The sequence below is a fragment of the Hippopotamus amphibius genome, chromosome 1, assembly GCF_030028045.1.
Source record: "Hippopotamus amphibius kiboko isolate mHipAmp2 chromosome 1, mHipAmp2.hap2, whole genome shotgun sequence".
Taxonomy (NCBI): Eukaryota; Metazoa; Chordata; class Mammalia; order Artiodactyla; family Hippopotamidae; genus Hippopotamus; species Hippopotamus amphibius.
Genome location: NC_080186.1, coordinates 20,261,236 through 20,383,131, shown reverse-complemented (window position 1 = coordinate 20,383,131; position 121,896 = coordinate 20,261,236). Strand labels below are relative to the sequence as shown.

At 47.4% G+C, this 121,896-nt stretch overlaps 8 protein-coding genes across 11 annotated transcripts; 2 read left to right on the top strand and 6 right to left on the bottom strand.

Annotated features, from left to right (window-relative positions):
* Positions 1-297: 297 nt before the first annotated feature.
* Positions 298-7,607, bottom strand: LOC130837417 (mucin-2-like). The gene is made up of 3 exons (XM_057710348.1): positions 7,413-7,607; positions 3,682-4,782; positions 298-553 (listed from the first exon to the last, which is right to left on the bottom strand). The coding sequence occupies exons 2-3, from the start codon at positions 4,775-4,777 to the stop codon at positions 321-323; spliced, it is 1,329 nt and encodes a 442-aa protein (XP_057566331.1). The 5' UTR covers positions 4,778-4,782; positions 7,413-7,607; the 3' UTR covers positions 298-320.
* A 1,003-nt stretch (positions 7,608-8,610) lies between these two features.
* On the bottom strand, positions 8,611-24,247 carry CATSPER4 (cation channel sperm associated 4). The gene is made up of 12 exons (XM_057700949.1): positions 24,046-24,247; positions 23,478-23,857; positions 23,276-23,350; positions 22,679-22,822; positions 18,595-18,696; positions 13,235-13,332; positions 12,945-13,065; positions 12,617-12,750; positions 11,183-11,357; positions 10,155-10,366; positions 9,664-9,829; positions 8,611-9,042 (listed from the first exon to the last, which is right to left on the bottom strand). The coding sequence occupies exons 2-12, from the start codon at positions 23,547-23,549 to the stop codon at positions 8,992-8,994; spliced, it is 1,350 nt and encodes a 449-aa protein (XP_057556932.1). The 5' UTR covers positions 23,550-23,857; positions 24,046-24,247; the 3' UTR covers positions 8,611-8,991.
* Positions 24,248-24,290: 43 nt separating this feature from the next.
* Positions 24,291-34,232, bottom strand: CNKSR1 (connector enhancer of kinase suppressor of Ras 1). 3 transcript variants are annotated; one of them, XM_057700924.1, is made up of 21 exons: positions 34,096-34,232; positions 31,623-31,780; positions 31,337-31,518; positions 30,409-30,493; positions 29,963-30,004; positions 29,779-29,883; positions 29,117-29,176; positions 28,934-29,002; positions 28,559-28,660; positions 28,403-28,473; positions 28,253-28,329; positions 28,003-28,109; positions 27,894-27,924; positions 27,336-27,508; positions 26,405-26,478; positions 26,175-26,246; positions 25,835-25,908; positions 25,617-25,678; positions 25,431-25,533; positions 25,156-25,337; positions 24,291-24,929 (listed from the first exon to the last, which is right to left on the bottom strand). In XM_057700924.1, the coding sequence occupies exons 1-21, from the start codon at positions 34,145-34,147 to the stop codon at positions 24,660-24,662; spliced, it is 2,151 nt and encodes a 716-aa protein (XP_057556907.1). In that variant the 5' UTR covers positions 34,148-34,232; the 3' UTR covers positions 24,291-24,659. The 3 variants fall into 3 exon arrangements, with proteins under 3 accessions (XP_057556907.1, XP_057556899.1, XP_057556916.1); XM_057700916.1 differs by having other exon boundaries at positions 27,894-28,109; XM_057700933.1 differs by lacking the exon at positions 28,559-28,660 and having other exon boundaries at positions 27,894-28,109.
* Positions 34,233-34,476: 244 nt separating this feature from the next.
* Positions 34,477-38,911, top strand: ZNF593OS (ZNF593 opposite strand). Its single transcript, XM_057735021.1, has 4 exons — positions 34,477-34,510; positions 38,275-38,335; positions 38,417-38,489; positions 38,765-38,911. Exons 1-4 carry the CDS (start codon positions 34,477-34,479, stop codon positions 38,909-38,911), a joined length of 315 nt encoding a protein of 104 aa, XP_057591004.1.
* A 332-nt stretch (positions 38,912-39,243) lies between these two features.
* On the bottom strand, positions 39,244-40,313 carry ZNF593 (zinc finger protein 593). Its single transcript, XM_057748467.1, has 3 exons — positions 39,928-40,313; positions 39,649-39,711; positions 39,244-39,557 (listed from the first exon to the last, which is right to left on the bottom strand). Exons 1-3 carry the CDS (start codon positions 40,125-40,127, stop codon positions 39,416-39,418), a joined length of 405 nt encoding a protein of 134 aa, XP_057604450.1. The 5' UTR covers positions 40,128-40,313; the 3' UTR covers positions 39,244-39,415.
* A 1,251-nt stretch (positions 40,314-41,564) lies between these two features.
* C1H1orf232 (chromosome 1 C1orf232 homolog) lies at positions 41,565-44,938 on the top strand. The gene is made up of 4 exons (XM_057739948.1): positions 41,565-41,648; positions 42,943-43,026; positions 43,142-43,239; positions 44,662-44,938. The coding sequence occupies exons 1-4, from the start codon at positions 41,565-41,567 to the stop codon at positions 44,936-44,938; spliced, it is 543 nt and encodes a 180-aa protein (XP_057595931.1).
* A 1,129-nt stretch (positions 44,939-46,067) lies between these two features.
* FAM110D (family with sequence similarity 110 member D) lies at positions 46,068-49,200 on the bottom strand. The gene is made up of 2 exons (XM_057748664.1): positions 49,115-49,200; positions 46,068-47,292 (listed from the first exon to the last, which is right to left on the bottom strand). The coding sequence occupies exon 2, from the start codon at positions 47,196-47,198 to the stop codon at positions 46,386-46,388; it is 813 nt and encodes a 270-aa protein (XP_057604647.1). The 5' UTR covers positions 47,199-47,292; positions 49,115-49,200; the 3' UTR covers positions 46,068-46,385.
* Positions 49,201-79,791: 30,591 nt separating this feature from the next.
* On the bottom strand, positions 79,792-90,924 carry PDIK1L (PDLIM1 interacting kinase 1 like). 2 transcript variants are annotated; one of them, XM_057704477.1, is made up of 3 exons: positions 90,685-90,924; positions 87,881-88,182; positions 79,792-83,777 (listed from the first exon to the last, which is right to left on the bottom strand). In XM_057704477.1, the coding sequence occupies exons 2-3, from the start codon at positions 88,163-88,165 to the stop codon at positions 83,037-83,039; spliced, it is 1,026 nt and encodes a 341-aa protein (XP_057560460.1). In that variant the 5' UTR covers positions 88,166-88,182; positions 90,685-90,924; the 3' UTR covers positions 79,792-83,036. The 2 variants fall into 2 exon arrangements, with proteins under 2 accessions (XP_057560460.1, XP_057560451.1); XM_057704468.1 differs by lacking the exon at positions 90,685-90,924 and adding an exon at positions 90,204-90,337.
* Positions 90,925-121,896: the final 30,972 nt, after the last annotated feature.

Below are 121,896 nucleotides of genomic sequence, written 5' to 3'. Positions count from 1 at the left end.
AACCCACAGCACATGGTACACAATAAGAAATTAATAAATATTGGTTGTGGTTGTGGTAGTCAAGTTTTTAATGGATTCTGTGGCTGACAAGTTTGGAAACCAATTTCCCAATCCATCGAACATGGCACCATTTTTAAAGGCATTCCCAATCTGATGGGGGACAATGTGGTATCTTCCCCCAAAAGACTGGTCTGATTGCTAAGACCTGACTCCATTCCAGAGAATTATTCTTTAGTTAAGTGGAAATAAAGTCACAACTGGTGCCCAATCATTCATTTCCCAGTTGCTCCCCCGAAACACACGTATGGCCCAACTTCCTATCAGAGGGCCCCTCCCAGATTGCTCACAGAGAGGCAGAGTCCACAAGTACCCTCCTTCTTCTCCATCGTGAAGACTTGGACACTGCGACGCTCCTCTGTCTTGCTGACACTGGAGCATCCTGAAAAGGCGCCTTCCCCCAGCATCCAAGGGCGAGTCTTCAGAAAGCAGCTGCTCAGGACCACCTCAATTTCCTGTGGCTGGCACTGCAGGGCCACCAACGCCCTGGATAGTTCTGCAGGAGGACAAGAGCAAGGGCAGAGGCCTCCTGAGGCTCCTCGGATGATGCCATGGGCAGGGGTACTAGTTCTAATCTGGGTGGAGGAAACACTGGGGGGACATTAGCCCAACTCATAACAACTCCCTTAAATGAAGACTCTCCCTCACGAGAGGTGAGACCCCTCTGCCGTGACTGCACTGGGGGCCCCTGATCCCGGCCTTAGCTGATCCACTCAGAACCTTTCCCAGGAACTGAGCCTGAAAGGAGGAGGTATAAAGCTTGAGAGTTGTGAGGCAACCCTCTTCTGCCACATGAGCTGAGAGGCAGGGCAAGTCAATATGTGGAGAGAGGAGCAAAGCTGGTGCAGGTGCAGAAGGGGAGAAGCAAGGTTGAGAGAAGAGAGAGGTGACTCCCTGGTTCCTGCCTCATGCATGGTTCCAAGTGCCTGGAGAACCTGGTTGGAGCCTACCCCTGGGCTCCACGAGATGCCCTTGTACTAAACTGTCCGGTTTCCCCTTCTCCAGCCCTGTTGGTTTCTGTTACTTGCCTGGCAAGATTATTTTTGGAGATATTAATTTGTTTTGTTCTTTGATTTCCTTCTCATTCCACCAGGTAACCTGGGCCTTGGGGGTTTTTTAGGGACCTGAACTGTCTGAAATCAATGGCTCTTTCTGTCTTGTAAAAGCCTAAACTCCTGAAGAGACAGCACCTAGGGAGGGAAGAGAGGGAGTGCCTTGGAGAGCTGTGAGGGAGAGTGGTGTGTCTTCACGTCCTTTTCAGGATTTCTTCATTTCACGAGGTAACAAATTTTATTTTGTTTCATGTTTTCAGTTTGCAAAATTAATTAATTAATTAATTTTGCTCAAGCCAATTAGCGTTGATTTTCTGCCCCTGGCAGCACACGGTGCCCTGAGACGTCAGGCACCAGTGGTTTTGGGTGATGAAGGAGAGGCTAATATCGATATTGAACCCTTCCCTTCCTGCTTTGTCTGCTCTTTCCACACTTGCTGTTGAATTTGGGATGAACCGCTTACAGTTAGTCATTAAAAATTAAAAATGTTATGGAAATACTAAACATTTATGGACTTGATTTATTATTTTGAATTTAAAGATTTTGTTTTCCTTTCCTTTTTTTGAAAAGCTCACTGAGTCTATCTTGGCAGGCGTGTTTGGTCAGAGGGATGAGCTGCAATGTAAGAGCAGGTACTTTGGGAGTTCCCTGGTGGCCCAGTGGTTCAGATTCTGGGCTTTCGCTGCTATGGCCTGGGTTCAATCCCTGGCTGGGAAAGTTCCCCCCAAACCCCCCAGAAAAGCAGGTGATTTGTACCAATCTGAGTTGGTGGAAGGGGGACTGTTTAAGTCAGTCACATAACGTTCTGCTACTGCAACCAATAGTATATTGTGATATGGAGTGCCAAATAATAGTATCAGTAATAGCTAACACTCAAACACTGATGCCCTGAAGTAAATGTGCTCATATTATCCCCAGCAGAAGAAAATGAAGCATACTTCAAACCCAGACAGTCTATCTTGCAGAGTGTGTGTTCTTACAGGGAAGAAAATTAACACAAAAAGAAAAGCCGTCTCATTCTCAATGCACGAAAACACGATGCTATACTTCCTATTTTCTGTGGAGGGACACATGCAGCATTGCACAAGTGGGCACATAACCCCGGTCTCCCCAAGAGAATTTGTTGAGATGGGGACAACCCTCTAATGAGCCAGCACCTACTCAGAGTTTCACTAAAGCCCCCCCAGGTCAGACTTGTCATCCTGGACACTTCTGCCTTGCCCAGCCTGCTGAGCTCTCACCTGAATTCCCCTCTTCTGCAACAGGGTATATTCTGAGGTGCTGCATAAATGAGGATTCTAGGGACAGATACTCTTGGAAAATACACGCTATACTCTGTTTTAAAAATCTGACTTTGAAGGGAGTCATGTTGAACAGTGGAATACTAAACATTAAAGGCTCTGAAAAGTCCTGCAGTCAAGAAACAGTTTTGTTTAATCTAGTATTTCCCAAATGCATTGACACTATAACCTTTTTTTTAGTGTAATGTCTATTGAAATCCCATAAGCATCGGTGTCCCACAAAATACATTTTGGAAAACATTGGCCCATAAGTTAAGCACTGCCTAGTTTTAAATGTAACAGGAGCTTCATCCTAAAGCTGGATTATCCGACAGACCAAAGCAGGAATGCCAAGGAAATATTTTTCAAAGAAAATTTATATTTAAAAAAGCAGGGTAGTCATTTTAAGAAAATCAGAATTTTGCTAAGTTGAAATGTTTTGGGGGCTTAGATTTATTTTGACTGTAGGAGGCCTATTTTGGGGGGACAGCATCATCTTTTGGGTTCCCGGACCCAGCTTCAGCCCTTCCAGAGGGTTAGCCTGGGAAGTAGTTGCACTGCTACTAACACAGGGAGACCAGCCACCCTGGTCTTGCCTCAGCAACAAGCTTTTTGCCTCAGTTTCTCTGCCTAGCCCTCCAGGCCTCTGCTTTTTTTCTTTGGCGGAACATCATCTACACCCCCCCAGGAAGGCTTAATCTCTGGGAAGTAGTTAGAATCCTGGGGGCTGGGGGTGGATGCGTTGTCCATTCTACCTCTCCTATAGGCTGAATATTTGCTTCCCCCCCAAATCCATATGTTGAATCCTAACATCCAATGTGACAGTATTAGGACGTGGGGCCTTTGGAAGGTGATTAGGTCAGGAGGGTAGAGCCCTCATGAATGGGATTAGTGCCCTTATAAAAGAGACCCCGGGGAGCTCCCTTGCCCCTTCCATCATGTGAGGACACAGCAAGAGGACAGCTGTCTATGTACCAGGACATGGGCCCTACCTACCCATGCCTTGGTCTTGGACGTCTAGCCTCCAGAAATGTGAGAAATGTTTCTGTTGTTCATAAGCCAGCCAGTGCATGGTATTTTGTTACAGCAGCCTGAACTGACTGAGACAAATTCATATGCCCGGCTACCTTTCCTCTCACTAGAAATCACCTCTGCCCAGATGGACTCTTTAGATGTCAATGTCTGACCAAATCTCACTGGCCCTCCTGTACCCTTTGGACCTGCGTTCACCCGGGCCTTCGCAGAGTTGTGAAGAGTTCTTTGTTGTACTGACATGAGTTCCTCAGACTTACCTGAGTGGGCGTAGTAGCTGTTATTGCACACACAGACTCCCTTGTCAGCTAGGTATTCATCCAGAGCACAGACCCCTGCTCCAGGACTGTTGCTCCCGGTGTGTTTAGGGGAGGCTTGACTGGCCCCAGTCCTGGCAGAGGATTTTGTTGGCCCTGAGGAGCTGGGGATAAGGGCTGTTGAATGAGCAGCTGTTGTCTCAGGCGACTGGGCCATTGCAGTGCCAGCACTGGGGGCTGATTCCACTGGATGGGAAGGTGTTTGTGTGATGGTGTTGTGATGTCTTTCAGACAACGTGCTCATCATGGGAGATGTTGTTGGGGTTGGGGGTGCAGCTGTATTTACCCCTTCCTGAATCCCAGGCATGTTTGTTCCAAGATCAGTTGTCCCCAGGGTGGTCATGGTTAGCAAAGTGCTGTGAGTAACTGCACTAGTTGTTACAGGTAAAGATTCTTTCACATCAGTGATTGCGTCCAGTGTTGCTGGGGGTGTCGCTGTAGCTGACTTCTCAGAGGCAGTGGTTGTCATGGGCCCTGATGATGTAACGTCATTGCCTGGTGAGTTTAAGGCCATTGGAGCTGTGATCGTGGCTGACATTGGAGAGTCAGTGGACACAGATGACTCCAGTCCACTGGCTACGGAGCTCGCTGCAAATGGGGCTGCAGCTGGAGCACTCTGGTTCTGTTCTGAGGGGCTTGCTGACGTGGCCATGCCGGATGAGGCTGTGCTTCCAGATGTCCCTCGCTGGTTCTTCAGTGTAGAAGTCATCATGGAATTCGGCAGTGTTGTGCCCTCAGAGGTTGTGGTGATAGCTGTACTGAATCTCTCCTCCTGAGTCTCATGTATTGGGGTTGTCCGCTCGGTGGACCCAGTAGAGCTGCTGGCTGCTGGTGAAGTTGGAGGAGCAGCTGGAGTTGTATGCGGCTGGTACTCAGATGGTGGGGTCCTCCCGGTTGTTGATGAGGCGCTAGGTGGAACCGCAAGGCTGTTGCCTCTCCCACTGTTGGATGGAGCTGAAGTTGTGCAGGAATACTCTGTAGTTCCCACAGTTGCAGAGTCCTTCGTGGAAGATGTTGCAGCTGACCCCCAGGTTATCATAATGCCTGTAAAACAAAGAAACAAAAGAAACCAATATACCTGTTCCCTCCACCAATCCAGAGTTCTTCTCAGATGTTCTCACTTTACCAAATATCCTTATCGGAAGATTCAATAAAAATAATATCATCACCGACTACATTATTACTAGCTTGTGTTCAATTATGTGCCAGCTCTGTGCTAACAGAGCTCAGGTGAGGCAGCCAGGGAGAGCGAATTTAACTAATTCTGGCAACTATGTCTCATTCCACTCAAGGACTATTCCAGAGACAGAGTCAGCAAAAGATGGATGTCACACTTGATCTTTGATTTCTTGATGCCTTTTTTGATGTTAGTTACCTACTGCATTGAATATGACTCTAATATTTAAAGATATACAATTTTTTCTTAACAACGTGACCCCTAATTGAAAGCCGAGTGCTTCATTTAGTGCAATAGCAGTCAAGGATAGTTTTGAAAACATTTAGCTTTCACCTTGTCTGAGTAATGTGCTTCTAACGCGCAAGCCTTGGTGCATTGAATCCTCACATCCCGCCCTGAGGTAAGGATTATTATTTCTGTTTATCAGATGAAGAAACTAAGGCTCATACAGGTGAAGGCATCTGTGCAAGGTCACACAGCCAGTAAGTGATGGCACTGGATTTGAAACCAGATCCACCAGACCCCAGAGTCTTCCCTGCCATGGCACACTGCCTCACAAAAACACTGCTTCACTCTCATGGCTGAGCCAGCCACCCTCGCTAGAGAAAAAGGCCCAAATCAGCTACACTGAGCTGGATCCCTTGGAAGCCTTCCTCTTTCCCCTGGGCAATGGGCAGAAATAGGTCCATCACCTGATGCCCTGTCATTGCAACCTTGGCAGTTGCCAAAGGACTAATTCCAAAAACTGGAGGTGATGGGCTTGTCTTTCCCACAACCTAGCTCCGAAGAGGAACTGACCCTTCTCCCCAACCCCGCCCCAATCTGGCATCTGCTCTTTCCACCCCTCCCCCCACCTTCTTCTAGCCCTGCATAGAGCTAAGGGGTCACAATACGGCCAGAGTGCTGGCCAAGATGCACGGAAAGAGTAGGGGGATCTAGGCTCTAGACCTGGCTCTATTACTGACTTGCTGTGTAATCTTGGGGAAGACCCCATCTCTCTCAGTGCTTCCAGTCGCCCTCAGCACAGTGAGGGACTTGGGCTTAATGTAGCAAGAGTCCTCTAAACTCTAGTGATCTGTGGGTTTGCAACAAAACTCGAGCCTGAAATGAACAGATGTCTTTCTACAGGGGTCTTGAGTTTTTATTTGCAGAAAGAGATGTTTCCACTGGATCTGATTTTATGTTTTTTCCATGTGGCTAACTAGCAGCTGTCCCTGCCCCCTTATGGAAAAGTCCATCCTTTCCTCAAGGATGGATTTGTCGTGTTACCTGTCAATATGCATCCAGACTGATTTCCATGCTCTTTCATTCCATTGGTTCGTTTGTCTATTGCTGCAACACTACCACATTATCTTATTGTTACTTTAATGTAAGTCTCATAATCTGGTAGAGTGAGTCTCCCACCTTGCTCTTCAAGTTATCTTGGCTATTGTTGGCCTTTTGTTCTCCCTTATATGTGTTAGAATCCACATATCAACTTCTACTATAAACCCTGTTGGGATTTTGATTGGAAGTGTGTCACAACTAGAGATCTGGTAAGAATTGACATTTACATGATGTTGAGGTTTCCTGCCCACGGCAGCTCCTTTGAGAAGCAATGGAATGTGGCCTGGACTCTAAAGTCAGACCTGGGACAAACTCCCAGCTCTGTGAAGAGGGGACAAATCACTTTAAATCTCTGAGCCTCAGTTTCCTCCACTGTAAAACAGCAATGATAACAATACCTACCTCACTGGTGGTCATGAGGACTAAATGAGATAATGCACGTGAAGCTAACAGTACTTAGCATATGGCAGGTGCTCAATAAGTCGAACCTGCTATTGGTAATGAGTGTCTCCTTCCGTGCCTCTCACCAAAATTGGTATCTGCTCTCTGGGTGTTTTGCCAAGGATACTGCTGGCCATGGAAAAACTCATGACTCATGGGGTTGATAAGACATGCAATTTCCTGCCACCTCCCATTCTTTCCCCCAGCCTGTCCCAGGAGCTCAGGATCCAGGGCTGCCCTCCTCCATCGGGCTCAGGGAGGCATTGGGGGTGGAGGTTGATCTTTGCTGGAGTAGGGCAGGGGAGGGCAGCAGGGGTCCAAAAGCCCCTGGGCCCTCAGTTCTGGGCCAGATTGAGAGGGAACTAGCCTATGAAATGAATGAAACCCTAAGCCCAGATGGAAAGGACAGACAGAAAAGGGGAGAGAGCTGAGATGGCAGATAAAAGGGAGGGAATAGACCAAGATAGCAGCCCGAATGAGGATGGATGGGCAAAGCCACAGGCTCTTTGGAGGTCATCCCATCATGTTCCTGCCCCCAAGCTCACTGGTGCCCCAAGCCTTTCAGACAATTTAGGGGTGGGTTGGGGGATGGCTGTGCTCACATTGTAAGATCTTCCTAGGGACACTACCTGAGCTTCCACCACTTTCTTCCCCTCCCTGGCGAGCCAGAAGAAGGGCTGTGAGAGCCCTCAGAGAAGGTTGGATGGAAAGGGTGTATGTGGATACTCACCAGGTAGATTGAGGGCTCCATCCCCAATAAATAGCAGCAGCAGCAGCAGCAGCAGAAGCCACTGCCCATCGTTCTGCTGATTTATGGTCCTGGAGGGCACTGGGAAGGAGTCTTGGCCCAAACAGGGGAACAGAAAGCAGCTCCAAGACAGTGAAGCACTGCTGGCACTGGTGCCACCTCTCACCTGCCTGCTGAGTGCACCACCCCGTCCCCAGTTGTCCAGACTCCTTCCCAGCAGGCCCCGGGGGGCTTTTCAGGCCTGGAAGCAATGCCAAAGGGAGGGGATGAAGGGTGGAGTTTCCCATCAGCGGCAATCAGTGGGCCTCTGGGGATTCCCATTCCAACTGGTGAATATCCCCAAGGCCCCTAATTGTCAGTCTTTGCTGAACAGCTGGGCAGAACTCTCACACAACATCAGGGAACTTGAGTCTCAGCCATACGGCTGATCTCATCGGTCTCCCAACTCTGGGGCTGAGAGCTGGCCACTGGGTTTTAGAGCTGGCGCTCAATCTTATCCTCTCCCAACTGCACAGATGGGGAAAATGAAGCCCAGTGATTTGCCCAAGGATGAGAATCTGCCAAGTCAGCTCTTCATAGTGCCCACGACTGCCACAGCTTTCTGACTCTGCACAGTCTAGCTCCGGAACCTGCTGTGGCTCTCGATGGTCTTCGGTGTGAAGCTCCCAAAGAGGTCTCAGTGGTTCCAAGTTCTCCGCCAGACTTCATTCACCTGATCCTCAAACTCCTCCTGCTGCCTTCCAGGAAGCTTCAGTGCTCTGCTCCTCCAGAGAGCCTGCGAGGACCCACACTTCGCCCAGTCATTCTCCATTGATCCAGGATGGAGCTTCCTGTACCAGCATGACCTGGTCAATGGTGACGCCATCAGACTAGAACTCTCCAGAATGAGAACCAGTCTCCTACACCTTCAGACACAGAGAGAGGATAGGGTGTCTCCTTCATCAGAGAGGCACTCCCAACCATGAGCACCAGACTTTCACCCCCAAAATTTAGGACCCTAAGGGCAAGGATTATATCTTTACCATTAAGTTAAAATTTTTCAGGGTGTGGATTTTCTCTACCATTAGGCTGAAAACTCTGGAGGACAGTCAGCAACTCTCCCATTGGACAAACAGGCTTTTGAGGGGCAAGGCTGGCCCAACGGTTTGGAGATCCACCAGTCAGACACACTGATCCCAACACAAAACTTTATTGTTGAAACACAGATACCTGGCTCCACTGGCCTCACCCTTCTCCTCCTGGTGCTTGGGTCCACTTAGACCACATCTAGTTCTGGTCTAGCAGGGGACCAGGGATGCCCATCCTTAGGGCAAATCCTGGCTGCCTTGGCCAGCACCCCTTTCTGTGCTCACCCTTGCTGTAGGGCTCCCACTCTCATCCAGCATCCTTCTCCATCCCGGCTCCTCTGGACCTGGGGCTTACAGGCACAAGCCCTATAGATGCCACCCCCTTCCATCCCCAGGCATCTGTCCAGGTGTAAGGGAGAGGATGGGCTCAGGCCAGGATGTGCTGCAGCTGCTGGGTGTGTGTGCTCATGCCCGTTGGCTCCTGTCCTGCCCTCTCAGCGGCTGGACTTGTGTTTAAGGAGTACATTTGTGTTGGATTCCTGAACCTGCAAACCAAGAGGTCTTCTTGTCAATCCCCCCACCCTGACATGGCAGACACCCCCTTACTCCCCTCTTCCAGCTCAACAGCTGCTCATCCAGGCCTCCCAGGAAGTCCTTCAGGGCTCACTCTAGCCTGCCCAGCCTCCCCTCTGACCCTGGGAGCTCAGGCCATGGACATTCATGAGGTTCGCGGTCAGATGGTGTGGGAAGCACAAAGAAACTCAATAATGTGGGAGTGTGCCTTTTTCTCCCTAGAATCTCCCTCCCTCAGGATATTACTCCTCTTATGCACCCTAGACAGGACCTGGACGTCCTATGCCCCCAGTGGGCCTGAGTATCTGCCGCTAAGCAGGAGCTGAGTTCCATTAAGAAAGGGTGGGTTCGAGGGCCCTGAAGACCAAGATGGCTCAGTGGGTGGAGCTCTACTGGAGGGGCGGAGCCTCCCGGAGAAGGAAAAGTTGGAACCTAACTGGATTGGCGGTGACTGCTGGGGTACCTGGGAGTCTAGCGGGCGGACCAGATCTTGGAATAGACAGAAAGCTTTGACTAATGGGGTTGAGGCTGGGCAGGGTGGGGTGGCGGGGTGAGCACCGATTGGGTAGGAGAGGGAAGCTGGGAAGCTGCACCTTTTCCCTGTTGACAAGCGCAGTTATCAAGTCTTGCTGGCAAGTCATCTCACGGATGTCCACGGAGGATCTGCTTTCCATCGACAGGCTCCAGGACAAGTGCCTGTGCATCAGCTTCTCCTCCTGCTCCTGGTTGAAGCGGATGGAGCGTACTTCGTCCACTATCCTGAGGGTGGAGGGATGAGCGTGATCCGAGGGTGGGAGTTGGAGGGCAGCCCTCCCATCTTTTCCCTGGTGTCCAGCCGCCTTCGCTCTCTCCCTTTACTCTAATAGAGAGAGAGGCCTAGGATCAAGGCCCTGGTGAGATGCAAGGAACAGGGAGGTCTGGATTCCAGCTCCTCCAGGCTGGGGAAAACCTGGGCAAGTCACTTAACATCTCAGGGCCCCAGGGTCTGCATTATAAAATGGTGGGGGTGTAAGGCCAGAAGATTCTCAGGCTCCACTGAGCCCTGACTCACGAGACTCGGGGGTACCCCCAGTACCCGCCCTACGTGTTGAGCTCATCTCGTATCTCCTTGTACTGCATCAGGTTCTCCTGAATTGCTTCAAGCACCAAGCAAAAGTTGTCGCATGTGTTTTCCGAGAGGTTCGTTGGGGGGCCCCCCATAAACGGCTCCTGGGGGACGCCAGACGTCTCCAAACGGGCGACCACACAGTGCACCAGCGGCAGCTCGTTATTCCCATTTCCTTCCTCGTGGCCTCTCTGGGAAGGGGGCAATGGAGAGGGAAGGACAGCTCAGCGGGCACCCCCTCCTCTGGCCCTTTCCTGCTTGGCTTCAGGGAGGATGAGTCTCAGGACACCGGGATTCTAATGCCCCTCGTTTCAGCTCCAACCAGTCTTAGCCTCCCTCCTTTGCTGTGGGGGCTCAACTTGAAATGCAGGAGCCCATCCCTTACCTCTTTGTTAATTCTCACCCCTTTTCAAAACTTAGCGCTTCCCACACCATTTCACTCCTGGTAAATCCTACCCAGCCAACTGCTGAAGCCCTATCTACTCTCAAGTCACAGCCCACAGCCCTCAACACTTTAGGTAATACTCCACCCTACACTCCCCAGCCTTTTGTTCGCTCTACCCCGAATGAATAATACTAGAGCTAGCATTTATTGAGTTCTTAGTATGTGCCAAATACTGTTCATTTACCCATGAAATTCCCATAATAGCACTATGAAGTAAGTACTATTATTATTTCCATTTTACAGGAGAAGAAATTGAGGCTTAGATTGGTTAAATGCCCTAACGTCACCCAGCTGCTCAGTTTTGAGTTGCCAAAGAACAAGACATCTAGGACCTCTACACCCCTCAGAAGCCCCAGTTGGTGAGCTGGCACTCAAGGTGGGGGAATGCTGCCTCCACTTCTCAGCCTTGGCTTTCTTCAGGCCCTAGAGTGTGTGAGCATGTGTGTGTACACACACACACACACACACACACACACACACACACACACACACAGGCGCGCACTCAAGTCAGCACTCATGTACATTCTCCCTTTCCCGCCTCTGCCTGCCCCATCTCACTCACCTCACTGAAGACTATTTGATGCTGTTGCCCCTGTTCTCCTGCCTTCATCATTTGCTCCAGATTGGTGGTCACCACGACGACCAACAGATTGATGCCAATGAAGGCACCGATGGTGATGAAGATGGCAAAGTAGATGGCGCCCCCAATCTCCACTGCGTACTCCCTTGTCTCCATCCTGGAGATGGCAGTCAGGGGCCCTATCACCTCCGTGGCCCTTTGGGCCTCAGTTTCCTCATCTATGAGATGGAGAAATTATCTCACGGCCTACTGGGACTTCTGCTGTTGTACAGATCTAATGCCTTATTTCTAATTGCCCCTGCAGCTGCTCTTTACTGAGCACCAGCTGTACTGCCAGACAGTGGGTGGTCCTCAAGCCAGCCCTGCAAGGTGGGGATTTGTACATCAGCACTATCGAGTTTAATCTCTTGGCTGTATTATTTAGTAATGTCGTTCTTATTATAAAAAATAATTCAAGCTCCTTATAGGAAGATCAGAAGGAAAATATACAGGAAAAAAATCTCACCCACTGTTAATACCTGTTATAAATCTCCCATATTTTCCCTAATAATAGTTTTCTCTCTCTTGCTATACACGTGTGTGTGTGTGTGTGTGCATGCACAATCTCTACTAATCTCACAGCAATCCATGACACGGTTAATATTGTATTACAGTGCCCAATTGACAGATGAGGAAACTGAGGCTCAGAAGGTTCATGGCTAGTGCAGTGGAGCAAAGACACAAAAGCCCAGGTCACCTTTATTGCACACTCCATGATTTTCCCACTGCCTATATCATAATGGATAGAGTGTAGAAGACCCTTTACCAACTGGGCTTCTACTCTTGCACAAAGGAAATAAAAAGAAATCAGTCAGGGGGACCCACTCCCTGGAGTGGACTGGAAACAAATAGCGTTTAGGTTTAATGGAAAAGAAGCAAAAAACAGAACCCAGGCAGCCATCTGTGGCCAAAAATGACCTTGGGCAGTGGGTCTCAGAATGAATAAAATGAGACCCTAAGTTCTCAGGAGTCCAGGCAGTTTGGTGGGCTCCCGTGTGGGCTAGGAGGCTGCCTTGGAGGCTCCCTAGGTGCAACCACTGACCTGCTCCTTTGCCCAAGGTCTAGGTGCCCAGCTGTTGAGCATGATGGGAGAAATCTCCATGAATAGGCCTGTGGTGGGACCTTGAATGGGTTGAGTTTCATGGGGATGAGTAGACTACAAACCCAGAGGTGGCAGCCTCAGGGAGTCTGCTTTTCGCCAGTTTAAAGCCCCAAACATCCACCTCCTGCTGAGCCATCCTCATCCCAAACTGTGCAGCCGCACTCCCACCCGAGAGCCCTTCTCCCTCCCCAGTCAGTTTTTTGCCTCTGGGAGCCCCAGCCCCTCCCTGCCTAGATCGGCTGGACTGGTGGCCCGGAAGCCCCACGGGCACTCACTGAAAGTCACTGTAGATGTCCACCCAACCATCTTGGGTGATGCAGATGAAGAGGGTATACAGGGCAGCCTGCATGTTCTGGAAATGCATGGGCACGAACGCACCAAAGAGAGTGACCCCAAATACGGAGAACACCTGCCAGAGAGACCAGAGACCGGCCCGGACTTCACCCAAGAGCCTTGGAGACAGGACATGCAAATGAGCTGCCAAGGGAATCGTAGGGGTGCAGGCCCATAGCCTCTACCCATCTCCAGACACCCCTGTATCCCCAGTGACCCAGGGGCCTGTTCAGGGAAGGGGAGCGGCTGGGGGCAGGGGAGGGCACTGACCAGCATTAAGAAGAGGATGAGGGCCATGATGTTGGCCATGTCAGGCACCGACTGCAGGATGACGCGGATGATCCGGGCCAGGGGCTCCACCGCCATGCACACATGCACCAGGCGAAGTGCCCTGTGGCAGAGCCTCTCAGGGGTGCCCCTCAGCCCTGCCCAGACCCCTCCTCCTCACTGTCCCCCCACCTGCCCAGAAAGGCAGAGCTGATCCCCAGCTGGTAACAGCTCCTTCTTTTCTTTCCCAGGGTCCAGACAGGTCCCTTCTTTCCTCAGAGCTCCCAGCTTACCTGAGGGTGTAGGTGATAGAGATGGCACTGAGTTCATTAACGAAGAACCCCAGGAGCAAGATAAAGATGATAAGGAAGTTGAGGATGTTCCAGCCGTCCTGGGGGGTGGGCCAGCCCCAGCAGGGTCTGTCAGGCCCAGCCTATGGGTTCATCCTGGGTCTGCCCTCCCCACACCTAAAGGATGGGGGACTCAATGGTCCTTTCAGAGCAGGGCCAGTCATCTGCCATCCACTGCTGTTACTCATCCTGCTGTCGCCCCAAACATGCCACAAAACATGCATGTGCTCGCTGTCTCATACACGTGTCAAATGCAGTGTTGGAAACACACATGGAGTCTCTCACACATACACAGCCAGTTCCTTAGGTGAGTGCCCACCTTGGCTAGTGTACTGCTAACAATGGCCTTGCCCTGCAGTTAGGTGACCTGAGAGTGTTTGGATGTTCTAGCTGTGTGTGACTGATGAAAACATTAAGGAACAGTGCTTCAATAGCCAGGTCAGAGGTGACCTAACTCTCACTGCAGAAGAAGGGCACAGTTTGCAAGCCCTTTGTCCAACAGGGCACCAACTCCTTTAGAATGGGGATGGAGGAAGGAAGCTCACGTGTATAACAAATTCAAGCCCAACCACTACCGAGGGAAATTTGCTCTAACAATCCACATGTACCTTTGATCAGTGATCCCACTGCTCGAAATCCAACCTACACAAACTCTGGTACAAGTACAAAATGGCATCTGAAGAAGGCTGAAAATAACCAGTGTCCAGCAACACTGGTTGAATAAACCACTGCACATTCATTCAATGGAGTACAGGACCATGAGAAAGGTCTCCATGTACTGACATAGAAAGATCTATTAAGTGACAGCGGGAAAGTGCAGAACAGTGTTTACAGTAGGCTACTGCTGGGAAAGGGAGGACTAAAAATATGTACATACTTGCTTATGATTGCAAAATAAACACTAGGAGGATAAACAAGAGATTATAAATAGTAAAGATTATCTAAAGAGGGTGGGGTGGGGGAAAGGGATGAAGGGGCAGGAGTGGAAGCTAGAATTCTGTGTGTGCCTTTCAATACAGCTTTGACCAACATGTAACTGCATTAAATATTCAAAAAGAAAACGATTTTTAATGGGAAAAAAGTCCTTAAATGTATTGGGCAGTCCAATAAACAGAAGCCCTCCTGGTGTTTCACATTCAAAGCATCGGTGCCTAAAAATACACAGGGAGACATAAGTCTGCCTGTCTATAGATCCATCCCTCTATCCATTTAGTATTAAGTTCCTGGGAACTTCCCTGGTGGTCCAGTGGTTAGGACACCATGCTTCCAATGCAGGGGGTGTGGGTTCAATCCCTGGTCAGGGAACTAAGATCCCACATGCCTTGGAGTGTGGCCTAAATAAATAAATAAATAAATAAATAACAAAATAAAATAATAATAAGCTCCTACTATATGCCACACCTCAAATCAGATCCTGAAGATATAGGATTTCTGCCCTGCTCGGCTCACAGAGTTGTTGTTGTTGTTTTTTAATAAATTTATTTTATTTATTTATTGACTGTGTTGGGTCTTTGCTGCTGCACATGGGCTTTCTCTAGTTGCTGTGAGCAGGGGCTACTCTTCATTGTGGTGCGCAGGCTTCTCATTGTAGTGGCTTCTCTTGTGAAGCACGGGTTGTAGGCGTGTGGGCTTCAATAGTTGCAGCACACGGGCTCAATAGTTGTGGATCACGGGCTCTAGAGCACAGGCTCAATAGTTGTGGCGCACGGGCTTAGTTGCTCCATGGCATGTGGAATCTTCCCAGAGCAGGGCTACAACCCATGTCCCCTGCATTGGCAGGCGGATTCTTAACCACTGCGCCACCTAGGAAGTCCTCACAGAGTATTTTGAGGGAGGTGGATAGATAGTACATTTTAACTTCTGGTGAGAGGTGAGTATGCAGTATCAGGGAGACAGAGCAGCAACTAACCTAGCCTGGGAGAGACAGGAAGACTTCCTGGAAGAGAATACATCTACATGAGTCTTAAGCTGTAAGTGGGAGGAAAGCAAGTGAGTAAGAGGCAAGGAGCCTTCATAGACTAGGGGTCAACATGGACAAAGGCATGAAGGTGAGAAACAGCAGTGTGTGTGTGTGTGTGTGTGTGTGTATGCACGCACTTGCAAGTGTGTATTGGGGAATGCCACTACAAGCAGCTTGACGTAGCTGGAACACCCAAGGGTGAGGCCATGAGTGATGAGGCTACAAAAGCAAACAAGAGCTGCATCATGGAAGGCCTTAAGCACAATGGGGCATTTAGACCTGATCCTATAAACACTAGGGAGCCACTGCAGTAGTTATGGGTACTTGGGCCTTGGGAGAATTATTTTGATGGCAGTTGGGGTCCACAGGAAGCCATAGCAACATCCTGGTGAGAGAAGACAAGGCAAGAGCTAGAATGGGGGTAGCAGAGATGTAGAGGCAGCAAGAAATTTGAGAAATATTTGGGTGATGAAATAGTAATTAATTGGCTGTAGGAGGTAAGAAGGTGGGAGGAACCACACAAGGGCCGTAGAAAAGAGGGTACTGGGGGCAAAACTTTGGGGATCCCCACATGGCTGGGTAATATTTGAGATATTAACTTGCAGACTTTCCCCCCTCCCCTGCCTTCTCCCTCTCCATCTATCCATTCAACAGGGAGCAGTCCTTGTACACTGGGACCAGGGGAGGGGTTGGGGTGGGGAAGGAGACAGCAGAGGGCCTCTAACAAGCCCTGGCTTTTGGCACCAGGAGGCTGGACCCAGATGAAGGTTAGGGTTTGGGACATCAGTTCTCAGTCATTAGTTCTGGAGGGTGGCTCTGCCTTCCAGAGGACATTTGGCAGTATCTGGGGACATCCTTGATTGTCACAGCTAGGAAGGTACTAACGGCTTCTAATGGGTAGAGGCCAGGAATGCAGCTAAACACTCCACAATGCGCAGGGCAGTTCCCTGACAACAAAGAATTACCCAGGCCAACATGTTAACAGTGCTGAGGTTGAGAAATCTTGTCATTGAGGGGACAAGCAGAGTGGCCTAGAGAAACACAAGATTCTTAGGCATGCTCCAGTTCTCTTGTGCTAATGAAACACTGGCGCTTAGCCTTGAACGTCCAGGCCTCTTGAAAGTGCAGGCCCCCCTTAACTGCTGCTAAAAGGGAGACAGGCGGGGACCTGGGACCCTTTGCTTCAATGCTTGCACCTGGAAAAATGTCTCCTTCAGGGACAAAATACAAAGAAACTGTAAGGGACTAAAAATAACTGCCTGCATGAGCAGCTGGGGCAAATTATGGACAAAAAGATACAAAGAGCCCAAAAAGACCAAATGCTGCTTCTGAAGAGCCCAGAGCAAAAGCAGGGGGTTGGGAGCCAAAGCAGGGTACTGTGCATGCCCCATGCATATAACATCACCAAAGGGGTGGGCAAACATCAACACCAAAGGGGTGGGCAAAATACCTAAGCCACCACTCCAGTCAGACCCCTGGACACTCCCCTACCCTCACCCCAGCCAAGGAACCAGCTCATCCCCCCTCTGGGAGCAAGTGAGCAAGGGAAGCTGCTACTTGTTCTTGCTCCCATCTGCTGCCCCAGGGGTGCCAATAAACCCCTGCCTGAATTTCTTGTCTAGCCTCTGGTCTATTTCTATTGACTAAAGAGGCCAAGACCCCTGGTGGGTAACAAAAGAAATCTCAGGACTACCTGAAAGACGAAATGCTCTCTCCTACCAAACAGCCTGTATCCTAGAGCTAGTTCTGAAAAAGTGGTGCATTGAAATATTCACAAAAAGCATGGTACCTATTCTCCTCTCCAGTGTGGAAACATGTAAACATGCACCATCCTATTCTATTTTCTGTTAATAAACATCCTCCCAAGCGTTGTTTTTACAAAGCAGTCTTTAAGACATCTGGACTTCAGAAATAGTATCCTAGGTTCTATGCTATAGGTTCTACCTGAAGTAACACCTCTAACCCCTGGAAAGTTTGTAATTCTAATTCTAAATACCTGGTAATGGTGTTTAAATGATGCTTCCTTTTAATGAAAGGTATAAAGATTTGATAGGTATTTTTTTAAAAGCCTCTTCTTGCATATGCCCAAAGGCAAGATAAACCCCTTGACTCTAGAAATCCCTTGACTCTAGAGGTCTTATTCAAACAAAGAATTTGAGTCTTTGTCTCATTTTATGTAATGTTAAGATCTCTTCCCACCCAGACAGCTTTTTGATACTCTCCAGAATAGGGGTCAGCAAACCATGGCCCAAGGGCCAAATCTGACCAGCAGCCCCCTTTTTTTAGACTCTCAGGTTTAGAATGGCTTTTATATTTTTAAATCAAAAGAATTATAGGCAGGGGGAGTCAAAAGAAGAATAAGATTTTGCGACACATGAAAATTATATGAAGTTCAGATTTCAGTATTCACAAATAAAATTTATTTGGAACATAGCCATGTTCTTCTGTACTCTCACAGCAGAGGTAAGTGTTTGCGACAGAGACTGTATGGCCCACAAAGCTTAAAATATTTATCTGGCCCTTGTGAAAATTAATAAAAGGAAACCTTACTACAATGGAATTGGGAGGCCAAAAGGGGGAGCTCTCCCACAGTATCACTAGATGTTGATTACAGGAAAAATTGTCAATTACAAACTTCAACAGAAAAATCACCAACAGGAAAGAATGATCAATTACAGGCCCCAACAGGAAAAGAGGTACATTGCATTTCCTGCAAGAAATCGACTATTCCAGCAACTCAGCCCATGAGAGACCATCATCACCCTGAAATCTCAGTTTTCTCCAGAAAATTTTGGTTCAAAACAACCCCTCCCAACATCCTCCTTTTCTCTATAAAATAATGTTCCTCTCCATTGTTTGTTGGACTAGTCTATGGCTTTTGGTACAGCTTGCTAGTCCTGCATTGCAGTTCTTCTACTATTCCAAAATAAACCCTTTTTTTGTTGGTAAAATAACTGACTGTTTTATTTTTAAGGTCAACACCCTTTACAGAAAATCTTTGCTGACCCCTGCTCTTGAACCCTGTAAATTAAGGTGAATACTCTCAATTGCATTTCTCTAATAAGGAAATCAAGGTTTTCCCAAGATCACAGAACTAGGGAAGGCTGGATCAGGGGTTGGAACCCAGAGAGGCTACACTTCTAGTACAAATTACTTTCTGCCACATCGCAGACATCTCAGAAGTAGTCAGTCTCTCTGCATGTCACACGCACACACACACACACACACGCATCCCTCAGTTTGCAGGGCCAGGTGCACAGGGGTGGGGACGGGGTGGGCACCGGGTGGGGTGCCATCCCTAAGGAGGAATAGAGGTGATGGCAGGGAGGGCCCAGGGTCTTACCTTCCAGAAAATCCAGAAGCCATTTAACCAGCCGAGGAGAAGCTCACAGATAAGGATGGTCAGCACAATGTCATCTATGGTAGAGAACAACTCATAGTGTTTCTACATGGAAGATAGAGAAAAAGAAGGGCAGAGAGATCAGTGGAGTGGGACCTGAGCAAGACCAGGGAGAGAGGATGTCTGAAGGGGAGGGAGGTCCAGATTCTTACTGTTCCTCAGCCTCAGCATCTTTGTAGCTCCCTTCAGAGCACCCCTTCCATGTAAGTGCCAGGCACCATGATAAGACCACAAATGTATCACTTCATGTTACCATCACCATTGTCCTATGAAGTAGGTTCTATTCCCATCTTGCACTTGAGGAATCAAAGACGTGCCCAAGGTCAGACAGTTAGTGATAGAGATTGTTGTCTGACTACAAACCTTTGTTCCTAACTTCTAGAGTAGGAAAAGGGAGATGAAGAAAGGCAGAACAGACTCCAGAATTGAGAGGGAAAGCCCTGGCCCTTGAGATGGAGGACACCAAGCCCCATCCTTGCTTCTCTGGTTGTCCCAACCATTCCTGCTGCTTCAGCTTCCAAATCCCCCAGGCCAGGCCTAATCAAACTCCTGGGTATCCCCCTACTCACGAGTCCAAGACATGCTCCCTGGGTGGATGGACTGATGGATGGATGACTCCATGACTTTGAATTCTGTTTAAAACCCAACTCACTTTCATGCAATCTCCTGTTAAGCTGTGACTCTGCTATAGTTTGTGACATGAACAGCTCCCAGCCCCCTGACTCCACCCTGGTAGTTACCAAAGTCACCTGGAATCCTCCCCTTTCTTCACCTCCATGGCCCACAAACTCAGTGCTTCAAGCCTCCTTCTCCCCACACCTTGCTACCAGCTCCATCCACCAGCCAATGTGAGGCTGGGCAGAGCTGCTTCTTGTTTTTTGTTTTCGTTGTGGCCACGCCATGTGGCATGTGGGATCTCAGTTCCCCGACTAGGGACTGAATCCATTCCCCCTGCAGTGGAAGTAAGGAGTCCTAACCACTGGACCATCAGGAAATTCCCTGGGCAGAGCTTCTTAAACTTAGATGGGAGCTAAAGTTTATGGGCTTCCATCCTGTTCCAAATTCCCAAAGGGCATCATGGGCCAGGGATGTCTGCCTACAACAAGGAAGGGTTTTCTCTCCCACCATCTTTCCCTTCAGCTCTATGCCACTGGCCACTGGTGGCAATAGGCTCTCCTTACTATTTATTTAAAGAGCTTCCTAAACAGTCTCCCTGCCTTCTCCAAGTCATGAGCATCTGTAGCTAAATCAGAGTTGCCTTCTCTACCCACAAACCTTCCATGGCTCCCTATGGCCTGCAGGGTCAAGTTTGAAACCAGTCTGGCAGGAGACTTCCCTGGTGGCGCAGTGGTGCGCCACTACTACTGAACCTGAGCTCTAGGGCCCACGTGCCACAACTACTGAGCCCATGTGCTGCAACTAACTGAAGCCCGAGCACTTAAAGCCCGTGCTCTGCAATAAGAGAGGCCACCGCACTGAGAAGCCCATGCACCACAATGAAAAGTAGCCCCCAGCTTGCCACAACTAGAGAAAGCCTGTGTACAGCAACAAAGACCCAATGCAGCCAAAAAACAAAACAGAACAAAACAAAAAAACAGTCTGGCATTCACAGGTCTCTAGGATTTGACCTTCATGGGCCCATATCCTATACCAGGGTTTTCAGCATTTTTGACTGGGACTCAAAGAAATATATTTTACATTTTCTACCATAATGCTCTCTCTCTCTCTCCTTCCTCCCCTCCCTCTCTATCCCTCACCACAATTTCGACTTCATCCTTTTTCATTTTATTTCATTCTACTTCAAAATGCCGCTATCTGCACTCTGAACTGATTTCATGATCCATTGATGGGTTTTGATCTGCCCTCTAGTCCACTCATTCCGCAAACCTTGGCAATTGGGTTTCTGCCTCCACCACATCAGAGGCAGCTCTTGTCAAGGTCACAAGAGCTAAGTCCAAGGGATGCTTCAGAGTCTTTTTCTTGCCTCGTCTCCTAGCCACATCCGACCTTGGGCCCCCTCCCTTGGTAATGCACTCTCCCGGGGTTCCTCCCACTCCTCTGGCCACTCCTCCTCAGTATCCTTTTGCATCTCCTCGTCTGTTTTCTGCCCTTTACTTGGAGGCTCTCCTCAGAGCTCGTCTTAGTTCTCTTCTCACTCAACACTCTCTCCCAGGCAATCTCATCCATTCCTTGAGCTTTGGCAACCATTCACCTACATGCCAGTCACTCTCGTTGCCAGACTTTAAACCCTGGCTTTCCTGGATAAACAACAAGGTCCTACTGTATAGCACAGGCAACTATAGTCAATATCCTATGATAAACCATAATGTAAAATATATATATGTATATTCTTTTTTTATATTCTTTTCCATTATGCAATATATATAACTGAATCACTTTGCTGTACAGCAGAAATTAACACAACATTGTAAATCAACTATACTTCAATTAAAAAAAAAAAGAAGTAAAGTAAAAAGGGGGCTTCCCTGGTGGCGCACAGGTTGGAGTCCTGGTCCAGGAAGATCCCCCATGTCTTGGAGCAACTAAGCCTGTGTGCCACAACTACTAAGCCTGCGCTGTAGAGTCTGCAAGCCACAACTATTAGGCCCATATGCCCCAACTACTGAAGCCCACATGCCTAGAGCCCATGCTCCATAACAAGAGAAGCCACCACAAAAAAAAAAAAAAAGAAAGAGAAGCCACCACAATGAAAAGCCCACACACCACAGCGAAGAGTAGCCCCTGCTCTCCACAGCTAGAGAAAGTCCGCATGCAGCAACAAAGACCCAACGCAGTCAATAAATAAATAAATAAATAAATTTTTAAAAAATATAAAGTAAGTAAATAAATAAATAAATGAACTCTGGCTTTCCAATGACATAGGATAAAGCCCATCCTCCTTAACAAAACTGAAAGACCCTGTGTGATCTGGCTACTGACCACCTCTCTGAACTCATCAGTCACCACGCTGGACATTTTAAAAATATTGATTTTCAATAGCACAGTTCACGTATGTGACAGACTCCTTGTAAGAAATGAAAACATCAGGCTTCCCTGGTGGCGCGGTGGTTAAGAATCCGCCTGCCAATGCAGGGGACATGGGTTCAATCCCTGGGCTGGAAAGATCCCATATGCCTCGGAGCAACTAAGTCTGTGTCCACAACTACTAGGCCTGTGCTCTAGAGCCTGTGAGCCACAACTATCAAGCCCACATGCCACAACTACTGAAGCCCACACCCCTAGAGCCCGTGCTCCACAACAAGATAAGTCACCGCAAAGAGACACCCGGGTACCACAACGAAGAGAAGCCCTGCTCACCACAACTAGAGAAAGCAGTGAAGACCCAATGTAGGCCAAAATAAAATAAATACATAAATAAATAATAAAATAAATCTTTTAAAAAAAAGAAATTAAAACATCAAGGGTAAGACCCAAGTCATAGTGAACTTCAATCTGGACACACAGAACTCACTTCCACGCTGTTTCTTCTGCCCAAAACATTCTTCTCCACCTCTCTGCCTGGCCGACTCCTATTCATTCTTTGTTCTCTGCTTAAATGTCCCTTTCTCCAGGAGCCCTCCTTGACCCCCAGATTAGGGCCAATGCTTCCTTTGAGCTTCCACATACTCTGTGACACCCATGTGGAATGACATTATGTGTCTGTCTGAGAAAGAACTGGGTCTGTTGTGTTCACACGTGGCACTGAGCTCACTCTCTGGTGCAGAGTGATTCTCTCTCGGTGACTACTGATTAACATGGGATACCCTTCCCCACAAGGCGCCCATTTGCCTGCCTCTGCTCACACCATTTTCCTCTGTGCTTCCTTTGCAAATCCAATGCGTTTCTCAAAGTTGGGCCACCTCTACCACGAAGCCTTCCTTGAAGGAAGGTCTGTGCTAACAGGCCCTTGAAGAGCATCCAGGCCAACCATCAGGAACAGATGAGGAGCCTGAGGGCCCAGAGAGGCAACTGCCTTGCCCAGGTCCCTGTTAGATCAGCGGGGGCAGAGATCAGGCTGGAGTCCCACCTGGCCAAGGACGGAGTTGGTGCGGAGAGCGATGGTGATGGCGTTGACCACCAGCAACACGGCCAGCAGCAGCTGGAAGGCCGGGTGTCGGAGCAGCTGCTTGACATACATGCGAGTGATGAACTCCTGCATGTCCCAGGCATCCTGGCAGAGGGCGGGGGACCTTCCTTCAGGCAGGTGTCACCATAGGAGGCCTCTGCCTGGAATTTTGCTCTCCGTGAATAGGGACCCTTGGGGGCCACTCTTGGGAAAGAAGTTGGCTGACAGAGGATCATGGAACGGGGGCATCAGTGTAGAGGTCACTACCTAAATGGCCACTGAAAGTGGCTCACTGCTGAGGGGACTTTGCTGGGGTCATTGCAAGGGAGACTCTTGTGGGGTCTCTGCTGGGGAGTGGCTGTCATTATACAGGGGCTCCTGTGCGGGGCACAGCCAGGTGGTTACTAACACACCATGATCGGGGGGGGGGGTCCCTGCAGGGATCATTTAGAAGGCAGAAAGGGCAGAGTTATTCTGAGGGCCTGTTGCTCCAGGGACACAGCTGCAGAAGGGTCACTGTGGGGGTGAGGATGCCTGCAGGCCCGGCCTCGGCCTTACCTTATTGCTAGTGATGTCTCGGCGGTTGATGAGCACTCGCTCCTCTGGCTGGAGGTAGGGCTCGTGAGCGGCCCTCTGCGAGGGTGAGGAGACGGCCCATCAGTGCAGCCACGGCCCCTCTGGACCCAGTGTGGTCCCCCAGTGCCCCACCCCACCCCAGGAGGCCCAGCTAGGGCAGTGCCGCCAGGCAGGTGCCACCTACCATGCGGTTCAAAGGCTTGATATAGGTGGTGTCGGTCCAGTGCTGCCACCAGGTCCTCTGGTTATCCTCCATGGCTGCTCAGTCTCCCCCTCACTCCTCAAAGAAACTTCATTCCAAGCAGTCCTGCCCCGCCTCGTGGTGATATCACACAGGCCTCTGTGGCCTCCAGCTGTCTGCATTCCACCAGGGAATTCTCATACCGAGGAGCCCCTCCCACTGACTCCCCTCGGCACACCACAGAGGAGGCCGGGACACCGAGCGGCTGGGTGGGGTCAGAGGTCAGAGGCTGATGAGAGCAGCTCAGGTCTCCTGAGCGGCCTGGTGGAGACACAGCGGCAGGGCCCCCTGTTCTGTGTCCAGGAGCTGGAGGTGAGACTGGGCTAAGGAGAGAAGGGGAGAAAGGTGTTTCGTCCTGGGGTTCTCCTTCTAGCAGACCTCAGCCTGCACCCCTGCCCACCGGCTACCCCACCCCACCACCCCACTCTTCAGGGCTGCCCCCTCCCCCCACCTTTCCACGCGAGGTACCCTTCCTCATCTGTAGCGTGAAAGGCTGGTCTCTATTTCTCACCTTTTCCCTCCCTGGAGATGGGGCAGGAGAGCACCAGCAGGTTTCGGGAGGGCTGGGAGAGATGGGTATGAGTGGAAGCCCTCACCATCCTGGAAGGCATGGGGCTTCAGGCACAGAGCCCAGGCTGGTGGGCCGCGCGCTGGGCTAGTTACCCAGTGCGCTCACCTTCCTGACAGCTTTTCATCCCCGTCCCCTCCGGGAAGCAGATTCTAGATTCTAATACAGAAATAAAAGGCACGTGTAGATTCATGTTCAACAAACTGACTTTATTTAGTTGAAAAATGTCTCTTGGGTAAAGTGAAGAATGCCTGTACAGACGGGCTTGGGGAATGGAGACGTGCTGGGGGGCGGAGGGGGCAGGTCTGTGACCCCGGGTAGGAGAGCGTTCTTTCAGCCCAGCCTCTCGCTCCTTCCTTGGCACAAAGCTCACTTCACCCCACGCCAGGGGAGAGAGGAGCAGAAATGGTGGAAGCTCAGGCAGAGGCAGTCGGCTTGGGATGGAACCATGCACAAGCACAACGTCCAAACTGGGACAGAAGGCAGGGATGCTCTGTCCTAGACATGTCAGAGGTGGTCCTCAAGGACAGAGATTAGGAATAGGGTACGGGCCGGGGTTAGAAGTCAGGAGGTTGGAGGTCACTCTCTGGGGTCAGGGGGCAGAGATGGGAGTGCTCCTCAGGGTCAGAGGGTGGGGGGTGGGAAGACTGTTCCCTGGAGTCAGAGTTCAGGACTTGGGGGCTGCCCTCGGCCTGCTCCACTCCCCAGGCCCCCAGGCCCTCTGAGTAGAGGTCCTGGTTCTGCTCCTTCCACCGGCGGAACTTCTCTCCAGTGAGCTCAGGGTCACCTAGCACTTCCTCCAGGGCCTGCAGCTCCTGCAGCTTTGCCTGGAAGAGGTGTAGGGGTTAAGAGGCCATGATCACCCAGGGAGGGGGCAGAGCCCAAGTCCAGGGCCTAGAACCCAGCACCTGGCCCGGTCCAGCCCCCATCCTTGAATCGAGAGCCTGGTGCCAGGAACCTAGAATTCAGCCGGGTCCACAGCGGAGCCCAGAACTGAGGGCCAGTAACTGAGCCGAAAGCCCTGAGCCCTGCCCCTTACGGTGCCCTGCTGACCTTGAGCGTGCTCTGCAGCGCCCGCACGTGGTGTGCTCGCTCATTGAGCTGGGGGTCTCGGTTGCGCCGCATGAAAGAGCTCCGCCATTGCTCATGAGTGAGGGGCTGTAGCTGGCCCAGGAGGGACACGCCGCCCAGCCTCAGCCCCCGTACCATTCCTTCCAGGGCCCCTTCGCCGTTGTCTGTGGGGGGGGGGGGGGGGAAGCAGGGTGAGGGTGTGCCCGCGCCCACCCCAGCCCTCCATCTTGGCTCCCAGCCCCGGCTCCGCTTGGCACCTGTCGGAGGGCCGCCAAAGGAGGTCCGTGGGCTGCCCTGTGTAGGGGTGGCTGCAGGTGATGTGTCTCCGGGGAGTGAACTCACAGCTCGGGCCGGGCTGGGCTGCGGGCAGGGTGGAGGGGGAGGAGGGTATCAGTCTGAGCTCCACGCCCTGCTGTTCACCCCGCATCAGCCCGCTAACTCACCGAGGCTGCGCAGGACCCAGCCTCATCGTCAGGGTCTTCCGCTTCCGTCTCACTGTAGCAGTCTGAGGTGGACAGGAGCGGGTGGGGAACACACTAAGCTTCACAGGCTTTGGGCAGGCCGGGGAGTGGGCTCCAGGAGTTGAGCTCCCAGCCCCCATCAAAGGGGATGCAGAGGCTCAGGTGAGACCAGGTGAGAACCAGCCCTGAGAGACACCCACCTTCCTCTCGAGGCAAGGGGGCGCGGCCTGGAGACTGGTACTTGGAAATACAGGTAATGAGATGGCGCACCCACCTGCGGAGGGCAAATGGGTCTCAGGGAGTTTCCACTTACTGCATGCCAGGGTCTTTCACCTGTATCGCCTTCTAATTGAATCCTCAGAGCAACTCTGAGAGATAGGAATTCTTAGTAGTCCATTTTATACAAGATGAAACTGAGGCTTAGAGGAGTGAGTGTCTTGACCAGCCCTATCAGAGAGCTGGGATCTGAATCTAGGCTCCTGAGCCCAGGTCCCCGAGCACTCACGTGCGAGCTGTGGGGGCGAAGGGGGTGGCACTCACATGCTCAGATCCGCCAGGGTATCAGCAGCAAAGATGAAGGGTTTGTACACGTCATGGGTGAGCTGGAACACGCTGCCGGGGAGCAGAGGGGCCTCGCTCACCTGGGGGAGCCCGTCCAGAGCCCCGAGGGGCTAGACTGGGAATCCCAGCTACCTGCTGCCCACCCCTCTCCGGCACCCACCTCTGCCTTTCTCTCCCCGCCCCCAGCCTGTCACACAGCACGACTTAACTATTTTCTCTTCTGATCTTGTCCGCTTTCCAGACTGTAGTTGGAGACATTGATGAGGCCCTCAGCCTTCTCATCCTGGGTGGATCACAGTGGGAGGGTCAGCTTGAAGCCCCAACACCCCCGAGGCCTGGTCAGGCTCCTGGGGGCGGGGGGTGGGGGAGAAGGCATCTTCTCGACTCTCTAACCACTCATCTCTCATGCCCAGAGCTCAGGGCAGAAAGCTGGGGTGGGGGCAGGAGATGTAATCAAGGGGTACCTCTGAGCCTGGAAAGGGGAGCCAAAGACATCCAGAGAAGCAGCCAGGGAAGAGGAGCCCGCTCACGCACTTGCTCCGTCACAGACACAGACGAAGTGGCTTTGCAAATGCTCTTCTCCCTGCCTGGTTTTCTTTCTCTTTTCCATCTGACTAACCCTCAGGAACTGGTTTCTCAGGAAGGCTTTGCCACTCTTCAGGTGGACTGATCACCTTTCCTGGGTTCCCACCCACCCCTGGCTCTTCCTCCATCACAGTGCATGTTCCCCTGTCGTCCCTGAGTGTGTATTCATCCCTCTCCCCACCAGCCTGAGGAACAGGTCCAATTCTTCCCCGCGTCCCAGGGCCCACCCCAGAGCTGGGTATACAGTAGGCATATTAGGTGTACATTAGCTGAATGAATAAACAATTGCTGGAACTGCCCATCCCTAGGATGAACAGATTAACAGAAGAGGAAGGAAAGGTGGATGGACTCAAAGTGATTCTACAAGGCCTGTGATGCCTTTCCCAGACTGCTTTTATACACACCTGCTCAGGTCTCTCTGAAGAGTGTCCCCATTTGACAGATAGGAACACTGGGGCCCACCTGTGACCACAGATGGGCGTGGACGGTGGAGGAGGGACTGGAGCCAAGGCCCTGAAGTGACTCACTTGCTTACCTGTGTGTATGGGGTCTCACCTGGGGCTGGCGGTACCAGTAGAGTGTGTGTCTTTTGAGCACAAACCAGCAGCGGCGCCAGCGTGGGCCCATGAAGCCCCCGGGCCCCTTGCGGAGCAGGAGCCAGCCATCACAGTCGGGCCGGCCCAGCTCCCGGCAGGACACCCGCCGGCGGCTCAGCTGCGTCGCCACACCTACAGCACAGCATGACCGGTCGATGAGGGGCTGGTGGGGCGTCCTGGACCCCAACCGGCTCCCTGGGCCCCCATGAGCCTCTGCAGCTGATATTTCTGTACTTGGAATGTGACACGTGTCCGCTCTGAGGGGGGATGACTCTTCCCATTTTAGAGACACGGAAGCTGAAGGTTAGAGGACGAGCTCTTCACCCAAAGTCACAGAGCTGGCGAGCGGCCCAGGTTGGGAGCACAGGTCTGTCTGACCCCAGAAACAGAGCTGTTTCCAGGAGAGGCTGTGTGTGAAGTGTGTGCTGGGAGGGTGGTCTTTCCCAGCACTGTAAAAACTTCCAAGAGCTCCTCATATCAGGAGACCCCCCCCCCCCCAGTCGGGTGCATTTCATACCTTTTGATTTCTTGCGACCAGGGACAGGACTCTGAAAGGACCACAGGAGGTTAGAGAAGGGTCTGGGTCCAGAGCCACAAACCTCTCCTTGCTGAGCCCCAGGGATTACCTTGTCAGGATGTTTTGGAGGCTCCGGAGTGTCTGCTACCCCTGCTGGGATTGTGGCTGGGGGTGCAGGGGGGCTGGGCAGGGGCTCGGGGTCAAGGGAGGTTGAGTCTGTCAGGGAGGGAGGAGAAGGAGGGAGGGTCCATGAGCTCAGACCCAGGCCCAGCGGTAGGGTGGGGGTGTAAGAGTCCAGGGTCAGGTACCACACATGCCTTGCCCAGGGCATCTGCCAATTTGTGGGGCTTTGAAATTACCTGTCCAGGTGGCAGGGCTGGGTCCGGGACTCGAGTCTGAAGTCAGGTCGAAGGCGAAGACGTCTCCAGACGAGCCCCTGGAGAGATCAGGGAGAAATGAGCTGAGCTATGGCCCACCTGCCAAGACCCACCCGAGGCCGAGCCTATTACCTGGGAGATGGCAGGGCCGAAGCCAGCAATGGGCTCACTGGGTGTGGGGGGCCCAGGGCCTGAGAAGGGGTCTGGGGAATAACCAGAAACAGGTGACGGAGCTGGCGACAGACGGGGGCTGAAAGCAGACTGGGGGCGGGGGCGGGTGGCAGGTACCTGTGGGGGGCTCTCCGGCACCGGGACCTTGTTCAGCACTAAGCTGACCCTGTCTGGCTCCCGCAGCAGCTCCCTCACCACGTTTTTATGAGGCCAGCCCACCTGGGGGACAGGGTGCTGGGCTGGACTGAACTGGGCAGGAGGCTCTGAGGCAGCCCGACAGCCCTCACCCTCCGGTCATCCCCAGCCTCCCGCCCAGCCTCACCTCATCCTCCTCCAGGAAGCCTCCACGAGACCCTCTGACCTGTGTGAGCTGGCTGACCTCACGGAAGGCAGCTCCCACAACCCTGGGCTCCCCAAGGGAGCCTCCCCACCCACCAACCTGGGTTCTACTCAGGACCTCCTTCCTCCCACCACGCCCCTCCCCTCACTCACCACCACCTGCTCGTTGATCTGGACAATCTCGTCTCCAGGCAGGATCTGCAGCCGGGAGTCGGTGGGGACCTGGTGTGTGGGGTGGGGCTCAGAGGGTGCAGCCTCCTGGGGCTGGAGGCAGGTTTGGCCAGCAGGGTAGAGGGCCGTGGGGGTGGGCAGCTAGGAGGGGTGTCGGGGTCTCACCTGGTTGCCCACTCGAGACACAAAGTGCAGGCAGTTGCTGGTGGTGTGGATTTCCAGGCCCTGCAAGGCAGAGGCTGCGTGACTGAGGGTGTGGGGGCCACAGGGCCAGCGGGCAGGACCCCTGCCGGGCACCAGGACGCATAGGTGGCTGGAATGGGGGAAAGAGCTGGCCTCGACCTGGCACCGCCCGACTTGCTGTGTGGCTTTGGGCTTGCTGTTGCCCTCTCTGGGCTCTGCCGCCTCCTCCCCTAAGGGCCGAGGGGAGCAGCTTGCTGACTTCTGAGGTATGAGATTCTCAACAACTTTCCTGAAGGGCTAAACAGGCTCAGGAGCGGGACAGGGCAGGGCTGGGGCCTCTGGTTTTCCCAACTGGTCAAATACTAAAGCAGAGAAGTTCATATCCTCTCCCCTAACCTGCCAGGTCCCTGTCCCAGGGCTGGGATGTGTCACCTGAGACCTCACCTGCTGCCGCCCTTCAGGACTGGAGAAGGGGCAGAATGATGGTGAGACCCCAGGGAGGTCCTCTGGGCCTTTAACATCGGTACAAAAAGGGCCTTCCAGCCATAACAGTATAGGATTCTGTGGGATCCTAGAACCAGATTTCAGGGCCCAGACAAGGCTGCCGTGGGACCGGGGGTGAGAGTGGAGAGGTCAGGGCTCACCGAAGGATCGTCCAGCGGCACGCACTGTAGTATGGCCTTCTGCTCCAGCAGCTCCTCCGGGCTGCAGCTCAGAATGTTGTGGCAGATCCCAGCCACGTGGCTGCTCTGGCGGATGGAAAGCAGGATATCTAAGCTGAGCCCCGTCCCACCCCATCCCCACGTCCCACCCATCCCCCAGACTCACAATCCTCAGGACTTTGCTCTCCTTCTCAGCCGCTGGACAGTTCTGGAAGCAGAGAGAGAGGAGGGGCCTGCCCTGAGCAGGGCGCACTGCTTTCTCCCAAGGGCAGGGGGATTCCCTGCAGTCCCTCCCAGCGTCCTGCACTCTGGCCCCCTTCCCAGAGCTACATGGCCTCAGAGTTTTGGCCCCAAGGTCTCATCCCCCTGACACCCGGTCCCCAGAAGTCACCAAACATGCCCTCCCCTCCTCCACCCTCTCCTGAGAGTCGATCTTCCTGAGCTGCCCCTGCCAGGTAGGAGCCCCCACACCCCCATCACCCCCTACCCAGTGGCCGGGCCTTCTCTCTCTCTGCCCTTGCCTCTTTCTGCCCTCACACCTGATCCTGTGATGATTCACAGGTTATAAAAAGCTCTATGGCCTGGGCCAAGCCTGGCCCCTGGTTCTCCTACCTCCTGCAAGGCCTGGCCCAGCTCCCTGCACAATTCCCCAATCTCCTGGCAGGATGAGAAGTCATTTAAGTGGGAGAAGAGGTACCTGGCAGGGGGAAGGATAAAGCAGTGGTTAGGGGACTGATCTTAACAGTCAAGTCACTGAGCCAGTCTGAGTCGATTACACATCTGAGGCTTTGATGGGTTTCGATTCAGGGTATAGGAGATGACTGATACATCTAAAGACCTTAGCACAGGACTTATGTGTCAAGTGCCTAATAAATGCCAGGCCCTGTTCTAGGCACTGGAGAGACAGACATTAAACATATAATTACACCAATGATGATTTAACTTCTGCTGTGACGTGTAGGGAGCTTTAAGAGTGTCTAACAGGGAGTAGCACAGACATATATATACTACCAACTGTAAAAGAGTCAGTGGGAAGTTGTTGTATAACAAAGGGAGTCCAACTCGAGGATGGAAGATGCCTTAGAGGACTGGGGCAGGGAGGGTGGGGGGACTCGAGGGGGGGGCGTCAAGGAAGGGAGGGAATACGGGGATATGTGTATAAAAACAGTTGATTGAACCTGGTGTACCCCCAAAAAAAATAAAAAATAAATAAATAAATTAAAAAAAAAAAAAGAGTGTCTAACAGGGAAGGCTTCCTTGAGGAGGTGACATTAGAGCTGGGACCTATGGGACAAGCAGTGGCCCGTGAAAGAGAGCTCTTTATGCAATACTGTTGATGTGACTGTCATTACAAGCTGGAGGTGGGGTGGGAACCCAGGTAACCCAGTGCCCTTACACAGACCAATTAACCTCTTTTCCCAGTTCCACCATATCTGAACAAGAGCCAAGCTCTATTTTTCTCTCCCAGTTCCCGGAAGAGGCCAACGATAAGAAGGGTCCCCTCACCAGTCACTCAGACTCTGGGAGGAGACCGAGGTACCTGTTGAGCCAGAAGAGGAGGGAACGGGCCTCATGCACCAGCTCCACAGCCGCACTGAGGACATCTGCAGGGGGCTCAGCACAGCCCCCCAAGCGACCTTGGACTAAGCTCTGGAATGCCCGGATCCCCTCCAGCAGCCCCTCGGTCAGGCTCTGCAGATTCTCTGACTGTAGCCTGGAGCTCTGCACCAGAGAGGAGGCAGCTTAATTCCTGGCAGGGGACAGCCCCCCATCAGCACCCCCAAGGTGGGTGGAAGCTGCAGCCAGTGTGGCTGCCATTCACTCACCAGGGCCCGGAGCTGTTCCACGCCTTCCAGGATGAGCTCCTGGTGGCCCAGAGGCCACACAGTTAGAGCCTCCAGGCTGCGGGGGCAGAGCTGGAGCAGGTATTTGCCAGGCAGCTCCCAGTCCTCAAAGCAATAGTTCTGCAGGGAATCATCGAGGCCTGGAAGGAGAGCAGGGGTCAGCATGGGGGAGTCAGGGGGTGTCAGGGACCTTCTGGTCAGAGCAAAAGCCATCCTCCTTAGGAGAGATGGGTCCCTGAGACCCAGGCAGCGTTCTGCCTTGCCCATTTCACAGATAAGGCTACCGAGGTGAGACGTAGGATCATATAGGGCAGTGGTTCTCGAAGGATGGTCTCCAGACCAGCAGTGGCAGCCTCACTGGAGAACGTGTTAGAAATACAAATTCTGCGAATTCCCTCGTGGTCCAGTGGTTAGGACTCAGCTGTGGCCCAGGTTCAATTCCTGGTCAGGGAACTGAGATCCCGCAAGCCGCAAGCCACGTGGTATGGCCAAAAAAATAAATTCTCACACCTGCTGAATCAGAACTCAGGTGCAGGGCCCAGCAATTTGCATTTTAACAAATCCTCCAGGTGTTCTGATGCTTGCTCAAGTCATGCTTGATGGGGCTTTGCAGTCAGGGAGACCTGAGTGATAGCAATTGAGCAAGTAACTTAATTACTCTGTGCCTCAGTTTCCTCACCTATAAAATCGGGAAAAGAAAACCACCTACCTTCTAAACATGTATTCAATGACACGACACATGTCAAATATCTTGACCAATTCCCTTGGTTCATGGTAGACAGTCAACAACAGCCCCCATGTTATTACTGCCAGAATCTTTACCATGATCTACAAGGCCCTGTAGGATCTGGCCACCACCTGCTTCTCCAGTCATCTCTTGGCACAGCCCCTCAAACTCAACACTTCAGATCCGAAGCACTAACTCCCTGCAGCTCTTGGGATGCTCTTGTGCCTCAGGGTCCTGGAGGGCGCCATTCCTTCTGCCTGGACTGCTCTTCCAGCTCCTTCACATCCTTTCTCATCTAACTCCCTCCAGGCAGCCTTCCACAACTCCCCAGGCTGCACTGGGGGCCTCTGCTGCTCTCACTGACCCCTGCACCTCCACAGACACCTGCACCACAGAACCAACCTCTCCTACTTGATCACTAGCTCTTCAAGGACTGGGCCTTAAACAAGTGTTCACCTCTAATTCCAGCCCAGGCCTATTATAAGATAGACACTCAAAAGTAAGAAAAATATCTAGTGAATGTCTACTATGTGTTGGGGAAAATTTAAGGGCTTTATACATATTAACACATTTAATCCTCACCAAATCTAGAAACCAGAGATACTGTTATCCCCATTTTACAGGTGGGAAAACATACAAATAGAGGTTAATAGTTAGCTTTCTCACTCTTTGAAGGAACCCCTGCCATTCCAAGCCAGGGTCTTTCATTGGGGTATGTGTGTGTGATCAATAGCTCTTCCTCATTCCCTGTGTGACATTAAGAGCACATGACTAGGGGCTCAAGAACTTGCTCTTCCATGGCTGTGGGCCCTCAAACACCTCCTTTCCTGCACACAGTGAATGTGCTGTGCTGCCTCCCTCCCAACAGACCCTGACACTGAACTACAGGTGCCAGGCCCTCGTCATGACTGTCTTATTTGGTCCACTTCATGAGATCACAGTTGCCCGTCCCATTTTATGGATAGGGAAACTGAGACTTGTGGTCACAGAACTGGTGAGGGGAGGGGCTGGGCCTGGAATCGGACGCCAGCCCTGAATCCCTGCATGCACCGGGACTGCTTACCCCGAGTCCGCCCCCAGTGGATTCCAGCTGCCCCCTCCGCTCTGGCGGCCCCCTGTAGTAGGAATGTCCTGACTCCCCTCCAGGCTCCCAGCTGCGTGTCAGATCTTCACTTCCCTGAGTCTGCTGGCAGTCTGGGACCTTCCCCACCCATCTGGGCTCATCTCCTTTGGAGGCCTAAGGGAGGGGCTGTGCCAACCCCTCCAGTCAGGTCAGGGCTTCTGCTCACTGGGAGGTTCAGAGTCGGGGGAAGGGGAAAGACACCCCGGCCTGCCCTATTCCAAAGCCTGAACAAATCACTTCCTGGCTCAGCGTGTAGTTTTCAGCTTCTGAAAAATGGGTTTAATAACAGCCCACTGCGCCCTGGGGCTGAGGGAAGATGAAAGAGATAGAGTGGGGGCCCGCCGCTGGGGCGACACCGTCTGTTTTCATTACACAACCACTGCCTCCCCATTGCCACCCTGGCAGCTTCTTAGGCTGCTAGGGGCATGGGAGACCCCTTCTGGGTCCCAACCCGCCCCCATCTCGATTATCCTTCTGCCAGGTTCATGGCTGACCTCTGTAAATACTTGTTGACTAACCAACCGACAAACTCAGCAGGTCCCTTTTCCTTTTCCTCTCCCCGTCCCAGTGCCCCTTAGGCCCAATACTGCCCCGGCCCCACCCACCTCTCAGCCAAGCTGCCACCTTCCTGGGGGTCCAGGTCGCTACTGGCTCCATGGCCAAGTTCGGCCTCTCAGATCCGCACCCACTGGGTCTCGCCCGCGCAGGAATTTCCGCTCCCAGAGCCGTGACCTGGGAAGGGGCTGGGCTGGGCTGGGCTGGGCTGGGTCGGGGGCGGAGCCATTAGCATACCTGGGCCCTCAGAGCTGGCCAGGTGAGGCGCTGTGACAGCAACTGGCCTACTGCCTGTCCACCTCCTGCCCCGCCCTTCAGGTATCCTAGGGCGGCTGGGCTACCAGGCCTGGGGGTGGTGCCACTGGTGTGTGACCCAGCCAGCCTCAGACCTGGCCTGCCCAAAACCGGCCTCAAATGGCGGGGGTGCAATCATGACCTTCAGCCTCCTCAAAAAGGGGCCAAAAGGTGAGCAGTGAGCACGGCCTCAAAGCACAGAGGCTACGAAGCCAGAGCCTAGGTGCAAATCCTGGCTCTGCAGCTTGTTAGCTGTGTGACCCAGGGCTGAGCCTACCCACCGCGCCTCAGTTTCCCTGTCTGTAAAATGGCTACAATCGTTCCTATTTCAGAGGGCTGCTGTGCAGAGTACCTTCCGTTAATAGCGCTCAAACCTTTAGAACTGGTTTTTAGCCTCCTTTTTTTTTTTGCACCGTGGACCCTTCTGGCAGTCTGGTGGAAACCCTGGACCCTTGCCCAGAAGGATGCTTTTAAAAGCAAAGAGCAAAATGCTGACGATTGCAAGGACAGTTACTATCAAAATCTAACTCCACAAATTTATGATATAGTCATATGCATTTATCAGCATTAAATAAAAAGACAGGCAAATGAAAGTTACATTCTCCTTTTCTAATGATATAAGCATGTTGTTACCCAGCAAGAGTAACACGGAACCGTGGGGGTGGTCTCTGACTCACCTCCTCACGCTTATTGATCAGCAACTACAGACGGGGCACGCAAGAGAGTGACAGAGAAGCCGGGTCACCATTGTGAGAGCAGGTGGAGTCACCATTTGGTCACTGACCCTCCACTGGGCACCGTCAACAGCAGCTATGTTGCAGGAGCGCCCGAAACAGAGTGTGATTTAGCAGTGGGTTAACAACTGTCACCATTTTGAGATTGTTATGAGCGTAAGTGATATCTTGAGATACTTAGGATGACTGTAACTTGATATGAAAATATCTGTGATTTCTACTGGTGACAAAGCCACAGATACTGCTAATACTTCAATCCATAAAGAAGGAACTGGTAAATTTTGGCTAGAGGTTAGTGAAAATAAAAATGTAATGTTTTTGGCATTCAAGTTTATAGGCCCCCTGAGTTGGGAAGCCCAGATTAAGAGCTTTCCTCTTAGAACAATGTCTGACACAGACTAAGTGTCTGCAGGCATCAGCATCGGCATCATCCCAGGCCAGGGGACTCCCAGGATTTGGAATCAGAATCAGTTCCACTTGAGTTTGGTATTAACATATACACTGCTATGTATAAAATAGAAAACCAGCAAGGACCTGCTATATACAAGAGGGAACTATACTCAGTATTTTGTAAGGATCTATAAGGGGAAAGAATTTGAATATATACACAAGAATATATATATTCTCAGGCTTCCCTGGTGGTCCAGTGGTTAAGACGCCACGCTTCCACTGCAGAGGGCACAGGGTCGATCCCTGCTCAGGGAAGTTCCGCATGCCACGTGATGCGCCCCCCCCCCCCAAAAAAAGAATATATATATTATTATATTGTGTGTATGTATGTGTGTGTCTATATATATAGACACACATATATCTGAATCACTTTGCTGTACACCTGAAACTAACACATTGTAAATTAACTATATTTCAACTTAAAAAAAAAATCAGTTCTGGGACTTCCCTGCTGGTCTAGTGGGTAAGACTCCGTGCTCCCAATGCAGGGGCCCTGGGTTCAGTCCCTGGCTGGGGCACTAGATCCCACCATAAGTAAGAGACTGCATGCTGCAACTAAGAGTCCACATGCTGCAGTGAAGATCCTGCAACTAAGACCAGGGGCAGCCAAAAAAAAAAATCAGTTCCACTTGCTATGAGACTGAGCCTCTCCCTTACACCTCTCTGAACCTGTTTCTTCTTCTCTAAAAGGGGGCGGGGGGGGGGCACTAGACTTTAGCTCTGAGAGGATGTCCTTTAAATATTTTGAAATCTGTAACATGAGGTAGATCTGAGTTATTATTGTTTTAATTCTGTGGGGAAGGGCCTGGGAGGCCTGCCCTCTGCCACCTAACGTGGAGTCTCTACCAGTGCCCCAATAATACCTGGCCTCCAAAAGCTGTCATGATCTTTTTTTTTTTTTTTATAGGTCCACCAAGTTCAATCATCTGTATTTATACACATATTCACATATTCCCTCCCTCCCTCGACTCCTGCCCACCCTCCCCGTCCCAAGTCCTCTAAGGCATCATCCATCCTTGAGTTGAACTCCCTTTGTTATACAGCAACTTCCCACTGGCTATCTATTTTACAGTTGGTAGTATATATATGTCTATGCTACTCTCTCACTTCATCTCAGCTTCCCCTTCACCCCCCACCCCCCCAGGCTGTCATGACCTTGACTGTCACCCAGCGACCCAAAGTCTGCATTTGACCCACAGATATCCATGTGGTGTGTGTGTTTTAACTGTCATCATTTAACAATTTCACATACAAACTGAGTTCTTTGGAACTTGGACAGCTCTGTAGACCCCATCCTACCTTCACACGTGGCATCAAACATGAGTGCAGACTGTTGGCTGCTTCCTTCAAGCGACCTCCAGCTCACCGTGTTCCCTCAGGCCTTGCTCCCTCATTGGTGAACCAGTAGGCTCCAAACTGGCAACTCGACCCTCACCTCTCAGGCTTTGTCCTTGGCCTCATGTCCTCATACCCGGCACTGTGTGTATCCCTCTGACACTCCTCCATGCTGCTTCCTCCTTTAATGTTTTTGCCTCTTCCTACACTAGCCTCCCTGTGGCACTCTGGGAAAACCCAATAAACACAGACCTACCTCCACCATCCTGATTTCATCAAACACCTATCCTGAGCTGGCATGAGATACTGAGGTGAGAAGCCAGCCAGCCTCTCCCCTCCCTGAACTCACAATCCTGTAGGGGAGAAACCAACAAGAACTCAGCATGTGTACTCAGATACTCCCAGAAAAAGGCTGGGGTCCTAACAGCCACACTGGTGCCTTTACTCTGTGTCCCCAGCACCTGGGAGGGCTGGGCAATTAGGGGCACAGCAAATGGCGGCTTCTATTTTGAAGGCAGTTTTATGAGTTTATAAAAGGTCTTTGCATATATATGCTATAAAAATTTCAAAGGTAACGACAGGTCATTAAGTGGAAGGAGGACGGGCCCTTTCCCCAGCATGTCCCCATCTCGTTGCCCAGGTTGGGCCACTGTTAAGGTTTTCTGGGTGTTCTTTCATTCCCTCTATATGCAGATACTCTACATGCTATTCTGCAAATATGCTTTCCCCCCCATTTTTACGAGATAATTACTACCAAATGAAATCATACATGTAGCATAATGCCCAGCACAGTCAGCTAGTATTTTTTTTTGGCCATGTTGCACAGCTTGCAGGATTCAGGGATTGAACCCTGGCCATGGCAGTGAAAACCTGGAATCCCTACAGCTAGGCCACCAGGGAACTCCCAGTAGCTACTATTTTTTAGCACACCTTAGGCAGCTTTTTTAAGATGCAGATCTTTTATTATTGTCCCCAAGCTGAGGCAGGGCAAGTCCCTACAGGAACTCTATCTTGGGGAAAGGGGTAGAATGTGCCTTCCCTCAAGGTAGGTGTGGTTGATCTAACAGAAACCAAGTGAAAAAGGCCTACTCCTATTTGGAGAGGGTGCTAATAAGGCCCCCAACCCCTCCTTTACTGAGAGCTGACTGGTGACATCCAATCATCTGAAGTAGGGTTAGAGACAAGACCAGGGCTGCGAGGTCCTCGCATACCTGGTGCAGGCCTGAGACTCCTCAACACTCCCAGGCAAGGCCTCTCCTGCCTACCCAGCCTGGACTCCCTGGTGGGTGGGGGAGGCGCTGCTCAGGCCTGATGCTGATCTCTCCTGACAGCTGCTCCTAAGGCTGGCAGGGCGGGCGGGCGGGCGGGCGGGGGAAGGGACAGATTTAAAGGTCTAGCTGCCCCACCCCCTGCCAGACCTGGGAAGGCAGACGCTGGTGAGCATCCTCCGAGGGCATGGCTCTCTTGCGTATGAGAGGTCAGGAAACCTCTGTGCCCTGATTTCCGCCTCTTGGTACCATGAGCACCACTGGTCCTCATTCCCGCTTCTACCCCACAGGACATCAGGGAGACTAGCGGTACCCACCATGCGATTTCGGCGCCTGACCCCTGGCTACTTCCGAGTGCTACAGGTAAGCACCCCAAATGATGGCTTCAGGCACCAACCCCTTCCTCCCCCTACCATGGCTGGGATGATACCCAGCGGCCAGGCTGTCACGTTCCCTGCCGCCTGAGCAGCCAGGGCCCAGATGGGCAGTGAAGCGAGAGGGATTGGGGTGGAATCTCCCTGGGGCAGCAATGGTATCCATATATCCTTCCCTCAGCTGTACTTCTCAGCCCCTTTCTACCCTCCACCTTCCCAGAAGTTTCAACTGACCCCTCAGGTGAACCCTCTGTGCACCTCCAGATGCAGATAGCCGGGGAGCTGAAGGCAGAGCCCCGGAGTCCGCTGGTGGGGATTGTGGCTGCACTGCTGGCTGTCCTCGGGCTGGGCGGCTCCTGCTATGCTGTCTGGAAGATGGTGGGGCAGCGGCGGCCGCCACAGGCTCCGTGACGAAGTGGACAGCCTCTCACCCGGGCCCTGGCGGGGGGGGGGGGGGGGGGTAGGTGACTCGTGGGGGCTACAATCTCGGGAGCGTACTTCTTTTCTAGGGGTCATTCCCTGCCCTCACTGGAAGCAAGACAGTATAAACCTGATCCTACCCACTCCTCCCCCCACACACCTGGGATCCAACGGGGGGCTTCAGCTCAGATGCCAGGACCCCTAAAGGAAGCAAGGATGCAGTTTCTAAAGCTGAATCAAGTACACAGTAAACACCCTAAGCCCTATACACAGGAGTAGTAGAGAAACCCTTACAGGGCTTGAATTTGTAGGAGTGGCCTGGAGGCTAGCGAGTCAGAGGCAAGCCCTCTTTATGCAGTTCTTTTATTGGGAGGGAGAGCACCCAGAAGAGGCCATCCACTCTCCAAACCAAAAGAGACTGGCACAGTCTCTCCCAGACTGGCCCTTGCATCGCTGTCCATGGAAAGCTCCTCTGCCTTGCATCCTCAGGCCATGTCAGGAAGACGTGTCCATCTCAGGGACCTCAGTGGATACTTCTGTGGGCACTGCCAGCCGCTGGGGAGGAACATAGGAACCCATACCCGCAGCCCTTTCTGCTTCTTCCTGACTGTAGGGCTCCACACTCAGCTGCTTCAGCCTGGGAAAAAGAACAGGAGTTGAGAGATGACCAGATGCAAGCCCTGTCTGCCCGGCATCCGTCCATCAATCCTTTCCTTACTCCTGCATACCTTTTCTTGTGGTCTTTGGATCGGAAGTGGGTCTTCAGGTTGGCAGAATCGATGAAGTACCTCCTGTAGGGATAGGGGGTAAGGAGGATAGTTAAAAGGTGATGCCTCTCGCGTACACCTATTTCCCTGACGCTAGGCTCCGTGTCTGAAGGGATGGGAGGCCGGCACACCCACGGGTCCCAGGAGAAGAGATCCTGCGCGTCCCGGGGCCGGATCTCATAACCCCGGCCCGGACCGCGGACCCTTCTCCTCCTCAGGCTGGGCCAGGCCGGAACTCACGCGCAGGCCAGACAGCGATGCAGGCCGCCCCCTGGCAGGTCGGGATCAGGTTCCGCGCCTGGGTCTGGCCGGGGCCGTGCGGCAACCTGGGGCCGCAACTCGCGGTGAATCTCATCCAGGTCCGGCCGCCGCCGCTTCGCCTTCATCTGGCGGGCCAGGGAGTGCGCTCGGTGCGCGCCCGTCCGGCGGGAGCGACCCATGACGGGTGACAGCAGGACCAGGGGTCCTAGAGCGGAGCTGGGAGAACACGTGTGGGCGCTTCCGGACTGCTCAATGACGCCATGTGACGCGTGGGGACTGATCAGGTTCCAACAGACCGCCTCTGATGACGTCACTCGCGCGGGCCGCGCCTTGAGCGCCCCCAGGCGGCCGTCGACGTCAGGGACGGAGCTCGGGGCCGGGCCCCGCGAAGCGTCCTCTTCCGTAGCTGGAGCGGCAGGGTGTTGTGTGCCCTAGGGGTGTTCCGGCCGGTCCGCCACCCTGCCCGCCTCGCCTGGCGCAACCTATTTCAGCGTCGTCCTCTGGCCTCATCACCCCTTCCTGGTTCCCAGATCTTAGACTCCTCTTTGGGGGTTGGGGTGGGGTGGGGGTGGGGCATGCTGCACCTCTGGGAGGCGCTGGAAAATGTCTGTGATGTTAATAAATGAATAAATGAATGAGAGTGAATAAGTTTGGGATCCCGGCCCCCACAGGGCTTCCCGAGATAGCGCTAGTCCTTGAGAAAGCCCTTGCCACCTCTCACCCCTCCCCAGTTATTCCTCCCCTGAGATCACAGTGCTCGGGTGTCCTGTCAGATTCAAGAGGAGTCAGCTCCTCTCACAAGAAAAGGAGATGCTCACGGAAGGACCTCCCGTCTCTGACCCCTTTCTCTGAGCCCTGGACTCTCAGGCATGGGCTGGCATCAAAGGAGAGATACAGCCTAGGTGTTGTGTGCTCAGAGTGGGGAGAGGGCCGGAGAGCCTTTCCCCATGCACCAGGGCCTGGTGCTTTCCAGGCTGACCAGAGGAACTCAGCAATAATTTAGGGGCTCCAGTTCTTTGGAACCTGTTGCCAGGAAACAGGGAGACCAGCACGTGCATCCCTGGGGAGAGGAATCAGTTTCCAGCCCAGACAAAGAGGTGAAATGTAAGCCCAGGGCACCGACTGGGAGCCTTGGGACCTTCTCACTCCAGTTCATAGAGGCTGAGTGCAGACATAGGGCAGGGCCCTGTTGAGGGCACAGCTGGTATGGCTATAGTCACAGGGGCACCACTGTGGGTCTTGAGCCCAAGGACTTTGTAAATGGAGTTCATGAGTGGAAGAGGATTTTTCTGGACTCATTCCAAAGGATAAAATTCAAGAACTCCTAGGCTCAGGAAGGAGGCTTCTGTGGAGAGATGTCTTCATTATTCTTGGCGAATATGGGTCAAGACAAGGGGCTGAAGTGGCAGATGCTGGCTCTCACCACAGACTCCTTTGAATTGGGTTCACCTGCTGGGCACTGTGCCATCTGGGGAGGCTGGTGCATCTTTAATGAGGTCACCTGATCCCTGGGACAGTCTCTCAGCCTCACCAAGTTCCTGGAGCCAGACCCACTGGATGCCCACTGAGCCGCCAGCTTCTCGTGCCTGGGTGCTAGGCCCGTTTACCCTGCAGCCATGAACCAGGCCTTCTGGAAAACCTACAAGTCCAAAGTGCTCCAGACCCTGAGTGGGGAATCTGAGGAGGATCTGGCAGAAGAGGTGGGTACCATCCTGCTTGCTAGATGGGGCATGGGCAGAGAGGCAGCAGGAGTGAAAGGTACAAAGAAGGGCAAGGGACTGGCTCTGGGCGGGGGCGGGGAGAGATTGATTTCTGTAGAAGCAACTGGCAATTCATGGATGGCCAATAGCATGGTGCAGTGTCAGCAAGTCAGGACACTCCAGAAAACCAAGGAAGAAGAGAAGACTTGAGGAGCCCTGGAAGCATGGTCACTGTCTCCAGAGATCTCACGGGCTGCCACATGGAAGGGATCCTTTTAGGGCCCACGGGCAGTACCCACACAGATACACTCAGCTTGACACAGCTTTCTAATGGGCAGAGCTGAGCAGAAGTGGGGTGACTTGCCTTAGAGGAAGCGAGCCCCTCAGACTAGGGGTAGGGGAAGCAGCACTTGTACACTGAGGGTCCCTGTAGCATTATCAGATCAGAGCCATACTGGGACCATGTTTATTCTGACAAAATAAATTGAAAAGGCTCCAAAACAGGCTTACCTCTGGAGGCTGTGATAAATGGCAATTGCACAAAAAGACATGGCAGAGGCAGGAACTAGTTCTGGGGTGTGTGTATGTCAGTGTGGATAAGTGTATGTCTACACAGGTTGGTGCCCGGGGCTGGCCCTGTGCAGAAGTATCTGTGGGTCAGTATTGCGATTGGTGTCCATGTGGAATCCCCAGTTAAGGGGCGTGTGTAGGTGTGAACTGGTATTTTCAGGTGTTTACATTTGGGGCAGAAGGCATGCAGGCATTCACAGGTACTATGTTTGTATGGTGTGTGTGTTCGGGTGTGTGTGTACACTGGGGTCTTGGTGTCTGTGGGTGGGCCTCCATGCAGCTGTCTGCAGTTGTGGAAGTGCACAGGTGTGACTGGTATAACTATGTAAGTGTCCATGTGCAGCTGCCTCACAGTACATATATCTATGTACAGGTGAAGAGTTGTAACCATGTGGAGGCATGCTCCTATACAGGTGTGTGTGTACAATGGCGTGCAAGCTCTTGTCCACATGTTTTGGAGTGTGTATGGATGTGTCTGTGGGTGGGCAGGTATGTGAACTCAAAGGTGTCTGCAGGGATTTATTCAGGCAATAGGTGTGACAGGTAGCTCTGCATTGAGGGACACCTGTGTGCATTTTTGGAGGGTGTCGGGGGTAGGTGTGTGTCTTGTTCCACTGAGTTTGGAGTGCCTGGTCTGTGTGTATCAGGCTAGCAGTGGGGGAGGGAGGTCGTATTCCTCTGGGGCCTCTCTCATGCTGGGGGTGGGGGGGGGTTTGTGTCCCAGAAGGAGAACCCAGTTTTAGTGGAGTCTGAGATGGCAGAACCAACTGAAGAGACCTTCCATCCCATGTCACAGCTGGCCCGCCGGGTGAGTTCTCCTTTCTTCCACCCCAACCCTGGGGAGCCGGCAGAAGCTGCTGTGGAGTCCTGGGGGGGGGGGCGGTGCTGGGGCCCCTCCTTGACTCCCAGCCCCTCTCTCCCAGGTTCAGGGGGTCGGGGTGAAAGGTTGGCTGACAATGTCGTCTCTGTTTAACAAAGAAGATGAGGACAAGCTGCTGTCACCAGAGCCCTGTGCTGACCAGTATGTGTGTGTGTTGAGGTTGGAGGGAAGGGCCTGGGATGGGCCTGGGGACCCCTTTCTCCCACGTCCTTTCCTTCTGGTTTGTCTTTCTGACCATCGAGGACTGAGGAGGGCCAGCCCCTGGCTGTTTCTGTTTCTCTTAGCAGGAAAGAGGCCCAATCAGCATATCTGGGAGATTAGGTTAGATTTTAGGAGGAATTTACCAGCTGTTGGGATTGAGATGCTAGAAGGTATTATTATGTGCTCTCTCTCCCCATCCATGTGGGAGGGGTCATCTCCCTAGAATAATGGAACCCAGGAGAGACGTTTTAGGTGTTTGGAACAGAGAGTGGTTCAGATTAGTGGCTCCCAAGTATTGGTCTAAACCCTCATCCTCCCAGGGAACTTGAGACAAACACAAATTCCCAGACCCTCCTTCAAAGATTCTGATTCAGCAGGTGTTGGCTGAGGCCTGGAATCTATATTTCCAGCGAGCTCCCTGAGGACTAATAATAGTTTAGGAACCACTGTCTTAGCAGGTCTTTGATGCTGGGGGAGTACAGGGTCAGACCCAGGGCCTCGTCTTCCTCCTAGCTCTGTTCTGGTACACGCTCCATCTCTGCCCTTTCCTCCAGTCCAGTCACACTTCTCTTCGGACAGTCCCCTATTCCTTTCTTCTTCCCTAAGGTCCCCCCGACCCACCTATTCTCTCCTGCCCCAGGTTACTTTCCTCCCTCCGGCTCATCCCTCCAGCTCATCCCCCTCCCTACCTCAAGCCTCAACACAGTTCCTTGACTGCCCCTCCCCCCACATCACCTTGCTACCTCCCTAGTTTCCCTCTCCCCTAAGCCTCTGATCTAGGCCTTTCTCCTTCCCTCGGGGTCGTTCCACCCGTCCTTCTGCCCAGCGTCCCTCATTTTTCTGGACCCTCTTTCCCTGCCAGAACCAGACCCCTGTCCCCGTCCCGCCTCTCTCCCCAGGGCTCTGCCCGTGTCTTCCGGAACGACCGCCTCCGGAGTCTGACCCCGCCCCCATCGCCGGATCTAAGCCTCCTGTTCGGGTCCCAACTTTTCGCATCCTCCCGCCCGTCCCCCTTTCAGGGCTGCTTCTCCTCCACCTTTCCCGACCCCGCGCCTCTGGCTCCCGTCCTCTGGCCTCACCCCTCTCCCCGAGTACTTACCCTAAACCCCTGACCCCAGCTCTCTCCCCAGGGATCCTGACCCCGGCCCCCTCTTCCCAGACCCCTCACCTAATCCCCTGACCCTGTCCCACCACGGCCCCCTTTCGCAGTGCCTCTGAGCCCTCCCCTTGCCTCCAGGCCCTGACCTGCCCCCATTCTCCCGGGCCCCGCTGGCCCCACTGCTGGTCCCTGGAGCCCGCCTCCTGTCCTTTGTCCTCTCCGGGGCCTCTCGGCCAGCCCCTGACCCCGCCTGTCTCCCGCAGCCCGCTGGCGGCGCAGTCCGGCTCTCCGGCGGCGGCGGCGGCGCGCGGGCCCGGGTTCTGGGAAGCGTTCGCCAGCAGGTGGCAGCAGCAGCAGGCGGCGGCCGCGTCCATGCTGCGCGGCGCGGAAGCCACCCCAGAGCCGGACCCTGAAGCCGGGGACGAGGCTGCCGAGCGCCCCGAGCCGCGGGAAGCCGATCCCGCGGCGGGTTTCACGTGGGGCTTCCTCACCCACAAACTAGCCGAGATGAGGGTGAAATCTGCGCCCAAGGGCGACTAGCCTGCCGGCCAACTGGGCACCCGCTCCTCCCCTCCCGCGATAAAAAACAAAACAAAACCCTGGCCTGACACCCCGTGTGCCCGCGTGCTTTTGTCTCTATGGAGGGGAAATCTGCTTTCAGGTGGGCAACCTCAGGGCGGGGTCCAGCTGGAGTGGTCCTCGCCTTCTCCCCCCACGAACGTACAGGGATGATAAAGTAATCAGAGACATCCCAGGTATCAGGATAGATTGTGTTCGATTTAGGGTACAACTTTCCAGGAATCTGGGGAATCCCAGAGGACAAGTCCTGCCGCCCTGTCCGGCCCCTTATAATTCGACAAACGTTTCTTTGTGGCCTTGCCACGTGGGCTGTCCCTGTGCTAGGGGAAGGTCAGTGACTAACGAGAGAACCCAGGCTACCAGAGGATCCCACACAAGGTGATAAGTTGAGGCACAAAAATAAGGCTGCACTTGGGAGATCAGAGGAGATGAGGCCGGCTGGGAAATTCAGGAGTTCATGAGAGAGAACGCATATATGTAATATTAGAAGGATGAATGGAGAGAAAGGGGAAGGTAACCCAAGCAAAGGGAGGAGGACGTGAACAAAGACTTAGAAGCGTGAATGTGTGAGGAAAACAGGTGACCTGCTTGTCTTTGAGGGGAAGGAAGACAGTGACAAGATGTGAGGCTGCGGGTTCGCAAAATCCTAGTTTGAAGAGTCCTTTATTGTCTCGATTCTGGATCCTCCACATCTCGGCCCTCACACCTAGTAACCAAAATGGGCAGCAGAGCTCCAGGAATGGGGGCCTTCAGGGGCTGGTGAACCTCAGATTTCTAGAGCAGATCCCTCCCCCAAACTCCCCAAATGCGCTCTTTCTGCTTCCCAGCTCTAGGTTGGACCCTCCTGGGGCGGTCGTTGGCGGAGATGGTCATAATAGTGTTAGTACTAATTCGGTAGTGGTCATACGGCTTCGTTTATTGAGCACTTCCTATATGCTAGGAACTTTGCCAAGCGCTTTGTGACCATTTCAAAAATACTTTGATTACCGAGGGGGTGTATCTGCGGTCCCGAGAGGCACAGTCAGTCTGGAACCCACACTCCAAAACCCTCGTGCGTCTGCTCTGTAATCCAACCTCTCGACTCCTTTAAATAACTTTTTGGCTTTATCCAGCAGGTTCTCTGATCTCCCACCCCAGTCTTCACTCGCCCCTCGGCCGTCTCCGAGGGGCCACGAGGCCGCTCCTTCTCCGTCCGCCGTCTGCGCTGGGAAGGGCCTTCGGGATCATTTTCTCCCATCCTCCCAAGGTTCACGAGCGGAACAGAGATCCAGAGGGAAGGGTTTGCCCAAAAGCACCTGGCGGTTTAGAGGCAGGGCGTCCGTGCCGTGCCTGGGTCCAGCCCCGCGCCCGCCCCTTGCCCTTCCCCGGGCCCCAGACTCCACGGGAGCCCGCTCCCGAGCGGCGGCGGTCACACCTCGGACTCGCGCGGCGGGCCGCGGGCGCGCTGGCAGCCGTACAGCCACTGGATGACGCGCGCGTTGCGCTCCACCACCGACACCGGGGGGCGCCCGTCCCGCGCCGAGCCCGCCGCCTCGGAGCCGCCGCCCTCCGCACCGTCCCGACGATCTGCGCCGCCGTCGCTGGACGTCCAGTCGCTGGCGTCCCCGGAGCCGGGCGGCGGCGACGTTCCGGGCTGGGGGCTGGCGTCGGCGCCCCAGCTCTGCGGAGAGAAGCGCTCGGCGCCCAGCACCTCCACCAGCGCGCGCTCCAGGCCGCAGTAGTTGAAGAAGCGCTCCTTCTCCGACAGGGGCAGCGAGCACGTGGGGCACAATGCCCGCTTGCCCGCTGCTTCCGGGGCATCTTGGGGCGCGGCCCAACCCCCAGGAGCCGCGGGTCGCTCCGTTGAGCCTGGGCTGCTCGAAGCGACGTCTCGGGGGGCGCCCAGGAAGAGGCGACGCACCAGCCCCTGGCCTTTGGCGTTCTCTTTGTTCACCGAAGCCTTGCAGTCCCGCTTCTGGCGGTAGAAGATGAGGGAATCAGGCCTTGGCAGCCGCCTGCCACTGCCCCGGCGGGCGGGCCCGGGCGTCCTAGGCGATGGAGGGGGCCCCAGCTCGTTACAGGGGTGCGGTGTGAGCGGCCTGGGACCCCCACGCAGAGCTGGCTCCTGGCGTCGCGCTATCACCTGGTGCGTCTTGACATACTTGGCTTTGTCGGCCTCCAGCCTCTCCACGGCGCTGGGGGTCCGTCCCCTGGACGGGGTGGAGGGAGAGGCCAGGAGCATCTTAGCAGAACTGGGCAGGACAGTGCCCCATAAGCCACTGGAGGGAGGCAGATAGTTGAGGAGCTGAGAGCAATTGGCTGGGGCTCCCTGGGACCTGCAGGGAAAGAGGAACGGTCAGGGGGAGACTGGATGTCCCTGCCCCTCTCCTGCAGGCATTCCTGGGAATAGGCTCAGCCAGCCACCCCTCCCCCATCCAAGTCAGCCAGGTGTCATGCCCAGGGGGCAGAGGCTCAGATATCCCTCCCCCCATCTCTCAAAGACAATGAGCAGGGTCTCCCTGGCCACCCAGAAACATATGCCCCTTTGAGGGTGCCCCATTCTGGCCACGGGGCCATGCCAAGCAGGCATCAGCAAGCAGGACACTTGGAAAAGGAAATGGGGCTGGTCCCTGCCCAATTCCCGAAAGTAGCCTCAACCGGAAAAAATACCTCTTCCCAACCTAGCAACTTTGAGTCCTAGACAAGGAGGCTTCCCAGCCACACGCTGGCTCCAGCAGGACCCACCCATCCCGCCCCCAAGCACAGAGGTCAGGGATATAACCACAGGGTAGGAGCCTCCAGTAATTGCAGCCAACTGCCCTGCCCAGGCCCAGCAGGGCCACCAGGGAACGAGAGGGAGATGGTCACCAGGTCACTTCAGCCAGCTACCTGCCACCCACTCTGTGCCCCTGCAAAGGGAATTCCAGAATGCCCAGCTGTAAACATCACCTTGTTTACCTCTGCATTTCCATTTCATAGAAGAGAAAACTGGCCCAGAGAGGAGGAGGCTTGTTCAGGCCTTATTGAGAGTTTGGGTCCAGGACTGGAACCCAGAACTCTTGCTTTGCAGTCCAGAACTAGTTCAGAATGAATATCTCACTTGCCTATCAGAACTTTCCTCTATGTTTTCCTTCTATTCCTGCTGCTATAAAACCAAGCAGTTTCTGCTAGTGATGGCCCCCTTATCTCACTAAAAATTTCCTTCCACTAATTCTTCCCAATAACCTGCACTCCCAGAAATCTGCCCTCAGGATCCCTCATCCTGAGACCCTGTGACCCTTCTCCACCTCCCTTCTGCTGGGGAAGGGGGCCAGGCGGGGTTGTAAATCAAGAGCTGACAGTTCCCTTGGCAGCCACAGAATGGGCCACCCACATGGCTCAGCACACTCTACCCCATCCCTGTTTCCCCACTCCCCCCATCCTCCATTCAGCTAAGAGGGACACATCAGTTCTGGGGACTGAGGAGACCTGGGGCTAGAGGCAACAAAGGAACAGAACTTGCCAGCGATGGGGGGAGGGGAGCCCTGATAAGGGGCCTTGGGGCAGAGACTCTGCCAACCCCACCCACCTCAAGGCAGCCTGCATGTACACACACACACACAGACACACACACACACACACACACACACACACACTTAGGTACACCCATCTAGTGTCTAGTAAGTCGCCCATAGGTATTTGGTGACTGGGAACCCAGGCAGAAGGAGAGCCTGACAGTGCCCTGCTTCCTGCCTCCCAAGGACTAAACTTGGCAATAGGTCAGATTCCAAGGTCCCAGGAGGGCACTGTGCTTGTTTGACCTCATGGGTACCCCCCTGTGCCCTCCTCTTCCCAGCCCTGAGCAGGAGGCTATAAAAAGTTCCTAAACACAGGGACCAAAATAGTTTGCTGTTCACTGTCTCTTCGCTGCCTTCTTGGCTGCCTTGGTGCCCGACCACAGATGTTCTACCCTAGAAGCCTGGCAGACATCCTTGTGCCCTCCATCCTTTGCCCACCCTCTCCCAATACTGGGGTTAGTGGTCCAAACTTTGCCCAAGCCTTTGGTTCTGGACGCAGATGCGGGCTGGGGGACTGTGCTCACTGGCTTGGTGTCAGCCTCCTTGCCCTTGGGTCCCTGGGTGCCCTCCCACCCCAACCGGGGGCTCGGGATGCACTCACCTCTGCGTGGGGAGGCTGAATGCCAGGGTCCCTGGGCAGGTCTAGACTGAAGGCAGGAGGGACAGCAGGGACTGGAAGTAACTTTGGTGGCAGCCAAACCTCACTCTCCACAGGAAAAGCCAAGAGAGCCTCCACCCCCCCAAATTAACCCTTGCCTCCCTGACCTGGAGCCTGGCCTCGGTTAACTCCTTCCTGGTCACAGTCTCAGTGCTGGAGAGGACCTTTGGACCATGTCCAGTTCCTTTATTTTACAGATGGTCACACAGGCCCTGGCAGGTTAAGTGATTTGCACAGAGGCACAGTGAGCTTGGGGTACAGCCAGCACCCCAAACAAGGTCTCCTGATTCCCAAGCTTCCTCCAGTGGCCTGGGGTGGGGCCGTGCTATTCACATGGGGTCAGCCCCCTCTGCTGGGCCTTGGTGGATCCTCTTCATTCAGATAGGAAGGCGCAGGGTTCTAGTTAACCATGCTATCCCCCCTCTGTAGCAAGTTTAGACCTGTCCTGGTCCAGGTGTGTGGATGGTGTCAAGCTTCCTCTCCCTAGGGGTGTGGCCAGGAATCTTCAACGTAAAGGTAGGGGCAGCGGTGCTGTGGACGTGCAGGGTGAGCACCTTCCAGCAAGTCTTTGCATGAAGGACACAAGGGAGCCTTGGAGGTACCTCTGCCCAATGTCCTTTGAAGGCATATGGGATTGGCTGGGAAGAGGGTGATGAAGGGATGATTCTGGGGCCAAGCCTGGTAAGACCTCCTTCCTTCTCTGACCCCATTGGGAAGTTCTAGAGCTGGCACAGTTTCTTATTTGACACCTTATGTCCCAAAGGGGAGCCCTGGCTCCACAGTGCTGGTTCCAAGAAAGCCCCTCTTTTCTCCCCAGTGGGTAAACTCTGCAGTATCCAGAGCTCAAAGACCAATGTCCCTGCCAAGGGGTCTCTGCACCCCCTCCCCATGGCTACTTTTCACAAATCCCTTTCCCTCCCTTCTAGCACTTTTTAATGTTTGCAAAGTACATTCACACCTGTGTTCTCTGATCTCCTTTGTCCCTCCCAAGGACCCTAAACAGAGGACCCAGCAGGGGTAACCACCCCACTTCACCAGTAAGGAAATGGGATCCAAAGGGGGTGCTTAATTCCAACCCCAAATCTACTCTTTCCACTGCACCCTCTGCCTATCAAGTAAGGTAATAAGTCTGAAAACCAGAAGGCCTGTCTCCTGGTAAGAGATTTTTATTACCTAGTTAAAGGGAGTATATTTTTTTTTGTCCATGAGTCTCATATTGTGTTGTTAACAGCACTCTACAAAATGTTCTCATATGCATTATCACAATTCATCCCCAGGACTATGTTTTGGAAGTAGGTTTATTATTTTCTCCATTTGACTGCTGAAGAGACTGAGGCTCAGATACATGAAATGACTCACCCAAGCTCACACAATTAGGAAGAATAGCTAATTTTTATTGAGAGACTAATATATCCTAGGTGCTGTTCTGAGCACTTCACATAAATGATTAACACATCTAATCCACAAAACAACCCAATGAAATACGTACTTTCATTCTCCTAATTTTACAGATGAAGGTTGGGGGTGCAGGCTGGTAGTCCTGAGATCTGGTCATGAAGGGGTTAAGCATGAGGCTGGGCAGGGCCCAGATGGGATGCTGTCAATGGCAGGAAACCTGGCCTGTGAAGGAGGGGGAGGATGGGGCTGTTGTGTCTGACTCTTATACAACCCCCATCCCTTTGGTCTTAAAGGAGCATCCGGGTTGGGTGGAAAGGCAGGCAGGGGCCTACTTCTCAGCTCCGAACAGATACTGGGCTACAGAAAGAGGGGGATTCAGAGTGCAGTGCAGGTGCTGCCTTGGGTTAGCCACTGGTCTGATGAAGGTGACTGGAAGTGAGCCCACCTCCCCTCAGAAGTGCTCAGATGGGGAGACACAGCCCCAGCCCTGGGAGCCCCCAATCAGAGGGGGGAGACACAGTCCTGCCCTTGGGAGTCTGGAGTGGGAGTTGATCAAAGAGCCCTGCTCTCAGGAACTCACAGTCTGAGGGGTGACGGTACCCTATCCCAGGATGTCAATAGACACATATTACCATCCTGGAGAGGAGAGTCATGGGGGCAATGTCAGATGGGAGGGGCTTTCAGCTTTGGGCTTTTGGGTGAGAGAGCCTTGAAGGAGTCAGCCCTGAAAGAGGTGGGAGATGGGGGAGATCACGGGAGATCCAGCTGCCTGCCCTGCCTGTCTCTTGGCCACACTTGACTTGAACCGGATCATCTGTCTTTCTGGTCCTGGTCCCCAGGGAGAGCCTTAAAGTGACTCCTTTTGGCCCTAGAGCCAGGACCTTGGTTGAGGAGGGAGGTCAAATCTGAGGGATGTTTCCTTCCTATTTCCGAGCTCATTCCCGGATCACCCTGAGGATGAGGGTAGATCGGAATGGGTCTGAGTCAGAACTGGCTCCTTCCAGGAGAGGGTGGTGGGAGGATGGGGGCACAGCTCTGGTCAGTGTCGGGAATGATGAGACAGGTCAGGAGACCCTTCAGATTCAGAATCAGGCACGAGATCCACATTGTCCCAGAGGAGAAATGTGTCACCTCCCCCGCCAGCCAGCTACAGGCCCCTCACCCCAGCCACCCACACCTCAGTGCCTTTGATTCTAATTCTGGTCTGTCACTCACTGGCTGTGTGGCTTCAAGCAAGAACTTAAGCTCTCTGAGTTTCCTTCTGTGTAAAATGGGAATAAGACCAGCTTTTGTGTGGCACAAAGAAGTGGTGCCTGAGAAAGCACCTGGTACCTCAGGTGCTTGTAAATATCAGGAATCTTGGCCTCTTAGGTCTCGCCCTCCAACACCTTCCCGACACCACTGGCCTAAGTCTTTTTTTCTAATCCTGCAGTCTCGCTCTCATCTGAGTCAACAAGTCATTTGGAACACTGCCCTGTGCCTTGGGGTCAGTAGATGGGTCAGACCTGGCTTTTGCTCTCAGGGAGCTCGGCCTGCAGCAGCGGTGGGGGTGGGGACAGAGGTGTGAAGGACTGATCACAGCCCAAGTGAGAGCAGTGCTGCTGTGAGACAGGGGCGGGTGGGGGATTTGTTCTGCCCTGGATGGGCTGGGACGCTTTCAGAGAGGAGGGGTTATCGGACCTGGGTCTGGAGGGGATTTCTGATGGGGGTGGGATGGGAGGGAGGGGAGGTTATAGAGGGTGGGGGGCAGTTGAGGGAGGCATGGTGAGAGCAATAGGCCAAGGGGACAGCAGGAGCCAGGGTCTCAGTGAGGGCAGGAAACGAGGGACGGGGCTGCTGAGAGAGAAGGGTGGGTGCTCAGGAGGGCTTAGAGAGAAGAGGGGGTGCAGGGAAGAGGGGGTTCTGTGAGGAGATGGGTTCAGGGAAGCGATGGAGACACCGAGCAAAGGCAGGCTCAGTGAGAGAAGGGGGCTTAAAGGAGAGGTGGAGGCTCAGAGGACGGGACGGGGGTTCAGTGAGCGGGGAAGAATTCAGAGAGGGAGGGGCTCAGGCCGGCGTCTGTAACGCCCCAGCACCACAGGAGGAGCCCCACGGAGCCTGGAGCCGCAATCCCCTAATTCAAGGCTTTCCGTTTCGGAAAGAATCTCGGCCACAACAATAGGCTGGCTCCCGCGCCCTCTCCCTCCGAGGGGTGTGGCTTCTGGGCAGAGCCGGCGCCGCCCGCGGCCCGGTACTCGCCTCGGGGGCGGGGGGCGGCCGGAGCGGGGAGGAACGTGTCATTAAATATTTTTGCCCAGGAGCACCTACAAGCTGCTGATGAACAATGGAAATAAACCAGGATTTCTGCTCTCAGGAGCTTACAACCTGGAAGAACAAAACCAACTACGTTTACTGAGCGTTTACTGTGTGCTAGGCGCTCTGCTAAGTGCTCGACTCAGTACCTCGCTTACTCCTTACAAAACCCTATGTGACGTGGTGAGGAAACCGGCAGAGAGAGGCAAAGTAACCCACCTAGGGTCACGCAGCTTGCGGATGGTAGAGCTGGGACTCCAGAGCCGGCTCTTACCCACTGAGCAGCACTGCCTGCCTCGATTCTACACCTCAGGTGGGGCTCAAGCAAGTCTGTTCTCCCCGCCCGCGGGCCTTCCTGCCTTGCTTTTCTGTTGGCTGGGCAGGACTTCAAGTCTGCTGGACCCAAGCAAGGACTGGAAGGAGGGCAGCCCCAACTGCATTCTGCTCCAGGCCTCGTTATCTACACCTCTGTCATCAGTCTTTATCAACGTCTCCAGCTTTCCACCTTCCACCACTGTCTTCACCAAGGGCGCCTTTAGAGCAGGCACAGGGAACAAAAAACATCCAGTCTACACTAAGGAAAAGAAAGGAACATGTGGAAGGGGATCAGGGACTTCTCCTAGAATGCAGTGGCCAGAAATCTGTCCTCCTACCTTGACAAATACACCTTCATAATGACACACCGAAAAATAGGTTTTGATTTTTTTATACAGAGAAAGTCATCAAAATACCAAAGATGACTGAATTTAATTATCATCGAGCATATACAGGTGCTTTGTTAAAGGGTCAGCAATGTTAGATGAGTGAAAACACAAAGATGTGAATAACGCATGAATTATTATATTTTCATTTCATAAAACCTATTTTTCTTGCTTTGATTTCAGCAAAATTACAAATTGTTTTGCAGTAATTAAATTTTCACATAATTTGTATTCTACTGATAATAATGCCTAATTAGACAACCTTTCCTCAGTCTGGTTTTGTTTTGTTTTGTTTTTCAGTTTTTAAAAATTTCAATTTGGGGAAACTGTTCTGCTGAGGTAGTAGCAACTAGAAATGGCAATAAAATTCTTAAAGCAGTACTTAAATTTAGAGATAACTGAATGTTACATAACATGTTCAAATATTTAAGTGGTGTGTATGTGATAAATCATCAGCAGCACGGAACACATTACAATGTATTTTGATGACATCACAGAAAACCCTACATCTTATATCACAGTTTTTATCATCTCGTAAAGCAATGCCTAGAGTCATAACAGTAAAGAATTGGCCGGAGTGCTTCTTGCATGTCATGCTTTGCCTTCATTTACAAATTTTACTGTAAAATACATTGGTTAATATTGCAGAATGTTCCTCAACCATCGTATGCTACTATTGCAAATACCGTGCCACCCGCTGGAACACCAACTGAAGCACAAAAATGGACGCTCTGTACTTGCTGGGAAACAATACTCCCTTATTCACGAATCTACACATTCATGCTCTCTGAAGGATCTGACAAGTTAATTAATTTGTATTTTCTCTTACCTAAGTGCTTTCTCCAGTCTTCCCCACACTCCAAACAGTGGCTGTCTGCAATTTCAGCAGCAATGCAAACCTTCCGGTATTGGGATGCAATCGTCTTTTGTTTGGAGGACAAGGCAAGAGATGCCGAGAAGCCTTTGTTTCCCTGGGGCTGAATCGTGTTAGGTCTGAGCAGATGTTGAGGGTTATGGCTTACACTGTGCAGCGCTGAGCACTGGGTCCCGAGTGGCAGATGCCATGTGGTCCGTAATAAATGACTCTTTGGGTACTTTTGATATCAAGGGCCCCCTAATGGGCAGGAGCCTCTCTGGCCACTTGTAAAGGTGGCACTGAGCTATAGCCACAGAGGTGTTGTGTCACATTGAACATACTCGATGGTGAGGACCTACCCTTTTATATGTGAGGTGGGCAGTTCCCAAAGAAGGTGGAGGTTTAGGGCTGGGAGGACACACCCAGAGGCAGGCGTTATAACCACCATCTCTCACGTAACCGTAGGATTATAACCAACACCTTAATGTCACCACTGGATTATAACTGTCACCTTCTCCACAGCCGTTGTCAATTTCCCCATTGTTCCTAGACCGGGAACGTCTGCAATTTTTGCCTTTCAGCAGTTACTCATCTTTCTCCTGGCACTCTTACCCTGGTCTTGGCCACCTTTCTCCCACTCTAAGTACCTGTGCTCCCAGAGTGGAGTAACATGACTCAGTGGGGCACTTGACCTAGGTCTGGGTCAAAAAGCCTATCACATTTCTCTGGCTACAGTACCTCATTTAAAGATGGACATGTAACTTGATTACAGCCGATGGCACTTTTGCTGCTACCACTGAGACAAAGCTCCCCTCTGTTCTCTGCTGTGCAAGAACCTGGGGAAACAGAGCCCTGAGAAGACAGCCTGCCCGAGGACAGAGTCAACAGAGAGCAGAGACAGTGAAAACCAACCTTGATGAGCGGAGCCTCCGTATCTCACCATGTCTGGAGCAAACCTACACGCGGTCTTTACACAGGGTAAGCCAGTACATTTCCTTTTGGCTTAATCCTGGTGGGTTGATTTTTTTAGTCACTTATAACCAAAATCAACCATAAGGAAACATATCATTCTCTCCCAAACTAGGTCACCTTCATCACAGTGCCTGTAGCATTGAACATGTGCAGTCTTGGTTTGCCCACCATTCCGACCCATCTCCATGCCAGTTTCTCAGGTATGCTGATCAGATATCTTGAGGTTTGTGGTAAAGCTGGCCTGGAAGAGCAGCAGAAGTTCCCATAAGGAGTCGGGAGACCAAAGTTATTGTCCTGACTTGGACATGAACTCACTTTTAGTCTGGAGCAAGTCACTTTCTCTCTCCAGCCTCAGATTCTGTTAAAAGAAGGAAAGTGGATTAGACCAGTGGTTCCCCAAAGCTATTCCTTGGGTGGATTCCAGCTGGCTACATGAAGTTTACCTGAGATGCTTTTTTTTTTTTTTCTGGCCACATTGGGTGGCTTGAGGACTCTTATTTCCCTGGCAGTGAAAGTGCCAAGTCGTAACCACTGGACTACCAGGGAATTCCTTGGGATGCTTGTTAACAAGACAGATACCAGGCCTCCACCCTTGGAGAATCTAATTGAGTAGAGCTGGGGTGGAGTCAAGGAGGAAAGACTACAACACTGGATCAGACTGATTTATTGTTATGAGTGCCCTTACTAGAGATTCTAGATTTAACATGTTATCTTTTGCAGCTGAAAGTAGCTCTCATAGTTGGCTTATTTGGTTGACTGAACCTAGGACTCAACATGACCTGTATTCAGTGAGGTTGAGAGATCAGCATTCTTTTGGTAAATGTATCTGATGTCTAAAAAGATAAGAATGTTGGAGAAGATTTAGCACATGAAATTGCATATACTCCCTATTCCCACCAAGTACATTCCCAAGAGAGCTCAGAGGGTAGTTCTTCACCTAGGTGTTGAGATAAGCATTAGTGACAGCAGCAGCAGTATCCTTGAACAATTTTATGGTGGATGTCCTCTGTAGTTTGGATACTGAAAGAGGCGCCACTGAGATGGTCTCTCTGACTTCACTGGGGATGATGAGGTCCTAGAGGAGCAGAGGCCAAGTGGCTGAACTGCCAGAGGCAAGGAGGGGGCCTTCACTGCAACGTGCGGCAGGATGAAGCAATAATCAGAATGTTTTGGCTTGCAGGGAGCTTTCTTTTTTTCTTTTTTTCTTGCGGGGATCTTTGATCAGAGTGTCTCTAGGAATGAAATAGATGAGACAACTTACTAAATATGACTGAGCTATATAACAGAAAAACCTCCATGTCTTATGGCTAGAAGCCTAAATTAAATTGTTGTCACAGTGGAGTATCTCCACCTTTTAGCCAATTTCCACATTTAAGGCAGTTCACAGACCTGAAGTCCTGATTGAATTGGAGTCCAGATCCCTTCAGGGAGGACCCTGTAGCACTGCCACAAGCATATGCTGTAAATCTTCCTCCAAGGAAGGGGGAAGGGGAAATCCAGACCTTTTAGGAATTACTAGACATTAGCTTCGAATTGATGCTAATATCTGGGAACCCAAGAATCAATGTGTCCAAAACTAAACTACTGATCTGTCTCCTGTCCCCCCAAATCTCTCACACCTCTGCCTTTCTCATCTCAGTTGATCCCTCTCTGTATCACGTCCTTCCAATTGCTCAGGCAAAAACCTTGCAGTAATCTTGGACACATCTCTCTCTCTCACATTCCACATCTCATCCATCAGCAGCATCTGTTGGCTCCATCTTCAGAAGACATCCAGATTTAGTCACTTCTATCCTCCCCTTTCCACCCCTACCACCCTGGTCCAAGCCATCCCCATCTCTTGCTTGGATTACAGCAAAAGTCTCTGAGTCTCCCTTCTTCTAACCTCATCCCCAATAGTCTACTCTCAGCATAACAGCTTGATCAATCCTTTAAAAATATAAGTCAATCAAGTCACTTCTCTGTTCACATCCTGGAAAAAGGCTCCATGTTTCACTCAAGGGAAAGCCAAAATGGCTTACAAGGCTTTACATGACCTGGCCCTGCTAGTTCTCTGACCCTAATCTCCTACTAGCCTCCCTCTCACCCACTTTGCCCCAGGTACTTTCGAACTCTTGGCCTGTTCCTTGAACACGCCGACTATGTCTACCTTAGGGCCTTTGAACCTCCACCTGGAATGCCCTTCCTCTAGTTCTCTGCTTTGATAACTCTTTTACTTCCTTAGGATTTTGTTAAGATCTCACTCAGTGAGACCTACCCTGACTTAGTTTACTAAGTCAGCCAGGCCCTTTCTGCATCATTCCCAATCCTTTTTACTCTATTCTACTTTTTCTTTGCTTTATCTTGATTTTTTTCAACTTATCACATTATTTATTTATTTATTTATTGGCTGCATTGGGTCTTCGTTGCTGTGTGTGGGCTTTCTTTAGTTGCAGCGAGCAGGGGCTACTCTCTACTGTTGTGGTGCGTGGGCTTCTCAGTGCAGTGGCTTCTCTTGTTTCAGAGCATGGGCTCTAGGCACGCAGGCTTCAGTGGTTGTGGCTCTCTGGCACAGTAGTTGTGGCTTATGGGCTCTAGAGTGCAGACTCAGTACTTGTGGCGCATTGGCTTAGTTGCTCCGAGGCATGTGGGATCTTCCTGGGTCAGGGATCAAACCTGTGTCCCCTGCATTGGCAGGTGGATTCTTAACCACTGCGCCACCAGGGAACTCCCCAACTTAACACATTCTAACATACTAAGTAATTTACTTGTTTGTGCTCATAAGTATCCTCTCCCCTCCTCCTGCCAACTACAATGTAAGTTCAATAAAGGCAGGGATCTCTGTTCAGTTCACTGATAGATCCCAAGCTCCTGGAACAGTGCCTGGTGCCCAGTGGGTACGCGATACATTTGTTTCATGAATGAATTTTGAAGAGACCCTGGAGGGACTGTGGAGGGGCTGGAGGGAGTCTCTTGAGAGGGTGGGTCTTGGGACCAGAGTGATAAAAATTTTGGGCCCCAGAAGGCCTTCCAAAACCATGCAGTTTCCCTTTTGGGCCAGTGAAACAAGAGGGGAAGTCTGCTGCAGTGTCCTAGGAAAGGGTTCCTTGCTCTCAAGGAGATACTGGAGGAAATGGTCCCTTTTTTTCTCTAGATGTGATTCTTAGAACTACTGTATCATCTCGGAACCATGAGGACATCAGGTTTAAGGAAAAGGGTGTATGGGTTGGTGGGGCAGTGGGGGGCTGGGGCGTGTGGATAGTCTGGGTCCTTCACAGTTCAGCCTCTCTCCAGCTTCCCCTCAGAGATCCGCAGGCCATCTGAAGGGGGCTTCTGAGCAGCTCATCTCTTTCTACTTTATTTGAAATTTGGACACCCTTTCCCACCTCCTCCCTTTAACATTTGTTCTACAAACAAATATTAAGCACCCACTAGTTCCAGAGCCTTGATAATGTTTCAGTGCCTTCAGGTGAGAACTGAGAGTAAATCTTTGTGCCATAAAGGCCCTAGATCCTGAGTCATGTGCTCCCCTTTGGCTTCCTTAGGTTCCAACCATAGTCAGAGAGGCTGCCCTTGCCATCCTCTGGTCTTAAAGAGATTGGACATCAGGAGATGGGCGCCCAGACAGTCTTGTTTATGGATGCACTGTGCGATCTACAGCCAATCACTTACCCTTTCGACTGCCCGAGCAAGGCTCTGAGTTGAGGCGAGCTCTTGGCACTCTGAGGCTTCCAAATTACCCCCACACTACCGTACAATGTATATGAGAAGCAGAGCCACGGAATTGAGGGGATGTAGAGGTGCTGACTAGGGAATGCTTTACTTATGGACACCCAGAAAGCGCAAGTCTGTGTTTGAGCAAGGTGTTCCAGGCTCATCCACTAGAGGGCAGCATTCACCCGCCGCCCCCCCCCCCCCCCCCCCCCCCCCCCCGCCCCGCGAAGCTTTCCTAATCTGCCTTCATCTGCAGGCTCGCTTTCCAGATCCAATAGCCCAAGGGTCCACACCACCACCTGGCATAAGGTGCCCTTCCAGGACATCCTTACTGCTGCTGCCCCACCTGGTGACCACTCTGACGGTTATTTGCCTTGACACTTGGCACTTTGTAATACCAGTTAATGGGTAAGAACAATGATTCCTTCATTTATGAAATATCTTCACAAACATTACACTCATTTGGTTTGCAAAGCAACTTGAAAAAATAGCTTATTATTATGGCCAGTTTTAGAAGTGGTAACTGAAGCTCACAGGCTGAGTGCCTTGACCAAATTCACATAGTAAGTTACTGCTGCTGCTGCACTAACATCTAGTGAGCACTTCTTGTGGGACAAGGATGAGGTTAAGGGCTGATTTATTTAGTTCTACAGTAATTAAGACAGTGAAGTAGGGATAGACAAGGAGATGACTGGAACATATACAGCTTATTAATTGTACAGTTTAAATCTCCCTTGTCCTTATTGAATTTTTGTTTACTCGACCTACCAATTACTATTACAAATTTAACAATTTGTGTTAAAATATTCCATTGTGGAATGGTAGATTTCTCCATTTCTCCCTGTAGTGTTTTGAGGCTATGGTGTTAGTACATACCACCTTAGAACGTGCCTTCTCTCTATGGATTGAACTTTATCATCATGTAGTGACCCTCTTTACCTCTAGTGATGCTTTTTGTCTCACTATAGTTATTTTGTCCTTTTTATTTTTATTTTTTGCCTAGTATTTCTTTTTCCAAACTTTGTCATTCTGTGTTCTTATGTTTTAGATCTTTTTTTCTTAGATCTGTCTTTTATAAACAGAACACTGCTGGATTTTGTTTTTTTATTTGGTCTGACATCCTTTATCCTTGAATTGGTGAATTTAGCTCATTCATTCAGATTGATATATTTTTATTTATTTTTCTCATCTTGTACTGTGTATTAACTTGTACTTTCCCTCTCTTTTTGTAAAAATTAATTAATTTATTTATAGGCTGTGTTGGGTCTTTGTTGCTGCGCGTGGGCTTTCTCTAGTTGTGGCGAGCGGGGGCTGCTCTCTACTGTTGTAGTGCACAGGCTCCTCATTGCAGTGGCTTCTCTTGTTGCGGAGCACAGGCTCTAGGCACGCAGGCTTCAGTAATTGTGGCTCGCAGGCTCTAGAGTGCAGGCTCAGTACTTGTGGCGCACAGGCTTAGTTGTTACAGCATGTGGGATCTTCTGAACCAGGGATCAAACCAGTGTCCCCTGCATTGGCAGGTGGATTCTTAACACTGCACCACCAGGGAAGTCCCCTTTTTTTTTAAACATTTCTTTTTATTTATCTCCCCACCCCTTGCCTTTGTTTGTTTGGAGGCTGTAGGCTCTTGTAATGGTTACCTCAGCAATTCTAACCTAATATCTACTGAGTTTTCTATTTCAATTAACATATTTTTGCATTTTAAGAAATTGTATTTCCTTTTTTTTTCAAATGTACTAGTTCCCACAGTATCAAGTTTCTCTTTTATTTCTTTAAATACATTAAACAAATTTATTTGATATTGTGTGTCTGGTAATTCCAATATCTTTGAAGATCTGTTTCACCATCTCTCAATTCTATTTGTTCTCCCTTTTGGTACCTTGTTGCCTTGTGTGTTTGGTGACTTTTTTTTTCTTTACTATGAGCAGCTCATATTGCCTAGAAATTTGTAAGAACTGAGGCCTGTGTTGAAATTGAGTTCCTTCGGAGACAATGAACATTTATATCTGTCAATAATGTGCCCACACCACTTGCTTCCTTCCTTCTTTCCTTTCTTTATTTTTTGGCTGTTTTCGGTCTTCACTGTGGTGCGTGGGCTTCTCATTGCAATGGCTTTTCTTGTTGCAGAGCACGGGCTCTAGGTGCTTGGGCTTCAGCAGTTGTGGCGCATGGGCTTAGTTGCTCCGCAGCATGTGGGATCTTCCTGGACCAGGGCTCAAACCCGCGTCCCCTGCATTGGCAGGCAGATTCTTAACCACTGCGCCACCGAGGAAGTCCCATACCACTTCAAATTAAATTCTCTGCTTGAGGATTTTAGGATTATATAAGTGATGTGATTTGACTTCAGATTTTATGAGAGACCTGACTTGTAAATTATAAATTCTTCAAGGAGAATTTTATTTTCCCTTCTTCCCAGGGCCAGAGTGGATATAGGAAGTTTTCGTATCTCCTCCCTTCTGTGTCAGGGTTTACTTTACATTGACTCTTGCTTTGTAATTATAATCCTTTGGGATTTCCTATTAGAGTTCCATCTGGGAGGGGCCCTGGGATTTATCTCCTGTTTCTCATATATCCTTCACAAACCTGAAAGGAGGACATTATGGCCTCCAGGGCTTCACAGGCATCCTGTGAAGGTTAAGGACAATTTGGGCATTTACTTTCCTCTCTCCACAGTTCCTGCTTTTACTTCATTTGGGGGCTCAGCATATCCTTACTTATACAGCAGCTCACCAACATCGTAAAAAATAATTTAAAAAAACTCCTCTATGCAATATTTTAATTTTTCTCATCAGAAGGGTTACTTGGGTACCTAATTCACTGTATTGTTGGGAAAAACTGTTAAAATGAAATGTTTCATGATAACTCACATTTGTTTTATGACATTTTATAGTCATTTATACATTTTAATAAGTTTTATATAGTATGACTTGTGTATGTTGTGATTTATAATGATAATAAACCATTTAATTTGCACAGCTAACCTAGAGAGGTAGATATTATTATCCCCATTTTACAGGTGAAGAAACATAGGCTCTGAGTTTTACCCAAGGTTACACCAACTCTAGGGCTGAACAGGGACTTGGTATAACCATTGGTATTCTCCCTCTAAAAGTTAAGAACCTTTGCTAAGAATCCTTGGAAGACATGGACCTCTTTAAGAATCCGATGAAAGCTCTAGACCCTCTCCCCAGAAACATATACATTGATACAAATACACTAAAATTTCAGGGGGGACGAGATTCTCCAAGATCCATCCATGGATTCTACATTAAGAACCCCTGCATGGACTCCCTCTTGCAAGAGCACCGGAATTACAACTAACTGCTGAACAATCATCGACAGAAAGACACTGGAACTCACCAAAAATGACACCCCACATCCAGAGACAAAGGAGAAGCCACAATGAGATGGTAGGAGGGGCGCAATCACGTTAAAATCAAATCCCATAAATGCTGGGTGGGTGAGTCACAAACTGGAGAACAGTTATACTGCAGAAGTCCACCCACTAAAGTGAGGGTTCTGAGCCCCACATCAGGCTTCCCAACCTGGGAGTCCAGCAACGGGAGGAGGAATCCCCAGAGAATCAGACTCTGAAAGCCAGCGGGATTTGATTGCAGGACCTCTACAGGACTGGTGGAAACAGAGACTCCACTCTTGGAGGGCACACAAAAAAATGTGCTCACCAGAACCCAGGGGGAAGGAGCAGTGACCCCATAGGAGACTGAACCAGACCTACCTGCTGGTGCTGGAGGGTTGCCTGCTGAGGTGGGGGGCAGCTGTGGCTCACCGAGGAGGCAGGGGCACTGGCAGTAGGGGTTTTGGGAAGTGCTTATTGGTGTGAGCCCTCCCAGAGTCCGCCATTAGCCCCACCAAAGAGCCTGTGGGCTCCAGCACTAGGTGGCCTCAGGCCAAACAACCAACAAGGTGTGAACACAGCCCCACCCATCAGCAGACAAGCAGATTAAAGTTTTACTGAGCTCTGCCCACCAACTCAGATTCAAGCTTTACTGAGCTCCACCCACCCAGCCCTACCCAGCATCAGTCCCTCCCATCAGGAAGCACACAGGAGGCTCCTAGATAGCTTCCTCCACAAGAGGGCAGACAGCAGAATCAAGCAGTATCAGCAGTATTTCGTCTTGCGGAACTGAAAACCACAGCCACAGAAAGATAGGGAAAATGAAAAAGCAGAGGACTTTGTACCAGATGAAGGGACAGGATAAAGCCCCAGAAAAACAACTAAATGAAGAGGAGATAGGCACCCTTACAGAAAAAGAACTCAGAATAATGATAGTGAAGATGATCCAGGACTTTGAAAAAAGACTGGATGCAAATATCAAAAAGTTTACCAAAGACCTAGAAGAATTAAAGAGCAAACAAACAGAGATATGCAACACAATCACTGAAATGAAAAATACACTAGAACGAACCAATAGCAGATTAACTGAGGCAGAAGGACGAATAAGTGACCTGGAAGACAGAATGGTGATCATCACTGATGCAGAAAAAAATAAAGAAAAAAGAATGAAAAGAACTGAAGACAGCCTAAGAGACCTCTGGGACAATGTTAAACGCACCAACATTCGCATTATAGGGGTCCCAGAAGGAGACGGGAGAGAGAAAGGACCTGAGAAAATATCGGAAGAGATTATAGTTGAAAACTTCCCTAACATGGGAAAGGAAATAGCTACCCAAGTCCAGGAAGCGCAGAGAGTCCCAGGCAGGATAAATCCAAGGAGAAACACGCCAAGACATACAGCAGTCAAGCTGACAAAAATTAAAGACAGAGAAATGTTATTAAAAGCAACAAGGGAAAAACAACAAATAACATACAAGGGAACTCCCATCAGGTTAACAGCTGATTTCTCAGCAGAAACTCTGCAAGCCAGAAGGGAGTGGCATGATATATTTCAAGTGATGAAAGGGAAGAACCTACAACCAAGAATACTCTACCCAGCAAGGATCTCATTCAGATTCGATGGAGAAATCAAAAGCTTTACAGACAAGCAACAGCTAAGAGAATTCAGCACCACCAAACCAGCCCTACAACAAATGCTAAAGGAACTTCTCTAAGCGGGAAACATAAGAGAAGAAAAGGACCTACAAAAACAACAACAAAACAATTAAGAGAATGGTAATAGGAACATACATATCAACAATTACCTTGAATGTAAATGGACTAAATGCACCAACCAGAAGACACAGACTGGCTGAATGGATACAAAAACAAAACCCATATATATGCTGTCTACGAGAGACCCACTTCAGACCTAGGCACACATACGGACTGAAAGTGAGGAGATGGAAAAAGATATTCCATGCAAATGAAAATCAAAAGAAAGCTGGAGTAGCAATACTCATATCAGATCAAATAGACTTTAAAATAAAAAATGTTACAAGAGACAAGAAAGGACATTACATAAAGATCAAGGGATCCATCCAAGAAGAGGAGATAACAATTATAAATATATATGCACCCAGTATAGGAGCCCCTCAATACCTAAGGCAAATGCTAACAACTATGAAAGAGGAAATGCAAGGCAGAAATAGAGACACAGGTGTAGAGAACAAACACATGGACACCAAGTGGGGAAAGCGGGGAGGGTTGGGGGGGAATGAATTGGGAGATTGGGACACCAAATTGTACACTCTAAATATATGCTGTTTATTGTCTGTTAACTGTATCTCAATAAAAGTTCTTAAAAAAAAAAAAAGTAAGCAAAAGTGACAAGGGTCACACCTGAGCTGAGGCCTTAAGCAGATGCACACAGGGGAAAAAAAAAAAAAAAAAAAAAGAACCCCTGCATGTTACAGTGCAGGGAGGTGGAACAAAAAAGTATTCGTTTTTTGGACTTCCCTGGTGGTGCAGTGGTTAAGAGTCCGCCTGCCAATGCAGGGGACACGGGTTCGAGCCCTACTCTGGGAAGATCCCACATGCTGCGGAGCAATGAAGCCCGTGAGCCGCAACTATTGAAGCCCATGCTCCACAACAAGAGAAGCCACTACAATGAGGAGCCTGCACACCACAATGAAGAGTAGCCCCTGCTCGGAGCAACTAGAGAAAGCCCCTGTGCAGCAACTTAGACCAAACCCAGCCAATAAATAAATAAAATAATTAATTAAAGAAAAAAAAAGTATTCGTTTTTGAGCTTTGATCCACAAGTTCATATTCTTCTGCCTGTCTTCAAAGACCCTTCATAATTTGATCTCATTATATTCATCCAATCTTTTTTTCCTGATACACAGTCTCAGCAATAGTCCATCTCAGCATCTCCATGATCTCTGCTCAATTCTGGGCTTCCTCTGTACAGTGCAGAGTAGTGATTTAGATCATGGGCTCTCAAGTCAAGATAGCCTTGGTCTGAACTAACTGTATTCATCGGTTAGTTGATTGGTATCAGATCCTGAACTAAATGTGGACCTTGGGCAGGTGGTCTACCCTTTCTGTGCCTCTGTTTCTTTACCTGTAAAATTGTAAAGAATAGTACCTGCATTGCAGGGTCGTGGGGATCATATGAGTCAATACATGTGAAGCACTTAAAGCAGTGCCTGGCATATTGTAACTGCTTAATACAGTTTAGGGGTTATTACTATTCTCTCTTATATAGAGTGTTACTATGTTTCCTACATCTCATCTGTAAACTGGGAGCGGATTCCTGTAAATAAGATAGTTTTTTAAAGTATCTAACAAAGTGCCTGGCACACAGTAGGGCTAATTTTCTTGAGAGGCAATTTTCCTTTTGCCATTTCAAGGAGGCAATAAAAGCTTTCTGTCCTGGGGGCCTACAGCTTCACTTTTCCCAGTAGGGAGACAAGTGCTTTGCTTTCCAAGTCTCAAGGACAATGAAATGGCTCCAAGTGTTGAAAGACAGGGGAGTGAGCAACCTTAAAGAAGTCCTTTGGGAAGGACTAGAAGGACCAAGTGTCCTCCTCCAGCCACTGGTATTGATATGATTAGAGTGGAGGGCTGAGGGCCCACCAGGTCATCAGCTTCAGGAATCCTGTCCGCTGAAATGGAAAAGACAGGGCCCAAGTCAAGCCTCTGGAGCAGGCTGGTTCGTTTGTGAGCCAGCTGGAAAAGGACCAGAGCCCCTGCAGGCGCAGGTAGTTGTGTTCTGACATGCAGACCCACATAAGAACAGAGGCCTCTCAGGAGACAACCAGGCGACTCCAGCCTGCATTGGGCTAGTCTCTGACTCAGCTTTCCGAACCCTTTAGTGTCCATTCTTCACCTTTTAATATCCACCCCAATTACCCTGCACCCAGAGTTCTCCTGCAGGCATTCCTTATGTGACTAGAATAGTGGTGCTTAGTCTTTTGGACCTCTTCAAGAATCTGCTAAAATTTATGGAACATCTCCATGGAAAATGCATGTATACATAAAATTTTGTTTACAATTCTAGGGAGTCTGCTGACAATCCTGGAGTCCTTTGTTGGATTCCTGCTTAAGAAGTCCTCCCCTAGAGTAAAATACCTGATAGTGATTTATCTCTTCCGTTTCTCAGAAACATAGTTAAGTTCTAACATGAGGTAGAAGGAGTCTGAGGGTGAAGACAGGGGTGGGGTGCTGAAATGGGGCCTGTGCTGCTGGTTGGTAGGAGGTAAGTGAATCTGAAAGATACTATACTTTGACCTTATCTACCTATCCCAAAGTCTGACCAATACTCTTTCAGTTGCAACATTTAATCCTATTTTCACATTAGGGTCACTAAAATTTTAAAAATATTAATGTGAGGGCCCTACCTACTGAAATTCTCAATTAATATGAGATGGATCCTGGGCATCCATTTTTAAAAAATTTAAACGACTTTATTGGCATAAAATAAAATGCATTTAAGTACATACATTTAAGTACATAGTTTGGCAAATTCTGATAAATGTACGAAACCCATGAACATACCCCGTTATCCCCCAAAGTTTCCTCCTTATGTGCCTCTGTGCTCCATCCTCCTACCACCTACGCCACTTCATCCCTAGGCAACCACTGAGCTGCTTTCTATTATATTTGTTCTAGATTTTATTAATGTGAAATGTAGCCATACAGTATGTACTTTTGGGGGAGGGGGCTGGCTGCTTTTACAATATCATTAAAGATGTATTTATTTCTTTTTATTGCCAAATAGTTATAAGGGAGTTTGGGCATACTGCACAGACTGAGGGCATACTCCCCATAAGACTGACCTCACTGTAGACACCAAAAGCAACTTCTGGGATTCCCAGGGTCACCCTCACTTCAGAGGAGCTAGCTACAAATTCAGGAGTTCCCAGGACCACCCCCACGTTCAATAATTTGCTGGAAGGACACACAGAACTCAGGAAAGTGCTATACTTATGACTGTAGTTTTATTATAGCAAAAGGATACACATTAGAACCAGACCCATTAGAATTGTAAGCAAAGGCAGAGATACACAAGGGCATAGTCGGGGAAGGTTCCAAAAGCGAAGCTTCTGTCATCCTCAAAGACATGTTACTCTCCTGGTGTTGAAATGTGACAATACTCAGAGTATTGCCAACCAGAGAAGCTTACCTGAGTCTTTGAGCCCCTGAGTTTGAATGGGGCTCTGTCACATGGTGCCGGAATCACTGACCTTTAGTCTCCAGCCCCTCCCAGAGGTTCAGGTGAATTCCTTCAGCCTCCAGTTCCTCTGGAGGTTGGAAATGATGTGGTGTGTTACAAAGCCTTCAATGTAAATCACACAGTTAATCTACCATGTTGCTATCTGTTTAATCTGTTCTTTGTTCCCTTTACCTCTTTTTCTGCCTTCTTTTGCACTGAGTAGTTTTGATTATTCCATTTTACCTCCTTTATTGGCTTATTAGCTGTATCTCTTTGGTTTTTTGTTTTGGTAGTTACTTTAAGGTTTATAGCATATACCTTTAACTTATTATAGTCTATTTCAAATAATATTATACCACTTCACGTATAGCTTAAGAACATAATTACAGTACACTTCCTTTATCCCTCTCCTGGCCTTTGTGTCGTTGTCCTGCATTTAATTCTATATATATTACAAACCCCACAATACTTTGTTATTATCTTTCCTCTTTTAAAGGGTTTTTTGTTTTTGTTTTGGCTGTGTTGGGTCTTCGTTGCTGCATGCGGACTTTCAAGCAGGGGCTAATTTTCATTGAGGTGCCCGGGCTTCTCAGTGCGGTGGCTTTTCTTGTTGTAGAGCACCAGCTCTAGGCACACGGGCTTCAGTAGTTGTGGCGCATGGGCTCAAGAGTTGTGGCTCGTGGGCTCTAGAGCACAGGCTCAGTAGTTGTGGCACAGCGGCTAAATCTCCAATAACAGAACAGAATTAGACTACAGTGGTTCTCAACTCCAGCCATACATTTGAATTTTTTTTAAAGAATGAATTATTTTATTCATCTTTTTTAATTTATTTTTGGCTGTACTGAGTCTTTGTTGCTACATGCAGGCTTTCTCTAGTTGTGGCGAGTGGGGGCTAGTCTTCTTCGTTGCAGTGCAAGGGCTTCTCAGTGCAGTGGCTTCTCTTGTTGTGGAGCACAGGCTCTAGGCATGTGGGTTTCAGTAGTTGTGGCACACAGCCTTAGTTGCTCTGTGGCATGTGGGATCTTCCCCGACCAGGGATCAAACCCGTGTCCCCTGCATTGGCAGGCGGATTCTTTACCACTGCGCCACCAGGGAAGTCCCTAAAGAGACTTTTAAAGTAAGAAAAGTATTTTACATTTTCACACGTTTACCATTCCTGTTGCTCTTCATTCCTTTGTATATGCCCAGATCCATCTGCTATGATTTCCTTCTCCCTGAAAGCCTTCTTTTAATATTTCTTATAGTGCTGGTCTACTGGTGATAAGTTCTTCCAGCTTCTGTACTTCTGAAAAAAGTCTTTATTTTACCTTCATTTTTTGAAAGGTTTTTTTTTCCCCTGGGTGTAAAATTCCAGGTTTTTTTTTTCCTCTAAGTATTTAGAAGATGTCATCCCACTGTCTTTTGGTCTGTTTTATTTCCAACAAATCTGTCATCAAATTGTTTTTTTCTTCTGTATGTAAGGTATGTTTCTCCTCTGGCTCCATCTAAGATTTTCTTTTATCACTGATTTTAAGTAATTGATATATCTTGGTATAGTTTTCTTGTTCTTGGGCTTATTGAGCTTCTTGGATCTCTGAGTTTCTAATTTTCATCAAACTTAGGAAAACTTTTTGACCATTATTAATTACTTCAAATATTTTCTCCAACTCTCATCTCTTCTTCTGGGACCCCAGTTATACACAGGCCACTTGATATCTCACAGCTCACTAATGCTGTGCTCATTTTTTTTCCTTTCAGTCATCTTTTCTCTCTGTTTAATTTTGTATAGCTTGTATTGAATTGTCTTCAAGGTCGCAAATCTTCTATAGTGTCTAATTTCTGTGTGTTTTTCACCTCAGTAATGACATTTTTCATTTCTCAAATATCATTTTGGAATATACGTGTTCCATACCTTCTCTCCTTACCATACTCTTGCTTCCTTCCCTCTGCCTTCAAATATACATATGAAGTATATTTAACATCCTTGTATACTACTCTGTGTTATATCTGAGGTCCGTTTCTACTGGTTGTTCTCTTCATTATGGGTTGTATTTTTGTGATTTCTTTGCATGCCTAATACTTTTTAATTGTATGGTAGACACTGTGAATTTTACATTATTGAGGACTGAATTTTTTTGTACTCCTTTAAGTGATTTTGAGCTTTGTCCTGGCACATGAAGTTTCTTAGGGAAAAAAAATTTAGCCTTTCAAGACTTACTTTTAAGCTTTGTTAGACAGATCCAGAATACCCTTTAGCCTAGGACTAATTTGGCCTCACTCCTGATGGATGTACTTCTGTGATATATTAGGAGATCTCTTCATTCTGGCTGGTGGGAACAGCAATTATCCTTGATCCTGTGTGAGCTGGCAGGGTTGTTCTGCCTGATCCTTTCAGACAGTCTTTCCTGCTCTCAGGTAGTTTCCTCACAAGCATGTACTGGTCAGTGCTCAGCCAATATCTTGAAACAACTCTCTGCAAATGCCTAGAGTTCTTTGTTTGTTCAGCTCTCTCTCTCCTATGAATTCTAGTTGGCCTGGCCTCCCTGAACTCTGAATGCTGTCTCCTCAACTCAAGGAGACTGCTGGACTTGGTTTAGGTGCTCCTTCCCTGTATGGCAGCCAGAAGATTCCCTATAAGAAGTAAGCTGGGGCAATCACAGTGCTCCTCATTTGATTCCCTTCTCCTAGGGATCACTGTCCCGCACTGCTAGTTGTCCGGTGTCTGACGTTTTAGCTGTTTAAGATAGGAAGAGAAATCTAGGCCCTGTCACTCCCTAATGGCCAGAAGCAGAAGTTATCAATTTGTTTTTTTTAACCTCCTTAGGTTAAAATTCTAATGTGTGGGAACTTCCCTGGTAGCAGAGTGGTTAAGAATCCGCCTGCCAATGCAGGGGACACGGGTTTGATCCCTGGTCGGGGAAGATCCCACATGCCACAGAGCAACTAAGGCTGTGTGCCACAACTACTGAAACCCACGTGCCTAGAGCCTGTGCTCCACAACAAGAGAAGCCACTGCACTGAGAAGCCCTTGCACTGCAACAAAGAAGACTAGCCCCCACTCGCCACAACTAGAGAAAGCCTGCATGTAGCAACAAAGACTCAACGCAGCCAAAAATAAATTTAAAAAGATGAATAAAATAATTCATTCTTAAAAAAAAAAATTCAAATGTATGGCTGGAGTTGAGAACCACTGTAGTCTAATTCTGTTCTGTTAATGGAGATTTAGCCACTATTGCTATGCTTATATCTCACCCCCTTGCAGCTGTGCTTCTATTGCCACCTCTCAAATCATACAGGTTAACTCACATTCTCCTTGCCTTATACTCAAAGCTAGGAGAAATGGCATGACATTCTAGGATTTGGTAATTATGAGTACTCTCCAAATTTCTAGGCATGGTACTCTATGTCAGAGAGACAGAAGACATTCTGACTTGCTATCAATCATGTTATCAGCAAACACAAAGAGGAAAGAAAACTGGGCTAAGGAGATTGTTAGTTAAGAACTATAACTGTGGAGAATATAAGACAAAGAGTCAGGCAGGACAGGACATTATAGTTATGGCATATAAGATATTTTTCAAATATTGTGGACAAATATAAGCTAAATTAAATAAAAAACAGAAACAAAATTTGCTCTGTATCAGGGGTGTAAATTAGCAGTAAAGCAGCTCAGAGTCATTCCAACTCCTCCAAAGAGAATGGGAAGCAACTTATACCAATGGACAGATCATCCAAACAGAAAAAAATAAGGACACACAAGCTTTAAATGACACATTAGACCATCTTGACTTAATTGATATTTATAGGACATTCCATCCAAAAGCTACAGACTACACTTTCTTCTCAAGTGCACAAGGAACATTCTCCAGGATAGATCACATCTTTTTAAAATTTTTTTATTTTTTTATTTTTTAAGAACTTTTATTGAGATACAGTTAACAGACAATAAACAGCATATATTTAGAGTGTACAATTTGGTGTCCCAATCTCCCAATTCATTCCCCCCCAACCCTCCCCGCTTTCCCCACTTGGTGTCCATGTGTTTGTTCTCTACACCTGTGTCTCTATTTCTGCCTTGCATTTCCTCTTTCATAGTTGTTAGCATTTGCCTTAGGTATTGAGGGGCTCCTATACTGGGTGCATATATATTTATAATTGTTATCTCCTCTTCTTGGATGGATCCCTTGATCTTTATGTAATGTCCTTTCTTGTCTCTTGTAACATTTTTTATTTTAAAGTCTATTTGATCTGATATGAGTATTGCTACTCCAGCTTTCTTTTGATTTTCATTTGCATGGAATATCTTTTTCCATCTCCTCACTTTCAGTCCGTATGTGTGCCTAGGTCTGAAGTGGGTCTCTCGTAGACAGCATATATATGGGTTTTGTTTTTGTATCCATTCAGCCAGTCTGTGTCTTCTGGTTGGTGCATTTAGTCCATTTACATTCAAGGTAATTGTTGATATGTATGTTCCTATTACCATTCTCTTAATTGTTTTGTTGTTGTTTTTGTAGGTCCTTTTCTTCTCTTATGTTTCCCGCTTAGAGAAGTTCCTTTAGCATTTGTTGTAGGGCTGGTTTGGTGGTGCTGAATTCTCTTAGCTGTTGCTTGTCTGTAAAGCTTTTGATTTCTCCATCGAATCTGAATGAGATCCTTGCTGGGTAGAGTATTCTTGGTTGTAGGTTCTTCCCTTTCATCACTTGAAAGAGATTGTGCCACTCCCTTCTGGCTTGCAGAGTTTCTGCTGAGAAATCAGCTGTTAACCTGATGGGAGTTCCCTTGTATGTTATTTGTTGTTTTTCCCTTGTTGCTTTTAATAACATTTCTCTGTCTTTAATTTTTGTCAGCTTGACTGCTGTATGTCTTGGCGTGTTTCTCCTTGGATTTATCCTGCCTGGGACTCTCTGCGCTTCCTGGACTTGGGTAGCTATTTCCTTTCCCATGTTAGGGAAGTTTTCAACTATAATCTCTTCCGATATTTTCTCAGGTCCTTTCTCTCTCCCATCTCCTTCTGGGACCCCTATAATGCGAATGTTGGTGCGTTTAACATTGTCCCAGAGGTCTCTTAGGCTGTCTTCAGTTCTTTTCATTCTTTTTTCTTTATTTTTTTCTGCATCAGTGATGATCACCATTCTGTCTTCCAGGTCACTTATTCGTCCTTCTGCCTCAGTTAATCTGCTATTGGTTCGTTCTAGTGTATTTTTCATTTCAGTGATTGTGTTGCATATCTCTGTTTGTTTGCTCTTTAATTCTTCTAGGTCTTTGGTAAACTTTTTGATATTTGCATCCAGTCTTTTTTCAAAGTCCTGGATCATCTTCACTATCATTATTCTGAGTTCTTTTTCTGTAAGGGTGCCTATCTCCTCTTCATTTAGTTGTTTTTCTGGGGCTTTATCCTGTCCCTTCATCTGGTACAAAGTCCTCTGCTTTTTCATTTTCCCTATCTTTCTGTGGCTGTGGTTTTCAGTTCCGCAAGACGAAATACTGCTGATACTGCTTGATTCTGCTGTCTGCCCTCTTGTGGAGGAAGCTATCTAGGAGCCTCCTGTGTGCTTCCTGATGGGAGGGACTGATGCTGGGTAGGGCTGGGTGGGTGGAGCTCAGTAAAGCTTGAATCTGAGTTGGTGGGCAGAGCTCAGTAAAACTTTAATCTGCTTGTCTGCTGATGGGTGGGGCTGTGTTCACACCTTGTTGGTTGTTTGGCCTGAGGCCACCTAGTGCTGGAGCCCACAGGCTCTTTGGTGGGGCTAATGGCGGACTCTGGGAGGGCTCACACCAATAAGCACTTCCCAAAACCCCTACTGCCAGTGCCCCTGCCTCCTCGGTGAGCCACAGCTGCCCCCCACCTCAGCAGGCAACCCTCCAGCACCAGCAGGTAGGTCTGGTTCAGTCTCCTATGGGGTCACTGCTCCTTCCCCCTGGGTTCTGGTGAGCACATTTTTTTGTGTGCCCTCCAAGAGTGGAGTCTCTGTTTCCACCAGTCCTGTAGAGGTCCTGCAATCAAATCCCGCTGGCTTTCAGAGTCTGATTCTCTGGGGATTCCTCCTCCCGTTGCTGGACTCCCAGGTTGGGAAGCCTGATGTGGGGCTCAGAACCCTCACTTTAGTGGGTGGACTTCTGCAGTATAACTGTTCTCCAGTTTGTGACTCACCCACCCAGCATTTATGGGATTTGATTTTAACGCAATTGCGCCCCTCCTACCATCTCATTGCGGCTTCTCCTTTGTCTCTGGATGTGGGGTGTCATTTTTGGTGAGTTCCAGTGTCTTTCTGTCGATGATTGTTCAGCAGTTAGTTGTAATTCCGGTGCTCTTGCAAGAGGGAGTGAGCACACGTCCTCCTACTCCGCCATCTTAATCCTCAGGGTTGAGTTGATTCTTGAAGGAGCAGCCTGGGGTGTTATTGGCTGATAACTTTCATCATGTGTTGCATGGAGTGTGGAGTTAAGACCAGTCTTGTGATCAGGAGACTTAGGCTCTGGACTGGGATGTGGCATTAACTTGGTGGTGGGACCTTGGCCAAGCTATTTCAGCTCTCTGACTCTTCACCCAACAAGTGCTAGAGTTTGGATGAAAATAATGTTTCTCCATCAAAAGTGTTTATCTGAAGTCTCTAGATCACATCTTGGGTCACAAATCAAGCCTCAGTAAACTCAAGAAAACTGAAATCCTATCAAGCATCTTCTCTGACCACAATGCCATGAGACTAGATATCAATTACAGGAAAAAACTGTAAAAAATACAAACAAATGGAGGCTAAACAATACGCTATTAAACAGCCAAGAAATCACTGAAGAAATCAAAGAGCAAATCAAAAAATACCTAGAAACAAATGACAATGAAAACAAAACGACCCAAAACCTATGGGATGCAGCAAAAGCAGTTCTAAGGTGGAAATTTATAGCAATACAATCCTACTTCAAGAAATAAGAAAAATCTCGAATAAACAACCTAACATTACACTTAAAACAATGAGAGAAAGAAGAACAAAAAAACCCCAAAGAGAGCAGAAGGAAAGAAATCATAAATATCAGATCAGAAATAAATGAAAGAGAAATGAAGGAAACAATAGCAGAGATCAATAAAACCAAAAGCTGGTTCTTTGAGAAGATAAACAAAATTGATAAACCATGAGCCAGGCTCATCAGGAAAAAAAGGGAGAAGATGCAAATCAACAGAATTAGAAATGAAAAAGGAGAAGTAACAACAGACACCTCAGAAATACAAAAGATCATGAGAGACTACTACAAGCAACTCTATGCCAATAAATTGGATAACCTGGAAGAAATGGATACATTCTTAGAAAAGTACAATCTTCCAAGACTGAACCAGGAAGAAACAGAAAATATGAACAAACCAATCACAAGCACTGTAATTGAGGCTGTGGTTAAAAATCTCCCAACAAACAAAAGCCCGAGGCCAGACGGCTTCACAGGTGAATTCTATCAAAGATTTAGAGAAGAGCTAACACCTATCCTTCTCAAACTCTTCCAAAACATAGCAGAAGGAGGAACACTCCCAAACTCATTCTACGAGGCCACCATCACCCTGATACCAAAACCAGGCAAAGCTGTCATTAAAAAGGAAACTACAGGCCAAAATCACTGATGAATATAGATACAAAAATCCTCAACAAAATACTAGCTAACAGAATCCAATAGCACATTAAAAAGATCATACACCATGATCAAGTGGGGTTTATCTCTGGGACAAGGATTCTTCAATATATGCAAATCAACCAATGTGATACATCATATTAACAAATCGAAGGATAAAAACCATATGATAATCTCAATAGATGCAGAAAAAGCTTTTGACAAAATCCAACATCCATTTATGATAAAAACTCTCCAGAAAGTGAGCACAGAAGGAAATTACCTCAACATAATAAAAGCCATATATGACAAACCAACACCAACATCATTCTAAACGGTGAAAAACCAAAAGCATTCCCTCTAAGAACAGGAACAAGACAAGGGTGCACACTCTCACCATTATTATTCAGCATAGTTTTGGAAGTTTTAGCTGCAGCAATCAGAGAAGAAAAAGAAATAAAAGGAATCCAAATTGGAAAAGAAGTAAAGCTGTTACTCTTTGCAGATGACATGGTATTACACATAGAAAACCCTAAAGATGCTACCAGAAAACAGCTAGCACTAATTGATGAATTTAGTAAATTCATCGATACAAATGAATTTGTATTAAAAATTAATGCACAGAAATCTCTTGCATTTCTATACACTAACAACAAAAGATCAGAAAGAGAAATGAAAGAAACACTCCCATTTACCACTGCAACAAAAAGAATAAAATACCTAGGAATAATCGTGCCTAAGGAGGCAAAAGACCTGTATGCAGAAAATTATAAGACACTGATGAAAGAAATCAAAGATGATACAAACAGATGGAGGGACATACTATGTTCTTGGATTGGAAGAATCAACATTGTGAAAATGACTATACTACCCAAAGCAATTTACAGATTCAACGCAATCCCTATCAAATAACTAACATCATTTTTCACAGAACTAGAGCAAGAAATTTTACATTTGTATGGAAACGCAGAAGACCATGAATAGCCAAAGCAATCTTGAAAAGGAAAGACGAAGCTGGAAGAATCAGGCTCCCTGACTTCAGACTATACTACAAGGCTACAGTGATCAAGACAGTATCGTACTGGCACAAAACCAGAAATATAGATCAATGGAACAGAATGGAGAGCCCAGAGATAAGTCCATGCACATAAGGGCACCTTATCTTTGACAAAGCAGGCAAGAATATACAATGGAGAAAAGACTGCCTCTTGAGTAAGTGGTGCTGGGAAAATTGTACAGCTACACGTAAAAGAATGAAATTAGAACACTTCCTTACACCATACACAAAAATAAACTCAAAATGGATTAAAGAGGTAAATGTAAAGCATGACACTATAAAACTCTTAGAGGAAAACATAGGCAGAACACTGTATGACATAAATTAAAGCAAGAACCTTTGTGACCCACCTCCTAGAATTATGGAAATAAAGTAAAAAATAAACAAATGGGACCTAATGAAACTTAAAAGCTTTTACACAGCAAAAGAAACCATAAACAAGAAGATAACCCTCAGAATGGGAGAAAATATTTGCTAATGAAGCAACTGACAAAGGATCAATCTCCAAAATATACAAGCAGCTCATGCAGCTCAATATCAAAAAAAGCAAATAACCCAATCCAAAAATGGGCAGAAAACCTAAATAGACATTTCTCCAAAGAAATGCAGATGGCTAACAAACACATGAAAAGATACTCAACATCACTAATCATTAGAGAAATGCAAGTCAAAGCCACAATGAGGTATCACCTCACACTGGTCATAATGGCCATCATCAAAAAATCTAGAAACAATAAATGCTGGAGAGGGTGTGGAGAAAAGGGAACCCTCCTACACTGTTGGCGGGAATGTAAATTGGTACAGCCACTATGGAAAACACTATAGAGGTTCCTTAAAAAGCTAAAAATAGAACTACCATATGACCCAGCAATTCCACTACTGGGCATATACCCAGAGAAAACCATAATCCAAAAAGAAACGTACCACAATGTTCATTGCAGCACTATTTACAATAGCCAGGATATGGAAGCAACCTAAATGCCCACCAACAGATGAATGGATAAAGAAGATGTGGCGCATATACAATGGAATATTACTCAGCCATAAAAAGGAATGAAACTGAGTTATTTGTAGTGACGTGGATGGACCTAGAGTCTGTCATACAAAGCGAAGTAACCCAGAAAGAGAAAAACAAATACTGTATGCTAACCCACATATATGGAATCTAAAAAAATGGTATAGATGGACCCAGTGACAGGGCAAGAATAAAGATGCAGATGTAGAGAATGGACTTGAGGACACAAGGTGGGGGGCAAAGGGGAAGCTGGGACAAAGTGAGAGAGTAGCATTGACATATAGACACTACCAAATGTAAAATAGATAGCTAGTGGGAAGCTGCTGGATAACACAGGGAGATCAACTGGATGATGGGTGAGGACTTAGAGGGGTGGGATAGGGAGGGTGGGAAGGGGTTGTGGGAGGAAGGGGATATGGGGATATATGTATAAATACAGCTGATTCACTTTGTTGTACAGTAGAAACTGACACAATAGTGTAAAGCAATTATACTCCAATAAAGAACTTAAAAAAAAAAAGAATGGGAAGCAATCATTTGTTGATTGCTGCATGTATTTCTACATGCGGCATCTTATTTCACCTTTGCAGTGCTGAGTCAGGTATCGTCTCTATTTTATATGTGTGAGAAGCTATAGATTCGAGATATTAGGGAACTCATGAAAGTCACAGAGCTAGTAACAGAAAGGAAGTGTCTAATTTCCAAGTCTGTGTTCTTTCCCTTTCTGTCTCTGACAACAGCTGGCACAACAGATCCCAGCCCCAATGCATATTTGTTCAAATAACATTTTTACTTTAGTATAAGTCACTAGAGAAAAGCATAAAAATTGTACATCCAGCTTGATGATTTTTCAAAAAGTAAACACACCCTGTCTAACCAGCACTCAGGTCAAGAAACAAAGTGGTACAAGTACCTTAGAAATCTCCTCACATATGGCCCACTTTCATCCCAGGAGCTATAGCACAGAGGTACTCAGTGAAGCCTATAGCTCAGGGTCCTTTAACTTGGGGGTCCATGCAGGCATCTATAAATCTCCTGAAATTATAGGCAAACATTTTCCTGCGGAGAGGATGTAGTGCCTCCATCAGATTCTCCCCAAAGGGACAAGAATAAAAGCTACAACTGAAGGCTGGTTCATGGGGAATCTATTCATTCAACATACCATCAAAATCAGAACGCAGTAACAACTACCAATTGAGAATTTAATGTGCCAGGCACTTTATGTGTATTATCTCTGACCCTTACAAAAACACTGAAGTGAAATGAAAACAAAAACAAAAACAAAACCCACTGAAGTGTAAACATTATCACCTCCATTTTACAGATATGGGAATTGAGGCTCAGAATGAAGTGACTTGCCCAAGGCCACACATTAATTATGTAGGTATTTGCGAAAGCTAGTTTTCAGTTTGAGACTTGCTACACCAAAGCCTGTGCTTCTGCAGCAAGACCACAATGCCTCTGGCAACATTAAATTGCCTAACCTCTGCTCAGAACAAGCTAAGCTTGAAATACCAGGGTCGAACAGGAAATGAAAGAGTGAAGTCCCAAGCCTTGGCAATCTTTTTTTTAAACAATTCCCCTAACCAATGACAACTGCAAAAGGGCAAGTGCTGCCTTTGAAAGAGGCACTTTGCCCTCAAGAGGTGTGGCCTCCAAGAGGTGTGGCTGGTAGGTTTTCTCAAGTGGGAGTTATTATCTAACCACAAACCAACTGTCTATCATTACGCTGCACTTTGAGAGGGCATCTATGATTGGCTGGCCAAGAGAGCAACATTTGAATTTAAAGAAAAGACCGAAACAACCTAGGGTCATTACTTCAGTGAGACAGATAAAGCTTCCTCAGAAAAAACTCAGACTGGAGTCAGAGATTAGGCACTAAAACCCTGTGTTAAGGTAAAACCTTTACCTCATTAACTGGAGTTAAATTGCTATTAATTTCTCCCTCAAGAAATCAGCCCCTATTTTAAGCAAAACTCACTGAAAAGATATATAAAAGCTATGTGAAAAGGCATTGTAAACTGAAAAGGAAAAGGCTAGTGAATACAAGTATTTATAGCTTTAAGATTCAAATCAAAAAACAAAAAACTCTAAATATAAAGCAAAATTTACCTGTCTGCAAAGGCTATACCAGGAGGTGACAGAGTCAGAAGCAGCCACAATTATGACGCCTACTTTCCTACTCATCACTAGATCACATGTGGAGTTAATGTTTTCTGTCTCTCATTTTCCCTCTGCTATTCCATTGGACCACTAAGTATACTGCATCCTCAGTACTTTGTTTATTCTGGAGAAGATATACATAACAAAACCTATTAAAGAAGAGAAAAAAGTGGCTCAGATGACTTTTTTATAGAAAAGAAACCATGGTCTCAAGTTAAAGATTGAAAAATTGCATCCTCTTAGTATATTTACTGTACTTCATCCTGAGTCTGGTATGCATCCTCAACTTAATGAGATAGAAGGAAAAATTTTTTAAAAATCATTTATTTTAGGAAATACAAGTTCTTCTGACTAATACAGCAAACAATAAAATTTTTAGAGAACTTGAAATGCTGAAAGTTTCATTCCTATAATTCAATCATCTTTTCCTCAGCAATAGCTTCTATTATAGAAAGTTTCACTTAACAGATAAGGCTGAAAAAGACATTATTTTGAATTTTGTATGCTCTATTTTTTGTCTATGAAGTAAAGCATTACGGAACTACTCACAGAGCCACCAAAGCAGCAATGTAGAATTTCCAGGGTTTTTTTGTTGAAACTCACTTTATTAAAAAAAAAAAAAAAAAAGTCATGAACAATAAATTACAATCATTTCCCCCTTTTATAAATTCTTCATAAAATATATTTGACAATTTTAAAAGAAAATTTCAAAAGTTGCTTTCATTTTTGAAGTGCTGATGACTTATTTTTTGACCATTTTGTCATGCTGGTGAATTATTTGTAGCTGCTACAATAGTTTGATTGATAAACATTTTACAGTTAAAAACAACAACAACGAAGAGGAAAAAACAGACCAGCAGAAAGAACTATTCAGTGTGCTATTTATCTGACACTTAACACTTACTTCATCATCATGACAAAGTATCCCTTAGCACCAAAAAACTACAGGAACCCCATCTTTCTAAGTGACAACTAGTGCAAAATAACATTCTAGGAACTAACTGTACAATCCCATTATTTTAACTGGCCACAGCTGCCTATAAGCTTATTTGAAATATTTGGTCTTTTCTCAATTAAGACAAATTTCATAGAACACTATAAACCATGGCAAGAGACTCTATGAGGGATAATTGTTTACTGAGTACCTATTATGAGCAAGGCACTGTGCAAAAATTCTTGCTTTTGTTTTTCCTCTAGCAAAATCCAGGAATTTCCAAGTATCACTAATTATCTTTTATTTCTTACTCCTGGCTGGAAAAGGCCCATGGCTATATGCCATTTTTTAATTGTGATTTTATCAACTCATCTTTAGTGCTAAGCACATAGCAGGTACCTAATAAATAACTCCTGATTGAAAGAACAAATAAAGACAGAGTTTACTACCATTTTTCTTGGTATTAGAGGCTATTTTAGAATACAAGGAGTTGAGAAAATTTCAGAAGAAACTTCCTGATCATCTCACATCCTTACCGCCAATGAAGGAAATAATTCCACTTCACAGTAAAATATTTTTCAAAATAAATTATAATTGTTAACTATTTTAAATGAGGCGGGGCCAAACACTATATACTTAGGAAACTATGACGTAGATATTTGAAGAGCAAATGAAGCACTGGCATACCGTCACCTAAGTCATCATAAATCTCTGCTGCAATGCCATGTTATTGATGAGACGCTATAATGTTTTTTTACTTCCAGTAACTCAATCCCCTTGGCCAGATCTGTGTTATGCTAATTTGGCTATCCAGAGGGTCAATTATCACGAAGTTCCAGTGTATTTCCACCTCTAATTTTCAAAAGAATTCTTGTGTTGATTAGCTTGAAAGTAATGTTAAAAGTATATGATTTTTTTCATTTAAAAATCAGTCTAAATTTTAAACTTCAGACCAAGTAATGCATAGTTCAGAAATTTTATGTACTCCAATTTTTTTGTGCTTTTTCACCTTTTATAGTCCCCGAACACATTTTAAATAAGGAAAAAATTATGATAGGAATATTCCAAAAGTTGGGAAGTTCAAAAAAACTGAGGGGACTATGTGAACTATCAATGATTTCAATATTCTAATACTTAAAAAAACTTTTTTTTTTTTACTTTTGACCGAAGATTCCAGTGCTTTATAAAGATTAACCTATATACAATGGTCTTAAAGTATTAACAACCTTAAAGGCTAATGTTCTGTTTTAGGAAAACTTTCTTCCCTTAGATTTCAACTATCTGCATTTACAGGTAAAAAAATTGGACACAATCATATGGGGTTAAAATCAAACTGACTTCAAGAAAAATAATGCTTTGTTGGTTCTTGACATAGACTATACCAAGTGACTGTATAAAATTGAAAACCTCTGTTTGAAAGATATAACTGATGCCACAATATTTTACCCATTTGCCAAACTGTATAGGTATCATCTCCCACTTTAGAAAAAGGTGATCAACATCGAATACAACCATATCACTACCATTACTGTATCAAATTGGACAAGAGAAAACAGCATTAGTGCCAAAATGAAAGGAATTCCAGTGATTAAACAAGAGACCATATTAGGGCAGGCAATGTGAGGGTAGAGCTCATTTGGTTTCTTCAACTTTATGCTGAGGCTTAGACAAAGTCTTGAAATAAAAAAATTAATATATCAATTACACAGTTCATATACAGCAAAGTTTTCAGAAACAGAAGAATCCTGTGTTCAGATTTGTATCAGATTGCACATGCTCAAGTGCAGACATGTCCCAATGCAGTGGTTTAATTGGTTAACTGAAAGCCTGGTTACCTAAAGAAGGTGTGACTGAATCATTAATGTCCTTGCCAACCTGAACCACATGACTGCATGGCTAATTCAACTCCTACAGCTACAGGGCACTGGAGAGCTCAAACATACTTCAGCAGCTTTGGATCACTTAATTTTACTTATGTTCAATCAGATAATTTTAGACTCTCCAAAATGATGTCTTAAAAAACAAAAGCTGTATAATATTATAAAAATAAAGAAACTTAGTATGATTTCATTAGAGGGAGGGACAGGGTAGGAAGATGAGGGAAGGTTCTTTTATTTTTCATCACTGATTTCACCAGCAAATCTCAAAAACCCAAACCTACATCAAATAATTTAAACAGAAGTGGCATTTTTTCATATGGAATGCAAAATGCACACATTCACATACTTACATATACATAAATATATACATATATGTTTCCTTTACAAAGCTTCAAAGGTTGCATTACCAGCATGCAAACCTCTTCTTCCACGGAAATTCCTAATACTGACAAGGAATGTCTAAAATACTTAGAGACATATTTCCAGAAAACTGGACTCTCTTCTTTTCTTGGCTCGTAGAGAATTTTCCTGCCAAACTTCTACCAATGATCATTTAAAAAAATTTACACCCACATTGGTAATACACATTTAAAACATATTAACAAAATGGCCAGCTTGGACTTAAGAAAAATGAGGAAAAAAAAAAAAATCCCACAATAAAATCTAAACCCTTAAAAGCTGGAGTTTAGCTTTTTATATTCTTTTTCAGCCACATTATGTTGCATCACTGTTAAAACAGAAGTAGCATATCATCCAAGATATTTGCAAATAATGTATGTGTCACGTTTCCCAGCTGCTATCTTTAAATGCAATTTGTACTAATCTGAGTTCTAGTTCAAAAGCATCTGGACGATCCTGAGGGTTTGCAGCCAGCATTTCCTTAATCAGTTGTTTCATTCTCCCATTCATAGACTTTTTCTTCACAGGAATGAGAAGTTCCATTTTGGGATTTTCCAGAAGTGCCTCCCCAACAGGCACGATCTCAGTTCCTTGTTTTACGTAACTCCCCAAGAGTTCCTTCTTTGTCTCTGTGTCTATGAATGTGATCCTTTCCAGCATTGCCCAAATGATAATCCCCAGAGCAAAGATGTCAGCTTTTGCTGTATAATGTCCCTCCCACACTTCAGGAGCCATGTAGAAATCTGTTCCACACGCTGTGGAAAGGAAACACTTGTTTACACTGACAGGTTCTTCCGGATTCTGCCCAGATGCTGAACAAACTTTACTTAGACCAAAATCAGCCACTTTCAGTGTGGGTTCTAAGTCACTGGTATCCAACCGGCTTTGAGAAATCAGGATGTTATCAGGCTTTAGATCTCGATGGATGATCTGGTTTTTATGTAAGAAAGCCAGGGCACTGCTCAGTTGAAGCATGAAGCTGGTGTTAGTTTTACGATTGGGTTTCCTGGACAACAGATACTCATTCATATCTCCTCCGTCACAAAAATCCATCACAAACCACAAGTAATAGGCGCTTCTGGGATCAAAGGCAATTTCTCCTTTTAGTGAAGTCTCTACAAGCTATAAGAAAAAAACAGATTACAATCATCTGCACAGTTTATACAATTCAGCTATAGAGAAAGAGTTACTGGTTAAGTTAGTCTCCAATTGTAAGTGGAAATTCCATGAATATTTTATTTGGTCAGTGCTTTCATATATGCATTTTATTTTAGACTTTAGTATTTTAAACTGTCACTTTGTCCCTAACAAATACACACCAAATCTCTAAGTCAAGAGGTAAAAACTTATTTAAAAATAGCTTTAGTTTGAAAAGCGTCCAACTGGCTATACATTTTCTTCATGTGTCAATGGAACTGAACTCTAACCATCTGATTAATAGCTTTCTGAAAAAATCAAAGTTTCAGCACCTAGACCTGGGAGATTGCCAGCTGGGGTATAAATATCAGTTAGGAAACTCTATTCCATGAAACTGCCTGAAGTCTACTTCTTGCTTATTGCACTTACACTATCAACATAATCTGTGAAACTGAAAATTATGAAGGAACAACCAGTTGTTATAGAATTAAAGTGCTCTTGTAGTCACTGATAAAACTAAAGACTCATTACTTCATAAACTTCTATAAGCAGAATGCAAATATGCTGGCTATCTCTATCAATAGATGGCTTCTAAAAACTAATTTATAAAAATCATATATGCATTTTTATATAAAAATTCAAATCTGAGTTTGTATATTTGCTTGATACAAGCTGAAAATCTAGAATAAACCACTGTTTTACTTATATCATTATCTAACTATAACTCTCCTACTACCTGAAATTCAAGAATATTAATTACTTCACTGAACATGAACTATCATTCTAAAAGACAGTGCTTTGAAAGGATTTTTCCTATGATGTCCTTTTCAGGCCCATGGGTTGAAAAGAAACTCAGTAGGGAAAGTGAAGAGTTGTTGAAGAGTGAGTGAACCACTAATTTTATGTTTAAATCTACTAGTACTTCCTTTTGTTTTTTTGGTGGGCAGTGGCAAAGAACGCCTCTCCACGCCATTTCCTCCAATGGCAAATAGCCATAATTGCAATGGTCTGCAGATGTCTTCTTTGCATACATTTTCTGTGTTGCATGTGTTTGCCACTGAGACGGAAAATGAAGGTACAGAAAGGTCCAGATCATACAATTATTTACCAGGTGCACCGTTACTAAATATGCTGAGATTAAAGATGAGCACCATCACTCTTCCTTCATTTTTTCTCTTCTTCTGTCTTCATTCTCAGAAGCAAACTTCCTAAATAGCTCTGAGCAATGCAGACTTCCAGCATTCAAATAATGGTTAAGAGTAAAGCCAGATAGTAGATATTTTAGGCCTGACAAGCCACATAAGGTCTCTGTCCCATATTCTTCTTCCTTTTCTTTAAAACAACTCATAAAAAATGTAAAAACTATTTTTAGTATCCAGGCCATACAAAAACAGGCTGAGGGACCCTGGTTGAGAGCTACAGAAATACAGAGCCCAACCTGCTTATTGTCTTGTGTAGAGGATGTTAGCCATTGGTTCTCTTGCCTAAAGTCCTTCAATAGCTTCCCTGTTCTCTCAGGATATAGTCTAAGCTCTTTAACATGGGCTATGGGATCCTGTGTGCTCTGACCCCTGCTGATCTTTCTAGCCTCATCTAAAACAACTCTCCCTGTACAATGCAGTCTTATCATTTTCTTTCAATTCTTAGAACGCTTCATGCTTTTTGCTTCTAGACATTTGTATGTACAGTTCTTTCTGTCTGGGAAGTTTTCTCACTCACTCACCTGGCTAACTCCTCTTCACCTTGCAAGTTTCAGTTGAAACAGTTCATAATTCTTGAACCCCAGGATCACATCAGGTTCCCTATTATATGCGCCTATACCATCCTGTACTTTTCATTCATGACACTCATCAAAAGTATACATATTGGCCACTAAGTTCCTATGCATAAGATGTGTCCTCTGCTAATTATTTGTTTTTCATTGCTTCTAGGTGAGGTTTTTAGCTATCGGAAACTGACTGAATGATTCCAAATGAGAAAAAGGAAGACATCTAGAAAAACATGGAGAAAAAAAAAATTTATGTAGAGAACAGTAAGACCATGTGTAGAGAGACTGGTCACACTGCAGATTTGTCTTTACTACCTGTAAATATTAGTTGCCTTTACTAGTGTAAATTTAGAGAAGGCACTTGCTAATGTGTTGATGAATGTCTGATTAACTAAATAAATCCAGAGAAAAGACAATTTTAATAGAGCTGCTTATTACTGAATACTTCCTATGTGCTAAGTATTGTGTCTGCATCACCTCTAATTTTGACAACTCCCACGGAAGGTAGAAATTGTTATTCTTTACATATGAAGATACGGAGGCTGGGAAAAGGTGACCTTGGATACAAGGTCACACAGCTAGCAAAAAGTGCCACAAGTCAAACATAGGTCTATTAGGATTTAAAAAGATGAAATAAATTACTAAACACAAAAGGTACTTTAGATTAAAAGAAAAAAATCACTGAATCAAGTTCGGAAGTACTTTACATTTTAAAGCCCTTAAAGATTAGCTAGCTAATGCCTAGTTACTATAATAGTTGCTTGATCTGGACTCAAGGATATCATCAGCACTAAGTCATATGTTTAGATGTCTTTGCACTTGTAGTCCAATGATGCATTTTAGTCTCCAAAATTCAATGCAAAGTACCTATTCACTTTTAGGAGGGAATGTGGTTAGGAATGTTTCTGATATTTTCTATCACTGCAACTTACATAATAAGCACTTTTAGAAAAATACACAATAAAATAAACAGAGGCTGAAAAGTTGTGTTTCATATTCCCTATCTCAAGAGAGAAAACTTCAGGGCATAGCATGCTAAACTTGCAGCATAAATTAGGTTCTCAAGACTGATATTTGTTTACCATACAATGAAACTTGCCAGTTTCTAATTATACAGAGTAATGTATTTGTTTTCTTTGTTGTTCCTCGTCCAAAAGCTTTGGTTGTTTTAAAACAGACTTTTCTACCCTGATGCTAAATTCTGAATTTAGACACACTCATGGAAAGTTGTTTGCTGTTCCAAGAATAACTGGACTTAAGAAATTTTGCTCTGGCCATTAACTAGTTATGTCTTAAGTATCTTTTCTCTTCATCATGTATAGAGCTACAGAGATTTTGATCTATGGCAGAAACAAATCTTAAAAAAAAAAAAAGATTTTCTGCTTTCCTATATTAATGCTTTCTGCAGGTCTACAGAAGAGTAATTTGGAGGCAAAACAGTACTCTGGAGGTTAAAAGAACACAAGTTTTAGCTGTCAGATAGTCCTACATTTAGCTCCCAATTCTGCCACTTGCTATGTGATTTTGGATAAATTCATTATCTATTTATTCTAAGCCTCAGTTTCTTCATCTGTAATGGTGATAATAGTAGTACTTTCTTCAGGGGGTGGGGGGGGGTGGGGGGAGGATGAATTGGGAGATTGGGATTGCCATCTACACATTACTAATAAGAAAAAAAATATCAAATTGTACACTTTGGATATATGCAGTTTATTGTATGTCAATTGTATGTCAATAAAAGTTCTTAAAGAAAAAAAAAACTACTACTTTCCTCATAGGATTGTTCTGAGCACAGAGCATGGGATGAGTAAGAACCCAAATGTTAGCTATTAGCACTGTTAATAACATTCAGGTGCTAAGCCACATACTCCATGAAAATTCAATGAAATTGCATGGAAGACATTAACTTTCTAAAACAGCAGAGGCTTATATAAACAAATGCCCAATTACCTATGGGTACTACTACTGGTTGCAGAGTTTTTCCTCTTCTTCTGTCTTCAGTTCCAAAAAAACCTGATTTTAAATAAGTGAACTAATTAGACTCTAGTTTCGATCACTTCCCTAGTTCCTATGTTGCCCCATCCCTATGCAGATTGGCAAGTATCATGGCATAACAGGTGGCTAATGTTATTTTTAGGTATTTGCATCACAGGTTTAAATAAAACCTTGCTTTAAAGCAAACGTCTACTCAGTTCTTGGCAGACCCCATCTACTCCTAATGCCTGTATTTAAAAGTAGAAGTTCATCTGACTCTTTCATTCCTCTTATTGCTGACCAACGCTACTTCCAAATCATTTTTTTCCCATTCAACCACACATACCTGTAAGTAAAGGGAAGAATTAGAGCCGTGGGACATCTTTTGCACCATCCCATCTTTTTGTAGGATGCATTCCTCCAAGTGAATCACATTTGGATGCTGGCTCTTGATACTGCTTAGTGCCCAGAACTCACGCAGGGCTAGTTCAACATTTTCAGGTGCATGGCATCGAATTTTCTTCACTGCCACCCGTGCAGAGGTCTTTCTGATGACTGCTTCATATACAACACCATAACTACCTCGGCCTACCTCCCGTATTAGATCGTACTTTGGCTGACTACTCACCATCTTCAAGGTCAAGGTTTCTGGAAAAATCAACAAAGTGCTTTGTTGAAATTAAGTATACTTACTGGCTTGTATTTCTTTTATGCGCAATTTAGTTATCATCTGTCTCACTGTTTGCATGATATCATGCTTCAACCATATTTGCTATACATTGGGCAAACTGAAATGCTTTAATAACAATAGTAAACCAGGTTACACTAATGTACTACTTACCATCTATTAGGAATTGTTCCAAGCACTTTATAATATTAACTTCATTTAATCCCCACAACATTATGAGGTAGATACTATTATGGTCATTTTATAGATGAGGAAACTAAAGCAGAGTTTAAGCAACATGCCCAAGGTCAAACAGCTAGTAACTAGTGGACCTGGGATTTGAAACCAGGCCATCTGACTCTGACAGCCTTCACTTTAACCACTAAACTATACTGCCTCTTACATGAACTGCTTCAAAACATCACTGCTAAAAGTAAAACAAAAAATGCAGTATTCCTATTTACCAATTATGAAAAAGAACAAATAAAACTCCACTTTTCCTGAAAACTGACACACACAGAAAAGGTCATAAAAATGGCTAAACCAAAACCAAACCCTCACAGTTAGAAATACAAACAACCTGGCTTATGCTTAGGGACTGAAAGTGAACATGAGCATGCATAGAAGTGAAAATGTATAGTTGTTTTTATTATTTAAAAGTAAATGGTCAAACTGTATATGTTCCTATTTTAACTTTGTTTATGCTATTTCCTTATTTCTTGCAAAATAAATGAAAATAAAGTTTGTGGAGAAAAATGTTCCTTTAAAGGTTAAAGTAAGCTACTTAGAATATGGTTATCCTCTTGTTGTTGTTGTAAGAATAGCTATTTAGATCTAGGTCATTTGTGCCATCAAAAACTGTCCTGCACATTAAAGGGTTCTGTGAGGGAGTTCTTTGGAATTCAATTTGATAAATCATTTAAAGGCAGGAGCAAAGGCCCTACACAGAAACGCTCACGTGTTGAATCAAGAAAGTCTAAAGTGTGCCTCCTCACTCTCCAAAGAATGTCAAGATTCTAAAGAGCTTCAGGAACAAATTCTCATTTGTAGAATGCCAGCATGGGCAAGATGAGTAACCTGAGACTGTACAATTTTTATATTGTACAGCTTAGGGGGACAAAAAGCTACTGACACTAGAGCCTGTGAAATTGGGACCAGCTACTTTAAGTCCATAGAATAAATTTAATAAAGAAAATGAAAGCTTCTGACATTGCTTCTTAGTCCCACTTCCTCTAACTGGGCACCTACTTTTCAAATTCCTACAGTACTTCCTAGCGTCTGATTTCCTGCCACACAATCCTCTGCCCCAGCTACCCAGTGGACATTCTTTCCTGTTCTCCGTGGACCCCCAATTCTTATCCATCTCAAAGTGGCTCGTGCCTTTGAAGCTGTCCCATATCCCCATACGAGAGTGCACCTGAATAAGGGGCAGGGAGGGTGTTTAGGAAATCCTTGAGATCCTGGGTGAAAACACAGCACGGTGATGCTTCCCGTGCGAACCTCGGGGACTTAGGACGGCATCCCCCGGGCCCTCGCGCCTGCCCGGCGCAGACGGTGCTCGGACTCCGGCCGGCCAGGCCGTACACCTGCTGGCGCCCGGGAAGGGCCAGTCGCGGGCAGAGGTGTTGCCCGACGCGGCGGCTCAGGGCCCCGCTCATTGGCCAAGTATCAGGCCCTCCCCCCTCCTCTGCTGCTTCCAGATGAAACCCCGAGGGGATCCTCCGGGGGCCCTTCAACCCGAGCAGCCAGTCCTGCAGCTACCCAGACTCCTCGGGCCGGCGGCTGAGGCCCGGGACCTGGGGAAGAGGCCACGGGCAGAAGAGGAGGCCGCTGCTGGGGCCGGTGGCCTGACGGGTGCGGGCCGGAGGCCTGAGGCGCGCGGGGCCTTCCCCGGGATGACTCCGCTGACAGCTCTGTGACGGGCCTCCTGGGGCGGGGGGCACATGCAGGGCCCTTGGCTCTGCAGCAAGGCCACTCTGCCAAGCCGAGGGGCCAGATTTACCTCAGGGTAGCCGCCGCCGCTTCTCCCTCTCACGGGCTCTGCAGGCCGCCATTATCAGGCAGCTCGCGCCTCCGCCGCCGCGGCCTCCAGTCAGAGGCCGGCGCGCGCCCCCGTGGTGCGCGCGGACACACCCCCTTACGCAGCGCGGCCCCGCCCCCTTCCGGCTTTCCGTAGCGCGAGCCGGGACGCCGAGCGCCGGTCCTATTGGGCGCGCGCCCCGCGCTCCGCTGGACTCTTCCCGGCTCCCGTGGCTTTCAGGAGCCGGGTGTCGCGGAAGGGGTGCGCGCTCCGGAACGCACCACTCGTGCCCCTCCCCGCAGGGGTGGCCGGGCCCGGGAGCTGGGAGGCCACTCCACGTCCGAGGCTGGGTCGCCCTCCAGCCGCAGCGGGGGACCCCGGGGGGCCCCCAGCTGCAGGTCCGTAGGGGTGAGCGCTCCTGGCGCGCCTCCTCTCCCCCGCTCCGCCCCCATTTCTGACCTACCGAGCTGCGGGCAGGTGTGCGGGGTCGCTGGGGTGGGACGCCTGGTACATCTTTCTCCGCGCGGGCCTGGGATGCCTGCGGGATGCGGGCCTCTCCCGCGGGTGCGCGGTGAGGCACGACCCGAGCTGGGGGGCCTGGCGTCCGCCCCGCCGGGAGGGAGGCCGCACCTTTTGTCAGAGTCACTGAGGCATTTTTGCGGGCGGTGCCGTTGCCGAGGCGGCGGCGGCGGCGCGGGGCTGGGCGCGATCATCTGGGAAGACGCCGTCCCCTGCCCCGCCGGCGTGGTGGTATCTCCCTTAAAGAAGCCGGCGCCTTATTGTTCCCGGGCTCGGCAGCTGCGAGTCGGGAGCGCCCTGCCCCCGGCGGGGAGGAAGGGGCCGCGGCGCCCGCGCCTGGCCGCTGCCGCCCGCGCACGCCCTGCCGGACGGCGGCACCCACGAGCTCCTCGTAGAGAGTCGGGATGCAGCTAGCGGCGGAGGTCCGGACAAGCCGGCGCCGGGATTGACAGCGAGGACAGCCGTTTTCGGTGCCCGACGGTCAGCCTGAGTCTCTGAGGCACCCGGCTGCCGTCCGCCAGATCCAGGCCCGCGTTCGCCTGACAGCCAGCCCGGGACTGTCAGTTGCTCAGAGACCCAGACCAGTCGGTCATTCAGTTAGTTTCACAGATCAGTATGCGACTGCCAGAAACGTCCATTCCTTCGTCACTGATTTAATCTGCACCTACTATTTGTCAATAAAGTGGTTGTTTCTCCTCCCAGTGCTGTATGAGGCACGATTGCAAAGAAACTCTGTTACTGCTCTCAAGGATCAACCACTTACCTATTTTATTTTCTATCCTCCATTTATGGACCTTCTCCACAGAGTCTGGGACTGGGTTAAGTGTTTAAATGATCTCTCCTGATCCTAATCAAACCCCACAAGGGCAGGGTTTATTACTAACTCTGTTTTTACAGGTAAGGAAGCAGAGCTCTACCTTATTTGATGGAAAGGTGTCTGTTTTGGGGTGTGGGGCACCTGCCTTGAACACCCACTCCCCTGGTGTAAACCCTCCTACACCCCCGTCTCCCCCCCCAAAAAAACCCAAACCAAACCGAAACAAAAAAACCCTGCTCTGTAATCTGTTCAGACTTTTGCGCTGAGTGCAGTGTACCAGTCTTCAGCTGTCTGCTGGGAATACTGATATATTCTAAGGCTTGGTTTCTGCCCTTAAGAGTAGAGGGAAAGTAGAGTGCTCTGTGTAGACAGCTACCTACCTGTGTGAGTAACTGATCAGAATCAGTGGAGGTATCTCTTTGGTCAAAGGAGCCTATTCCTTTTGTTTGTTTGTCTCAGTCATTAATACAGGAATCCACCCTCTCAAGATAATTGCAGAACTTGAAATCCACTCCCATAACTCCAAAGTTATGGAACTGACTCTAAAGTCTGTGAGGTAGATGTTTAAATAATTTGGGGTTTAAATAATTCCTCTTTAGGAAAAAGATTACAAACTGGACCTGTGAATACACTGCTGGGGCCTTGGAAAAGTCTCTGTGAGTGACTCTGAAGCTTAAGCTGCTTCAGAGTAAATCTGTCCTGAATATTACATGATATCATTATGTTTGCCCATAAGCTTTCTACTAGACTTGAGAGGTTCAGGGGACAGGAACCTTGTCTGTGATTCATCTCTCCACCCTCCTCTATCTGATATCATTCCAAAATACTCCTAAGGATATCACTGTCATACATTGCTGATGCGAAGGCAAAATGATGTAACTCTAATTAAGGAAGTTTGCCAATCTATAGCCACATTACATATGTATTTACTCTTTCACCCAGTAAACCTAGGTCAAGGCTAAACTTCTAGGAATCTATCCTAGTGATACATTGGCAAAATACAAAAAGCTCTCTGTACAAAGCCATTCATTATGGCATTATTTTTATAGCAAAAGATTGGAAACTGCTCATGTGTCAGTTAAGAACTAGCTGAATAAATTATAGTACAAACACGGATGGAGTGCTATGCAGCTATAAAAAGATGCGTGGAAGAGTTCCTGTATATATACTGATAAACAGAAACTAATATGTAGTGATGTCCATATAAAGGGAAATAAGCAAGATGCGTGGTAGTATTTAGAGTATGCTGTCTTTTGTGTAAGTAGTGGGAAGCTATAAGTATACATTAATTGCTTATATTTAAAAGTTGAAGAATAAACTCAATCTTCTAAAAATTGTTTGCTATGTGGGATGGAGTGGGTTAGGGGTGGAAATGAATATACCTTATTATATAGTTACTATTTTGGAAACTTGTAAATGCATATTTATAAAAGAGTTCAATAAAAACAAACACTCCATAAAAATTAAAAACAAATGGAAACAGGACTTCCTAGGTGGCGCAGTGGTTAAGAATCCGCCTGCCAATGCAAGGAATGGGTTCGAGCCCTGCTCTGGGAAGATTCCACTTGCCACGGAGCAACTAAGCCCGTGCGCCACAATTATTGAGCCTGTGCTCTAGAGCCCATGATCCACAACTAGTGAGCCCGTGTGCCGCAACTATTGAAGCCCACGTGCCTAGAGCCCGTGCTCTGCCACAAGAGAAGCCACTACAACAAGGAGCCCACGCACCACAATGAAGAGTAGCCCCCGCTCGCAGCAACTGTAGAAAGCCCGTGTGCAGCAACGAAGACCCAACACAGCCAATAAATAAATAAAATAAATTTATAAAAAAAAAACCAAAAAACAAAACAAAAAAACCCAAATGGAAACAAATGAAGTGGTATAACTACACAGAGAAAATAATTTCAAGTGGCTTTGTTAGTATTTTGACTGCACCTCCTTAATAGGATATAATCTAAGGATGAACTAGAATTGAATAGAAATATTAAATTGCATTTGTTAGTCTTACTATTAGTAATAATATTAATACTGCTATTCTGAAGCTATTATGGTTACATTTTTGGATAAAATAATGTCAATGGCAGTAGGAATCAAGATTTTTAACATGAGAAAAAGAGGTACAAGTATTAAAGAAGCCTAGAATGATCTTAGATCTGAGTTAAATAGCAGAATGCATGAAATATGTATTTTTTTTCTCTCAAAAATGTATTTTCTAGCTCTGTCTGCTGAGAAGGCCTAGAAGCAAAGACCACCCCAGTAGTAATGAACCCCCTAGTGCACAGATTTGGTCTCTAAATACCAGTTTCCAGTTTAAAAAACAATTGAGAATTAAAGAAAGTCAAGGCTCCTCTGATAAATGGCTGGTTCCAGATCTGGAGCAGGAAAGATGAGGTTGGGTTGTCTTATGCCTGAAGGCCAGGAAGCTATCAAAGACTATTAGGATCATGTGAAAATGACTGAGGAACCCGTACAAAGGGGCCCACTGGCCAAAGATGGAACAGTTTGAACATTAAAAGAAAAATAATGACTTCAATAGATTGCAATACATAAAATACATAAAAATAAATTAATGGTATGTAAGGAAAACAACACATTTGGTATCAATGGAATTTTATAAGGAATCAACTAATTACTATGAACATTGATAAAGGAAGATAAAAAATTTTCTGCTCTTTCCTTGATGCATTGCAGGTGACCAAGTAGTAGATAAGAAAAAGTTATTTTTCAATAGAGGGATTCCAATTAATAAATGCAGAAGAAACGATAGGATTAGAAAAGCACAATTTTGCAAAACCTAATGAAATAATGAGTCTTGGCAACAATCATGAAATAATGCTGAAACAACTAGATGAAAAATTGTTGAGAAAATTTGTAATGGAGACCTTAGGCTGACAGTGCCTGAACCCATTGACCAAGCTTAAAATCATTAAGAGGGGGGATACAGTGCTCTCCATGGAATAGTCTTGCCTGGGGGAAAAAAAGCCTAATTAACCCAAGATCTAATTACCAGCTTACCAGAAATATGGGACATAGACAAACACCACAGTCAGCCAAACTCAGAATGTGGGACATTCTACAGGACAAGTGACCTGGTTTCTGCAACAAATTCATGGCATGAAAATTAAAAAGGAGGGTAGAATGTTAAATCATAAGACTCATAACACTAATCAAATGCAAAAACATTACTAGGATCCTCATTCAAGTGAACTAACTGTCAAGAGACATCCTTGGTACAATCAGGGAAATTTGAATATGAACTGATAGATTAAGGAATTATTTGTGCTTTTTTGTTAGGTATGATAATGACATAGTGCCTGTGGTAGTAAATAGCCTTTTTCGATTAGAAATGCACAGTAATACATTCTGGATAAAATGAAATGACGTTAAGGACAAGTTTTAAAATATTCCTCAAGCAGCATAGCAAACAAAAAGAGGGAGGAAGACTGGCAAAATATTGATAGTTGTTGAAACATGGGTACTTGGGGTTCATATGCCATTCTACTTTTTGTGTGTGTTTGAATTTTTCCATAATAAAAAGTTAGGCAACCACACTCAAAAAATGAAGTCTCGGATAGGTAGGAATTTGGATGTAGCGATCCCGCCCCCTGGTGGTGGGTTCTATTGGTGCAGCTACTGCCCCCATCTTAGGGCAGGTCTGAATTCCCAGACCTGTCTAGAGTCATGTCATTTATAAATTTCACAAGAGCCCTACGAAGGGGATAATATTGATATACTATTTTACGTCTGCGGAAACTGAGACTCAGAGGGGCTAATAAGTCACTGGTGGAGCTAAGGGTTTAAAGTCCCATAAGTTGCTGTGTTTCTAGACCTTACTTTTGCTATCTTAAGCAAGGCATCACATGGGAAGAGGCAAGTGGAGATGCCCCTAATTAGAACAGGTTCACAGGAAGCAGATTATCAGGGAGCAATTTCACCTATAAACTACAGATAAATATAAATAGGTAATATAAATGTAAATACATAATAGGTAATACTCATATTACCTCCGGTGCCAGGCCTAGTATAAAGTGCTGTTTATACATTATCTCATTTACTCTGCACAGTTATCCTGTGAGGCATACAGTTACTACTCCCCTTTTGTAACTGAGGAAATAGAAGTTCTAAGAGGTGAGAGGAGGGAACTCCCTGGTGGTCTTGTGGTTAGGACTTGGCACATTCACTGCTGGGACCAATCCCTGGTCAGAGAACTAAGATCCCACAAGCCACACGGTGCGGCCAAAAAAAAAAAAAAAAGAAAGAGAAAGAGGTGAGAGGACTTATCCTAAGTCACACAGCTAGGATATGTCTGATTTGGGATTTGAACCCAGGTCTGACTATAATTCCTATGTGTATTTTTTCAAATTAATTAATTGGCTGTGTTGGGTCTTCATTGCTGCGTGCAGGCTTTCTCTAGTTGTGGCAAGTGGGGGCTACTCTTCGTTGTGGTGCACAGGCTTCTCTTGTTGTGGAGCATGGGCTCTAGGCATCCGGGCTTCATTGTGACATATAGGCTCAGTAATTGTGGCTCACGAGCTTAGTTGCTCCACAGCATGTGGAATCTTCCCAGACCAGGGATCAAACCTGTGTCCTCTGCATTAGTACAGTGGTACATTCTTAACCACTGTACCACCGGGGAAGACACCCTATGTGTTTTTTAAATTATTTTTTTGAGATATAGTTTACATACACTGAAATGCTCACATCTTAAGTGTATAATGCTTGCATTTATAAACTCTAGTAACTATTGTACACTGCTTGTCTCACTTCAGCATGAATGCAAATAGTAATTTTTTCCTGAATATTTTATTAATTTTTTCTAAGTAGGAATAGGAGCCAAGAAAGAGAAGAAAATGGTCAAAAAAGGGAAGGGGGGCAAGTAAGGTCAAAGTTCACAGTTCTGCCTAGAGCTAACCATCCCTCTGATGATTTTGTTTTCTTGTACAAAGGGGTGGCTGCTTGTATTTTTATGTCCTCTCTTCTTTTAGAAGAATCTCCATCATTCCCTTTCAGCCACTTAAATGTACTGTCATGTCAGTGCTTCTCAAATGGGGTGATTTGCCTTTTGGGGGACATTTGGTGATGTCTGGAGATATTTTTGGTTATCACAGCTGGGAGGGTGGGTGCTGCAGGCATCCAGTAGGAGAGACCAAGAATGCTGCTAAACATTCAACGATGCATAGAACAGTCCCCTGCAACAAAGAATTATCCTGCTTAAAATGTCAAGAGTGTGGAAATTGAGAAACTCTGGTCTAAGTAACAATAGTAGACTTGCTATGCATGCAGCTCCAAGGTAAGTCTCTTGGTCCCCTTTCCCATCAGATTGCTGGCCCTAAGTTCCTTCCCTGTGGGAATTCTGGAGGCATTATTGATGATTTGTCAGACTTAGTACCCTTTGAAGTCATCTCACTGTAGGCCAACTGCAAGGTGTCATCAAAATGCTACCAAAATTTTTTTAATATATTTATTTATTGGACTTCCCTGGTGGCACAATGGTCAAGAATCTGCCTGTCAATGCAGGGGACATGCCACAGAGCAACTAAACCCATGCACCACAACTACTGAGCCCTTGTGCCACAACTACTGAAGCCTGCATGCGCGCCTAGAGCCTGTGATCTGCAACAAGAGAAGCCACCGCGTTAAGAAGCCTGTGCACCACAACAAAGCATAGCCTCCGCTCACCAAAACTAGATAAAGTCAACGTGCAGCAACAAAGACAACACAGCCAAAATAAATAAATTAATTAATTAAAAATAATTTATTTAAAATAAATAAAATATTTATTTTTGTTTAAAAATAAACACAATTTTTATTCATATAAATAAAGTATTTTTTATTTGGCTGTGCCGGGTCTTAGTTGTGGCATTCAGGATCTCTTAGTTGTGGCATGTGGGATCTAGTTCCCTGACCAGGAATTGAACCCAGGCCCCCTGAACTGGGAGTGCGAAGTATCAACTGCTGGACCACTAGGGAAATCCTGCTACCAAATTATTAAGGATGACTAACCAGGGCTACTGTTTGGGGGAGCAGCTCCTATCCTGCCATAGCAGGGAGAATCCCCATCAGTATTCCTTCCTCTCTCCTTCCCCAGCTGGGGGAGCCCCAGCCCCATCTCTGCAGGGAGAGGCTGATGCAGAAACTCCACTGGCACTAACATGCTGTGTGACCTTGAGCAAGTCTCCTCCTTGCTCTGGGCCTCAATTTCCCTATCTGCAAAATGAAGTGTCTGACCAGCTCATCTCTAAGGATCTCTCTAGCTCTGACACTCTGATTCTTCAGTCCTGCACCTCCAGTATGCTTGTACCAAGAAGAATGAAATGGTTATTTTATTTTTTTTTTGGCTGTGCTGTGTGGCTTGTGGGATCTTAGTTCCATTACCAGGGATCAAACCTGAGCCCTTGGCAATGAAAGTGCAGAGTCCTAACCACTGGACCGCCAAGAAATTCCCTGAAATGGTCATTTCTGATCCAGCCCCCAGACAAGTGATTTAGGGGCCCAAGAAGGTCATGTGCCAGATACAAGCTGTTTTGTATTTGGATGGGTCCTAGTTGTCTCCTCGGTGAGGACTGAGAACAGCTGGAGCATCTGGTAGTTAAGCCCAAACTCCAGGACTTCCCTGGTGGCGCAGTGGTTAAGAATCTGCCTGCCAATGCAGGGGACACAGGTTTGATCCCTGGTCTGGGAAGATCCCACATGCTGCAGAGCAACTAAGCCTGCGCTCCAGAACTACTGAGCCTGTGCTCCAGAGCCCGTGAACCGCAACTATTAAGCCCATGTGCCACAACTACCGAAGCCCATGTGCCTAGAGCCCGTGCTCTGTCACAAGAGAAACCACCATGATGAGAAGCCTGCACACAGCAACAAAGAGTAGCCCCTGCTCTCTGCAACTAGAGAAAGCCTGCGGACAGCAATGAAGACCCAATGAAGCCAGTAAATAAATAAATAAATAAACAAATGAATTAATTAATTTACTTTTTAAAAAAAGAAAGGACCAAACTCCATATCCTCTGTTCTTGATGCCACGAGCTGCTGTTGGGGGTTGTCCCTGTTTGAGAGCCATGGTGGGTGAGGAGTTGAGGGCTGCAAGATAAGGTCCCAAGAGCATCCCAAACTGTGGATTCACTCAGTTTCTCAGCAGGTACTGAGATGATGAAGCTTGGGCTGCCTCTGTTGGGCTGCCTCTGACCCTTTTGAATGCTTCATGTTATAAAGGCAAAAACCCAACTCAAACTGACTTAAAAGGAATGATTGGCACACTTGTCTGAGAAGAATGAAGATGGGAGACCTAGCTTCCGGAAAGGTTTGATTCAGCTGCTTACATGTGGCCAAAGATCCTTCAATGATGCTGACTTCATCTTAATGCTGGTTCTTCTCATGGGCACAGGTGGTCGGCAGTGCTCCCAGGGATTCAACCATAGGAGTTCACATCCTACAGGAACAAGAAAGTCAGTTCCAATCTCTGTTCCTCAAACCACAGTCCAAGAACTGATTGGGTCATCTAGGGTTGTGGGTTTTTCCTTGACCAAACTCTGTATCCTGGAGGATGGGACTTATTGGCTTAAATCCAGAGGCTTAGTGGGGGTAGCCAGCAAATGTCACTATACCTACCCTTCCTGAGAAGTCAGCTAACACCTGGCACATGATGGGCATTTATTCATTAAGTCAACAGCTATTTAGTGAGTACCTACTATGTGTTAGAAATTATGCTAGATGCTGGTGAAAAGCAGTGAACAAGAAGACAAGGCCCCTGTCCTCATGGCCCTCAAAGTCTAGTAGGGGAAACAGAAATACCTAAATGAGCAAAGACAGTATAATGCAATTAGTGTCAGAAGCAGGTTACATGAGCCCAGAGGAGGGGACCCTAAGCTGTTCTTACATGAAGGGACCTGGGGGATCAGGGAAAGCTTTTGACAGAAGGTAGTATTTAAATTGAGACTTGAGGGTCCAAGTGAGATGCTTGGACATTCCTTCAAGCTGCCATTCTTTAAATCTTTAGTCAAAAGTTATTTAGAGCAGGGGCTGAGCAGTGTTTGGGGAAAGGGCAGAGAAGGAAGCCCCAGGAAACCACACTTAGCTTCTTGGTGGTCCTGAGCTTGGAAGCCCCAGGCCCATAGCTTTATTTCTCCATTTTCCTGATTTCCTTTCCTATTTCCTAGCAGGTCCAGATCCCAATTGAAAGAGGAAGAGGTGTGATGATCAGCCCCCAAACACCAACACAAGATAGGGGTCAGATCTTGTAGGGTCTTAGACCATGTGATGGATTTTGAGACAAAAGTAATAGGTCATCGAAGTTTTAATTTTTTTAATTGTGATAAAATATACATAACATAAAATTAATCATTTTAAGGGTACAGTTCAGTGACATTAAGTACATTCACATTGTTGTGCAGCCATCACCACCATCCATCTCCAGAACGTTTTCATTTTCCCTAACTGGAATCTGTACCCATTAAACAATAACCCTCCATTCCCTCCTCCCCCCGCCCCGGCAGTCACTATTTTACCATTTGTCTCTAAGAATTTGACTACTATAGGTAACTCATATAAGTGTTATATAATGTATAACAATATTTGTCCCTTTGTGTCTGGCTTATTTCACTTAGCATATTGTGTTCAATTCATGTAGCATGTCAGAATTTCTTCTTTTTTAAAATTGAAGAATCTTCTATTGTATGTATATATTACATTTTGTTTATCCATTCACCCATTGATTTTTGTTTATTTATTCATCCTTCCATCACCAAAGGGTTTTAAGTAGAGATTTTAAACACGATCAGATTTCCAGTTTAAAAGATCACTTACCTTCCAGGTGGAGATTGGATCAAGGGTAAGTGAGAGGGATGTGGGGAAGTCAGCCTCAAAGGTCTCTGAGAGGGCTGCTGCTACTGTGGGCTAGGCTGTGATCAGACAGATGGGGAGTAGACTTAAGGGCAAGGGGGAGAGTGCACGGGATCGAGGTTTTTCACATTTGGGGTGGGAAGGACTAATTGTCAAGGAATGCTAGATTGAACTCAGTTTTCCTTCAGGACCCAGAGCTGAGGGGGTCCACTGAGCTGAAGAGAAGGTGCCCTCTCTTGACACCTCAGGCTTCCTCTCACCAGCTCTGCTTTCCGGGAAACCCAGACTGAGCCACCAAGAAACGTTCTTATTATAATTTGGCTTTCCCTGTGGCCTTCTGAGAGAGGACACACCAGTCTTCCGGCATGTGCATTCTTGTTAAATTTCTCTTTGTAAGTTCTTAGATTGATACTTGCTTTAATAACTGAATCAGAGTCTGTTGTTTGGTTATTGTCAATCCATCAATGAAAGCTGAATCTCCTCTTGGAGGGCTGCAGGAAGTCAGAGTTTTGACATTGTAAACCTGAGTTCCAAACTCAGGACCAAGGGAGATCCTGCCTTGTGAGTCCTACTCCTGCCAGTCAGATTTGCCATGGAGACACCCTTCTGTACCACTGTATTATATATTGAGGAGTCTAGTTAAATTCTAGGTGATCTAGCTAAGGAGGCAGGTGATCGAGAAGGACCATAGTTACGCTGTGTGCCCACAGCTTGCTGCTTCCCCTGCTGGTGGAAATGTAAACTTTTTTTTTTTGTTTAAATGGAGGTATATGTACAACTTTTAAAGAAAACAATCTGTCAGTATTTACAAGAACTCTTTCAAAAAGCAATCCCACTTCTGAGAGTTGAGCCTAAGGAGATAATTAAAAATGTGGGGGACTTCCCTGGTGGCCGAGTGGGTAAGACTCCATGCTCCCAATGCAGGGGGCCCGGGTTCAATCCCTGACTGGAGAACTAGACCCCACATGCTGCAATTAAGAGTCCACATGCTGGACTTCCCTGATGGCGCAGCGGTTAAGGATCCGCCTGCCAATGCAGGGGACATGGGTTCGAGCCCTGCTCTGGGAAGATTCCACATGCCACGGAGCAACTAAGCCCGTGCGCCACAACTATTGAGCCTGTGCTCTAGAGCCCGTGAGTCACAACTGTTGAGCCCATGTGCCGCAACTATTGAAGCCCACGCCCCTAGAGCCTGTGCTCTGCAACAAGAGAAGCCACTGCAATGAGCAGCCTGCGCACCACAATGAAGAGTAGCCCCCGCTCTCAGCAGCTAGAGAAAGCCCATGTGCAGCAACAAAGACCCAACGCAGCCAATAAATTAAATTAAAAAAAAAAAGAGTCTGCGTGCTGCAGCGAGGATCCTGTGTGCTGCAAATGGGACTTAGCACAGCCAAAATAAACAATAAATATTTCTTAAAAATGTTTCAAAAAATGTGGCATTCACTTCGCACTATAGACAGCAATGAGAAAGTAAAAGCAAAAGATGTGTCCAACAACATACCCATAGGACAGAATATTCTGCAGCCACTGAAAAATAGGCATTCTCAAAGGGGCAGATCCTGTTCTTAAACAGGTGGAACTAATCTCTGGGGAAGGGGGTGGTAATTGATGCAGAGGGTGATGGTATCTCCTGGGGTGATGGAAATATTCTGTGTCTTGATCTGGGTGACAGTTACATGGATGAATATACAGTATATGTAAAAATTCACTGAACGCCACGCTTCACATCTGTGCTCTCTGCTGTATGTAGATGAGACAGTAATGTAAAAGAATGTGTTCTGAAGATAACATAGCAATGCCCACTAGCATGTAAACTCCTGGAGAGAAAGGGCTTGTCTGTTTTGCTGTTAGCTGTTTGCCCAGAGCCTAGAATAAGTCTCGATACATAATAGACCCTCAATAAGAACCCATTGAATGATTGTAGAAAAGGCTTAGGATAAAATGTTAAATGAAAAAAAAGTCCCCAAATTGCACAACTTTTAAGTACTCTATGATTGTAATGTTGTAAAAATGATGGACTGGAAAAAAATTGGAAGGAAACTGAGTGAAACAGTGTTGGTGGTTGTGTGGAATGGCAGGATTACAGGAGATAATACATTTTTTATTTTTATTGAGGTGACATCGATTTAAAACATTATGTAAGTTTCCAGTGTACAACATCATATTTCTACTTCTGCATACCTTACAGTGTGCTCACTACCAAAAATTTAGTTTCCATCCGTCACCCTACAGTCGATCCCCTTTAAATATTTCACCTCCCCTCTGCCCCTTTCCCTCTGGTAACCATTACTCTGTTCTCTGTATCTACATATTTGTTTTTGTTTGGTTTGTTCACTTGTTTTGTTTTTGTTCATTTGTTTTTTAGTTTCTTATACTCATAGTGAAATCCAGACAGAATTTGCCTTTCTCTGTCTGACTTATTTCACTTAGCACGATACCCTCGAGGTCCATCCATGTCACTGCAAATGGCAAGATTTCATCTTTTTTAAATGGTTGATGAGTATTCCATTGTGTGTGTGTATACATATATATATATATATATATATATATATATATAATATGTTCTTTATTTATTCGTTGATGGGTGCTTCAGTTGTTTCCATATCTTGGCTATTGTAAATAAGGAGATATTTTTTCCTTAATGAACGTCTTCCCCTTTCTGTTCTGTTTGTGATTCTTTATGTGACATCATTTGGAAACAGCAGCTAACACTGACTGAGTGCTTTTCCTGTGCCAGGCTTTACACTTCACATTTATTAGTTCATTTAATTTTTGCAACAACCCTATGAATAGGTAGGTATTTCTCCCCATTTTCCAGATGGGAAAACTGAGGCACAGAGAGGTTAAGGAATCTGACCAAAGCTACAGAGCCCTAAGTAGCAGATCTGGAAGGGAGGCCCAGCAATAGTCTGGCTCCAGAGGCTGTGGGTTTAACCATTGTACTGCACTGCCCCTCAAAAACTAATGGCAAAACCCTAAATTTGAAGCCTTTGTGACTGTGAGCCCCTGGACAAGGAGCCTCTTTGCTCTCCTCTCCCTGGGATTGACCCTGTCTTCAGGAAGACCCCAAAGAGTCGAGCACCTCAGAGGACTGAAGAGAGGAATGAGGGGTGGAGAACCAATGCCAGAGGAAAACAGGTGAGCAGGAGGGTGGAGGCCTGCCCCAAGCGGAGCCACGTCCCCCCACTCCCCACCCGGGACTGTCACAAGGCCTGGGTCAACAGGCTGGGTCCTGCCATCTACTTCCTGGAAGCTGCCCCTCCCCCACACCCACCCCCTCCCAGTCACTCTATTCCTGGAAGCGAAAGGAACTGGGCCGCAGTGTTTATGTGGCCGGAGCAGGACGCCTGTCTTTGGCTCTCACCACCCACGGGAGGGCTCGGTGCTGCTGGCAGATAGGATCTGAGTTCCTGCCCAGCCGCTCACCTGCCCAGCGTGTTCCTGGACTGCTCACGAGCCCCGGTTTCCCCATACACAGAACAGAGATACTAAAAGCACCTGGAGGGATTGAAGGCAACCGCGTGGATGAGGCTTTCGGCACCTGGGCTTGGCACACTACAGCACCCAAAACGGGGTAGCTATTGCTGTTACTACTATCCTGCCTCCCTCATTCTTTTCAGGGCCACTGAAGGCCTGGAGACATGAGCTGAAGAGGCACTCAGATGTCTCCGCTGCCAGGGGGGAATGCCTTTCTCATCAGCACAAACGTCAGCATCCAGTTATTAATACCCAAGGGGCCCCACCAGCTCTTGGATTTAGCATTCCAACGACGAGGTGGAGGGTGGGGGGCAGGGCTGGGGAACAGGTGGCCGCGGGCTGGAGAAGGAGCCCGAGCTCTCTGTGGGAGCAGCGGCCCCTCCCAGCTCGCAGGCAGGCCGCCCTTGGCCCCTTCTCCGCCAGACACCCTCCACCTGCAGTCTAGGGTCTGGGAAGGTGCGAAATTCCTGCGTGAAGTCAAGCTCCAGGCAGTCAAATTCTCAGTCCCCTAAGGACACAGCACTGTCCTTCCAGGGATCCAGTGCCCAAGTGAGCAAGCCCCCCTCAGTGGTGCCCCCGGAAAAGACAAATCAACTCATGGAATTGTGGAATGTTGAAGGGGAAAGGGGGCTCAGAGAGCCCCCAAGCTGCCCTAGTGGCTTAGAACTCAGCCTCTGGGCTCAGACGGACAGGGATGACTGGGAAAATCGGTATGTCTTAGTTTCCTCCACTGTGAGCTGGGAGTAGTAATCATTCTCAAGTCTTTTGTGTAATATAAACATTTTCATTTGGCGTTTGAAAGAGCAAATGAAATAACTCATGTAAGCGCAGGGCTTAGGGTGTAGTGTATCTGGTGAAGAGTAGTAGGTGTTGGTAGCCTAACCTCTTCTTTCACAAGTGACTTCCTTCTTGTTCCTTCCTGTATGAATGGCAGACCTCAAGGAACAAAGCTCTTCCAGGAAGTTCCCATTTCCCCACCCGAGCTAACAATTTTACTAGACAGTGCTTCTTTGTTTTCTCAAATGATTTTAAAAAATTAAAACTTTAATTTTTCAAGAACGCTTTTAGGTTCACCGTAAAAGTGAGCCAAGGTGCAGAATCCCCATATACCCTTGTCCTCCCCACCCCCAGCCTCCCCCACCATCGCCACTGTGCACCACAGATGCACATTTGTTGCAATCAATAAACCGGCACTGATACATTATCATCACCCAAAGTCTGTAATTGACATCACTGTGTGTAAGGGTTTCGGCAAATTATAATGATATGCGTCTACCATTATATCAGTAGTACCATGCAGGATATTTTTATTGGCCTAAAAATTCCCTGTGCTTCACTTTAATCACTCTCTCTCCCCAAACCCCTGGCAACCACTGAACTTTCTACTCTTTCCATACTTTTGCCTTTTTCAGAAGGTCATATGGTTGGAATCATACAGTATGTAGCCTTTTCAGATTGACTTTTTTCACTTAGTAACATGCCTTTAGATTTTCTCCATTTAAAAAAAAAATGTTTGGCCGTACCTCGTGGCACGCAGGATCTTAGTTCCCAAGACCGGGGATGGAACCTGTGCCCCCTACAGTGGAAGGGTGGAGTCTTAACCACTGGACCACCAGCGAAATCCTGTCTCCATGTTTTTATGTGGCTTGATAGCTCTTTTTTTGGTATGTGTGCTGAATAATATTCCATTGCATAGTGGATTTTGCCAGTTTATTTATCCATTCACCTACTGAAGGACATGTTGGTTGCTTCCAAGTTTTGGCAGTTATGAATAAAGTTGCTATAAACATTCACGTGCAGGTTTTGTTTGTTTTAGCTGTCTTGGTTGCTGTGCACAGGCTTCTTCTAGTTGCAGAGAGCAGGGGCTATTCTTCGTTGGGGTACGTGGGCTTCTCACTGCAATGGCTTATCTTGTTGTGGAGCACGGGCTTTAGACACGTGGGCTTCAGTAGTCGTGGCTTGCAGGCTCTAGAGCTCAGGCTCAGTAGTTGTGGCGCACTGGCTTAGTTGCACCTCGGCTGGTGGGATCTCCCCAGACCAGGAATGGAACCCGTGTCCCCTGCATTAGCAGGCGGATCCCTAACCACTGCACCACTAGGGAAGTCCCAACATGCAGGTTTTCGTGTGGACAAAAAAATTTCAGCTCATTTGGGTAAATGCCAAAGAGTATGATTGCTAGATCATGTGGTAAGAGTATGTTTAGTTTTGTAAGCAATTGTCAGACTGTCTCCCAAAGTGGCTGCCCCATTTTGCAATCCAAATAGCACTGAATGAGAGTTCCTGTTGCTCCGCATCCTCACCAACATTTGGTTTTGGCAGCAGTGTTTTGGGTTTGGCCATTCTAATGGATGTGTAGTGGCATTTCACTGTTGTTTTAATTGGCAATTGCCTAATAACATATTATGTTGCATGTCTTTTCATGTGCTTATTGGCCATCTATATATCTTCTTTAGTGAGCTGTTCGGATCTTTTGCCCATCTTTAAATTGAGTTGTTAATTTTCTTATTATAGAGTTTTAAGAGTTCTTTGCATATGTTAGATAACAGTTCTTTATCAAATGTCTTTTCCAAATATTTTTCCCAGTCTGTGGCTTGTCACCTCATTCTTCTGATTGATTTTTATTAGTGATTCAATGTGTTTTATCCTGTTATTAAAAAAGTATTCTTATAATTGTGTCACATGAATAGCAGAAAGGCTTGACTTTCCACTGCCTTCATCTGTGAGGAACCCCACTTTTGACTGGTGCACCAGGCAATGTGGTATCCTGCATGTTCCATATTGTGGCCCAGAGAAGGAGTGTGACTGGATGGAGATTGCACAGCCTGTTCATTAAGATGACACGTTCATCTCACGTGCACAACCTTCACAGTAACCAGAGAACTACCTTATTTGGTCTGTATGAGACTCCTGGAATGCTCCTTCTTTTTTCTTGACTTAAAAAGATTTGCAGAAACCATAACATGACAGCAGCAGATACTTTCTGAAATAGGAAATGTAAAAAAGCCATCCACGATCACATCTCAATAAATCAACCGTTTCACTTTTCTGAGAATTTTTTCTATCTAGCAAATGTTGGAACAAGATAGCATCTTAGTGTATCTTGTACTTTTTAATTTTACTTGTTTGCAGGTTTTGGTTTTCAAAATGCTATTTTAGATTGGTGGCATCATATTCTATCTGTCCCTCAAACATGCCAAACTCATGGTTGCTCTGGAAGAGGCTTCCCCAAGGTTGCTGTGCAGCCGGCTCCTCCACCCCATTCAGGTCCCCTCCTTGCGGGGAGGCCTTCCTTGAACATCTTATCTAAAGCAGTCCCCCTGATTGTAAGTCTCTCTCCATCTCATTATCCTGTTTTATTTTCTTGATAGCACTTATTACTCTCAGAAATTCTTTATTTATTTCTGTGCCTGTCCCACCAGAATATAAATTCCATGAGCACAGGGAACTTTTCAGTCTTGCCTGCTCTGTAACTCCAGTGCCTACCTCAGTGCCTGGCACATGGTAGCTATTCAATAAATATTTATTTAATGACTCAAGAATTCAGGGGACTTCGCTGGTGGCACAATGGTTAAGAATCCGCCTGCCAATGCAGGGCACATGGGTTTGACCCCTGGTCCAGGAAGATTCCCACATACTGTGGAGCAACTAAGCCCATGAGCCACAACTACTGAGCCTGTGCTCTAGGGCCCATGTGACACAGCTAGTGAAGCCCACACGCCTAGAGCCTGTGCTCTGCAGTAAGAGAAACCACCGCAATTAGAAGCTTGTGCACTGAAATGAAGAGTAGCCCCTGCTCACCACAACTAGAGAAAGCCTGTGCACAGCAACAAAAACCCAATGCGGCCAAAAAAAAATGAATTCAGAAGACCACAGTTTTTCTAGTCAGTCATTGATCCCCCCCCCTTTTTTTTTAACTTATTGGTTGATGCTGCAATAGATGTCTCGGGGAATCAGTGTATCAAGGGGTTTGGGAGGAAGGTTTTGGCAAAAGACTTGGGTTCCTCTCTTACCTCTGTCATTTGCTAGCTTTGTGACATTGGCCAGTATATTTAACTTCTCTGAATCTAGGTTTCCTTATTTGAAGTGAGGGTAATATTAGGTGCCTACCTCACAGAGTTACTGTGAGGATTGAATAAAAATTATGTACATAAAGCACATGAAATACAGAGCAAGTAACATCAACAAACTGTTGCCAGTGCTCTAAGTATTTTCCAGGCATTGGCTCATGTAATCCTCAAAGCCACCCTATTTGTTGGTTACACACCCCTGCTGATTTTGTGAAAATTAACTGAGCTGCACCCTTATTTGTATACTTTTCTGTATTTGGATTATAGTTAATAAAAAGTTTGCTTAACAACAATAACAACAAAAGTCCTAGGAGTAGGAATCTTTATCATCTTCATTTTACAGATGAGGAAACTGAGGCTCAAAGAGGTAAAGACACTGGTTCAAGATCACAGAGAGTAAGTGGTGAGGCTGAGGCTCTGGAACCTGTGCTCTCAACTGTAGCTCTTAATGCCCTACTCACTACCTGGTCTGTTCAAACACTCTTTGAGCAGTAGCTTTTATTATTATAACATTTAACATTATTGTTGTTTGAAAATTTTCTTCTATTTTATTTTATTTTATTTTTTATTTTTTTTTAAAAGTTGCTTCCAGCTATGAAGAACTTTATTTATTTATTAATTTTGTTTACAGTTATGTCGGGATCCTTGCTGTCCTTTCTGGTGTCCGAGGCTGTCTGCTGGTGTTAAGTTGGTTCTCTGTGGGAATTACTGCGTCTTTTGGTGCGTTCCCAATGCATCTGTGGAGAGGGATGCATTCCACGTCCCTCTACTTTGCTGCCATCTTTTTCTCCCTATCTCTTCTATTTTAAATAATGCTTCAAAGAATACCTTTGGACATGTATGGCTTTTTTCTGCTTTTGAATTATTTCCCTTAGGTACAATCCCAAGTATAGAATTAAATAGAGGAAATGGGGTCCAGGGTCATCCTAAAGTGACTTGCTCAAGGTCACATACAAGTAGTGGTGCTTGGAGTAGGGCCATCAAGCATAGGTGTACATGTTGTTTACTTCACAGGGGCACTGGATCCAGGGGTGAGTGGACTTCCCAGAGGAGGTCCAGCAGGAGCCAAGCCTTGGGCAAGGTTTGAATGGGCAGAGGAGTGAGGGCATTCCAAGTGAAGGTACATAGGAGGGGAAAATGAGGAGGGTATGATGGGAAAATAATGGGAACAGTTGCAAAGGAACAGAGAATCAGGAAAAGGGGGAATTTAGGAAATACGTAGGGCTGGATATTTCTTTCATTCCACAAATATTTGCTAGGCTTTTACTATATGCCAGGGATTGTGGATATATCAGTGAAGAAGCCCGTCCAATCCCTGTACTCATGGAACAGATGCTTTATTGGAGGGAGAGGGAGACAAATTGACAAGGAAATTGAGTAAAACAATTTTAGATTGTGATAAATTTAAGGAAAGAACAGGCACTGAATCCAGGAGTAATGGGATGGGGACCTATTTAAATGGAGTGGCTGATGAAGGCCTCTTTGGAAAGATAACATCTCAGTTAAGAAAGGGAAGAGACTATTTTAGGCAGAGCACATAGCACATGCAAAGGCCCTGAGGTGGGTGCTTCAGAGAGGACACTCAAAGCCAGGTAGAAGAGGGTCTTGTTGGGGTTGTAAGTTCAGAAGTCATTTCAGACAGTCTTGAGCAAAGGTCCTTTCCCTCCATCCCATGCTGATCTTTCTTCTGAGTTCAGCTGTACTTTTGCATCTGTCCACTGGTTGACGTCACACAGCAGTGATCTCAAAGTTGTGTGTCTTCCCCAACCAGCTCTCTATCTCCAATCATGCATCCAGTTCTCTATACTCTCCCAGACTCTTGCCAAGCTCTTGATCCTTCCTCATTCTCTCACTTCTATCCCTTCTTTGGCCTCCTTTCTAGACCAGGGAAGCAGCCAGGTGCTGTGGTGCAGCGGGTCACACACAACAAGCACTTTGGCAGCACACAGGCCGGGGTTCAAATGCCAGCTCTGCTGTTCAGTGACCTTCCATGGCCTTGGTTTTCTGGGAGTTATACCTGGCTGCTGGTTGGGAGTCAAATGAAATGATGTTCATGGCAGCAGCTGACACACAGTAGGTGTTTGATGAATGACAGTACCTTGCCCTTTCCCTACCCATCTTGGGAATTGTCTTGTTTTCTTCATACCTTAGCTCTTCAAGATTGCAAAGCAGAGACGGTAAAGATCTGGGGCAACCATCGACTCCCTAAATATCTCTCTGGAAAAATCAAATCCCAAAGTACTCCTTTTTCAAAATATTTTAAACTGCTTAATTTATAATCTTAATACCTATCATTACCTGGAGGTTTACTACATGCTGATTACTGTGCTAAGCACCTTGTAGACCCTCTTCTCTTCCTCATGACAATCCTGCAAAAGAATTTCCATTTATTATCCCCATTTTATGGTTCAGTAAACTGAGATTCAAAAAAGTGAAGTGACTGGTTTAAAGTCATATCGTTAGTTAAGGTGTGAAATTGGACCTTGAGCCCATGCTTTTCCAGCACCAAAAAAAACCCAAAAGAAAACAAACCAGCCTATGTGCCCGACCATTATGCCATCCTGCCTCATAGCCCATCTGCAAAAGCAGGGGGAGCCAACATGTTTCATTTCCTGGGTAACAGGGGACCTGGAGAGATGAGAGATTTTCTCAGAGTCTCATAATGGACGCTAAGCCAGGCGGTGGTGGGCCTGGCCCTGGACCCTAAACTTGCTCCAGCAGAGCACACTGGGTGGTCTGAAACCAAACACAAGCAGCCCTTTCAACAGGATGCTGAGCCTGAGTCATGCAGTATTTATAGATGGGCCTCTTCTCAGCTTTGCCAGGATTTATCAAGTTCACTTGGGGCTCGGAGGGTGACAACCTGTTTATCATCCAAGGTGCCATAGCAGGCTGTTGGGACATCCTGCGAGAACGAGGCCTGGAGGCCTGCCCGTGTTTAGACCTGACCTGACCCCCCCACAGCAGACTGAGGCAACTCTCCCTACCCCAGCTGTGCCACCTTCCCCCAAATAACCCCTGAGCCCGCCCCAAGACAACCACACACACACATCCACACATGCACGCACACAGTGAACTCATGGTCTCAAGTTAAAAATGGGACAGAAATGCTGCTTCTCTCAGGAAGCCCTCTTGGATTGATCTGGAAAGGTTAAAAACTTTCCCTAGCCCCACTGCTCCTAGGAAGTGCACCCTCTCATTAGTCAGATGATTGAATTATATATAACATTGTCAAAATACCATTGACTGAGGACCTTCTCTGTACCAGATATCATGCTAAGAGTTTTAATATTACCTTTTTAATCCTCAGAATAATTTAATAAGTTAATTAATATTAATAATTAATATTAATTTAATATTATCTTTATAGATGAGGGAACTGAGGCTCAGAGAGGTAAAGTAACTTGCCCAAGACCACACAGCCGGTAAGTAGCGGGGCCAGGCTCAAAATCTAGGTCTTCCTCGGTTCCAGAGTCCAAGCTGTATGTGACCATGGGCAAGTTACTTCCCTTCTGAACCTCAGTTTCTTTATCTGTAAAATGGAGGCACTAACACCTACCTCTCACAGTTGTAAGGATTGAATAAAACTGGTACGTAATAGGCTCCCAACCACTAACTATTGCCCCTGCCTTGTACCCAACAACCAGTAAATTAGCTTAAGCCGCTTAGGACAATCAGTCAGGTCACATCTGGCTCAAACTTCAGGGACTAGAATCCAGGACCCAGGCTGTTCTAGCCCCCATGGTCCCATGGCCCCACGCTTTGTTTCTTCCCAATAGCCAATAGTCTGAGTGGCTCAGAACCCAGGGGCTGGGACAGGGGCAGGGGAAGAGGAAGTGAGAGGGTAGAGAGGGAGTTGGGGGGCTTGGGGGTGGCTGTGTGCGGAGGTGCAGTGGATCGACTAGGCTCTTCCTCCTGGGGTCTATTCTGGATGTTGCCAGCCTCCAGGCTGCCAGCAGAGGTGTCAGTGCTGAGTTAACCAAGTAGCCCCTGGGGCCAGATTTAGTGGTTGAGCCCTGACCCCAGATGGGTGGCATTGCTGCAGGCGCTGGGTAGAACCTACTTTTGTGGTTTCTGGTAGGTTGGGGCCTCCTGAGGCTCTGTTTGCCAAGAGCAGCCTGCTCCTCCCTGCTGTCTTCACCCCTCCCTCCCCAGTGTTAGTGAAGAGCCCCTTCTTGAGGTTCAGACAGATTTGGATTCAAGCCCAGCTGTTCCATTTACTACCTGTGTGACCTTGGGCAAGGCACTTAACCTTGGCATCCTGATCTAGAAATGAAGACAATCATACCTACCTCACAGGGCTGTGTTGATTAAGTGGGGTCCCCGAGTAGGGCTGTGATCCCCTCCATTTTCCCTCTTTCCTACCACCACTGGGGCCCATGCAGGCAGGGCTAGTTTTCCTGCCCTCCCTCTGCCCAGGGAGGCCTTAAAATGCACTCCTCAGGCCTTGACCTGGCTGTTCTGAGGTCTCACAGTGCTTCCAGAAACCCTGATCCTAAGTCCCCTCTGGCCTCCTGGCCAGGTCCCAGCTCTGACAGAGGTGAGAGCCCAGCTCACTCAGCTGTAGCTCAGATTTCCTGCTGGACCCCATTAGAGGCCTTAGTCAGGAGCCCCAGCTCCTTGAGGTTTTTTTTTTGTTTTTGTTTTTTTGTTTGTTTTTCATTTTTGGCTGCATCCCAAGGCCTATGGGATCTTAGTGCCCTGACCAGGGATCAAACCTGCACCTCCTGCGTTGGAAGGCAGAGTCTTAACCACCGGACTGCCAGGGAAGTCCCACTCCTCGAGTTTTAATCCATAGAAACAGTGACTTTTTAACAGTAGGGATTTCTGTCCAGCCATTTCTATCTATGCCTGTACAACAGTTTTGATATACAAGTTTACACATACATATATATTATTTTTAATTGAAAAATCAGGGACATTCCTGGTGGTCCAGTGGTTAAGAATCCACCTTTCAATGCAGGGGACACAGGTTCAATCTCTGGTTGGGGAACTAAGATCCCACATGCCACAAGGCAACTAAGCCTGCACACCATAACTACTGAGCCCATGCGCCACAATTAGAGAGAAGCCTGAGCACTGCAACTAAGACCCAACACAACCAAAAAGGAAAAAAAGAAAAGAAAACATCAGATTACATATATGTAGCATGTATTTTTCTGTTTGTGCCCAACAATATATTGCTGACATCTTTTCCTATTGGTATTCCATATAGAAAGCTCAATGTCATTTTTTTAATTGGACAAATATATATGTATACCTGTATTTATTTTTATTCTACGGACAGTTGAAATGCTTGTTGGGTATGCTTTTGCTTTATTTTTTGGGAAACTTTGTCTTTACGTGTAATATACATTCAGAGAAAGGCACAGACGCTAAGTGTACAGTTCAAGGTGTTTTCATAAAATGAGTGTACCTGCGTAACCAGCACCCAGGTCAGGGACGAGGTCACTACCAGCATTCCTGGAGCCTGGCTTCTACCCCCTGCCAGCCCTCCCACTGAGGGTCACACTATCCTGACTTTTAAAAGCTTAGATTAGTTTGGGCTTTTTTGAACTTTATGAAGGTAGAATCAGACAATATGTACTCTTCTGTTCACCACTCTTTATGAGATTCGTCTATGTCATTTACATGTGGCAATATTTGTTTATTCTCATTGCTGTATCCTATTCACTATGCAACCACACAGCAATTTCTTTATTTGTTCTGTTGATGGACGTTGGGGTTGTTTCCAAGGTTTTGCTACAACAGACAGTATTGCAGAAAACGTGCTTGTATGTAAATAGATCTATAGATCTGCATATCTATCTATACCTATCTAGCCAACGAACACTGTATATCTTTCTGTCATCATCTTTCTAGTTTTTTGATAAGATAGATTCCTCACATTATAGTTGCTGAGTCACATGTATAAATATATTACATTTTGATTTTGTCAAATTGCGCCCCCTCTCCCAAGGTCAAGAGTAGTGGCCGTGTCCATTGCCCTACACTTTCACCAATCTTGGATACAATTAATCTTTAGTATTTTTGTCAAGCTGATAGAGGAAAAATCAGATTTTATTGTGGTTTTAATGAGATTTTTAAAATTACTGAGGACCAGTACCTTGTTTTGTTTGGTTTTGGTTTTGGGGAGGGGGCATTGGCATTTAGTCTTTTGTAGATTGCCTTTTTGCAACCTTTGCTTGTTTCTAGAACATTAATATATTATGGATATTGACATTTGGTCTTTACGTGTGTTTCTACTGTTTTCTCGCAACGGTCACTTGTCTCTTAAGCTTTGTTTATGGAGCAACTGCAGGTTTAAATATAGTTTGTTTTCCGCCTGCTTACTGCTTATGATCTGGATCATCCAAGGGTGTGTGTGGCAAACCCCAGGTTCAAGCTGGTGGGGGTGGGGAGCAGCAGGCCTGTGGGGTGGGCGGCGGGCCCCCAAGACTCTCTGGGGTGTGAGCACTGGAACCTCAGGGGCAGCACCGAGCCCTGAGTCTTGAGTTTGTCAAGAGCTTCCTCTGGCCCCTTCCCAGGTCTTCTCAGTGCCCTCCTGTCCCCTCTATCAGTGAAGAGAGTCTCTCCGCACAGCCCAGGGGCCAGGTGGGGGTCAGGGCGAGTTAGGGCCTGTATTAATGGGGCAGTTGAAGGAGGGCAAGTTTAAGAGCAAGGGCTAAGCAGCCCAACCCTCTGAGTTCAAATCCTGAACTCTGTGAGTTCAAGGCCTGACTTAGTCTGCTCGAGGTGCCGTAACAAAATATCACAAACTGTGTGGCTTAAACAATAGGAATTTATTTCTCATATTTCTGGAGGTTGGGAAGTCCAAGATCAAGGTGTTGGCAGGTAGGTTTCATTCCGAGGCCTCTTTTCTTGGCTTGTGGACAGCTGCCACCTTGCTGTGTGCTCATCTGGCCTTTCCTCGTGTGTGTGCATAAAGAGAGAGGAAGCAGGCTCTCCTGTCTCTAAGGGCACTAGTCCATTGGACTAGGACCCCAACTCATGGCCTTATCTAACCCTAATTGCCTTCCAAAGGCCTCATCTCCAAATACCATCACGTGGTGGGTTAGAGCTTCAACATACGAATTTTGGGGAGACACAAACAGTAAGTTCATAGAAATTGCCCCAGACTATTTCCTAGACGTGTAACCTTAGGCAACTTACCTAATCTCTCTGTTCCTCAGTTTTCTTATCTGTAAAATGGAGATGATAACCGTATTGACCTCATGAATTAATAGATTTATTACTAGCTATAAAACACTTAGCCCGTGATAGGCAGCCTCCATAGTTCTTGCCTCCTGATACTCATGCCCTTGTGTTCCGTGCCCACCCCAACCCCACCACTATCATGGTTGATCTGTGTGACCAATAGAATACAGTGGAAATGAGTGTGAGATGTCTGAGTCTAGGTCATAAAAGACATTGCCACTTTTTACAGACCTTCCCAAGGAGGTCTCCACCATGCGTCCTTCTGCCTGGTGTTCAAGCCAATAGAACGAGACCAAGTTCGGTTCAGAAGCAAAGGAAAGCTTTATTCTTTGATCAAAGAATGGAGAGGTCTGAGCTCCTGCAGATGCCATGGGTGGGGCTGCTTTATAGGGTTCTTGTCAGTAGGGAGGGGGTGGAGGTCTTGTGGGTCAGGTGCAGCTGTGCTGCTCAGGCTCCAGACCACAGTGCCGGGCGCAGCATCTCTGCACACAGCCCACTGCCAGCATCATCTTGAATTGTAGTGTCGTGTGCAGCACTTCTGCACACAGCCCTGCAAAGCTGAGGTGTCAGCACAGCCATTTCCCACTAGGAACTCTGGTCTAAAACATCAAGTGCAAGGCCTCTGCATGCAGCACCCTGTGAGAAAGTGAAACCACACTAAACACAAAGGGAAAAAAAAAAGAAGTTAGACTTTATTTTATTACCCAGATTCTATTTTATTCTCCAGGGATTGTTCATGGGCTTTGCTGGTGACAAATCCCTCCTCTGTCTTCTGCTCCTCTTCCTTGAGGGGCCCTGAGGGGCAAAGAGGTCTGTCTTCTGCAACTGCCTCCTGCTGAGTTTGGGCACCGTTATAACCCCGACAGAGGAGCAGAACTTCTCTCCAGCTGCCTTTAGATTGTTACCAGGCCTTAGCCCTGACTGTTTGTGTCCCTGAACGACTACCATTGGAAGATTTATAGATTCTAACCTTTTGGAGACAAAGGGCGCCAGGCAATTTAAGATACATGGCCCAAATATCAGCAAGAGAACAAAGGTTATTAAGGGGCCCAGGAAAGATAGGAACCAAGTGACACTGGGCAGGACCTGTTTCACCAGCTCCGCATTTGTTGGGCCAGATGAGGCTGCCTGGCCTCTGTCTGCCAAGTTGCTTTTTCTAGCAGCCTGTGTGCACTTTCTTCAATCAGGCCACTTGCATTGACATGAAAGCAACTTGACCTATTGGCCAGTGCACAGAGCCCTTCTTGGTCAGCTAACAGATAATCTAGGGTAATTTGGTTATTTAGGACCATACTGGCCAGTGAGCCAACAGAGTTTTGTATGGGGTTTAACCTGCTTCACATGCCAAATTTTTTCTAATAGGTTGAAGTTGAGTCCAGTCTTGTTGGCCACTGTCGTACTGTGGCTGTTACATGTTTTATGGTGACAGTGTTATATATGGTTCCCCTGGCCAGGATCACTAGCACTGTTATGAGTGCAATGACTCCTGTGATTAGCAGTCCTGAGGCTCTTTTGGAATATGAATGTCGTGGCTTCTTCCTATGGGTAATGACCGATTGTACACTTTTTTTTTTTTTTTTAAGATTTTTTTGATGTGGACCATTTTTAAAGTCTTTATTGAATTTGCTACAATACTGCTTCTGGTTTTTTTGTTTCAGTTTTTTGACCACAAGGCATGTGGGGTCTTAGCTCCCCAACCAGGGATCGAACCTACACCCCCTGCTTTGGAAAGCCAAGTCTTAACTGCTGGACCACCAGGGAAGTCCCTCAGTTGTAAATTTGGAACTGGTCCCATAGTTCTTATGGTGACATGTCCCATCTAAGCATTGAGATACTCAGCCCCTCATTGAGTTTGGGGGCTTACCCAAGAACATGTATCTCGGTAGGCACACCAACTCTGTGTCATTGATTTGAATCCTTGAAGGGTCAGTGCTCTGGTTTTTCATCCACGTCGGTAGATCCAGGATCCTATTGGAGCACCCAGGTACCAAACTCAACTCTGTTTTCCCTTGTTGGACTGCCTGAGTCACATAATTGTTGGCCCGTAAGTGTCAAAACTAGGACCAGCTGCAACTTCAACTTGTTTACAGTTTATCTTCTGCTGGGAAGAGGGTGCTATTTAGTGCTTCCTGCTTGGTTATTGGGGTTCCTCTTAAATATGTCTGATGGTCCTTTCCTGTTTCAGGTTGAGTGTGACAGACCCAGCTAGCAGTGAAGTTCCATCCTTCCTGAATATTTCTGATCATGCTATAGAAGAAATTTGTTTGCCATGGGATGACAGTGGGGAGGACATTTTAATTCCCAAGATGGGAAGTATAAATTGGAAGTATAGGGCCCTCGTTTTGCAAGCACTGGGGTAAATGTGTCTGGGGCTGGGGAGGTGGGGTGGCAAAAAAGACTCAGCACAATGATAGCAATTACCAGGGTATCTTGTGGGCTGCTGGTTGTCTAGGTTTTTAGGTTCACCCAGTCTCCTGGCTGGAAGGAGGGTTGGGCCAGGTCAGTGTGTGCGGGCAGCACCTGGCTACCATATTCATCGACAATTTTCATGGTTTCCCCGACCTGGAGGGCATACTTGAGTTGTTCCGTTTCAAGGGGGCTAAGGTGTCCCTTCTCTCAGGCTTGGGGAATGGGTCTACTATACATGAGTTCAAATGCACTTAACTTTAACCTATCCACTGGGGCTAACCGCATGCAGGGCAGGGCAATCAGGAGCAACTTGATCCGATTTTCTTGAGTTTCCCGACATAGCTTGACTAAGGCCCATTTCAAGGTTTGATGGGATCGCTCTACTTTCCCTGGTGATTGGGGCCTCCAGGCTGAGCACAAGGTCCATTTTCTGCCCAAGGCACTCCTTATCCCCTTCATCACTTGAGACACAAGTGCTGGACCATTATTGCTTTGTCCAGGGAGGTTTGTCCTCAGCCATTAGCATTATCTTCTTGTGCCCTTGGTCTAAGAGAATGCCAGTCTCCAAGTTGTCTCCCATTAGGTGGATAGTAGCCCCTGATTTGTGTAAAGTATCTCTTCCCAGCAAGGGTACAGGGCATCTGGGGACATACAGGAAGGAATGGTGGGTAAGCATGTGTTCATCCAATTTACATTCTAATGGCTTTATGAGTGCCCATTCTTGGGCCTTCCCTGAACCATTTTACATTTTACCCCCATCATTTTACAACTCTTGTGACCAGGTTTGCCTGATTTGGTGTTCAGAACCGAGTAAGTGGCACTGGTGTCGACTAAGAATTCAGTAAGGCTTTCCCTCCTATGTGCAATGTCAGCGGGGCTCCTTGGGGGTCAATTGGAATGGCAGCTTAGGAGCCCCCCCCGGCCTGTCTTCCTTCATCTCTTTGGACCAGGGTAGTGGCCAGAATCTGCCACTTCTGCCCCCTCTTCGGGAGCAACAAGGGCATTCTCTCTTCCAGTGTCCCTCTTGTTTACATATGGCACACTGATTGGGTCCTGGTTTCCTTGGCTTGCTATGCCTCGGTGGGGGCCAGGGGCCACTTACTAGAGTTGAGAGTCTCTGCGGGCAGTTAGTCCAGGTTCCTGTACCGACCCGTTGACATTGGAGGGTAATAGCCAGTAGGAGGGCTTGACTCTGGGCCTTTTTATCCTGACTTTTCCTGCTCTGTCTCTGTTATCTTCGGGGAGTGATTCACAGCGCCCCCCAGCACACGTCAGAGAAACTAGCACGGACCGGAAGAGGCGAAGTTACTGGTCATGTACCTACTTTGGGATCATCTTGCACGCGGCTGTCCCCGGAGCCTTTTCCTGAGCTTGAGTTGAGGGTCCTCGTTCCATTTTGTCAGGCGTCCTCATCACCTGGGCCTTTTCCCAGTCTCACCTCTTGGTTCACGGAGCCGGCCCCTTTCCTTTACCAAACTGAAATGACTATGGAGAACGCTACTGCTGACCCCTGGACGTGGACAAGGAGCACAAAAAGCCCTGGTGTGGCCACACTGCCTTCTAGCGGGGCCAAGAGGAGCACTACTGGTGAGACAGTGGGAAGACTGCTGAGCTCCCTCTTGTCCACAGGTCCCCATCATTCTCGGGTGTCTGGTACCAAGAAAAAAAAAACCAGTCAGAGGCAGTGGGCAGACAAGCCCAGGTATCAGTCTTTGATCCCCAATGATGCCACAGTGTGATCCCCTCAAGGGGGCACAGTCCAGATGACTCAGGTCTATGCTGTGTGTGCACCACATGTGGTATCAACTTGCTGGACAGATTTACACTGAATCTGACTGAAGGCTGCTGCAGTTCTATCATGTCAGAATGAACTAAAAGATCAGGGTCAATCATTGTCAGGCAAACCTCCCAAAACCTCTGCCATCCTCTTGCTGGGCCAGGGCAAGTTTGGAGCCTTGTGGACAGGTACAGTTTAAAAGGGCATGGTATGTCCCATTCCAGCTGCCAAAATTTTGTTACCAGCCCTCCCAAGTTGGTCCCCAACAAGGGCCCTTCAGCCCCAATGTTGTTCGAGCCCATAGAAAGAGACCGAGTTCTAAGACTGAGATTGGTTCAGAAGCAAATGAAAGCTTTATTCTTTAATCAGAGAATGGAGAGGTGTGAGCTCATGCTGTAGATACATGCTCTCCTCAAAAGGGCATTATATTCCAATAAAGAGCTTAAAAAAAAAAGGCCATTAGCAGGGCCGCTTTACAGACTTCTTGTGAGCGGGAGTAGGGGCAGAGCTCTTGTAGATCAGGTGCAGCTGTGCTGCTCACAGGTCCATGTTGCATTGCTGGGCACAGCATCTCTGCACATCGCCCATCATTGCCATCTTGAATTGCAGTGTCGTGTGCAGTGCTTCTGCACACGTGCCACCGAGCTGAAGTGTTGGGTGCAGCCATTTCTCACTGGGAACTCTGGTTTGAGGTGCCGGGTGCAAGGCCTCTGAATGTGGTATCTTATGAGCAAGTGAAACTAGACTAAACACAAAGGGGGAAGAAAAAGGTTAGACTTTATTACCCAGATTCTATTTATATTTCCTGGGAATTGTTAATGGGCTTTGCGGGTAGCAACTTCTGTCTTGCTCTTTTGGATCACTCTTCTCTGGCGGGGAAGCCAGACACCATGCTAAGAGGATGTTCAAGCAGCCCTGTGTAGAGGCACGTTTGCCGGGGAATGGACACCTCCCACCGACTTGGCTGCCAACCATGTGAACGAACCAGCTTGGAAGTGGATTCTCCAGCTCCAGTCAAGCCTTAAGATAAACTGAACTGTACTCCCAGCCAACATCTTCGCTACAACCTCGTTAGAGACACTGAGCTGGAACCACATGATATGGGTATTGACCTCATAAGTTAATAAAGAGCTGCTCTTGAACTCCTGACCCACAGAACCTGTGTGAGATAATAAATGTTTATTATTGTTTTATGTTGCTAAGTTTTGTGAAAATAAGTTGTGCAGCAATAGATAATACACAGACCATGTGGTCATCCATAATAACTGTCCAGTAAATGCCAGCCAGTACCAGGGCCCTGACAGAAAATATTAACAGCAGTGTTTTCTGAGTGTCTGTCACTTGCCAGATATGTGCCATGTGCCTGGCAAATGGAGTCCCTCGTCTGCACCATGAATTTTCAGCACGGGGTAGAGTGTTGGAAGCAGTCAACCAAAACCCTAGACTTCCCAGGCTGGAAACACCCAGAGATATCATTACTCTACCCAACTCTCATTTTACAAATGAGAAAACTGAGACACAAGAGGTTAAATAATCTGCTCAAAGTAACAGAATGGTACATAACGACACGTAGAGGAGCCTAAACTTGAACTCAGATCCATTAGTGCCTGGCAGCCTCTTCCTTGTGGCTCTGCACTCTCACGGACTTTTATTGCATCTCACTGTTTATAAAGCACTTCTGATACTTCAGTTCAGGATCATTTACATAGAGGCCCCTCCAGACTTTATTGGCACCAAATATGCCCTGGGGCAGTCCCTTTCTCTAAATGCCACTCACTCCCCAGGGCCCCTGTAGCCGCCCACAATGGTCGTTTGGATCCGGGGACAGAGGGAAGAGGCCTACAGGGCTTCCAGCCTTGAGTGGTGAGATCCTGGGGTGACCTGCTGCCCTTCCATGGCATGGGGCCAGGCCCGGTGGGCTCTGGCCTGGCACCTGGGGCACTGCATCATGTCCTAGACCCCACGGACCTGCCTCTGGCAACTGCTCTAGCTTTAGCCTCTGGATCCAATGACCTATCTGTTTGATCCTGTGACTTGGGATGATTCGTCAATGAGGATGACATCGAAGCATGTGACAGAGATCTCAAACCGTAAGAAAAGCAATCCGCATCCCACACCCTTTCTGAGGGCACTCCAGGCACCACAGAGGCTCAAGGGGAAATCCAGAGGAAGAGGCAGGGCAGACCCCACCCTCCAGGAAAGGTCATGGGGGCTGCAGGGAGAACGGCACACACCACACACGTGAAAAGGATCTGCTTTATGATGTACCAAGAAAACATCTAAGCAAGCCCAAGCTATGTGGAAATGAAAGGGGAGATGGAGGGTGGTTTCCTCCCCCACATCACTGCCCCCAGGCCTGTGTCATCCATCCCAGGAAGAGTTCCTCTGAGAACCCTGCCACTGGGGAGGGGCAAGGACCTTCAGGGATCATCTCTTAGTGTTGTTCCATTTGGCAGATGAAGACACTGGAGGTGGGCGTGGCTTACTGAGCATCACATTGCTGGTCTCTGGAAAAACTGGAGATGGAGCCCAGGTGTCTGGGCCCCAGGCCAGGGTTCTCTCCGTCAACCAAGAGGC

Bases quoted from the DNA above. Each gene is read 5' to 3' on its own strand.
- LOC130837417 (XM_057710348.1), bottom strand. From the start codon at position 4,777: ATGATAACCTGGGGGTCAGCTGCAACATCTTCCACGAAGGACTCTGCA. The intron at 554-3,681 runs GTAAGTCTGAGG...GTCCTCCTGCAG, and splicing joins CAGCTACTACGCCCACTCAG to AACTATCCAGGGCGTTGGTG.
- CATSPER4 (XM_057700949.1), bottom strand. From the start codon at position 23,549: ATGGAGGATAACCAGAGGACCTGGTGGCAGCACTGGACCGACACCACC. The intron at 13,333-18,594 runs GTAAGACCCTGG...CCCACCCCCCAG, and splicing joins GCTTCTGGATTTTCTGGAAG to GACGGCTGGAACATCCTCAA. The intron at 11,358-12,616 runs GTGAGTGCCCGT...TGCCATCTCCAG, and splicing joins GACATCTACAGTGACTTTCA to GATGGAGACAAGGGAGTACG.
- CNKSR1 (XM_057700916.1), bottom strand. From the start codon at position 34,147: ATGGAGCCAGTAGCGACCTGGACCCCCAGGAAGGTGGCAGCTTGGCTG. The intron at 27,509-27,893 runs GTATGAAATGCA...GCTGTGCTGTAG, and splicing joins TGGTCGCAAGAAATCAAAAG to GTGTGGCGACGCAGCTGAGC. The intron at 26,247-26,404 runs GTTAAGTCGTGC...GCTCCCCGGCAG, and splicing joins CAAGATCAGAAGAGAAAATA to CGTGTTCCAGCTCACCCATG.
- ZNF593OS (XM_057735021.1), top strand. From the start codon at position 34,477: ATGACCTTCAGCCTCCTCAAAAAGGGGCCAAAAG. The intron at 34,511-38,274 runs GTGAGCAGTGAG...ACCCCCTGCCAG, and splicing joins CCTCAAAAAGGGGCCAAAAG to ACCTGGGAAGGCAGACGCTG. The intron at 38,336-38,416 runs GTCAGGAAACCT...TCTACCCCACAG, and splicing joins GGCTCTCTTGCGTATGAGAG to GACATCAGGGAGACTAGCGG.
- ZNF593 (XM_057748467.1), bottom strand. From the start codon at position 40,127: ATGGGTCGCTCCCGCCGGACGGGCGCGCACCGAGCGCACTCCCTGGCC. The intron at 39,712-39,927 runs GTGAGTTCCGGC...CTATCCCTACAG, and splicing joins CATCGCTGTCTGGCCTGCGC to GAGGTACTTCATCGATTCTG. The intron at 39,558-39,648 runs GTATGCAGGAGT...TCTTTTTCCCAG, and splicing joins TCCAAAGACCACAAGAAAAG to GCTGAAGCAGCTGAGTGTGG.
- C1H1orf232 (XM_057739948.1), top strand. From the start codon at position 41,565: ATGAACCAGGCCTTCTGGAAAACCTACAAGTCCAAAGTGCTCCAGACC. The intron at 41,649-42,942 runs GTGGGTACCATC...TTTGTGTCCCAG, and splicing joins AGGAGGATCTGGCAGAAGAG to AAGGAGAACCCAGTTTTAGT. The intron at 43,240-44,661 runs GTATGTGTGTGT...TGTCTCCCGCAG, and splicing joins CCAGAGCCCTGTGCTGACCA to CCCGCTGGCGGCGCAGTCCG.
- FAM110D (XM_057748664.1), bottom strand. From the start codon at position 47,198: ATGCTCCTGGCCTCTCCCTCCACCCCGTCCAGGGGACGGACCCCCAGC.
- PDIK1L (XM_057704477.1), bottom strand. From the start codon at position 88,165: ATGGTGAGTAGTCAGCCAAAGTACGATCTAATACGGGAGGTAGGCCGA. The intron at 83,778-87,880 runs GTATGTGTGGTT...TTTTTCTTATAG, and splicing joins ATTCTTCCCTTTACTTACAG to CTTGTAGAGACTTCACTAAA.